This window comes from Stegostoma tigrinum, chromosome 32, assembly GCF_030684315.1.
Source record: "Stegostoma tigrinum isolate sSteTig4 chromosome 32, sSteTig4.hap1, whole genome shotgun sequence".
Lineage (NCBI taxonomy): Eukaryota > Metazoa > Chordata > Chondrichthyes > Orectolobiformes > Stegostomatidae > Stegostoma > Stegostoma tigrinum.
In genome coordinates this window covers 31,233,724-31,377,902 of record NC_081385.1, presented here as the reverse complement: position 1 = coordinate 31,377,902, position 144,179 = coordinate 31,233,724, and the positions used below count along the sequence as shown (strand labels likewise).

The 144,179-nt window shown below is 42.7% G+C and overlaps 1 protein-coding gene across 1 annotated transcript; it reads right to left on the bottom strand.

Annotated features, from left to right (window-relative positions):
- Positions 1-23,643: 23,643 nt before the first annotated feature.
- On the bottom strand, positions 23,644-118,941 carry fez1 (fasciculation and elongation protein zeta 1 (zygin I)). Its single transcript, XM_048562250.2, has 9 exons — positions 118,415-118,941; positions 91,783-91,882; positions 59,987-60,088; positions 58,127-58,274; positions 47,836-48,107; positions 39,245-39,325; positions 37,582-37,657; positions 30,939-31,004; positions 23,644-28,624 (listed from the first exon to the last, which is right to left on the bottom strand). Exons 1-9 carry the CDS (start codon positions 118,747-118,749, stop codon positions 28,608-28,610), a joined length of 1,197 nt encoding a protein of 398 aa, XP_048418207.1. The 5' UTR covers positions 118,750-118,941; the 3' UTR covers positions 23,644-28,607.
- Between the last annotated feature and the right edge of the window lie 25,238 nt (positions 118,942-144,179).

The following is a 144,179-nucleotide window of genomic DNA, read 5'->3' as shown; positions in this document are numbered from 1 at the left end:
CTCATTTCACCCTTGCTTCTTTTATGTAACACTTTAAATATATGTCCTCTTGCTCTTGTTTCTGTTAAGAGTGGGAACAGATTTGTCCGTATTCACTTGATTTAGCCCAGGCATGATTTTGAAAACCTCTATCAGGTTCTGCTGTCAACCTTCTCCCAAAGGAAAACAAACCTAGCTTCTTTAATCTAAATCCTCATTGTAACCTTCTAATATGAACATAACATTTTGTAGCCAGTCTGTTTGATTCAACGTTTGCCTCCTCTATCAATTAAATTAACCTCAAAACAGTCTCAGATAACAAAGCGTGGAGCTGGATGAACACAGCAGGCCAAGCAGCATCTTAGGAGCACAAAAGCTGTTGTTTTTTCTGATGAAAGGTCTAGCCCTGAAAGGTCAGCTTTTGTGCTCCTAAATGCTGCTTGGCCTGCTGTGTTCATCCAGCTCCACACTTTGTTATCTCGGATTCTCCAGCATCTGCAGTTCCCATTATCTCAAAACAGTCTCAGTTATTTATGGTCACAGTATCACTAGGCCTGAGATACACAGACACTCATTATCACTGACTAGTTATAATATATTCTTACCTATACGTGCTGCAGTTCCTATGGGTTTGTTGGTTAAACCTGAAAGAAGACATAAGATCTGTAACATTAAATGCATGAGAAGTGGCAACCTGATATTATCAGTAAAGTAAGATAGCAATTCTTCCAGTGCATGATGTCTATATGACTTATATTAGTTTCACAAATTCAAATTAAGTTCCTCCCATACCAATCTTTGATTCAGAGGTAGTAGGAACTGCCAATGCTGGAGAATCTGAGATAACAAGGTGTAGAGCTGGATGAACACAGCAGGCCAAGCAGCATCATAGAAGCAGGAAGGCGGATGTTTCGGGTCTGGACTCCTTCTTCAGAAATAGGGGAGGGGAAGTGGGCTTTGAAATAAGTCGGGGGGGGTGATAGAAGATGGATATTGGAGCAGATAGTTGGGAGAGAAGACGGACACGTCAAGGAGGTGGGCTGAAGTCAGTAAAGGTGAGTGTAGGTAGGAAGTGAGAGTGGGGGTTGATCAATGAGGAGAGAGGGGCAGGTAGGTGGGAGTCATATGTGTACTTCTTTAATATTGTTGATCCTGCACCAATTTGCTCATTACTCAGGTAGCAATACAGAAATTTTTAGTTCTGCTTTCTAAGTTAGCCCAAAGTGCTCATATTTCCTCAGCAGAACCTCTTCTTCTTTGACCAAGATTATTGGTGCCTCCATGGACCACGACAGCTGGATCTTTACCTTCCTCTGCAGTCCAGATGATATATCCTGAACCAAAAACAGAAATTGGTGGAAAAGCTCAGCAGATCTGGCAGCAGCTGTGGAGAGAAATCAGAGATAACGTTTTGGTTCCAGTGACCCTTCCTCAGAAGGGGATCCTGTTCTGAGTGTCACTGGACCCAAAATATTAACTCTGATTTCTCTCCACAGATGCTGCCAGATCTGCTGAGCTTTTCCACCAATTTCTGTTTTTGGTCCTGATTTACAGCAACCACAGTTCTTTCGGTTTTTAATGAGATGTTCTGGACCTGGGCACCAGGCAGACAACACAAGCTTCAGGATTCTCGATCCTAGCTACAGGGAACAGTGTCTATTTCCCTGAGTGTACTATTTCCGATTACAACTATATTTCTCTTTTCTCCCCCCTCTTGAATGACTCTCTGTACCACAGTGCTATGGTCAGTTTGCTCATCCTCCCTATAGCCCCAGCTCTCATCCACACAGGGAGCAAAGATCTTAAACGTGTTAGACAAGTGCAAGGGCTAAGGCTCCTTTAGCTCTACTTCCTGGATCCCTCGACCTGCCTCGTTCAATGTCACACTCTCCTGTCCCTGATCAAAGACCAGATTTGAGGTAGTTAATCCAAGGGATGTTATTGCTTCCTGAAACATAGCATCGGAGTAACTCCCCCTCCCTGCTTGATGTGTTGCAGTGTTCAAAGCTCAGACTCCATCTCCATTTAGACCACAAGACCATAAGACATAGGAGTGGAAGTAAGGCCATTTGGCCCATCAAGTCCACTCTGCCATTTAAATCATGGCTGATGGGCATTTCAACTCCACTTCCCTGCACTCTCCCTGTAGCACTTGATTCCTTCTGAGATCAAGAATTTGTCGATCTCTGCCTTGAAGGCATCCAAGGTCCCAGCCTCCACTGCACTCCGTGGCATTTGAGCCAGAGTTCCTAAAGAACCAACACTTGCTACAGGTGTGGTCATTATAAAACACAGTAGGGTCCATCAACTCCCACATCATGCAGTTACAACACATTGCCTGGCCTGGCATCTCCATTTAAACTGCTGGGTCCTTACAGGATGGAGAAGAGATAGTTACAAAATGTCATGTTTTCCAACAGGTGCCAGGGGTGTCATTGATACTCTACATTCAATGTGCACTTAACTATATTTCATTCACTTTTACTAGCGTTTGGGTGGATGGAGCAAGCAGGAAGCTTCACACAGGTTGCCTGCATCCTCAGGGCATAGCAAGCCCTTGACTGCACCCATTGCATTGTGGGAGTGCACCATACTTTTGCCCCTTATTAGAACTAGCTGGTTTCCCCTTCTTCCTCAGTGCCCAGCCGATGTGTGACCATTGACAGTGAATCATTGAGATCAATGGCTAATATACCGGCATTGGAAATGATCCCATCACTATGGGCTGGTCAGCTTAGGTGGCCTCTCAGAAATCAGGGCAAATTTGGTTGATGACTCTGGTGCCCATAAACTGAGAGCCATGAAGTCATGCAAAACAGGGTGGAGCAGACAATTAGTCCAAAACATGCTTCCACCCCCATGCCAATTCTTGAGGAGCCTGACAATTTTTTTTTGAAGTGTGGGTGTCAGGAATTAAGGCGATTTGCTGCTGAATGCTGCCCAACCTCATCGTCAGGAGAGGGAGCCTTTAGCACCAGTCACAGGGCCAGCATCTGAGCAACAGGAGCATTATGAAGAGGAAGAAGCGGAAGAGGAGGAAATAGTTAAAGCCAAACTCTTTCTGTCTGGCTGCTGATGAATAACTTGTCTTAATACGGTGCCAGTAACCACAATCCCAACCTCATTCATCAACCAGCCCACATCCAACCATCACTCTGTCGTGGTCATGCAAAAAATAAAAGCCCATCAATTTATACAATCCAAGTAGAAATTATAAATTAAATTGTAAAGTATTGAAGTTAAAAAAGCAACCAGTGGCTGTTATTCATTCCCTTACTGCCTGCCATCTCCATGCTTTTACCTGGCTTGGTGCTCCTAGGGCTAACTCAGTGATTGTACTAAGTTGAGTGGAAGGTCACTGAGGAGGGTAGACTACAGTCTTGAATGATGACCTCGGGCCACCCTAAGCCTACAAGGCCCAGGTACAGAATAGACTATCATGGTCAGGACTGCAGCAGTCTGGAATGGCTGGCTGACAAAAACAGCAAGAGTTTGTAAGGTTGGGAACAGGGATCACAATTATTTTTCTTCTTGAGTCTTCTTTGTGAGAATTTTTGGAATGCTACTTCTTTAGTTTTCAGGGGGCCCTGATTTCATTCTCACAAGGTCCTTTATTGGAGGATGATGGTAAGTAGTAACATTACCTCATGCATTTACTTGGAAGTTTTTTAAGAAATACTAGGAACATAGGAACATGGGAACAGGAGAACGCCATTCAGCCTAATGGCCCTGCCCTCCCATTCAATATAATTAGATTTATTTCTTTAGATAGATAAGACAGCACAAATGCCAAAAGTTATATATACCATTCTGTAGATTGATGTGTTTGTTAATTTTTAATAAATTCCTTGCCAAATCTCTCTGTGCAGAATACAAATTCTAACATCTTGACACTAGTCAACTTATCGGGAATGAGAAAGCCCAGGACCGTACGAAGCTACAGAGAGTCATAAACACAGCTCACATCACGCAAACCAACCTTCCATCCATTGACTCTGTCTATACTTCTCATTGCCTTGGGAAAGCAGCCAATATAATTAAAGACCCTTTCCACTCCAGTTATAATCCCTTCCAACCTCTTCCATTGGGCAGAAGATACAAAAGCTTAAACACACGTATCAACAAATTCAAGAACAACCTCTTCTGTGTTGTTACTAGACTTCTAAACAGATCTTTCAAATTTTACCTTAATGTTGATCTTACTCTTTGTGCACCTTCTCTGCAGCTATAACATTGTATTCCTCACTCCGTTCTATTACCTTAATGTACATTGTATGGTATGCTCTGCCTATTCGGCATGCAAAATAAAATTTTTCACGTACGCAGGTACACGAGACAATAACAAATCAAATCAAGACAAATACAAAAAAAATCACATCTGCATCTCCTTTTAAAAAAATAATTGCAAGCAGCGAGCTCTGCCCAGCACGCTTTGATTCCCTCTGCTCATTTCAAATCTCTTTCTGCTCCACACTTCCATTGAAAGTGACAGCTGAAGTCAACAGCAGGATACTGGGTGGCAGTTTGCTGAGGCGGCAGGAGCTGGAGAACCGATGAGGGACCCGGGCTGCCTCTACCAGGGAAAGTCTAATGCCAATCCAATGCCAGCAGCTTCCGCAATCAGCAGTTCTACAGCAGAGGAGGAGGAAGCTCATAGCTGCTGCTGGATAGCTCCTGGCATCGCTGAGCATCAGGGATTAAGGAAGATAGGGGAGTGGTTTCCTACGGTTTGGAGTCTGGCATGCCAGGGCAGGCCAGGCCAGTTAATAGCAACTGCCTGACAGTGGCTCTCACCCTTCCGCCCTATGGCCGGTCGCTCAGTGAGATGCTGGTTAGTCTTTGATTGCATGACACATGCTCCAGCTGACAAGCTGCAAGTTGCAACAGTAGTAGACTCGCCAAGTTTAAGGGCGTTGAAATGGTCATTGGATAAACATTTGGATGATAATGGAATAATGTAGGTTAGATGGGCTTCAGATTGGCTTCACAGGTCGGCGCAACATCGAGGGCTGAAGGGCCTGTACTGTACTGTCATGTTCAATGTTCTATGTTCTATGATCTGTCGGGCAAGCTGGAGCCCTTAAGTTATCCTTAGAGGCTTCAGTTGAGGTTGGGGTTGGGGTGGGAGGGTTGTCTATGGACTTTCAAATCTTGGAGCTGAGAGGGTTACAGGTTTTGGCTATACCATCTTTCCACATAACTAAGTGGCCGTCCTGCCTCCATGTTCTTCATTTCTGGCAGTTGCAAGTCTCAGCCATCAATGTCTGAAGGTCCACCCATGCAGAAAGGGGAATATGTACAAAGTAATGCTGCTGTACCAGGATAGCTGTCAGAGAGTGAAAGCTTTAATTCACCCATACATGTGGAAACTCCATGGCTGGATGGAACCTTTTGGCTGGTGGGCCATTCTCTTGCACAGAATATGTGTCTGGTTGATGGTTTCAGAATTGGAGGATGTAACACAGTCTGCATATCCTAAAGGAGGAAGGTGAGGGAGAAAATAGCTTGGCAGAGATAAAGGGCAAAGGAAGTGCACATTCTGGCAAGAGGAGCAGTAGTCTTAGCCACAGCGGCCTGGACCGCTCATCCTGTCCCATGCATTGTAGTGGCTGCACTTTTAAGATAAGAGTAGTGTTTTGGAGCAGTCTTTTCCAATATCAAATTAAACAGGGCTGGGAAGATTTGCAGGCTGAATGTCAATCATTTGAACTGTGACCTGATCATTCTCTCACAGGCCAACAGTTCCTAGAGTGGGACTTAAACCCAGAGACTTTGGCTCAAAGGCAGTGGCACTATCTCCTGAAGCACAAGGCCCAATGAGTTCTGATCAAATGCACCACAACAGGTTCATGGTCACATCTGTAGTTTAGGATTAGCCGCCAAACACATTTCCTTTTCCTCCACTGTTCATGTTTCCCAAGAAGTAATGTAAATATGCAAGCCATAGCCTAATAGAGTTATAGAGATGTAGAGCTGTACAGCATGGAAGCAGACCCTTCCATCTAACTCGCCCATGCCAACCAGATGTCCAAAATTAATTGCCAATGTTTGGCCCATATCCCTCTAAACTCTCCCTATCATGTACAAACCTTTTTATTCATTCAGTGGAAGCCAAAGGTGAAGCCAATGTTCATTGTTCACCCCTCACTGACATTGAGAAGGTGATTGCGAGCTGTCTACCTGAACACGACGGAATTTTCTGGACCATTTTGGAGGGCCGGTAAAACTCAATCACCGTTCTCAATCCTGGCCCCCAGATTCCCATACAAGGCAGGAAAACTGATCTCCAATGTGTGGAAATCCAAGTGGACATGAGGAGGCAGTCTGACCGCTGGCAACCTTATCTGGCCATCCAGATGGGCAGAATGGACAAAGGCCAAGAAACAGATATCAGCAGTGATGGGCTGGTTTGTTCAGTCTATGTCAGCATGAATCAGCTGAGAGCAGGAATGAGGAAGAGATGCAACAGCAAGATGGTCAAGTAGGTAGCAGCTCACCTGAATAATACATTAAAATAATATGTAAAATAATTTCCTTCTCTCACAAATTCTTTTGAAAGTTAAACTACCTACTCCATAAGCATTCTAATTCTAGCTCCCTGTTACTTCCAACCTTATTGCTAGCAATAAGTGCCAGGAGCTTCTTAAGGACTTGTGAGCTAGCTTTCCTAAGTTCAACTTTAAAACCTCCCGCAATGTTTTCTGAACCTGACCTATGGATAATTTGGCTGGACATGAATGCATTTCTCTACCCAATAAACTCTGATAGTTCTATTTTGTTAGTGCCCTGGGGAGGTTCATTTTGCAGTTTTGGGCAACCTAAATGTCAAATTGTACCAGCAAATTTTCTGTTTCTGTTGCTGTTTCTTCTTTGCTTCAGATTTAATGGTGTCTCAGATGAGGTGTGCAGTGCTTGTAATAACAGCAGCCAGATGAACCTCACAGAATATGAGTTCCCTGATTGGGGTTGTTAATGTGGTCCAATCAGGGAGCCTTGGCTGACAGTTAGGAACAGGGGTGTCAGACATCCTGTTCGCTCTGAGAGCTGGCTCTGAATAAGGCTGATTAGTGTAAAGTACTACATATGTCTAAGTAAAGGGTGACTTGGTGATGGGATACTGGCCTATGTGGAGTTACTTCAGTCTGCAAATTGGCTGATGCTGCCTTTGCTTGATTGTGATGGCTGATTCTATTGTAATTTTCCAGAAAAGTTCGAATGAAGTTGAGAAGGGGCTCTTGTGGGGCCGTGGACAATGCCCAGTGATCCAGAATTCCACTCCAGAACTGTTGACCAAGGAAGGAGCATTCATAGCACAATAAAACAACTTGAAAATCAATCCACCAATCCTTTCCAACACACCGAGGGCAGGAATTAAGAGCAGGAGAGATTCTGGATCAGCCATACTTGATGGGGAGTGGTATCCTTCAAGTTACAACTACTCGCCTCACTCTGAGAAAAAATAATGTCCTTTGGGACTAATGGTTAATTGTGGACAGATGTCTGAAGTTATCCAGATCTGCTTGAAAACCTAATCCAAAATAGCATGAAAAAATGAACAGAAACTATTCCAGCCCACTCCTACCTTTTTTCAAAGCTGAGTCACAGCCTGACTTACTCTTTCCAATGAATGATGCTCCCCAATCATATAGTGCTTCTCCTAAAAGAAAAACTAGCCAGGTCGTAACAATCATGATCTTCCCGTCTGGTCTTTGGTGAACTGACACCGAACTCACTTGCAGCTGCCTTAAGCAGGCTTTGAGGTTATTATGATGTTTGCTGACTCTGTGAAGTGTAACAATAGTGTAGGGGTTTTTGCTGATCAGTTTAAGACTCTGTGTAGCACCACCAGATGTAACCTCTGCAGGAAACCTCAAGGCCAACTTCTGTGCCAAAACATTTGTAATAGCTGCAGCCAGGGGTGGCATGGTGGCTCGGTGGTTAGCACTGCTGCCTCACAGCATCAAGGACCCAGGTTCAATTCCACCCATGGGCAACTGTCTGTGTGGTGTTTGTATATTCTCCCCATATCTGCATGGGTTTTGCCGAGGTGCTCTGGCTTCCTCCCACAGTCCAAAGATGTGTGGATTGGCCATTGTGTCCATGGGTGTGTTGGTTAGATGGAGAATGGGTCTGGGTGGGATGGCCAAGTATCCGTGTGGACTTGTTGGACTAAAGGGCCTGTTTCCACACTGTAGGGGTGCTAAGATTACATATTGGAATCTCAAAATTTGTTGCTTTGTTATAATGCTTTTTCATTATTCTTTCATGTGATGGTGGCATCAATGTTAAGGCCACTGTTTGGTGCCCAACCCTGAGTGCCCTTAAACTGAACAGCTTGCTAGGCTATTTCAGCAGGTACTTCAAAGTCAACCACATTGCAGTGGGTCTGAACTCACATGTAGACCAGATTGAATAAGGACAGCAAATTTCCATCCCTAACAGATACTGGTGAAGCTGATGGGCTTAAATGACAATTGTTTCCTGGTCCCTAGCAGACTAACTTCTTTCCATTTACTAATTGAATCAAAATTTTATCAGCTGCTGTGTTAGGGTATGAAGTCATATTCTAGATTGCTAGCCTACTGACAAAAGGAGAATGCCAATTACTCTCAGTGCAATAGACAAGTCGAAATGACAGCAATATCAATAATGGTTGTGAGAAATTGAAATTGGTGTATTGTGTCCATTTATATTCCAATTTCATTGTTCAGGCAAAGTGATATGGCTCATTGGCCTGCTCAGGCTCTGAAAATCAAGACCTCAGAAACAGATCCTTTTTCTTGTATTAATGCAATCTTTCAGAGTTCAGGTCCCTGGTGTACTTTGTGGTTTTCTGCATGTTAGGCTATGTACCATATACATAGAAAATCAGGTTCTTGTTGAGACAGATGTCTTGAAGTTTATAAATATCACTAACTACTGCTAGAATATCGGAGATCTAACGCACAAAATCTGCATTTTGTTCTTACTGATATTGCTGTTCATTGCATTCATATAGTGACTAATTATACTGACTCCAATTCAGAGAAAGAGTGTCTGAAGGTGAGGTGGTAACCTTAATTACAGAATGTCAAATTGTGATGCCTTGTGCTGTCTGAAAGGAACAGGCCTGTCTAGTCTGAAATCCTATCCACAATATAACATTATTTTTTAAAGAATGGGAATGTTCTTTTGATATCACATACAAGAATACATATAAATATATTGTCTTTAGCATTCAGATGATGTCTTGGTTGATGAATGACATGCGATTGGGTCCTTTTACAATGATCATGAGTTGGCAGTGAGGCTTCACCCGAGGTGTGCTACCTGCTGATGGCTGCGTACCATTTGTCATAGATGCTGGACGTTGTCTGGCATTATGTTTTTGGTGTCCAAATCATTGTTCTGTGTGCTGTGTGGTTGGTTATAGAAACTTTGGATATCACCTATTTCTTCACAGGATTTGACCATTGCTCATCACAACATTATATGACTGAGACTGAATGCAATGGCATAGCACACAGAAGACAAAAAATGAAGAATGTTACAGCACAGAAACAGGCCCTTCGGCCCACCAAGTCTGTGCCAAAACATGACTCCTTCCTAAACTAAAAACGTTTTGCCTCTGTAAGTTACAAATCCCTCTATTCCCCATGTATCTATGAAGAAATGCAGCTACTGTATCTGCTTCTAACAATTCCTCTGGCACCATATTGCAGGCAGTTAGCACCTTCTTTGTAAAAAATGTGCCTCTCACATCTCCTGTAAACTTTCTCCCTTTTATCTTAAAGCTATATCCTCTAGTAATTGACATTTCTACCTGGTGAAAAGACTCCAACTATGCATTCTATCCATGCCTCTCATAATTTTGTACAACTCAATCAGATCACCCCTTGTCCTCCAATGTTCAAGTGAAACCAAATCAAGTTTTTCTAAGATAACAAAGTGTGAAGCTGGATGAACACAGCAGGCCAAGCAGCATCTCAGGAGCACAAAAGCTGACGTTTCGGGCCCAGACCCTTCATCAGAGAGCTCTGATGAAGGGTCTGGGCCTGAAACGTCAGCTTTTGTGCTCCTGAGATGCTGCTTGGCCTGCTGTGTTCATCCAGCTTCACACTTCGTTATCTTGGATTCTCCAGCATCTGCAGTTCCCATTGTCTCAAGTTTTTCTAATCTCTCTTCATAACTGACTCCCTCCAAACCAGGCAACATCCTGGTAAACCTTTTCTGTACCTTCTCCGAAGCCTCCTTCTGGCAGTGTGGTGACCAGAACTGTACACAATATTCCAGATGTGACTAACTAAAGTTCTTTACACATTCAAACATGACTCACCAGTTTTTATACTCCATGCTTCAACTTTTGAGGGAAAGCATGCCATATTCCTTCTTGACCACCTTGTACTCTTGCTCACCGTGGGTCCCATGTGACTTCACCTTCTGTATCAGTCTGCCACGAGGACCCTTGTCGAAGACCTTGCTAAAGTCCACAGAGACAAAGTCCATTACCCTGCCCTCATTAATCATCTTTGTCACTTCCTCAAAAAATCCACTGAGTTTGTGAGACTCATCCTTCCCCACACAAAGCTATGCTGTCTATGACCAATAAATCCATATTTTCCCAAATTTGAATAACCCAGTTCCTAAAAACCTTCTCCATTAATTTTCCTACTACTGACATAGAGCTCACGAGCCTGTAATTTCCTAGATTATCCCTGTTGCCCTTTTTAAGTAAAGGGAAAACATTGGATATTCTCCAGCCCAGTGGGACCTCTCCTGTGACTAAACAGGATACAAAGATTTCATACAAGGTCCCAGCAATTTCCTCAATCCCCCACTGTCCTGGGATTGATGCCTCAAATCCTGGGGACTTGTCCACCTCAATGCTTTTCAAAACAACCAACACTTCCTCCTTTTTTGTACTGACATCCCCCAAAATATCAACATGCCTTTCTCTAGACCCACCATCCACAATGCCCTTCTCTTTCATGAATACTGATACAAAGCGTTCATTAAAGACCTCCCCCCATCCTCCAGCTCCATGCATAAACTTCTACCTTTGTCCTGACCAACCCTTTCCCTAGCTGTCCTCTTGCTCCTTATATACATACTAAAAGACAACTTTTTCACACAGAGGATGGTGCAGGCATGGAATGAGCTGCCAGTGGAAGTGATAAAGACTGGTACAGTTACGACATTTAACGGGCATCTGGATGTGTATATGAATAGCAAGAGTGTACAAGGATATGGGCCAAATGCTGGAAAATGGGTCGAGATTAATTTAGGATATCTGGTCAGCGCAGGTGAGTTGGATGTGAGGATCTGTTTCCATAAGGTATAGCTGTATGACTCTGACTCTATATAAAAAGCCTTGACATTTTCCTTAATTTTGTTTGCCAAGGTCATTTCACAGTCCCTTTTAGCTCTCCTAACTCCTTATATAAATGTTTGCCCATTTTCTTTATATTCCTCAAGGGTTCTGTTTGCCTTCAGTTTCCCAAACCTTATGTATGCCTCCTTTTTCTTTTTGACTGAGCTTACGATTTCTCTTGTCATCCAAAGTTCCCAAATCTTGCCATCTTAATCTTTTATTTTCACAGGAACATGCTGGCCCTGAACTCTAATTAACTGATGTTTAAAAGATTCCCACCTTTAAGTCATGGGCTTAGCCTCAATCAGCTGCTCCCAATTTACATTCAGGGATAGTAGGAATTGCCGATACTGGAGAATTTGAGATAACAAAGCTGAAAATGATTTTCTGAAGAAGGGTCCAGAACCGAAACGTCAGCTTTCCTGCTCCTCTGATGCTGCTTGGCCTGCTGTGTTCATCCAGCTCTGCACCTTGTTATCCCAACTTACATTCCCCAGTTCCTGCCTAATATTGTGGTCGTTAGCCATCCCCCATATTTATACTTTCACTGGAGGACCACACTTATCCTCGTCCATAAGTAATTTAAAAGTTATGGAACTATTTTCGAAATGTTCCCCCATTGAAGCTTTGATCACCTGGCCAGGCTTATTCCCCAATACCAGTTCTAATCTGGCCCCTTCCCTAATTGGACTGTTTACATATTGCCTCAAGAAATCCTCAGGTTCACATCTAATCAATACCCTCCTTCAAACTAAGCCCTTGGCTTAAAGGAAGTGCAAGTCAAAATATGTGAAATTAGAGTCTCCCACCATAACAAATCTGTGGCTTTCACTTATCCCATCCTCCTATTTTCTGCATGTGGACGGACATTTTCCCAGCTACCATCAGTTCTAAGGAAGGGTCACCAGACCTGAAACATTAACTCTGACTTTTTTCTTCACAGAAGACCTGCTGAGCTTTTCCAGCAAGTTCTGCTTTTGTGGTTGCTGTTGTGTTGTTTTCACATTTTTCCATAATGTGTGTACATATCTGTTCCTCTGTTTCCCACTGGCTGTTGGCTGGCTGTGGTACAGCCCTGTCAAAGCGATTGCAATCTTCCTATTCCTGAGCTCTACACATACCGCCTTGCTGGATGTATCTCCAAGGTGTCTGCCCTGAGTACAGTTATGATATTCTCCCCCATCAGTTAGACAAACCGCGGCCCCCAGCACTTTTACCTTGCTCTCTATCTTGTAATTTTTTTCACAAACCTATGTGTCAAGCACATATGCTTTGTGCAGGTTCAAGATTGGGACTAATGCCTGTATCATATCATATCATATAGTATCCATACAGTGTGGAAGCAGGCCATTTGCTCTTGTACTATTCTCTCCCTTCTTTCTAACAATGCGTCATGTACATGGGGTTGATTGGTGAGAAAACATGAGGGAAGATCCGTGCGAATCTGTCAGTGAGGGCAAATTGATACCCAGATGTGTAGCATTCACATTATTCCAGTACATCACTCCAGTCCTGTATCTGGTGTACGATGACATCGAGGGCCACTAGCACACAATCCATTCATTCAACCCTTCGTCTGCATCAGCATTTGTAGAGAGGTGGTGGGAGGGTGATGGTAATGAGGTGGTTTGAGTTAAACAGTACTGTCACAGATTGGCAAATTTTAGGAATCACAGAGTTAAGGATCAAAGATTTGTAAATGGTATTGAGGTACAAACAATTCATGATCTACTTGAGCGAGTGGATAGGTTTGAACGGCTGAATAGTCCATTCCTATTCTGAAGAAAGTAACAAGATATTAATTACACGGAGCAAGCTTTGCTTGTATTCAGTACTTACACTGAAGGGGTAATTTTCCAACTTAATTTTGCCAGGAGAATTGAATTAATGCAGCAACAATTCAGAATGCAAGATGAACGCCAGGCTTGTCTTGTTCAAAGATATTGTAAAGTGCTGAGGAAGTTTTATTTAACAGTGAAAGGGATGCTGCACAACCACAAGGTCTCATCTTTTCATGGAAATTCCCCAATTTACAGGTGGCGCGGTAGCTCAGCTTAGCACTGCTGCCTCAACACCAGCAGGGACCCGTGTTCAATTTGAGCCTTGGGCAACTGTCTGTGTGGAGTTTGCATGTTCTCCACATGTCTGTGTGGATTTCCTCTGGGTGGCCACACTCCAAAGATGTGCAGTTTAGGTGGATTGGCCATGCTAAATTGCCCCACAGTGTCCAGGGATCTGTAGGTTAGGTGGATTAGCCATGCAGGGGTAGGATAGGGCAGGGGGCTGAATCTGAGTTGGATGCTCTTCAGAGAGTTGGTGTGGATTTGTTGAACTGAATGGTCTGTTTCCACACTTAAGGAATTCTACAAAAACCTTTGCTCTGCCTGTAGGAGGTTGAGCACACTAGGACTGCAGCAGTTCATTTTATATTTACATTTTTCAATAAACATCAGTGATGCTGAAACAATGCTGTATATGCCTGTCTGTGAGCAATTTAACATGCAAGTGAGGAATATATAAATGATAGAGTATACTACCACCTTTTAGCTTTGGCTAATTTCCACTTTCCACCTTCCTTCCTACATCTACTGATTGCATGTTCCTTTATAGAATCCCTACAGTGTGGAAACAGGCCCAAGCCCAACAAGTTCATACTGACCCTTCGAGCATCCCACCCAGACTTATCTCCCTATAACCCATCTAATCTACACATCACTGAACACTACAGGAAATTTAGCATGGTCAATCCATCGAGCCTGCACATCTTTGGACTGTGGGAGGAAACCAGAGCAACTGGAGGAAACCCACGCAGACACGGGGAGAATGTGCAAACTCCACACAGACAGTCGCCCGAGGGTGGAATCAAACCCGGGTCCCTGGCGCTGTGAGGCTGCAGTGCTGACCACTGAGCCACCGTGCCACCCCAGTGCCTGTTCCACTAAGGAAACAAAAATTGACACTACATTACTCCCTCACCCTCCATCCTGACACTCTCAAGACATGGCCTCCTCTTGTAGGTAGAAAAGTGAGCAATGTTGGGGTGACAAATAAAAGTTCAGTGTCATATGGCTTAACTATTGAGACTACTGTGCATGTGTGCAATTTTGAGCAGAGTGCTTTGATTTTGTTTCTTGCCGTGTATAATGGACAACATTGTGAAATAAAATATTGACAAGTTCTGGAAGTTTAGGACAACAGTCACCATTGAGCTGTGCCTTGAGGTTCTGATTCAACTTTACATTGGTGTTCTACTAAGATACTTTGCCAGATAATGTTGGTGAACTGTGCAAAATATGTGCCAACACTTAATCCAAATGCAGGCTTTTTTCACTGCCCACTCAGGGTTATGCCATAGTTAAATCAGTATTAGTCCTCGCCAAAGACTCCACACAAACTGCTCTGCTCATTGTGCAAACTGGAGGATGCTGTTTAATTCCAGCAAGTTCCCCCCATCTCTGTAATACCATCTGGAGAAGGAGGCAACTCTAATACAATGACACAGAACTCTCTTGTTTAGGCTCCTGCCATTTCAAACATTTTGTTTAGGAGGGTGTGTCTCTTTAAGGTCCCTTTAAGAGCTGTTTGCACCCAAAATCTCACTCCTGACAAGTATGTAGAGCCAATGTATTCTGCAGCAAAATATATTTAAATAAAGTGACAGCTTTAAAAAGGTTTTAGTTCCATTCTGCAGGAAGATGAGGAGCATTGAGTGGGATAGAGATAATGGGAACTGCAGATGCTGGAGATTCCAAGATAATAAAATGTGAGGCTGGATGAACACAGCAGGCCAAGCAGCATCTCAGGAGCACAAAAGCTGACGTTTCTGGCCTAGACCCTGAAGGGTCTAGGCCCGAAACGTCAGCTTTTGTGCTCCTGAGATGCTGCTTGGCCTGCTGTGTTCATCCAGCCTCACATTTTATTATCTTATTGAGTGGGATAGCATTGTTTTCAAAGTCTAAAACAGCAGGCAAGATCATGCCTGATAGATACCATTTAATTTACATGTTTAATAACATAAAAATGTACTGTTTGTCTGTAACATATATTATAAAGGTCTTAATGGAAGTAGTAATTATCCTAGTGGAATATCACTAAATCCATCTTCCAATTTGTGTTCTTCAAGCAGAACACCATCTTCCTCATGCTTAAATTGTTCAGGGGAATTTAGTTTGGGTTTGACTCTCTGTGTCAGCTGGTGAAACTGAGTTCTGAACATATTCTTGACCCCGGTGTGCCAGGTCTCCAATTTGCTGATCAGTTTGAATTGGGATGTTGCCGTTCCGTTGAGCCTCTGATGTAAAGATTCTGGATCTGAAGCCATTTGTCTCAAAGGCTCAGGAGCTAATGGAGGATCCCACAACGTGGACCAGAGAGACAGGTCCTGGTCATTAGAGAAGACAGGACTGCTGCTGCCTGTTGACAGGGAATCAGCTTCACTCTCTGAACTGACGGAACCACTGAAATCTGGTGCTATTTTACAAATTAGAATGATGGGCTCACACAGCCGCTCAGTGTTTGCATCTGCCCCGCAAATTTTTGCCTGCACCTTGGAAATCTCTTCCATTGTTGTAAAATCTCCACGCCTCCAATTGGTCAAGCACATCTTCACCTCCCCGTAGCATCCAGAATCTGGGCCTCCTTTCATCTTGTCATCCCCTTTCACATCCTTATGTTTTACAGTTACCCCCTTCACTTGCCTTGCATTATGTAGGCTGTATATCTGCTCTTCCTTTAAGTCCATGGGGTGGTCTTTAGCTTCTGATAGTGCCTCATTGGCCTTTGTAAAGCTTCGACAATGTGTACATCGTTTAAACACCACCTTTTTTGGGGGAATTTCAAGCCCTGCCTCACTTATATCCATGTGTCTTTGCTTTGGACTCTGTTGCATACACTTAGTCCATGGTTCAAACATCTTGGCTCTTGATGTATTGAAGAAAGTTTTCCAAAATGCCACCTCATTGCAAAATGCCCTGCATCCTTCTTCCCTATCACCAACTATTACTTCAATCAGTCCTGAAATCGATATCAATGTATTGAAGCAATCAAAGTATTGAGCCTGAATCTGCCAGTGGCTAAAATTAGCTTTGCATATGGCTGCTTTATCAATCAGCAGACCTTTGGGCTTTGTGATGTTAGGCAAATGTGATGGGTTTGCAAGTTGATGTAACAGAGTAGTTTAACATCACTTGCCATAACTAGTCTGGCTAGGTTTGACATTTAACTTCTAGATAGCTACTAATTAGTGAAGTTATCCAGGACAAGAGATCAGCTGCTCTGTTTCTAAAGCATCTAAGCGACTCAATTGCTGATATTTAGACACAACACAACAGATTCCGATCTCACAGCAAAGCTTTGATCACAAAATCCACACTGATGCTCGAACTTCTTTTGGCTGCCATGAGAAATCAGGGTCTGATTTGCCATCTGTGGAGGATGTAAAAGATCCTGTGGTACTATGATGTAGTAAAGCAGATTTGTCTCTCTGATGTCCTCACTAATATTACCCCATTAACCACCAGTATCAAAATGAAAGATGCCCCAACATCACACTGAGTTTTTATTTGGGCCCTTACTGTGCACATAATCCTTGCTGAGTATCTCTCGAGGCTGAGTACAAAGACATTTAAGTGGAAGAGTGACAATAATGTCGTTTGAGATGTCTTGTGCTCCTATCCACCTGATTTTGGAAATAAAATGGTCGAAAGAAAGACATACATTTATATGATGCATTTCACATTCTCTGGACATCTTACCATGCACGGCACAATTTTATATTGCATAAGGAGGATCTAGGCATATGGGAGGATATAATTATATGAGGAAAATATTGTGTGGAGAAATTCTGATAATGGAGAAAATATGGCTGTATGGCAAGGATATGGTTGTATGAGGAAGATATGGCTGTATGGGATCTCAGAGTATAACAGGACCTTGATGAGATGGGTCAATAGGCCAAGGAGTGGTAGATGGACTTTAATTTAGATAAATGTGACATGTTGCATTTTGGTAAGTCAAGCCAGGGCAGGACTTATACACTTAATAGTGAGACCTTGGGGAATTTTGGCAAACAAAGAGACATAGCGGTGCAGGTGCAGTTCCTTGAAAGTGGATTCGAAGGTAGACAGGATAGTGAAGAAGGCATACATGCCTTTATTTGTCAGTGCACTGAGTATTGGAGTTAGGATGTAATGTTGCAGCTGTACGGGACATTGGTGTGGCCACTTTTAGAATATTGTGTGCTATTCTGGTGACCCTGCTATAGGAAAGATGTTGTTAAACTTGAGAAGGTGCAGAATAGATTTACAAGGGTATTGGCAGCTCTAGAGGGTGTGAATTATAGTGAGGGGTTTTTTTTCCCTGAAGTGTTGGAGGCTGAGGTGTGAGATTTACAGAAACATAGAAGCAGGAGGAGGCAATTAGGCCCTTCAAGTCTGCTCCACCATTCTTCACGAATCATGGCTGATCATCCAACTCAATAGCCTCATCCTGCTTTTGCTCCATAACCTTTAATCCCATTCACCCCAAGTGCTACATCTAGCCACCTCCTGAATACATTCAATGTTTGGATCAGCTACTTCCTGTGATAATGAATTCCACAGGCTCACCACTCGTTGGGTGAAGAAGTGTCTCCTCATCTCCATCCTAAAGCATTTACCCTGAATCTTCATACTGTGACACCTGGTTCTGGACACACCCACCATCGAGAACATCCTCCCTGCATCTCGCCTTTCCAGTCCTGTTTGAATTTTATTAGTCTCTATGAGATTCACCCTCATTTATCTGAACTTTAGCAAAAATAATCCCAACCTAGTCAATCTCTCCTCACATGTCAGACCTGCCATCCCTGGAATCAGCCTGGTAAACATTCGCTGCTCTCCCTCGAGAGCAAGACCATCGTTCCTCAGAAAAGGAGACCAAAACTGCTCACAATATTCCAGGTGTGGCCTCACCAAGGCCCTGTATAACTGCAACAACACATCCCTGCTCCTGTGCTGGAAACCTCTCACAATGAAGGCCAACATACCATTTGCCTTTTTTACTGCCTGCTGCACCTGATGCTTACCTTCAGCAACTGGTGCACAAGGACACCCAGGTCCCACTGCACACTCCTTTCTCCCAATTTACAGCCATTTAGGTAGTAATCTGCCTTCTTGGTTTTGCTGCCAAAGTGAATAGCCTCACATTTATCCAAATTACACTGCATCTGCCATTGATTTGCCCACTCACCCAACCTGTTGAAATCATGCTGAAGGATCTCTGCATTTATATCACTGTTCACTCTCCCATCCAATGTGCAAACTTGGAGATGTTACACCTTGTTTCCTCATTCAAATCATTAATATATATTGTAAATAGGTGGAGTCCCAGCACCGATCCCCACTAGTTACTGCCCGATAATTTGGAAAGGACCCAATAATTCCTATTCTTTATTTCTTCTCTGCCAGCCAGTTTCCTATCCATCTCAGTACACTTCCTCCAATCACATGCACTTTAATCTTGCATAATAATCTCTTATGCAGGACTTTGTCAAACAGTTTCTGAAAGTCCAAATAAACCACATTGACTGGCTTCCCCTTGTCGACTCTACTGGTTACATCTTCATAGAATTCCAACAGATTTGTCAAGTATGATTTCTCCTTCATAAATCCATGCCGACCCTGTCTGATCCTGAGATAATGGGAACTGCAGATGCTGGAGAATCTGAGATAACAAAGTGTGGAGCTGGATGAACACAGCAGGCCAGCAGCATTTTAAGAACATAAAAGCTGACGTTTCAGGCCTATACCCTTTATCAGAAAAGGGAGAGGGGAGAGGGTTCTGAAATAAAAAGGGAGAGGGGGGCGATGGATCGATGATGGATAGAGGAGAAGACAGTTGGAGAGGAGACAGATAAGTTAAAGAGATGGGAATGGAGCCAGTAGAGGTGAGTGTAGGTGGGGAGGTAGGGATGGGATAGGTCAGTTCAGGGAGGACAGACAGGTCAAGGGGGCAGGATGAGATTAGTAGGAAGGAGATGGGAGTGCGACTTGAGGTGGAAGGAGGGGTAGGTGAGAGGAAGAACAGATTAGGGAGGCGGGGATGACCTGGGCTGGTTTTGGGATACAGTAGGGGGAGGGGAGATCTTTAAGCCTTCTGCAGTGCCACCCGAAGGTTGCAGGAACAGCAACTCATATTCTGCTTGGGAACCCTGCAGCCCAATGGTATCAATGTGGATTTCACAAGCTTCAAAATCTCCCCTCCCCCTGCTGCATCCCAAAACCTGCCCAGCTCATTCCCTCCTCCCTAACCTGTTCTTCCTCTCACCTATACCCTCCTCCCACCTCAAGCCGCAACTCCATTTCCTACTGACTAATCTCATCCCGCCCCCTTGACCTGTCCGTCCTCCCCGGACTGACCTATCCCCTCCCTACCTCCCCACCGACACTCACCTCTACTGGCTCCATCTCCGCCTCTTTAACTTGCCTGTCTCCTCCACCTATCTTCTCCTCTATCCATCTTCAATCACCTCCCCCGCTCTCCCTATTTATTTCAGAACCCTCTCTCCCTCCCCCTTTTCTGATTAAGGGTCTAGGCCCGAAACGTCAGCTTTTGTGCTCCTCAGACGCTGCTTGGCCTGCTGTCTGATCCTGACACTGCTTTCTAAATGCTCCATTAAAGTCCTTGATAATGGATTCGAGAATTTTCCCCACTAATGGGGAAATTCCCCATTTTCCCTGTTTTCGTCTAGCTCCACTTTTGAATATTGGAGTTACATTATCTGCTCTCCAATCTACAGGGGCCATTCTAGAGTCTGTAGAATCCTAGAAGATGACCACTAATGCATCCATTATTTCCAGAGCCATTTCTTTAAGTATGCTGGGATGTAGATTGTCAGGCCCTGGAGATTTATTGGCCTTCACTGCCAATGATTTTCCCAGCACCATTTCTATACTAACATTAGTCTCGCTCAATCCTTCCATTTCACTAAATCTTGAATTCTGCAATATTTCTGGTACCTGATTTGTGTCGTCTTTTGTGAAGACAGTACCAAAGCATATATTCAGTCAGAGATAACAAGATGTAGAGCTGGATGAACACAGCAGGCCAGGTAGCATCTTAGGAGCAGGAAAGCTGACCTTTCGGGCCTAGGCCCTTCATCAGACCCATTCCAGCTCTACACCTTGTTATCTTGGATTTTCCAGCATCTGCAGTTCCTATTATCTCTGATACATATTCAATTGCTCAGTTATTTGTTTGTTCCCTCTTGTATATTCCCCCATTTATGTCTGTAGGGGACCTACATTTGTCTTCACCAATCTTCCTCATCACATACCAACAGAAACTGGAAGTGCCAGTCTTTATGTTCCCTGAAGGTTTGCTTTTGTACTGAATTTTCCCTTCTTAATCAATCCCTTGGTCTTTCTTTGCTGAATTCTGAACTGCTCCCAGTCATCAGACATATTATTTTTCTTATCCAATCTGTATGTTTCTTCCTTGGATTGGATACAATCTCTAATTTCCTTTCTGAGCCATGGATTAGCCTGTTACCCATTTTGCTTTAGTGAGAGACAGGAATAAACAGTTGTAGCAGTTCTCCCATGTGTTCCACGAATATTTGCTATTGCCTATCCACTGTTATCCCTTTAAGTAACTCTCCCCAATCTATCAAGGCCAACTCATACCTAATATATTCAGAGTTTCCTTTATTAAGATTCAGCACCCTTGTCTCCGAATAAACTACCTCACTCTCCAGCTTGATAAGAAGCACTCTATCATTGTTATGATTGCTCTTCTCCAAGGGGTGTCAAGCAGCTAGATTGGTAATGATTCCCTTTTCTTTACACTGTACTCAGTCTAAGATGGCCTGGTCTATAGTTGGCTCTTCCACATATTGGTCAAAAAAAAACATCCTTTATACACTCCAGGAAGTTCTCCTCCACAGCATTGTAGCTAATTTGATTTGCCCAATCTATGTACAGATTAAAATTACCCATGATCCCCAATATTCCGTTATCACAGGCCCATCTAATTTGCTGTTTAATGCCATTCGTAATATCGCTGCTGCAGTTTGGCAATCTATATATGACACCCACAAATGTTTTTTGCCCCTTGATATTTCTCAACTCTACCCATATAGACCCCACATTGTCAGAGCTAATATCCTTTCTCACTATTAATTTCCTCTTTAACCAATAATGTCACTGCACCACCTTTTCCTTTTGCTTGTCCTTCCTAAATACTGAATACCCTGGGACATTCAGTTCCCATCCTTGGTCACTCTGCAGCCATGCCTCCATAATCCCAATTATGTCGTACCCATTTATATCTATCTGCATGATTAGTTCATCGACTTTATTGCAGATGCTCGACACATTAAGGCATAAAGCCTTTAAACTTGGCTTTTTAACATTATTTGTTCCTCCCTTATTTTTCTCAATAGTCCATTCTGAATGTTGTCCTTGGTTTTCCTATCACTTTTCTTACTCCCTTTTCTACCCTTTGTTTTTGTCCTTGGCCCATCCTTCTCTGATGCCTTACATAGATTCCCATCCCCCTGGCATATTAGTCTAAACCCAAAATCATAAAGGGGCATGGATATGTGAAGAGTCATGTCTTTTTCCTCAGGTGGGGGAATCCATAACTAGGTGACATATGTTTAAGGTGAGAGGGGAAAGATTTAAAAAGGACTTAAAGCGTAACTTTTCCATGCAGAGAGTGGGGTACGTATGGAATGAGCTGCCTGAGGAAGTGTTGGATGCACGTAAAATTACAACATTTAAAAGGCATCTGGATGTGTACATGAACAGGAAGGGTTTAGGGGGATATGGGCCAAATGGGATTAGATCCGTTTTGGATATCTGGTTGGCATGGACGGGTTGGACTGAAAGGTCTGTTGCTGTGCTGTATAACGCTGGTTCTACCTGGCTGTATGCGGAGGATATGGTTGTATGGGGAGGAAATGGCTTTGTGAGGATGATCTGGTTATATGGGGAGGACTTGGTTGAATGGAGAAGATGTGGCTGCATGGGAGGATGTGTTTGTTTGGGGTGGATGTAGCTGAATGCAGTGGATATGGTTGTACGGGGAGGTTACGGCTGAATGAGGAAGATGTGGTTTTATGGAGTGGATGTGCTGTAAGGGGAGGACATGGCTAAATGGGACAATGTTTACAGCTTTGTTTATCCTTGACAAAGTTCCAAACTGAATCATTTCCAAACAGTTAACGAGAATTAGATCTACTGTTGGGTGTTTACCAATTGCACATTCACTGTGAAAAATTACTTTTACAAGAACTGTGGGAAATTGGACTATAATTCCACATGATGCTGACTTCTCTTCAACTTCACTGCCTCCGTCTGTTTCTGTCTCCTATGGTTTAGATGATTGTGCTTATTCATACATCTCCAATCCTTCAGCATGCCAAACTGGAAGATGGGTTTTGATTTTGTCCAATGCTCAACGATGACGGCAGAGGCAGGAGAGGCTGAGAGCTCAACAATGAAAGGCAGCCTGCAGCAATACAGGAGGGAATCTGAGGACGAAGCCCCACAGGAATTCAGTGACCTGACATGAGTTTAGGGTCTAGAGAATCTCTATCCTATTGAGCCAGAGAATCATTGGGTACAGAAGCAGACATTGGACAATTGGCTGTTAATAATCAAAATGAGGCTGCAATAGGGTTACAGTTAGGGTTATGCTCCAGTTATGCCCATGATTGCTGGCAAACCAAAGGAAGTGTGGCAATGGCAAAAGCAACCGTACTGCCACTGCTCCTTTTTAAGTTGGTATGTTATTTCCACTAACAGAAGGGCACTGCTAGAATGACAATCAACTTCAGCGCCAATGCCAATGTAGCACTCTTTCAGCAATACCCCGATGCCAATTCTGATTATTCTAGGGCAGCACAGTAGCTCAGTGGTTGTTGCTGCTGCCTCAAGTACCAGGGATCCGGGTTTGATTCCAGCCTCAGGTGACATCCAAAGATGTTCAGGTTAGGTCATTAGGCCATGCTAAATTGCCCATAGTGCCCACGGATATGCAGGCTAGGTAGCTAGCCATGGGAAATGCAGGGTTACGGGCATACAGTAGGGAGGTGGGTTTCAGCGGGATGCTGTTTGGTGGGTTGGTATGGACTCGATGGGCCTAATGGCCTGCTTCCACATTGTCATGATTCTATGTTCTAACACAATGAAACCCTGATCTTGAGCTTGAACCCATAAGCTTCTATTTGATAAGAAATGTTAACACACTAACCTCTAGATGAGCTGTGATGTGGCTATACTTTAACTTTCAACTGAGATGGTCTGTGAATAACTGTAAAAGTTACATGCATATAAAATATTGCAAACCTTTATTGTTAATAATGCTAACATTTTCAATTGCAACTTTATCATGTCTAGCAGTTATTTGACGCGCAACAGCTACAGAAGTATATTTAAAGAAACAATATCACTTTTTCTAAATGGAGTGACAAGGCGGAATTTAAATCTGTCTGTAGTGGTTTCAGTGTGTAGCAGATAACGTAGTTTTGTTGGTTTGCATGATACCCACCAAATAGCCACTCTTTAATCCACCAACTTCACCTACAGTAAATTGCATCATTTCCTATTGCTCAGGAAGAGGGAGTCATTCCTCAAACGGATCATCTGACCTTGTGACAGGCTGAGGCATGTATTTCACCCCATGTAAGTTTAGCTTCTATTTTGGGTTGAGGGATGTGGTGGTGGAGGGGGAGTACATGTGGCTCAGATGTGGAGGACAGGAAGAGAAATTTAGTCTAAAACCCTGTCTTTAAAACAAATGATCAGGCAGGCCCCAATACCAGGGCAGGAGATAGGACCAGGTGTCTCTCTCATACCTTAATGATACCTTCATGTCCTTGAACCACCTCACACTCCATTCTGCCTGCTACTGAAGATGGTAAGCACTTTCCATCATTGCCTAGGCAAGACCAGGAGTTCTCATTTGCGGGATACTGCATTGGATCAATGTGGAGCTCCATGGCTTGGTGGGGGTGGAGAAGCAGGAAGTAGTTACACTGTTTTCACTGCACACAGACCAATCATAAAATACAAGTGATGTTGCTGGGGAAGTGGTATTGGTGAAGGGGGTAGAGTGACAATGTTAAAAGTTACAATGCCATCGGAAGACTTCTTGTCAAAACTTTTCATCTTGTTCTAATCAGAACAATTTTCAAGAAATATCAATTCAAGGGAAAACCAAAATTTATACTGCATCAGGAGACAGTGCTGCTTGGTTGGCTAGTTGTTCTGATTGTCATGGTGAATGCACCATGTAGTAGCCTTTACAGCAGCAACATGAGAGTTATTTGCTACTAAAAGGGTGCTGATGTAAATTTAAAAATACCTTCTGCCTATCCCACAAATAAGTAATGTGGTCTATCAATTGCAGTGCCAGAGTGATGCCAGATATGTAGGCCATACATCACAAAGACTGGTGGGATCATATCTAACATCATATTTCTTTGCAACTTTGCTATAAGAAAGGTACTGACTCTAATTAATCCATGCTGATAAAATTCTCAACGCAATATCCACCATTGGATGGGATTCTGCAATTTGACAACTATTTTCTGAATAATTCTGTGTGTAAAGAATTACACTGAAAGTCAACTGAGTTGGGCTCACAGTGTGGTACACTTGCCTGTATGTATTAACACACAGGGCCATGCACTTTGCAGACAGGAAAAAACATATACACACACTGCACCTGTTTCAATTGAACAAAATAGTTGACAGGCATTTACTGGTCCATTTCTTAAGAAAATGCCCTGAGCAGAGTCAACCTGCTTGGTTGAAAATTTAAACAAAGCCTGTCAATGAACTGTCAATCATCAATGATTGGTGCATTTTCTTTTGGAATCACAGTCCACTTGTCAAACAATTAGCATTCCCCTCTCATGTGGAATTATTATTGGTTTTGTCCTTGATACTCTTGCAAATTGTCCTGATTAGTACCAGGCTCTGACAAAATGTCACAGAGATGTCATGCTGTGTGCTACCAAAGCTACAATACCTTGTTGCATTGACTGTACAGGAACAGGAATTAGGTCAATAATTAATGCCAGGCTCTGAAGGTGGACATCCCAGTGAGTCAACCAGAGACATTGTGCAGCAAAAGTAATTAGTGTGTCAGCTAGAAAATAACACCGGAAGGTGGCTGATCTTGGAATACTTTTATCTTGTGAAATAATTGAATAACAGGAATGTGGGAGAGAAGGTGTCTAGACTGATTCCTTTGTCAAGACACAACACAGAAAACGAACATATACAGGTATTGTCTCTTTAAAGGTGAAACACTGCAAGTTACATACATATCATTACAGGAAGGCAGTCAGAGAAACATTCATTTGGCAGACTTTCTAGTTCCATTCTCTCAATACTTACATAAAAAGCATAATTTAGTAACCAATACTAATGTTCATCCTCCAGTGTCAATGAAACACATTCACTTATTGAGCTAGAGCAACGTCACAGAGAATCCAGATACATTAGCTCTCTTTATTAACAGCATCCACAAGCCTTTGAAAAACAATACCAGAAATAGTCAATTACACAGAAAATTCCACCAGTATCTGGGTTAATATTTATAGCAGGGCATTAGTACTCAAATGAAAGGACTCCAACCAAATAGATCAGCCCTTTTCTTTAGACTTAGGCTTGTTATATTTCTGGGTCTTTCCTCTTGAGTTTAGATTTCTAGCCTTATTTCCAACATTGTAGCCACATTATTTGCCCCTACAAACTTACATTTCATCTGGAGGCTGGCTGTACACTTGTTGGAATGAGAATAATTTTGTCCAAAATCACCTAAATTGCCTAAAATTGGACAAATCACAAGTTACAGCTGCTGCTTGCAAGTTTGACCATTGATACAAAGGGTTTTATTAACCACTTAATTTTTGCGTTTAGATTTTGTTTCCAATCAGAAACCTCAATCTTTTAATTTTTAATTTAAGCGCATCTTGTCTGCTTTGGCTTTATCAGTTCTGCAGCAGCATGGGGTAAAAGTAGAGTGAAGTTCTTATTCACCGTTCCATTGAACACTCCCAGATTAGCTACAGCAATCAGAAAACGCGGAATAATGTCCTTGTTACTCTTTGGAAACCATGTTGCTTCTCGGCAAAAAGATTCCTTTCCCCATTTAATGGTTCCAATTCCTTATCCCTACAACCTCTCTGAGTAACAGCATCAGGTTAGAGGATGATTAGTGTGAAATTGTGAGCAATATTGCCTTGTGGATTCATATCACAAGGAACGGTTTGACACTACGAGAACTCCTTTCATTTACGGGTGATTTTATAATCTATTGCATCCTTGTGCATTTGACCTTGGCATGTAAAATTGAGCAGGGACCCAATAAGCCTCAAAGTTCTGTAACCTAATTCAGACTGACTGGTATAAGATGATGTTTTTGATAAAGTTGTGAAGGTGTCATCCATTTCCTTGCTGTTTCATGATATGAATCTAACAGTGGTTGTTATCAAATGCATTGTTTAAATTTTGAACTTCACTTTGTAGCAAGCGCTATATTATTCAGGCCCCACATGCACTTTTCAAATTGCAAAACTTCTGCATGACAAAATCAAACCTGAAATCGACTGACACTTCTTAATGCTAGAGGTGCTTTCCCGATAGTTGCACATAGTTTGCTTATGTGTTTCAGAGATAAAGCATAAACCATTTTGTGAGCTTCAGTAATCTACAAATATAGGAGTGTTGGGTCAGGAACAGGCCAAACAAATACTTGATCCTGTTCGATCAGTCAATTAGTTCATGGCTTATCTGTGTCTTAACTGCATTGCTTTGATTCTACTATCGCTTAATGCCCTAAACCCAACCAATTTTGAAAATTTGAATTGCTTTTAATAACAGCTTTTTAGTCTATGGGGCTCCCGATTCCCACTATACCAGTAAACAAGTTTAAGGATTGCAGTGTCTTTAATTTTTAAAAGATTACTGACAAACTGCATTCATGAAAATATCACCCCTAGCGAGAGAACTGACCATCGATAAATAATGTAGGCTGCAAGGTCAGGCTTTTCAAAGGCTTGTATTCTGTAAGTCTACTGTCTTAGAGGCTACAATTCAGTCTTTATATTAAACTCAATCATCATGAAAATAAATAAATAATCAGAGCACCACTGAGGTAATATTGAACTATGACTGATGTTCAGATTCACTGGGCACGAGTCTGTTCAGGAACACTACACTGGAACAATATTTACATAATCTCTAACATGCCAAGTAATTTATCTTTACCATCCAGGATGTGGAAGGTACAATAAAAACGGGGATATATCTGCTGAAATAATTCTGGTGTCTTAGGCAACATGGCCATTAATAGGCAGAGGGAAAAATGTGAAATGCTGAGTGTTAGCAATCAGAAAGCAATTTTCTCTCCTCTCAAAATCACTTCCTGAATTGGAATTGGAGCAAATTTCTTTTGGCTGACTAGTACATCTCCCTTCCCTAAGTGTGGCGTCTACAGCAGAAACCAATTTCCAATTACTGTGTATGGAAGATTCCACTTCAAAGGCCTGTCATACTCACAACCAGCAATCACGGGAGACCACTTATCACTTGGTACCTGTTACTAGTTGTTGTCAGATCAGCCCCTGGTAATACTGCTGTTTGCCTCATTAGATCCCACAGGCTCTGAGGAACATCTGATCTGGTGCACACACAACTACTAATGATCTCACAGGATACTCCCCAATATTCCTTACTTTGGGCATGTAATATTTGCAGTAACATGGCAGCCATGTGACTTTAATGAAGATGCTTTATATTTTGTCTCTCCAGCCCATAACAGAAGATCTGTGTGATACATCATGGAAGTGGAGTCAAGTCAGAATGGATAATATTTCTGTGATACTTACTGGAAATGCCCAAAATCAGGAGTGGATTACTATACAGGCTTTAATTCCTATGACCCCAGCACCCGACATGCCTAATGATCAATCATGTCAGATTAAGCACAGCTACAGTCAGAATGTTCCTGTTAGTATCTATACTGTTTATGGATAATTTCTGCATTGTATTATTTGACACCAACAAGTATCAGCTGATACTTAAAAATATGTTATTTACAAAACCCTTCCTGAAGCATAATGAACCACATTGTTTTCATTTGGTCATGCCCATTCTTCAGGTCGTTGGAGACAGTTTCACATAGTTTAGAAATCAGGAAATTATGTTGGCCTCAAGATGCAGTCTGCAAGCGGGAATCTGGCAGCCCAGTCAATCCTGGCTTTCAATAGCGTTGTGGCCTGGATTTAAGTTGGGCACAAAACTGGAAAAGGAAAGACACATGTCAAAATATAATGGAAAAATGAGGAGTAGGTATCACATGGAGTTAACCAGAAACTAACATGAACTGAGAACATCCTGTCAAACTGCACCTTTCCAGAACTTTCTAAGGGGATACTAGATCCCAGACGTTCATTAAGCACACATATCAACTCTTGTCACTGTATTTATTAGAATCACTGTGTAGAAGCAGGTCATTCAGCTCATCAAGACAAAACTGACCCTCTGAAGAGCATCCCATTCAGACTCACCCTCCTACCCTATAACTGCATTTCCCAAAACAAGCAAACCTAGGTTGCACATCCCTGGACACTACGGGGCACCTTAGTATGGCCCATAACCTAACCTGGGAGGAACTAGAGCACCCAGAAGAAACCCATACAGGAACAGGGAGAATGTGCAAACTCCACACAGTCTCCTGAGGCTAGAACTGAACTCAGATCCCTGATGCTATGAGGTAGCAGTGCTAACCACACAGTTGCTCAGCCTGATGGGTTGCTTAGCTTGGGGGATGGTTAGGTCAGCTGTAATGAGAGGCCCGTGGTCCTCTGGGATATGATTATTTTCATTCATTCATTTCTATGGCCTACTCACATTCAGCTTCACTGTGGCCTCCAGTCACACATGATTGTCTAGTGGGATCTTGGCCAAGCTGGGTTTCAGCCCTTAATTGTTTTGGTTTAGTGGTTGCACAGTTCCCTCTGAGTTAGAGGTCATGTGTTAAAGCTCCTTGTCAGAGATCTGAACTTGTAGCCAATCTGTTTTCAGTGTGGAACATGTGGAGTGATGCATCAACAGCTTTGCCAATGAGAAAATAATAGGAAACCCTAACCGCTCACTCTCTATCACGACAAGTGAAAACAAGCAGAAGAGATGTCCTGACAAACATTTAACCTTCAACTAACATAACTTAAAAATACCCCAGAATATCTGGTCATTTACTCCTTTTTACTTGGAGGCCTTATTATCCACATATAATCTAATAGGTTTCTCTTCGTTGTGACTGAACTTTAATTGGTAATAATGTGTTTTGGCAGAAGGTCTTGATGATAAAAAATGGAAACAGGAAACAGCCATTTACAGAAAATGCTGGAGAAACTCATCTGGTCTGGCAGTGTCTGAGGACTCAGAACCAGAGAGCTGAATCTCAGTTTTTTTTACTTGGCAAAGTCTGGGATGTCGAGTTTTTTGGAGGGATTCCTACTGCGAGACCCTAACTTCACTTTGCCCCACCCTGTAATCTTTGACTCCAGTTACAACAACAACCTACATGTGAGAGATGCTACATAAGTACAAATCTGCCCTTGTTATGTACTCTGGCTCTAAGACAGTGTAACTAAGAGGAAGGTTATTTTTCCTTAGCTAACAAGTGAGAGGGCCACATTACAGAAAAATAAACAGAAGTAGTATTTTTTTTCCTTTGTTTCCTGTGGGGAAATCCCTGATTTGCGTTCAGCAGAAACCAGATTACCATCAGGCAAGCATTTTATGACATAAGGGCATTCTGGTTGCAATTTTCACCAAAATTATAGCTACATATGTGGCCATAAAGAAAACATTTGAGAGTAGCACTGCTCAAGCAGCTATACTTGGTAAAAATGTTAAAGATTAATTTTTCTCATTCTCAGCCGCACTGCACTTTTTTTGATATGCACCATTTTCCAGGTCATGCTCTGAGCAACTGGTCGACAAACAGGAAAAAAAATAAATTCTCAATTACCATCCACGGGATCAAGAGGGATTCTCATCTCTCCCGACTGTACAAAACTAATCCTGATCAATAGGTGCTATAAGGTAATAGCACAAGAAGAAAGATTCCTGCAGCTAAATCAGCTGTTGCAGTTTTAACCACATATCTTATAGTAAATTTTCAATAACTTTGCATATTGCACAATAAACTGACTAGATGTTTGATGATGCTTGTAGCGACTGTAACAAGGTCAGCTAAGGTAGCATGGTGGCTTAGTGGTTAGCACAGCTACCTCACAGCACTAGGGACCCAGGTTCAATTCCAACTATCAGTATAGAGTGCCTCTGTGGAGTTACTTCATTGCTTATGTTTGTTCTTTCATGAGTCTTCCCTCCCACCAAACCAAGATCCACAGGTGAATATCCTCCTGATTTCAATTGTGTGGGTTGTAGTGGCCAGGCTTGGAATTACATTGGTAGAGGAGACTATTTGCTTGTCTGATTCAGAATCATATAGAGTGTGGAGAAGCAGCAAGACAGTGCAAAGGAAGGACATTCATCATACAGCTTATAGATGTTGATATTTGAAGAAAGAGAAATAGTATTACCTTTTAAAATGTAGTCTGTCAGTAAAACTGGTACCTTCTCACTGTCCTCCTTCATGGCCAGAAGGACTGAGGGGAAAAAGATCATTAGATTAGTGACTTCAAACAGTGAACTTGCTGGTGCATGTCAACCACATTTTCCCTGTACCCTTGAAGGTGCCGGCTTAAGAACTGCCAATCTGTCAGCTCTCTACCTAAGCAATCATAGCTTGCACGGCACCAAGCAGTGAGACATGATAGTGTTTTTGCCAACACGGGTTCCTGGCTGTTAATCAGGGCAATAACGGTCCTCAAATACAATTGCTCTACCACTATTGCTCTGGCGGAAAACAATTAAGTTAACACAGAATGTAGGGATTTAATGGAAGATCTGGGGATTGGATTATTGTGAGGGAGATGAGTATCAGAAATTGGCAAACTTCATACTTTGGTGGAACTTCTGTTTAAAAAGGTGACGTGCGTGCTGTGCTATTTTTTCATTCTAGGAGTGCGGGAGTGGGATGGTGGTGGGTATGGGGCAATGAGGCTGGCTTTCAGCGGTGAGGGATACCCACTTCCACATACTCTGGCACCAGGCCCACTTTGATGAATGTTAGAGCCTTGTACACATGCATGTTCACACTTTCACATATTCTCATCTCTGCATTTTTCTGAGTCACGTGCCCTCTCTTTGACCACTCTCCTAGTTTCTACTGCATACAGAACTAGAGGCATTAAAGAACATAAGATATCAGGGGAAGTGATATCCTAGTGGTATTATCACTAACACTATTGATCCAGAAACTCAGTTAATGTTCTGGAGACCTGGTTTGAATCCTGCCACAACAGATGGTGGGTTTTGAATTGAAAGAAAATATTTGGAATTAAGATGCTACTGATGACTGTGAAGCCATTGACAGTTGTCATGAAAAACCATTTGGCTCGCTAAGGCCCTCCAGACAAGGAAATCTGTCATCCTTACCTGGTTAGGCCTATGTGTGACTCCAGGCTCACAGCAATGTGGTTGACTCTCACCTGCCCTCTGAAATGGCTGAGCAGGACACTCAGTTCTACCAATCACTACAAAGTCTCAACAAAAAGGTGAAACTGCACTGACCACCTGGCATCAACCTAGGCACCGAGAAAGACCATGGCAGAAACAGCCCTGTCAACCCTGCAAAGTCCTCCTCACTAACTTCTGGGGGTTAGTGTCAAAACTGGGAGAGGTGTCTCACAGATTAGTCAAACAACAGCCTGACATAGTCATACTCACAGATTCATACCTTACAGACAATGTCCCAGACACCACCATCACCATCCCTGGATATGTCCTGTCCCACAGGCACACATGGCGACAGCACAGTCGTATACAGTTGGGAGGGAGATGTCCCATTTCGCACAGTGATAGGGAGGCCTCAACTCTAAACCACAAGAAGTATCATGGTTTCAGGCTAAACACGAGGAAGGAAACCTCCTGCTGATGACCACGTATCATCCTCCCTCAGCTGATGAATCGGTACTCCTCTATGTTGAACTACACTTGGAGGAAACACTAGGATGGCAAGGGCACAAAATACGCTCTTGTGTGAGGGCCGTTTTACAATCCACCACCAACAGTGGCTCAGCAGCAGTGCTACTGATCAGGCTGGTCGGGTCTTAAAGGTCATAGCTGCTAGACTGGGCCTGCAGCAGGTGGCAATGGAACCAACAAGGGGGAAAAACATGCTTGCTCTCAACCTCACCAATCTGCCAGCTGCAGATGCATCTGACTGTATCAGTAAGAGTGACCACCACACAGTTATTGTGGAGACAAAATCCTGCTTTCACACTGACAATAACCTCAATGTACTGTGTGGCACTATCACTGTGCGAAATGGGACAGACTTTGAACAGCATTAGTAACTCAAAACTGGCCATCCATGAGGTGCTGTGGGCCATCAACAGCAGCAGAACTGTACTAAGGTAGATTTTCTTTTGAAGAATAAAGGCATTAAGGGATACGGTGAGAGCATGGTTAAGTGGATCTGAGTGAACGAAAAGATCAACCATGATGTAATTGAATGGTGGAGTGGGCTCGAAGGGCCGAACGGCCTACTCCTGCTCCTAGTTCTTATGTTCTTATGTTCTAAATAACTCACTGGAGGAAGCGGCCACAAATATTCCCATTATATTGCACCGATGGCAGTGACTAGGCCCAGCATGGACTTGTGGAGAAAGATTCTGGTGAGGTGGCAGAGGAGTGGGTAAGGGACCCGGTACTGCCATTGGCAGCTGCTATTTTGGTGGAGGCGATGTCAGCGATGTAGGCCCAGAGGCAACCAGATGGCACGCGAGGACCAGTGTCTTCGATGTTGGTCGGGTCCGGCACTGGCAGTGGTGAAGTGGTGGTGAAATGGCATCACCTTGACGTTAGCAGAGAAGGCAACGTGTGCGGTTGGTGTCAAAATCGAGAATGTTGGGCTTCAGCTGCAGTGATGCAAGTGAGGTATTACACTGAGCCAGGTCTTCACTCTCAAGTAGGTCAAAAGGAGCCCTTGGAATCATTTTAGCAGAAGGCAGTTGGATTTTTCCCAGTGTTGTTGTGGCCCAATATTTGTTCCTTCACCACTATCCCTTAGAACAATGGTATGGACATTGTGTCATAGCAGTTTGTGGGAGGTTGCTGTGCATAAATTGGTTGCCATACGTCCTATATTACAACAGTAACTATATTTCAAAATTACTTAACAGGATGTCAAGCACTTTAGGATGTTCCAAATCCACAAATAGAGTTATATCACAGGGTGATCGGATACAGAGGCAGACCATTTGCCTCAACATGTCTGTGATGGCTCTTTGGTGCAGCTATCCAATTAATTCCATAACCTTGCTCTTCCCTACAGCTCTGTCAATTCTGCCCTTCAAATCTTAACAAAATTTTCTTTTGTAAGTCAATCCATATCTGGTTCCATTACACCGTTAGATCACAACATCTTGCTATTTATCATGTCACAGTTTGCCAATCACATTAAATTAGTATCTTCAGCCACTGAAAATAGGTTCTCCTTAGATCAGCAATAAGATTTATGACTTAGGACACTTCAATCAAATTTCTTATTAACCTTCTCTAAGCTAAAGAGAACAAACCCAGCAGAAACAAAACATTGCAGTGGCTGAAAGTATCCAGCATGTGTGGGCAATGTTTGTGGAAATGTTTAGATAACACAGCGTGGAGCTGGAGGAACACAGCAAGCCAGGCAGCATCAGACGAACAGGGAAGTTGACATTTCCGGTCAGGACCCTTCTTCAGAAGTTATATTTATGGAAATATGAACCTTGTTTTTCTCTACAGAAGCCGCCAAACCCTGATGAATATTTTGATCACTTTCTCCTCTTGATTCCAACTCCTCCAGGTCTCTCCCCACAGATCAAGACTCTCTTTCCTGGTGACATTATTTGTTAATTTTTTTGTCATTTTCACCAGGACCAAGGAATAAACACAAGCCTTTCGTTTTTTGTACTCAGACCTAGATTTTGCCGCTTAAATCAACCGAGAACCTGGCGCTGTGGTTCATTTCAAAAACTTGTTCCTTTGAAATGAGCATCGATAGTGAGAATCTGGCAAACATTGTAAGTGTTCTCATGACCTCCCTGACTGACCTCCATAGCCCCTCACCAGCTTTGCAATGTCGACGTCAAAACAAACTATGCTAGAATCAAATCCTCCCCATGGAGTCGGCCTCATCAACAGCCTCTTACAGCAATGTGCAACTTGTAATGATGCCAACAAGGAACGGAAATCATAATGGAAAACAAAAGTGATGAAGGATAATTGCTAGTTCTTTGTACCCTGATTAATAAAATAGTCAATTAAAAAGGGCACTTGATTGGCAGCATTCAGTACCTTTAGTGCGTTGCTCTCAAGCAGCAAACACCACAGTCTCCATGTGGCTGAGTCAATGCCATTAGACAAAGCCTTCAGGCATTTAGTGGCTTAAACCAATGAACTGGAAAATTGCAGCTGGAGTGAAGATGTAAATACCTCCAGTTAGAATTACGGAATCCAGAAGAACATTTTCGTTTTAAAAACAAAACTTCAATTCTTGGTCTCACTTAGAGACATTACAGTCTATTGACCCAAACAAAATCAGCTTCAAGCCAACATTGTGGGGAGGATTAGTCTGGTCACTGCACAGGGACAATGCTGTTGTGTGGTCAAAACTTTGAACAAAATCATAAGAAGTTTCATTGGATAGCTTCATGATATTGCTGAGCACAAATGCAATCTATCCCCAGTATGTCCAGATAGAACAAACAATTGAATAAGGAAGCTTTTGAGTGTAAATGGAGAGAATTAGTCTTTTGTGTGCTTTGCACTCCGAACATCAATACATATGGAATGTACAGTGGGGAATAGCAAATTGTGCAAAGTAAGCCAAAAACTGACATCTGGATGGAACAACATTTGGCACTCCATCATTATTTCTGTGAAAGAGATGTGCATGAGTTGTATTTCATGACCTAATATTTTGTTCAATGTACACATGCTGCCTGTTTCTGGACTAATTCGTGTTCCAGAGTTCACAAGTGCCTTAAGCAAGGTCAGTCTCACTAATTGCTCAGTAAGAGATAGTAGAAGTTACTATGCACATCACAGACCAAGAAGAAACAGTAACATGATGAATCTTAGCTTTGAACCACTGATGCTCAAAACTTAGAAACCAGGGCAAGGTAATAACCTCAAATCAATGAACTCCAACCTTCCCAATTTCACAGGGATTATCGAAAAGGAGATTATAATATCACCTACATTTAGGGACAGAGGGGAGAGAGTGGACCAGTGCATCCATTAGACTTCATAAATTCTCTCACTAGCTAGTTTGAGGGGCCACTAGCAGCAGAGTGACCACCAACAATCTAAGTGATTGTTTTTAGATTTGAAAGGCATCAAGGGGTCTGGAGTGAAAGTGGGAATATGACATTGAGACAGAGTATCAGCCAGGATCATACTGAATGGTGGAGCAGCTTCATAGGGCTGAATAGCCTACTGCTGATCTTAGAACCCATGACGGGCTGAGAAATAAGTCACTGAAAAAGGAAAGTACAGCTTAAATTATTTATAATTGGCAGCAGTGGAAGTACAGCAGTGAGAGGTGTAAACAAGAATAGTGTTAGATTCACAGCAGAGAGAAGAAAGTGACACCAAAAAACATGCGAGTGACACTAGTTCTGTGTGCATCAGACTGCTGAAACTGCATTACCCTGATGGCAGGACATCTTAACTGTTAACCTTTGTGCAAACTGACAGAGGCACATAGTGGTGCTGTCACTGAATTAGTAATCTAGATGTCTAAACTAAAATCTTGGGAATATGGGTTAATATTCCACCAAGATAGGTAATGGAATTTCACTTCAATTAATGAGAAAATCTGGAATTAAAAATTCATCCCAGTAGTGGTAAGCATGAAATAGTTATTGATTGTTATAAAAAGCCATTGACTTCACGAATGCCCTTTCCTCCAGGGTTGGAAATTTGCCCTCTTTACCTGCTCTGGTCTACATCTGACTCCAGCCCCACAGCAAATACCAGTTAAATAAGCCACCCAGTGCAAAGTACAGATTGGCTATACCTGTCCCAAAGGCACACACATCCCATGAGAGAATACAATTTGCAATGAACAAGAGTGGAGCTGAAATATAAGACACAGAGACAGTGGTTTAGGTTCATAACTCCTTATTAATCCCTACAGTATGGAAGCAGGCCATTCAGCCCACTGGCCCTCTGAAGTGCAAAGTACTCAGGTCCATCGCTCCTACCCTTACCCTGTAACCCTGCATTTCCCATGGCTAATCCACGTAACTTGCACATCCCTGGACATTATGAGCAATTTAGCATGGCCAATCCACTTACCTGCACATCTTTGGACTGTAGATGGAAACTAGAGCACCCAAGCAGAAACCCAAGAAGACAAGGGAGAATGTTGCAAACTCCACACCTAAGGGTGGAATCAGGCCTGGGTTCCTTATGCTGTGAGGCAGCAGTGCTAACCACTGAGCCACTGTGCTGGTCCTGATTAATGGTCAACCAAGAGATGGGAGATACTTTGAATGGATTATTCCAACTCTCTGGCAATGTGACAATTAACTTACGCAATGAATTTCCATTACCAGTGAATATAATCTAATAATTGGACACCAGGTTAATTGTCAATGATTTCTCGCTCTGGGGACTGGGGTCCAAGTTAATCTTTGGGTGATGTGATGCTGATTTGGGTGTCAAAATGAAATTGCTGGCCAGTCTAAAGCAAGTTACCATTGAGCATTACACCAGTTGTAATTACATTCTCTGAAACCCAAAGGGTGGTTATGTTTAGTGCGAATGGAAAACTGGTGATGTATTGGCTTCACGTTTGACTGAATTAACAGCACAAGTTTAATCTAACCTTTGTTTAACATGTAACTCCAAAAACACATGAATCACCATAAAAATAAGAATTGTCCAATAAATTAGGCCAGTCAGACATTTGCAGAGATAAACAAGAATAATTCTTTCACTCATTGACCTTTCATCAAAACTGTGGAGGGCTAATTTCAACCTTTGCTAATAAAAGTTCCATACCGTTCGCAACAAAAAAATACACATAATGAAATGAAACTGTGCAACTAGGGATTTTCTTAAACAACTCACTTGTGGTGAGAATTTGAAGGTCATCAACCGTTAGAGGTGTGTTCTTCTTCTCATACGGTATTACTGTGGTTAAGTACTAATCATAAGAAGACACTTCGTTAGTACAGTAATGAATATTTACTACATTTCATCCAACTGCTTCTAATGCTGAAATGCTATAGTACAACAATTTGTTTGGAGAAGAAGTGGGCATGGGTTTCTGGTCAGTTTAGTAGGAAGATGGTAGAATATTGGTAATGTCACTGGATGTGCATTCTAGAGGTCCAGGTCCTATGGATAAGGCTTCAAATTCCACCATGACAGCTGTGGAATTGCAATTCAATAAATCACTGGAGTTGAAAACAAATCTCAGTGATTGTGAATGAAAACATTATCGATTGTTGTTAAAAATAATCTGACTCATTAACGTCCTTCCTTCATGTGAACACAGACAGACAATAATACAGTCAACTCTTAAACGGCCTCTGAAGTGGTGAGAGGCAAATAGGAATGGGCAACAAAGCTGGCTTCACCAGCAGTACCAAACTCCTTGAATGAATAATTGAAATAATGGTCCCGGTTCCTGAAATGTGTGCAGTTCAAACATATTTTTACTTCAGATTTCTTCAAAACATAATTCAATGTTCCAACTTTCAGTACAGATTGAGTTGAGCAATTGACAATAGCACTTTGGATTAAGAACCTTGTGGCTTTAACACCTAATGGTGATGGAGTGACACATTCAGATTCTATTGAATAATCAACAACAATGTAGGCTGTGTGATTACAGGTGCAATTATGTCGCGTCCTGTAAATTCTCCAGCATAAAGAGTTGCTTTGCACAGGGTTGTGATAAATCAGTTTTTGAGTGTAAGAACGGACAGGTTCTTCTGCTCAGTGTTTCAGTAATGGCAATTCGTCAACCAGGGACAGCCAATATTGCAGGCTGTAAGCTCGTGTTTGAGGATGTCAGCGAGCTGCTCTCTGCTGTTATTTTAGGATGTAGTAAATTCAATGAGCTTCCTTTATCGTCCAGTGCTGGCTCATTACTGAAGAAGCTGTACCTAGGTACCTTGTACCTCACAAGTGGAGCGCTGTAAACTTTTCACTGTACTCATTTGAATACATGTGACAATAAAGCCAATTCAACCCAATTCAAGAGATAACAAGGTGTAGAGCTGGATGAACACAGCAGGCCAAGCAGCATCATAGGAGCGGGAAAGCTGACGATTCGGGCCTTCAGAAGAGTCTAGGCCTGAAACATCAGCTTTCCTGCTCCTAAGATGCTGCTTGGCCTGCTGTGTTCATCCAGCTCTACCCCTTGTTATCTCAGATTCTCCAGCATTTGCAGTTCCTACTGTCTCTGAATCAATCCAACTCAATATTGCCACCTCTGGCTTGCTGTATTCCTGAAGGCTTTACGACATGACCTCTTGACTCTAACTACCTTTCCCTGCATCAGTACTTATCCCATCTCTGGTAGCTTTTTAAATAGACAATTTTCCTCAGAGATAAAACAAATGAATACAACAGCATATCATTTTATTCAATGCGTCTATGACATATCTTCACAGTTCCATGTAGCAGTGTCCAGAAAAAGAATCCTTAATAATTACCTGAATTTTAGAGTGCTGGCAACCCATTATAAACAACAGGATGCAGGAACAACACAAAGTGTAGCTACCTGTTTCTCATTGCCAGAATTTCCAAATGTCTGTCGAATGCCACTCTGGATGACACTGGAGATTCCTTCCATGCTAAAACGCTAACAGCCATGTTGAACAGAAAGAAAGGGGGTTATCAGGAGATGTTTGAAGTCATGACACACAGAAACCACAAACTCAACCTAACCAGCATCATTAACCAGATAAAAAGTCCCAAGTGACTGCACAGCAGAGTAACCAATGACACTGAACCAAAATGGACAACAGGGTCATTTCAGCATCTTGTAGGAAGAGTGTGAGGTAGAAAGATGAGGAGATTCAGGGAGGTAGTGGCCAGCCTAGACACCTAAAGGCACAGCAACTGTAGTGTAGTGTAGAATGCAAAGGGACTTGAAGTGGTTGCAATGTCCCTGAACCGGGGACACCGACTGACTTCAAGGACAGGTCTGATTGTTGCCATGTGATGTCATTATAAGCCAGTGAGTCATGTGGCTGATCATTAATATGTATCAGTAAATTTGCATTAATTAATCACTATCCAGTCACAATGTTGAAATAGTCATGAACCGTTTTGTCATAATCATCCCAACAATTTGAACTGATACCATTTTTTTTTGACAGTCACCATTAAGCCACACACTTCGACAGACTTTATAACACAGAGCCAGGTTGTTTGGCCAAATAGGTAATGTTCATGTTTTTATCTAGCTCATAAACCTCCTTCCACTTTATTTCTTAGAATGTTTGCAGCATAGTAGGTGGCGATTTTGCCCACCATGTCAATATTGGCTCTCTGCAAAATAGCTCATCCCACTCCCCTTTCTCTATGGCCCTGGAAATTTTCCTTCTTTGGACAATTATCCAAGCCCCTCTTGAAAGCTCAGACTGAACGTGCACGTGCATCCACCACAAACTCAGGCAATGCATTACAGATCCTAACCACTCAGTACAGAGAAACATTTTCCTCCTGTTACCATCAATCCTTGTGCCAATTATCTTTAACTTTTTTTAAAATCACTCCTGTGATGTGGGCAACACTGGCTGGCCAACAATTATTGCTCATCCTTAGTTGCCTTTGAGAAAGTAGTAGTGAACTGCCTTCTTGAACCACTGCAGTCTCTTTACTGTAGGTAGGCCGACAATGTCCTCAGGGAGGGATATGCAGGATTTGATCCAGTGATACTGAAGGAATGATGATATATTCGCACACCTGGATGGTGAATGGTTTGGAGCGGAATTTATAGGTGGAGGTGTTCCCATATATCTGCTATCCCTTGTACTTCTAGGTGGTAGTTATCATGGGTTGAGAAAATGCTATCTAAGGAGCCTTGGTGAATTTCTGCAGTGCATCCAGAAGGCAGCACACACTGCTGCTACTGATTGCCAATGGTGGAGGGAGTAAATGATTGTTGATGTAGACTGCTTTGTCCTGAATGGTGTCAAACTCGTGATGTCATTGGAGCTCCATGTTTCTTAACCATTCTGCCAAAACAAACAGTATTTCTCCATCTATTCTGTCCTGGAATTCTCCTGAACTTGAATGTTTCTGTCAAATTTCTGCTCAGTATTGTTTTAGGAAAATGACCACACTTTGCCGAATCTATTGACATGACTGCTAGTCCATCATTGCTGGAAATTTTTGGACTTTTTACATGTGTCTAATGCTTAATTTGAGTCAAAGTCTAAGACTTTGGCACAAAAAACTGGACACCATCAACTGACTGCTGCACTCTCAGAGATGCTTTCTTTCAGATTAGTCATTAAGCTTAGAGCCTGTCTACCCTCTCAAGTGAGTAGAAAAGATCCCAAGGCACTATTTTAAAGAGCAGCAATGGGCTACATCACTATTGTGGCTTGCACGTACTCCTTAAGCAATTCCTAAAAGAAAGGTTCTAATTGTTTGCTTTATTGCTGTTTGTGGAGTCTTTCTGAGCACAGATTTGATTAGGTGTTTCCTACATTAGAAGGGGAGTAGCTGTGAAATAACTTGAGTGTCCTGAGACTATGAAAGGAGTGATATAAATGCAAGAATTTATTTATTTAAGATTACTTTCTCATCTCTGTACTTTCTACCTTTACCTCAACACATAATAGCCTTCCCCTTTGGATGGGGTAGATACTCATTTATTTTCCAGGCCTTGGGCCTACTCTGTTTTTAAGATAGCTATTGAGTGGTTCAACAGATTAGCAGGAATTGCCTTGCATTCCCTGATGTCTCTTTTTTTTGCAGTTGATCTTTAATCCACTTACTGTCAAAATTGACGAGAAATGTTCATGCAATGATGTGAGGTAGAGAACATCGTTCAGCTCCACCATTGTTTGCTAATGGTAAAAAATTTGCTGGTACATAAATGATAAGTCAAGTGGGCAAGAAAACCATAGTCCATAAAGCAAAAGCTTACATCTACATATCACCTCGCGCAGCATGGTGGCTCAGGATGGCTAGCACTGTTGTCTCACAGGTACTAGGGACCTGGTTTTGATTCCAGCCCCAGGTCACTATCTATGTTCAATTTACAGATCTTCCCTGTGTCTGTATGGGTTTCCTCTGGGTGCTCCAGTTTCCTCTCAAAGTCCAAGATGTGCAGGTTAGGTGGATTGGCCGTGCTAACTTGCCCGTAGTGGCCAAGGATACACAGATTTAGATGGATTATCCATGGGAAATACAGGGATAGGATAGGGTCTGGGTGGGATGCTCTTTGGAGGGTTGATGTAGACTTAATGGGCCAAATGGCCTTCTTCCACACTGCAGGTATTTTATGATTTGTTCTGATCAGGTGAGGAGGATTGAATCAGCTCGCTCTTTTCAACCTCTTACTTAGCCACCACAAGGAGTTTATTTTCTTTTTAGCAAGCAGCTATACATCACTCCAATGAAAATGTGGTCAGTTAGTTCACCAGAAATGATATGGAGCCAATTATGAGGTTTGATTGAATAAAAGAAAGAGCAATTTTATTACATGATAGCCCTGAGGACAGTTCATGCAAGTACAGGTATGAAGCAGTCAAGAGGGCACTGAGTGATTATTTGAATAGAAATGGTATACAGAGACATGGGGTTAAGGCAGGAGATTGAATAACTAGATATCAGAACTAGGGCAGGCATAATGGGCTGAATGCCGTAACAAGTCTGTGAGATACAACGTTAGAACAGGATAGTGTCCAGTACAAAGGAAGATAAAAGAACATGCAGTTTATAGTCCTTAGGTTGTTCTTCAGGTATTAGGTTTTAATATGAGGCTATGGTTGGTTTAGATGTGTCCTGAATCTGCAGCAATAATTAATCTGCAGATATCTCAGAGTTCTCAATGATCAACTGTTTCTACAATTTGCTTTGTCACTGAAGTTTGTCCTTCCTAAGAGGGTAGCAGGAGGGATAGAGCAAGAGCAACAGAGAGAAAGAAAGAGCAAGAGAAAGAGACAGAGAGAGAGCCTTCTCCAGTTTCATTTACAAATTTATCTCCTCTGCTCTTGCCAAAAGTAGCTGGTTTGCGTATTCCAATGTTTGGGTTTCTTGTTTTCAAACTGCAAGTCAATCTTTCAGTTCCGATATATGAAACTTATCATACAGGTGTAAATCAAATCAGAGATACAGGTTTCTTCATGTTTGACTGGTTTTGTATTTGTGATAGAAATGTTCATTTCAATTCACGCTGGTTCTTGTTTATTATTTTATGAAGCTTGTCTCTTCCTGTGATCAGCTTGTCAGCGTGACCATTTAAAAGAGTGTGTCTTTCCTTTACAAAGCAATTTTAGTAAATGGAAGTCCCAGGTATTACAATCAGCTGATACAAATCAAAAATTGATCGTTTGCATTTTATCGCTATTGTGTTACCTTCCAACTGCAAGAAAGGAACATCATCAATATTTGTTCCAGTTGTTTACACTGAGCATTCCCTTACAAAGTTGGTATGGAATAACAAAACAAAAGTTGGGACAACTAACACACAAACTCCACACTCAGTCTCTTCATCCTAACTGGGGCTCAATACTTGCTTTGGGAAATGGAGCCAGACTGATTCACTGAGCTGTGCTACCTATTTGAGTTTTAACCTTTCATTGCCCAGTTGCACAATCCATGCACCAGATTCTGGCATTTTCCCAAATTTGATTTCCAGTGGATAATAGGTTGAGTGGATAATAATTTGATTTTCACCTCCCACAGGGCAAAAGGACTTGCATCCTGTACCTCTCAATCAACCTTGCATCAACTCAGTGAGACAGGTTGAGCTTTGCGTGTTGTTTCTGTTCCTTTGGTCTCCTGGTAGAGAAGTGCATTTCACCTTATGAGCCTGCCCTTGGTGTTTATCACTAAATGTCTGAGTATGATATGTTCTCATCCCTCTTCCCTTTGGATGGGAATAGATTTTCCTTTAGCCTATTACACTTGCCTTCGAACACTGCTGCCATCAGGTGGACGTTCAACTATACTGCACTGTGACTCTTCAACTAAGTGAGACTTCACTTTCACTGGGCCTGTGTGAGAACTCCTTTGACTCCCTTTTGAGTTTAGCATGAAGCTACTTGTTAACTAGACCTCTTGCTCTGTCCTATCACCTTTTGACACCTTCCTGCCCTGGCACTTTCTTGCCTTTCTTTATGGCTATTAGCCTAGGTCCAGTTAAAGGCTGTTAAGTGCCTTGACTCTTATGGATTGTACCCGAGGCCCCTGAAAGAGGTATCTGCAGAGCCAGTGGACGCTTTGGTCATAATTTTCCAGAATTGTTGGATTGTGAAGAATTAATGGATTGGAAAACTGTTAACGTGACACCCCTACTGAAAAAGGGAAGGAGGTAAAAAGCAGGTTGTTTAACCTAACATCTATTTTTGGAAAAATGCTGTTATTGATTATTAAGGAATTGATAAAAGCACATTTGGAAAATCATAATCTAATCAAGCAGAATCTGCACGGTTTCATGAAAGGAAAATCATGTCTGGTTAATTTATTTAAATTTTTCAATGAGAGTGAATAGATGGGAAGCAGCAGCTGTGTTGTATTTAGACTTCCAGGAGGTGTTCTAAACAGTGTCCCACAGAAGGTTAATTCATAAAATCCCGTGGGGTTGGAGGTAATATATTGGCATGAAGACAGAATTGACTAATGGTAGGAAACAGAGAGTGGGAATACAAGGCATTTTTCAGGTTGACAACCTGTAACCACAACTGTTTACAATATGTATTAATCACTTGGAGGAAGGAAGCGAATGTACTGTGGCCAAATTTGCAGACAACACAAAAATAGGTGGAAAGGCAAGTTGTGAGAGCGATACAAAGAGAGATTCAAAGGTTTACAGAGCAATATTGATAGGATTAAGTCAATGGGCAAAAAGCTGGCAAATAAAATTTAATGTGGGAAAATGTGAAGTTTTTCAATTTGGAAGGGAGAGCAAAAGAACAGTATTATTTAATGACAGAACCCCTGCAGAGCAAAAGGAGGCCATTTGATACATCAAGTCTTCACTGACCCGCAAAAGAGCACTCCACCCAGACAGGACCTCCACCCTATGCCCATAATGCCGCATGGTTAATCCACCTAGTATACACTCCCATACACTACAGGCAATTTAGCATGGCTGAGCCACCTAACCCAATCATTTTTGGACTGTGGAAGGAAACCCATGCAGACACAGGGAGAGCATACAAACTACACACAGTCCGTTGCCCATGGCTGGAATTGAGCCCTGGTTCTTGATGCTGTGAGGCAGCAGTGCTAACTGCTACTGCAGAAAGCCGAAACAAAAAGGGAACTCTTGCGCACAAAACAATACAGAAACCTAGCAGACAGGTGCAGCAGGTAATCAGGAAGGCTAATCAAATGCTGGCCCTTATTTCAATGGAGTTGGAGTATTAGATTAGGGAAGCTTTTGTGGAACGAGTTCCTGTTTTATCTAAATCTGCAGGATTGCATGCTTGTAATTCAGAGAAAACCTGCTGCATTAATTAATAAAAAAAAACCTACCAAGTCAGATTCCAGTCTGGGATCTTACTTGCTCAATCATAAGCTGGAATTTTAACAATAGTTGTCCTTTGGAACAGAACTTTTGTATTATTGGGGAAAAAAAGGCACATTTTCTCAAGCTCTTCACTGTGCTTTTAATAGCACATTTTCAAGTATTAATAAAGTCATTGGAAACCAAAGTTTATACTGTATGAGAAGAAAGTATTGATTGATTAGCAAGTGGACTCTGGTTGTGATATTGTCTCGAGAATGTACCAATTAGATGATGACTGATAGTTAACTGCCAAGTTTGGCTTAAAGCTTAAACCAGGCAGGTTGACTCTGCTCAGTCAAGCATTATCCTGAAAAATGAACTGGAGAAATGAATGCCACCTATTTGCTGATTTGAAACAGATGCATTGTGTGTACATTTTCACTCTGTTTGCAAAGAACACTGCCCTGAATATTAACATATATAACCTGACAACCCTAAAATGATCATCAACATAATTCTCCACAAATTTCAGAATAATTTATACCAATTACGGAACTATATCTAATATTGTATTCTGTTTTAGAGCTTTGCCAAGACAAGCTGGTTGGGTTTGTAATGCCAAGTTACCCTTTCAATTCTTACAAAGACAGTGTGTTTCATTCGAGACTTTGTCCTGTCCTTTGAAAATATTAACATCAAATGGAGAATGCTTAGCACTTCAATATTATATCTCAAGAAAACCTCTTTGCAGCTTTTATTTGAAATGGCGTTTGAAGGAACTTTGTTTTAGTAGGCTACTCCAATTTCGCTCCAAATGAAGTACAGTGAACTGGATCATTAGAACAATAAGGAAACAATTATAAGCTTTTCTTGACCTAAAGGAAGAGCAAACTTATTACTTGCTAATGCTGAGAAAAGTAATAACGAGGCTCAGGCGCACACACAAATCATGCATTGGACTGATCAGCCATTCCAGAACCCATTGAGCAGTTCAGAAAGCGAGGCACCCTTGATCCCTTGGGACTGCCTATGAGAGAAGAGAGAAACCTAAAGGCATGAAGTCATGATCTGGTGATATGACTCCACAACAGCTGAGGAATTTAAATTCAATTAGTTCAGTAAATCTGAATTTAATAGTGAGTGTCCAGAATGATGTTTTTGAAACCGCTGCATTATTGTTTTAAAAAAATCCTGGTTCACAAGTGTCCATTAGGGAAATAGAGTGGTTCAATAGAATGGTCAAGAAGGCATACAGCATGCTCTCCTTCATCGGACGGGGTATTGAGTACAAGAGTTGGCAGGTCATGTTGCAGTTGCATAGGACTTTGGTTCAGCCACATTTAGAGTACTGCGTACAGTTCTGGTCGCCACATTACCAAAAGGATGTGGTTGCTTTGGAGAGGGTGCATAGCTGGTTCACCAGGATATTGCCTGGTATGCAGGGTGCTAGCTATGAAGAGAGGTTGAATAGATTAGGATTATTTTCATTAGAAAGACAGAGATTGAGGGGGGGACCTGATTGAGATCTACAAAATCATGAGGGGTATAGACAGGCTGGATAGCAAGAAGCTTTTTCCCAGAGTGGGGGACTCAATTACTAGGGGTCATGAGTTCAAAGTGAGAGGAGGAAAGTTTAAGGGAGATATGCGTGGAAAGTTCTTTACAGAGAAGGTGGTGGGCGCCTGGAGGACGTTGCCAGTGGAGGTGGTAGACGCAGACACGTTAGCGTCTTTTAAGATGTATCTGGACAGGTACATGGATGGGCAGGGAGCAAAGGGACACAGACCCTTAGAAAATAGACGACAGGTTTAGACAGAGGATTTCGATCAGCGCAGGCTTGGAGGGCCGAAGGGCCTGTTCCTGTGCTGTAATTTTCTTTGTTCTTTGTTCTTTCTTTGAAGGCAATCAACTACCCTTAGCTGCTCTGGCCTACACATGACACCTGCAATAGATACACAGCCATTAGGCCTAGACGCTTCACTCATACAGTTCATTAGGGCCCTGTTAAGAGCAATTGGGGATGGGCAATAAATGCTGACCTTGCCAATAGCATCCACATCCCATGACCAAATAAGAAAACAATGTAGAAGAGATTTAGAGATAGTTAGGGCCTCATCTCCATGCTGTTCCTGAAGGAGAAATCTACCGCAGAGCTAAGACATTGGCAGCATCCCTCTTCTCCTAATACGTCATGCATCAAAATAAATCTTATTTACTCAAGGCATGTAGGTATCACTGAGAGGACCAGGATTGATTCACCATTCCTCATTTTCCAAGAGAATGAAAACAGAATGGTCTGTTAGGCCATTTCAAGCTGCTGTGGGCCTGGAGTCATGTGCAGGCCAGACCAGGTAAGGATAGCAGATATCTGTGGCTCAAGAGCAATAGACAGGGATTTAGAACAATCCGGTAGTTATATGCACTAGTCTAGGTGTTTCTCGATTGCAGATGTTATCTTAGTTAACTGAATTTAAATAACCAAACTAAATTCACTGCTGCCGTAGATTGACTTTAATTCATATCTACACTATATTACATCAGAACTCTGGATCAAGCATCGAGTCATCTATAATTCTGCCCGTAGAAATATGAAAGAACTTTGATGGACAGCCTCCCAAGGTTTGGCAGTTAATGAAGAGCAGCAATCTGTTTTCAGCACACTATAGTCAGGGCCTCACCTTCACAGGCATGTGACTCGCTCTCTCCTGCCGGAAACTTGCTGAAATGCCACCTTTCTCCTTCTTCTTCCGCTTCATTGTTTCCCGGTGTTCTTTCTGCTTGTTCTGTACCTCCAGGAGAATGGAGATGAAACTGTTTTTCACCTCCTTCTCAAACTCGAGCTCGTCACGCAGTGCCAGCTGTTGGATCAGCTCCTCTGAGTAATCTTTAACGGCCAATTCAATCTGTGCCAACAGCTCGCCGACCTCAACCTCAGTCAGCTGCTTCACGTCTGTATAACCAGAACATACAAAGCAGGGGTGAAATAATTGATCATGAATCAATTTAAATCCTTCCAGTCTGCAACGTCATTCTTACTGTATTGACATAAACAGCTCTACCCCAATTTAATATCCATCAGACTATTCTTTATGCTTCTGCTTCTGTAGATCAATCTACTTCTCCCAGAACTCTCTGTACCTCACTCAGGTCTGCTGTGCATCCCCATTCACATTGCGTCACCGCTGGCAGCCACAACATCTGTCACTTAGGTCCCACCAACTGTAAATCCCACCCTCAATCTCTCCATTTCGCCAGATTCCTCTTTCCTTTTAAGGCTTCCTTTAACCTGGTTCCATTGGCAAAACTTTCAATTAATGTTGCATTCAACAGTTAGCCCCCTCTTGGTCATTCTTTATTGCATGCACCTAATCATGCATTAAGTAAAACTGTAATTAGCTAGATCAAAAATAAATAATGGAATTCTTACAGTGTGGAAGCAGGTCATTCAGCCCATCGAGTTCTCAATACCCCTCCAAAGAGCATCCCACCCAGACCCACCCCTACCTCTGTAACGCTGTGTTCACCATGGCTAATCAACCTAGCCTGCACATCAAGAGCAATTTCCCACGGCTAATCCACCTAACCTGTGTATTTAAGATAACAAAGTGTGAAGCTGGATGAACACAGCAGGCCAAGCAGCATCTCAGGAGCACAAAAGCTGACATTTCGGGCCTAGGCCCTTCATCAACCACTGAGCTATCATATCGCCTATTACTCAGCTGTTCATGGGTGAAAGAAAGAGGAATTTTAATACCTACTCACCCAGAGAAAACAATAATAAAAGCACAATGTCAAACGCAAACACAAACAGATGTTTAAAAAGGAGACAGTGAGCGGTAAGAAGAGGAAGAATAAAGTTTGTGCAGTTTGAAAGCTCTTGTGGTGTTAGAATTTTAATCTGGGACAACTTGTTTACTTGCTTCCTGGAAAAGCTTGAGGATATCTTTGTGCGCTCAGTGAATGTTTGTTTTCTTAATTTGCTTTCCACTGGGCACGGTCTTCTGTGGTGATCAGGGAAACAGAGAGAGACAGCAAAAGAGAGTAGATAAAAGAGATTGAAAGTCTTCCAGATTCTTTTGGCTCTGCAACCACTGAAATATGGTTTGTTTTATTTCCTCAATCTGGTTTCATTGCTTTACCAAGCTGGCTAACTGTCAGGCATGCCTTATATCTCCCAGTATGTGAAACTAATGAAAATACGAATTAAAACAGGAGATGCAAATTTCTTGATGCTGACTCAATTGCCTGGTTTCAATGTCTTTCAATAAAATGTGAATTTCAGTGCAGATTTGTTATTTTATTCCATATGGTTTTTGGATTGCTTCAAGCTGCAGTCAGGTGATCATGGCAGCCATATTAGTTCAGTTCTTCTCCTTAGTTTGAAACCATTTGCGTCCATGGAAGGTTTCGGGTCTAATAATCAGATGATGGAATTTAAAACTTGATAGTTCACTTTTACAACTATCACACTCTTTAGCTTATTGAGTTATTGTTGTAAATGAATCAATTTTTGCAAGTGTAGCAAGCTATTAAAAAGTCTAATGGTGAGTAAGGAGTAGTGGTGTTGCTTAAATTATATAGGAAAAGGTTTAGACCGCACCTAGAGAACTGCGTGCAGTTTTTGTCTCCTTATCTCAGGAAGGATATTATTGTCATACAGAGAGTTCAGTGATTGATCACCAGACTTGTTCCTTGGGCCACATGAATGTCCTACGAGGAGAGACAGGGAAAACTGGGGCTTCATCCTCTAGAAGTTTGAAGAATAGAGATGATTTAACTGAAACCTGCAAAATAGGTGAAGGATAGGCAGGATAGGTACAGGTAAGATCTTTCCATTTTTGAGGAGTCTAAAAACCAGGAGGCACAATTTTAAAATGAGGGGGCATGCCATTTTGGACTCAGATGAGGAGACATCATTTTAGCAGAGAGTTGTGATCATTTTAGAATTCAGAAGGTTGTGGAATCCTTGTCTTTGAGCATATTTAAAGTACAGGTTGAAAAATTTTTAGCCATCAATTGTGTAAAGGGTTATGTGGACAATGCGGGTAAAAGTCATTGAAATGTTCAATCAGGCATAATTTATTTAAATGACAGAGCAGGCTTGATGGGCTGAAGGATCTATTTCTGTTCCTATTTTCTTAATTTAGTTAGACCATAGCATCTAACTTAGCCAGATATCAATGATTTTCTACATAAACCTCTCAATTAGATGTTAACCAAAAGCGAGCACTTTCCATTGATGCACACAAAGAGTTTGTGAAGCAGACTAATGAAAACTGATTGATTCCAAATTTGGAGTAGCCAAAAATAACATTCAAGCACACCGTCATTATTGATCTTTATTTTTCAAATCATTTCTGCTCTGGAGACGGAAACACTCAAGTATTTTTCATTCTATTCTCCTCCCTCACAAAACAAGAAGGAACGTCAGATAGAAAATGGGCCGTTATGTGGCAGAAAGAGCTTAATTCAGATAAATGTAAGGTGTTGCAAATTGGTAAAGCAAATCAGGGCAGGACTTATACGCTTAATGGTATGATCCTGGGGAGTGTTGCCGAACAAAAAGACCTTGGAGTGCAGGGTCATAGTTCCATGAAAATGGAATCACAGGCAGATAGGATAGTGAAGAAGGGGTTTGGTATGCTGGCCTTTATTAGTCAGTGCGTTGAGTATAGGAGCTGGGAGGTCATACTGCGGATGTACAGGACATTAGTTAGGCCACTTTTGGAATACTGCAATCAATTCAGGTCTCCCTGCTTTAGGAAAGATGTTAAACTTGAAAGAGTGTGGAAAAGATTTACAAGGATGTTGCTGGGGTTAGAGGAATTGACCTATACGGAGAGGCTGAATAGGCTGGGAGTATTTTCTCTGTGGCGTCAGAGGTTGAGGGGTGACCTTATACAGGTTTATAAAATCATGAGGGACTGGATAGGGTGAATAGCCAAGTCCTTTTCCCCAGGATAGGGGAGTCCAAAACTAGAGGGCGTAGGTTTAAAGTGAGAGGGAAAGATATAAGAAGGACCTAAAGTGCAGCTTTTTCACACAAAGGGTGGTGCATGTACTGAATGAGCCATCAGAGGAAGTGGTGGAGGCTGGCACAATTACAACATTTAAAAGGCATCTGGATGAATAAATGAATAGGAAGGGTTTAGAGGGATATGGGTCAAATGCTGGCAAATGGGACTAGATTAATTATGGATGGAACAGAGATAATGGGAACTGCAGATGCTGGAGAATCCAAGATAATAAAATGTGAAGCTGGATGAACACAGCAGGCCCAGCAGCATCTCAGGATATCTGGTCGGCATGGATGAGTTGGACTGAAGGATCTGTTTCCCTTTTGTATGGCTCTATGACTTTATGACTTGAAAATAGTTTAACTTAAATAAGATGTTGCAACCTGTACAGGGGAACACAAGATTTTCTTAGCAACAAACTAATATATTATGGTTTACTTAGTAAAACGGGCTCATGTTGTGGGAATAAAATGCCACGAAATTGGGTGGGAGATGTATTTAAAATTGAGTGTTCAGTAATCTTCAAGATATTTAAGTGAGTGTGTCCAAGTGAAAAAGACTGACTCTCTCGCAACTGGCATTTCTTTCCTCTTCACAGTTTGTGATTCTACCTATCGTTGTACCATCAGGAAATTTGGCTATAAAACAGTTGGAAACAGACCCTTCGGTCCAACTACCCTGACCATGTTACCAGACTAAACTAGTTCCACCTGCCTGCCGTGGACCCATATCCTTCCAAACATTTCCTATTTGTGAGCTTATCCAAATGTCTTTTAAATGTTGTACCTGGACCTGCATTCACCACTGTCTCTGACAGTTCGTTGCATACACGAACCACTCTCTGTGTAAAACGGTTACACTTCATGTTCTTTTTAATTTCTTTCCTCCCTCACCTTAAAAATGTGCCCTCTTGTTTTGAAGTCCCCAACCCTAGGGAAAAGACCCTTGTCATTCACCTTATCTATGCCTCTCATGGTTTTATAAACCTCAATTAAGATCATCCATCAACCTCCTATGCTCCAGCGAAAAATGTCCCAGCCTTTCCAGTCTATTTTTATATCTCAAACCCTCTGTTCCTGGGAACATCCTGGTTAATCTTTTCTAAATCTTCTTTGATTTAATAATGTCCTTTCGTATAACCGGACCACCAGAACTGTACACAGTACTCCAGGACACCTTACAAACTCATAATGATGTCCCAACTGCTATACTCAAAGGTTTGAGCAATGAAGGTCTGCAAGCTAAATGCCTTCTTAACCACTGTGTCTACATGTGACGCAAATTTCAAAGATTAAACAGTAAAGGACCCAGCTCTGATCTCTGCAGCATTCCACTGGTTGCAGGGTGTGTGCCAACCTAGAAATGATAAACCAAACTAACTCTGTTTTCTGTTAGTTGGTCAATGCTCCTAAACACCCCAATTAAATAAGCTGTTATTATGTGCAGTTCTTTCATAGGTCATTTTAACAAATGACTTCTGTAAAGCCAAAAACAGTACATTTGCTGATTTGCCTTTCTCAAACCAGCTGTGACTCTGTCAAAGACAATTTTCCTTGAACAAAACATATTGGCCCTACCTGAAAGTATTCTGAATTTTTGACAGTACTACTTCCTTAATAATTGATACAATGAAAAGAACCATCTTACGATTTTCTGATTTTTTGATCAGGTTAACTAAAGGGATGGAGGATGTGTTCTAATGATGTGAAAATAGTTTTGCCTTATCCCTTTTTGACATTTAGGCCACATGACATGATACTGGGCCTTTGAGAGTTAAATTTTAGAGGCAGATTACATAAATTTGGCTTCTATTTTTGACCAAAGAAGATTGAGAGCTGACCTGATCAAGGTCTTTAAATTGTTAAAAGGATTTGCTACTGTAGACATCATTTACAATATATGCTGTAGAGAAATTATTTTCTCTGGTGAAGGAATCAAGAGTAAGAAGGTGTAACCTGTAATATTACAGCTAGGCTATTCAGGTGTGGAATCAGGAGGGGCTTCTTCACACAAATATTACATAAATTTAGACCTCTTTCTCCAGAAGGATTATGCATGTCGAGGGTCAGCTGGAACTTTCACAACTGAGACTGATCGAATGTTGTTGTACTCCGATTTTAATACTTATGGAGAAAAGTTTGTGAGAAGGAGATGAAGTACAGATGAGCCAAAATACATTTAGATGGCAGAGCAGGCTTCAGAGACCAAATGGCTCTGAATGTTCCTATCTTCACACTTTGCCCTAAAGATTGATCGATCTGGGTTGTTTTAATGGGTATTAACTACAGGGATATAAACACGTTTTCCAGCTAATGATTCAATCTGGGTATTTTTTAAAGTAATTAAGAGTTGTTCATTATAAATGCTTGATGCATGTCTGTATAAGACATTTATTGTCAAATAGGACAATCTCTGACAGAAAGTGTCATATTCCATTCTGGTTAACCAGTAAATCAAATATGAAAAAAAAGAGGTTTGAAGGTTTGGCAAATATCTGTAGCTTGGGTCGTGGGTGAGGTTATCGACTTGCTCACCGAGCTGGCTTGTTCTCATTCAGACATTTTGCCACCTAGCATGGTGACGAAACATCTGAACAAAAACAAGCCAGCTCAGCGAGCAAGTCAACAACCTCAAAAAAGGTGTCACAAAATCATCTTTGAAGTGAAAGTGAAGGATTTTGAAATAAAACCATAAAACATATAGTGTCCAATAGCAGAGTTAGAAATGCCGGTCCTTTTAAGGGTCAACTTTAAGATATTTCTCCAACTAATCTGCTCATGTGTCCATATACACTTGTGGTGAAAGTGGGACTTTATTCAGGACATTCTAGTCTAGAGACAGGGAATCATAGAATTAACAATCCAGAAGGAGGCCATTTTACCTATCGTGTCTGTACTGGCTCCTGAAAGAGCTATCCAACTAGCCCCATTCTCCAGCCCTATTGCCACTGCCCTCCAAGTTAATCACTTTCATCTATATTTGCAGCTCTCTTTAGAAACATCATATGGAATCTGCCTCTAATGTTCCCCCAGGCAGTGCATTTCAAATCCCAACAGTTCTCTGAGTAAAGAACTTTTCCCTTGTCTCGCTCCTAGATCTCTTGCTGACAATCTTGAAATTGTGACCCCTAGTTACTAACCTATTGGTCGAAACACAATGTCCTTCTTTACTCTGTCAAAATTCTTCTTCATTTTGAACACCTCAATAAGGTGAACACATCGCCTCTTAATCTTCCCTGATCCAAGGAGAATAAGCCCAATCTCTCTAATGTTTCCTTGCATCTAAAATCTCTCATTCCTGGTATAATTCTAGTAAATCTCCTTTGATTTCTCTCCAAGACTTTCACACCCACCCTTAAGTAAGCCACCCATAGCTGAACACAATACTCCAAATATGGCCTGCCCAATGATTTGTGGAGGTGTAGAGTCACTTCCTTGCTTCTTTACTCTATGTCTCTATTATAAACCCAAGAATCCTATTAGTCTTCTTAACAATTATTTCAACTTGCCTGGCCACCTTTGGAGAATTATGCACTTGAACCGCAAGGTCTCTCTGCTGCTGTACTCCCCTCAAATTTGTACCCTTGAGCCTGTATTGTCTCCATCACTACAAATACCATTGCACCAGAAGAGCCCCAAGGGTCAACTACAGCACTTTCAGAGTTACTGAAAGAAGGTGATGTTCATTGGATTTTGTATTGAAGAGTTAGCTTCGCCCCTTTCCAACTCCATTTTGATTTAACCTCCCTCCCCTCTCCCTACTACGCCTGACCATGGATGGTTTGCATTGCCCTTAACAGACATTGCATGTAAATTATTTAACTGGAAAGCATGGATAACTTACTGAAAGTGGCTAACAGATAGAAAAAGATATAATGCGGGTCATTTGATGATGGGAATTTAGTAGTGTGTAAGAGCAGTTCTGAATATTAAAAGAAAAAAATGAAAAGCTGGGTTTGGGACTCTTCTGGCACAGTGGGAGTGTCTCTACCTCTGAGCCAGGAGCTTTGGGTTCAAGTCCCATTTGTTCGGGAGGTGTATAATAATATTCCTGACAGGTTGATTAGGAAAATATCTGCACACCAGGACATTAAATGGAATGTCAATATACAACATCAATTTCCATTTTGATTTGGTTCCCGACTTTTGGTGGTCTGCATTGCCCCTAATAGGCTTCTCATGTGTTAATCAATTGGAAAATATGGGTGATTTACTGGTGGTGGTTAATAGATGAAAAATATCTCACACGATTTGATGAGGGAATAAAAATGTTCAGTTGTGTGAAAGTTGTCCGGATATGAAAAAGAGTTGCGATCTTTCCCAACTGTGTTCCTCTCTTCTGTGGCTATTTTCATGCCTGGCTGTCCTTCGAGATGCAGCATGCAGTGCTCATCAATAGTCTTGATGCTCTTAGGGAGAGGTGGCACTGCAGGGTGTGGAATGCCGTATCTCCCCTTCCAGCTCCATTTTGACTTAACCCCATCCCTCTCTACTTAGCTCTCCCTCACATTTGGTGTCAACGTATTGATAGGTTCTGCTGGTCAGTTGGAAATATGGGTGATTTTGGTAGTGGTGCATAACAGGTGGAAAATTACAGGCTGGTTTGGTGATGGGAACAAAAATTGTTCAGTTGTGTGTGGAAGCGCTCCTGGATATAAAGTCAATGCAGTAAAGAGTTGGCTTCTCATGAAACCATCATAGTATCCCTACCTTGGAGCCAACAATCCTTGGTTCAATTTGGAAAAACAAACTGAGCCCTTCCAGCTCCATTTTAATTCAATCCCCTCCCCATTTTTGATATTATTCTGTTAACTGGCTGATTTGGCGAGAGGAAACAAAATCAAGAACTGGCTTCTCCCCCACTGATGAGTTAGTTTCTGGACAGGATAGGGTTTTTGTTGCCAAACTCGACATCTGGATTTCAGTCTGTGAAACAGATGATGGGTGATGACTGAGATAAGGAGCACATTCCTAGTCATCTGATTCCACCAGAAGGCTTGGTACAAGTTCACATACACCTCCTCTGTTGCAGTACAGCCAGAATTATAAGTTAATCTAATTGTGGGCATCATTTTGGTGTAGAATGGTGGTGATCAAAATTGGGCCTTACTAATTCATCTTACATTGACAAACAAGAGCCACATTTCCACCCCCCCACAACCTTAAGCATCAACCTGTTCCTTGCTGCACACAGGATCTGAACTAAACTGACCTTACTTTGCGCTAATTTTGCACATTAGGTATAAAAGGAGGTGTGAAAGAGCAAATCAACAGAGCTCCACTAATGCTAGCGACAGTCATCCATTCACTCTGTAGATATTAGTTCTGAGGAAGGGTCACTGGGCCCAAAGTGTTAACTCTGACTTCTCTCCACAGATGCTGCAAGACGTGCTAATCTTTTCCTACAATTTTTGTTTTTGTCTCTGACTTACAGCATCCACAGTTCTTTTGGTCTTTATTAGATATTAATTTTACCTGTTAATCTACAGAATATCTTGCAGATTATTAATGCTTAGCATTATTGTGCTATTATAAGTGCTTCCACCTAAACATGTTACTCATGATATGACAATTTTTCGTTATAATTCTGTCTGCCATCTCGAGAAAAGGGGTGTAGCTGATTCACTTGGCATCTTAAATGTAGCTGGCAGTTGGCGGTGTTAGCATTAATATAATGTAACCCAGTTAAAATAGAATGGTACGTTAAGATATATTTGGGGCTTTGGTTCTTTCCTAGATGTGGGTGCTGTCGACTTCCCCAGACAATGTAGTGGGGAGTTAAGATGAAGGTAATTCATCAAGAACCTTTGATTAATATTTCACACAATGTTAATTATGTTTCATAATCTATCACTATGTTCTTTCAGCTCAGCTGCATTTCCTCGTACATTCTCCATATCCCCTGATCGATTTATTGCCAAGAATCTCTCAATCTCCATTTTAACTATTCACAGCGACATCTCACCATGGTGCAAGAATTTCAAAGATTCATAATTGTCTGAGTAAAGAAAGTTTCCTTCATCTCAGTCCCATGTAGCTGACTCTTATCCAGACGCAATGCCCCTTAGTTCTGTACTGTCCAGTCAGGAAACAACTTTTCAGCATCTACCTGACAGACATCAATGGAATCCCCTCTCCTCTTCTCAACATTACAAAATATCGTCCCATTCTGTTCAATTTCTGCTGACAAGCTAGTCCTTCTATCCCAGAGATCAAGTTAGTGAACTGGATCTGCTGAGGCAGTTTTGTTTGTATCAGCACTTATCCACTTTATTGATGTTGAACCACTGTGTTTAAATGTTCACTCGCTTTGGGTTAGATTATGAGAGTCTGGTAACTGATCTCTACTAACTGTGGCTAAGGCTGGGCTTGCCTCAGAACTAAAATAAACAAAAACCACTGAAAGACCTAGGAGCTGAGCTGTAAATATAAGCATTGGCATTTTGTGATTGCAAAAATACTTTAAAAACTCTTGTAAATAAACTTGTTGTAAACATTGATCTGATATCAAATACGTCACACTTTCAGATGCACACAATGTATTCTGAGTGATGGTGGCGCAGTCTTTTATAAAATAATATTACCTGTGTGTAACAGATGTAATGCTCCTGGCATTACATTGTGCATTTTATTAGTTAGTGCAATAAAAGTGGACAGCTAAAAGTGCAGATCTGTTATGACCAATCTAAACTGTGACACAGGCTTGATTGGCGTCCTCTGGTTACCACATTCTAACCTTCGCCTCAGCGTGGGTAAAACCACAGGAAATTAGCTTTGAGCTGTAACTCTTTACAGGAGCCTGGAACTGTAAAATACTAACCCATCTTAGTGGGAAAACTTTTTCAAACTACTCATGCAACAATACATCCTAAGCCCTTACACCCTCACCCTCCCCCCATGTCAGAGTCGGGTGATACAGTGATCCATGTACTGATAATTGACAAGCACCTTACCTTCCAGCTGGATGTTATTGTTGCTGCTGGATGGTTTCAAAACCTGGACATCCTGCGAGAGGACCGTGAGTTTGTCGGACTGTGATGGAGTCTCTTCAATCTCAGGGTCAGGGGAATTCTGCATCATCTCTTCAATCTCCTCAATGACCTGCGGGTGGATGAGCAGACACTTACATCCCAGATATTCTGCTAACTTGACTCTTTTCAACATTTTTTTTCCCCCTTGGAGTTCTGATAATTGTTTGGAGGTGTTGGATGGTCGGTGGATAAGTGCATTACCTGCTGTGATAATGATGCACACAGACTGTGTACATTTCAGGTTCTTACATTGTCTGGTCTGTGCTGAGCTGTGGGGCAGGGGAGCAGCTGCTTTTATTGGGAAACGTGCTTCACCAATCATTTATAACTTCATTTCAAGCTGCCGCAACTTTCACCCTCCATTCACCAATCTGTCTCCAGTTGAACAACCTCTCCTTTTCCTTTGATGGTCTTGCCCCCAGCAAAGATTTTCCTCTTTTCCCATTTTGTTACTGCTCCAATATAACAGGCCTGAGCTGAACTGGTTTAATAAATCATTACCGGTTGGCACTGCATCTACACCTATCAATTCTCACTCTCCTTGGGCAGAACCATACACACTATTTAATGATCATTCTGGATAATCTGTGGCTTCCTGTCTCCAACCTTGACAGATTCCTGAAACCCCTCTCTGCTGTTCTTTTCACCCTCGCAACCAATAACATGTGCAAGGAGCTAATGGACTTCTTGGTCATGATAAGAAGTCTATTTTAACCTGTGCCACTATCTACTTAACGTCCAGCCACCCAGCTTCCACTCCTGGCTCCCATACCATCTTTTCAGGGCCTAGAGTTTAATCATTGTGGCCAGGATTTAAGGCACTTTTTTGCAATAGCCCCTAACCCTCCATCACAGAGGAACAATGGTAGATCAATAGCCATCCATTATACTTCTGTCGTATTTCCAACTTCTACAGAAAGTGATGATTCACCAAACTTGAGAATGTTCTGCCAATATTTCAAATAATAAAGGCTGGAGCTTTGTCAGCTGGGTTCTCAATGTTACTCATTAAAATAAGATAATACAGATGCTGGAAATCTGAAATAAAAACAAATAAAATGGAGAAGTTCAGCAGGACTGGCACAATCTGTGGAGCAAGAAACAAAGTTAATGTTTTGAGTCAAACATGATTCTTCCTTATAGAACAGAATCCATACAGTGTAGAAGCAGGCCATTTGACCCATCAAGTCTACACCAGCCCACTGAAGAACATCACACCTAGACCCACCCCACTACTCTATCTGTGTAATTTTTCATTTCCCATGGCTAATCCATGTGGCCTGGACATTATGGGTAATTTAGCATGGACAATCCAACTAACTTTACATCTTTGGACTGTGGGAGGAAAGCAGAGCACCCAGAGGAAACCCATGTAGACATGAGGCGATTGTACAAGCTCCACACAGACAGTCACCAGACGCTGGAATTGAACCCAAGTCCCTGGCCGTAGGAGATGGCAGTGCTAACCACTGAGCCACCGCACTACCTTTCAGAACTGTTAACTCTTTCTCTCTTCACAGATGCCAAGCTGATTCAGCTCTTGGTGTTTTTATCTTAAAGTTGTTCGCTCTGTATTTTCAGTATCCCTCAGCCTGGGATTGAATGATGGGTAGTACTTAGTTCAGTCTGTTCCTCCCCAGACACTGTCTGCACTGAAGAGTTAGACTTACTTTTGCAGCCAGACTGTGAGTCTCTCTTGAAGATGGTGGTACCAATAGCACATTTTAGTTATTTTTCATTTAGCTTCTCTGTGTGTGCTCTTTGTTGGCTGTGGAGATTTACCTGTTCAGCTGTGAAGAGAGGCTCCTCACTATTGCAGGATACAATGATGTCCAACTTCTCGATTAATTCTGCATCCTCAGTGATACTATCCTTGTCACTGACCTGAACAACACATGGGAAAAAGAGGGAATATAGCACTGTTTTATTACATCTTTTCATGTTCTCCTTCAATATATAAATCACAACTTCTTCAAACTATTCCCTCCTGCAATGGGAAACTCAAAAGCATCAGCAAACACACTTCTCTTATTCATTCACGGGATGAGGGCGTCGCTGGCCAGGCAGCATTTATTGCCCATCCCTAATTGCCCAGAGGGTAGTTAAGAGTCAGGCACATTGCTATGGGTTGAGAGTCACATGTAGGCCAGGCCAGGCCAGGCAAGGATGGCAGTTTCCTTCCCTAAAGGACATCAGGGAACCAGGTGCTTATTTTTTGCCCTGCCCCTGACAATCAACAATGCATTCATGTCATCATTAGGCTCTTAATGCCAGAATGTTTGTCTTTTTTAAAAATTGCATTCAAATTTCACCATCTGCCATGGTGGGATTCGAACCTGTGTCCTCAGAATATTACCTTGGTGTCTGGATTACTACTGGGCCATCCCTCCTTCACTAAGCAAATTGTTGGAGCTACAGACTGACAAGTACCGAGGTCCTGATGGTCTTCATCCTAATATCAGTCATTTGATGTTTTAATTTTAATTCTCTGCAATTCCTTTGATTTTGAGACATTCCCTTTAGGACTATTAACAAAAAAGGAAGAACACAGGGAGCAGGAAACAGATTAACATCTGTCATGGAAGCTTTTCTTAAAGAAGTTACAGCAGGGCTGGAGAAATTTGAGGTAATCAGGGAGCATCAACATGGTTTTGTGAGAAGGAGGCCATGTTTGAACAATCTACTGGAGTTTTTTGGGGGCGGGGGTTGTAATATGAACTATGGGGAAGAGGAGAGCTGGTGGATATACCTTGCTTAGATTTCTAGAAGATAACTAGGTGCATAAGGATTAAATAAAAGTTCATTGGCATAGTGGCATGGATAGATACTGCTGGCTGACAGGAAGCAGACCTAAGTGGAATTGGATCTTTTCAGGTTGGCAAGATGTACCAACTGGTGTACTACATGGACCATGATGGGACATCAACTGTTACACCTTGATATAAATGACGAAGGGATGGAAGGTATGGTCATCAAATTTGCTGATGACATGTAACTGGGCAGCAATGGATCTTTTGTAATAGAGATAAAGGGAACTGCAGATGCTGGAGAATCCAAGATAATAAAGTGTGAAGCTGGATGAACACAGCAGGCCAAGCAGCATCTCAGGAGCACAAAAGCTGACGTTTCAGGCCTAGACCCTTCAGAGAGAGGGATGGGGTGAGGGTTCTGGAATAAATAGGGAGAGAGGGGGAGGCGGACCGAAGATGGAGAGAAAAGAAGATAGGTGGAGAGGAGAGTATAGGTGGGGAGGTAGGGAGGGGATAGGTCAGTCCAGGGAAGACGGACAGGTCAAGGAGGTGGGATGAGGTTAGTAGGTAGGAAATGGAGGTGCGGTTTGGGGTGGGAGGAAGGGATGGGTGAGAGGAAGAACAGGTTAGGGAGGCAGAGACAGGCTGGGCTGGTTTTGGCAAGCAGTGGGTGGAGGGGATGAGCTGGGCTGGTTGTGTGATGCGGTAGGGGGAGGGAACGAACTGGCCTGGTTTTGGGATGCGGTGGGGGAAGGGGAGATTTTGAAACTGGTGAAGTCCACACTGATACCATTGGGCTGCAGGGTTCCCAAGTGGAATATGAGTTGCTGTTCCTGCAACCTTCAGGTGGCATCATTGTGGCACTGCAGGAGGCCCATGATGGACATGTCATCTAAAGAATGGGAGGGGGAGTTGAAATGGTTCACGACTGGGAGGTACAGTGGTTTACTGTGAACCGAGCAGAGGTGTTCTGCAAAGCGGTCCCCAAGCCTCCGCTTGGTTTCCACAATGTAGAGGAAGCCAAACTAGGGTACAATGAATGCAGTATACCACATTGGCAGATGTGCAGGTGAACCTCTGCTTAATATGGAAAGTCATCTTGGGGCCTGGGATGGGGTGAGGGAGGAGGTGTGTGGGCAAGTGTAGCACTTCCTGCAGTTGCAGGGGAAGGTGCCGGGTGTGGTGGGGTTGGAGGGCAGTCTGGAGCGAACAAAGGAGTCACGGAGAGAGTGGTCTCTCCAGAAAGCAGACAAGTGTGGGGATGGAAAAATGTCTTGGGTGGTGGGGTCGGATTGTAGATGGCGGAAGTGTCGGAGGATGATGCGTAGTATCTGGAGGTTGGTGGGGTGGTGTTTGAGGACGAGGGGGATCCTCTTTGGGCGGTTGTGGCGGGGGCAGGGTGTGAGGGATGTGTTGCGAGAAATACGGGAGATGTGGTCAAGGGCGTTCTCGACCACTGTGGGGGGACAGTTGCGGTCCTTGAAGAACTTGGACATCTGGGAAGTGCGGGAGTGGAATGCCTCATCCTGGGAGCAGATGCGGCGGAGGTGGAGGAATTGGGAATGGGGAGGGAATGGCATCACACAACCAGCCCAGCTCATCCCCACCCCCCACTGCATCCCAAAACCAGCCCAGCCTGTCTCTGCCTCCATAACCTGTTCTACCTCTCACCCATCCCTTCCTCCCACCCCAAGCCGCACCTCCATTTCCTACCTACTAACCTCATCCCACCCCTTGACCTGTCCGTCTTCCCTGGACTGACCTATCCCCTCCCCACATCCCCACCTATACTCTCCTTTCCACGTATGTTCTTTTCTCTCCATCTTCGGTCCGGCTCCCTATTTATTCCAGAACCCTCACCCCATCCCCCTCTCTGATGAAGGGTCTAGGCCCGAAATGTCAGCTTTTGTGCTCCTGAGATGCTGCTGGGCCTGCTGTGTTCATCCAGCTTCACACTTTGTTAGCAATGGATCTTTCCCAAGATTAAGTGCCTCCGGTGGGGAGGATGGAAGCCAGACAAGTGCTGCCGGCCACTCAAAGACTACAAGCTGCATTGACCAGTTACGCCAACTGGGTGGTAACATCCAACAAGGTTAGACTCCAAGTCACAGAAGGAGAGGGTGGGGGTGGGTATCCTTGAAAGCCAAGAGTTCCTTACACCCCACCTTGGACACCTTTCTCACATGTTTCCCACCCCCCCACCTCCACCCCAGAACTCTTCCCTTGCAACATGAACTGCTCTACTCTCAGTAAATCTGGCCCCTTGCGAGGAATTTATATGCCAATGTTCAGATTGCACATCAATCAAGGCTGCCTTGCCCACGTTACCGATCAGCTGAAAGTTCTCTGTCATGTATCCTGTGAACCTGCTCCTGACATGCCATCTTGCCAAAAGTTTGGCATCTGCTTTCCTTTTGTTGGTTGCTGATTCTATCCATTTGCTGAGCAGGGATTAAAAGCTTCAAGTGCCCAGTGATGATTGAACCGTGGTGAATACCTCTCTGGTCAGGGCATTCCTGACCTGAGGTAGGTGCTGGTTGACTAGTGGTCCATGATAGTCCCTTTTGTTATAACTGCATTAAACAGAATACAAGTGCACAGATTCATGTAAAAGCTTCATTTCAGTTAGCCACGCTCCATAAATTTCGTATTCCACTGATTACTAGTTCCCCATATTTATACAACCAACTCGAAATCAATTGCCTCTTAATTAATGTATCCATTCATCTGTTCCCTCACGCCATTAGGTCTCAGGAATTCCTTCAGACCACATTAGATAATATCACTTCTTACCATTGGCTACAGCGTGTAGTTTCCATTCTCTAGGCCAAGTGACTTATGCTCATTATTCATAGCCAATTATTCACCTATTTTGTTAATGCTTTAAAAGCACCTCATTACTTGGAAAACACTTTAGAAGATACTGATCACTTCAGAGGACTTACTTCTTTGCACAGAATTTAAAAAATGCCAAGATCTTGCTTTCAGCCCTATTGCTAAAGATAGCCTGATATGAACAGACATGATTGCTTCATGAGTGCTGAGTAATTGTGATAGCTGAAGCTTTGTCAGAATTCTCCTGACCATAGCAGATCCTGCTTACAGTGTGGAAGGCCAGGATAATCGATAGCCACATATCCTGCTTAGCTGTGACTACTCAGCTTGGTAATGAGAGCCAGAGAGTTGTTTTCAGGTACATACAAGTGCCAGCTATTCCTCATTGTTACACCGGGTCTATCGAGTGACTGCAATGCTCAGTTGCACCCTGAATGTTCTTGTTGGCATGTGCAATAGGAGCATGTGCAGGAATTGCCACGTAGCTGGCCTCAGGCATCGCCTTTCGTGACCCACCCAAAAGGGAAGGTGTTCGCTGCTCCATCACTGAGCTGTAAGGTCGTGCCTGTGTCTTGAATATTTTGCTCTTAGTCACTTCTTTGACTCTCTCTGCTGCAGCCTTGGCAGTGTTAAAAGGGGCATAAGATCCTTCAAAACTTTCCAAGGATCTTCAGGATTGAAACAAAGGAAGACCTGCCTTTATATGGTGTTTTAATACAAGCACTGACTTAAAGTGAATACTAACTCAAACCCTAATCCTAACTCTATCACTGTACAACCAATAAATCATTCCTGAAGTGTAGTCACTGTTGTAATGTAGGAAGTGTAGGAGTCACTATGTACACAGCAAGATCCCAAATCAGTGTTGTGATAATGACAGTGCAGTCTGTTGATTGAGGAATAAATATTAGGCATGACATCATGGATAATGGTGGATCATATTAACATCTTGGAATTTCGTAATACACATCAACGCATGCAGCAGCTTTGGTTTAACATCATATCTACGAGCTGGCACTTCTGACATGGTAATTCCTTAGCAGTGGTCTCGCAAGTCAGCCTTGGATTTTCTGTTCAAATTCTAAAGTGGAACTTGAACCCAAAACCCTGTGACTCAGAAAGCTTCATGGTGAGCCACAGCAGACAGATTGTAATGATTTCTAATTTGATATTTCCTTCAGTTGTCCTTTGCCTTAAGTTTCAATATCATTAAACTTAATTTCATCCTCAATGTTCTATTCTCAGCACAGGTGGGATCCTGCTCCAACCTGTCTCAACACACACAGTCCTCAGGTTACAAATGGGCTCGGTTTCTGAGTCATGGTGCAGAAAGAGGCCATTCAGCCCATCAAGTCTGCGCCAGCTCTCCGAATGAGCAATTTGTTGTGTTCCATTCTTCTGCCTCCTCTCAGTAATCCTGCATATTCTGCCTTTCCAGATAACAGTCTAGTTCTATATGAATGCTGCAACTGAATCTGCCTCGGGCACACACTCAGGCAGTGCATTCCCGACTTTAACCCACTCACTGCATAGAAAAGTATAGAAAACTCGATTTGTATGCAAGTTGGAGCACAACGCAACACAATGTAGGAAATGTTCAGACGCTGGATATTTTAAATTACACCTATGTATGGGATCGCATTTGTAAGTATGAGCATCTGTAAAGTGGTCACTTATAGGCTCATATTGAAAGCCATGCAAATGAGGACATAATTGGATGCCAACATTGAAACAGAATCTGTCAATAGCAATTTGTTCTAAACTAATTAATTGTAGTCCACTAAGGCATCTCTCTTCATTAAAGATGATTGACACTTTGAGTGGCACCACTCCACAAGCAAGAGGCAAGATGAGAAAGCAGGTCTCCATGTACTGCCGTAGTCAGTATGGAGATTGAACGTGCACTACAGATAGCACGCTGTAGCCATTGAGTAACTGTCGAAAAATCAAGACGATCTAATGAGGTCCCACTCTATCATTCATTCCCCTTTGCCTTGATATTGTTGAAGGAATTATCTAATTTAGTTATGAATTCATTTGTGGCCCTCATTTGTGACAGAATTCCATCTTCTAATTGCAAACTGTGTTAAGAAATTCCATGCAATTGTTTCAAGGAAAATCACCACAGCAAAATCAATCAAGCTGCAAAAGCTGCCTTGCAGAGAAGGTTAGAGTCCACACCCAGCTTGTGCACAGTGACTCAATGCCAATGATGAAGCTCCAACTATGCCCTGCCCTGCATCTTGGGCAAATTAAAACATCCCCTATATCACTTTTAAGTTCCTACAGGAGCTTTGGAGATAAGTGTTAAGAGCTAAAGTAATTCAACATCATTCTCAGTTCACAAAATGCTGGGCACCTGCAGATCTCTGATTTTTCAGATTGAATCTTACACTGACATGACTCTACAAAAATAATGTCATGCAAATTTGCCTTGGGAGATTGAAGGGAGAAACTGCCCACTTGTGAAAGGATTGAGAAAGAGAGTGCATACATTTAAAGTAAATGACAAAAAAAAAGCAAAAGCAAAACTGAGGAAGAGATATTTTTCTATGCAGTGAGTGGGTTAAAGTCAGGAATGCGCTGCCTGAGTGTGTGCCCGAGGCAGATTCAATTGCAGCATTCATATAGAACTAGACTGTTATCTGGAAAGGCAGAATATGCAGGATTACTGAGAGGAGGCGGAAGAATTGGACACAACAAATTGCTCATTCGGAGAACTGGTGCAGACTTGATGGGCTGAATGGCTTCTTTCTACACCGTAACATTACTGTGATTTTATTGTCACGAACAAACAGCCTATTTCCTACATGGCCCCATCTACTTTGCCATTGCAATATTGCACAAGATAAATTAATAATAAGTCAGTGATTGCAACTACTGTATAAGTATGACCTTTGCAAATTATAATTGTAAGATATTCACCTCATGGTACTCTGTTTTGACAACTGTGACTTCTGAACTAATCTAAAAATGCTGAAGAAAATATGTATTAGTACCATTGACACTTCAGCAATTTATTCAGCAATGGGTCAATGGTAAATATCTCTCACCAATTTTTAATTTCAGAAATATACTTCATTCATTAAAAAAATCTTTATATACATATATAGCCACTAGAGCAGTTTGATTCTGCACGGTCTTTACATAGAACAAACAAATACAAAGCATTTCTTACTTATACAAGACTATACATACATTTGAGGCACTGGGAGGGTCCAATGACTGAACAGGCCCCTACTGTACTTTGGCAGAAAGACCTTGGACAGTGGTCTTTCCCCTATGTGCCTTGGCAGCAGCTGCCCAAAGATTTAGAACCTCTCTCAGCACGTAGCCCTGGACCTTGATATTTAACACTTGGTCAAGGCCAATTATTTGGTCTGGAAGACCAGCACGTTTTGGGCAGACCAAAGAATATCTTTTAGTGAGTTGATGGTCCTTTGGGTGCAGTCCTGGGAAACATAGACCACAAACCAGGGAGACCTGTGTCACGGAGCTGCTTGGGACAAGCCTCAACAAGAACCAATGCATATCCCTCCAGAATTCCGTTGCAAAGGAACATTCCAGAAGGTGATTTGTGACTGTCTCTCTGTGACCCCCAACTCTCCCCACAGCACCACCGCACCGCGCCCACCACCCCCCCCCCCCCCCACCCCTGCCAACCAAATCCAGTTTTGAGGGCATTGTGCAGTGGCACAGAGAGTTTGGGCGTACATAAGGGATCTGACGGGCAGCACCCGTCTCACCACCAGCCAAGCAATGTCTGGGTGCTTGTTAGAAAATTCTGGCGATGAGGCATTCTGCCAAACGACTTTGACAGTCTGCTCAGGGGACGACCTCGACAGGATCCACCCTCTCCATTGCACGCAGATTTGCGAGGATGTTATTTCCTGATGGATTTGAAGTCAAAGTTGTTTCTCTTTGCAAATTTCTCCATGAAGGACTGGTAATACAGAACAGTACAACAACTTGGAGTGTTTTGCCGTAAAGAAACCAGTCCCATCCTGTACAACAGCAGGTAGAAGCACTGTACATAGCGACACTTGGTGTTTGCATACTGAGGGTTTATGCACAGCTTGATGCAGTTGCACACAAAGGTGGCCATCAAAGCTGGGTACATTCTTCCTCCCCCTTATCGCTTACCTTTGAGAAGGTTCAAATCCCCCTCCAGAGACATGCATATAAAACCTAGGCTGATATTCCAGTGCAGTGCTGAGGGAGTGCTGTACTATCAGAGGCACCACTGGTTGGTGAGATGTTAAACCAAATCATGGGCTGTGCTCTCAGATAGATGGGAACTATCCTGTGAAACTATTTCACTGGTGTCCTAATTTAAAATATTGCTCGGTGAAAATCAGATCAATCATTTTGGATCTCTGGGACAAAACAGTTGTTCCTACTATTCATTGTGTCAATTGTTCAAAACCACTAAACTGCCTGTGAAAGCACGTTGAAATGTCACGAGATCATGGATATAAATAAATTCAAGTCTTTAACTGATGGGGGGTGGTTTAGTATTGATGGTGCTTTTGTCATTCTGGCCAAGATTGAACAAGCATGACTACAACCATTTAGGTGACCAGACATCATGAAACTAAATTGTATTTGTGGTACAGAGCTACCTTTAGACCAATAAGGCCAAGTTCAAGTTGAAACTACTTCAGAGATATGTCATAAAATGTCTGTGCAAGGGTTTACATGACCAGGAAATGTAAGATCAAAAGTAGGCCACTCAGCCCATCAAGTCTACTCTGGCATTCAATGAGATCATGGCTGATCTGATAACTCTCAACTGCACTTTCCTACCTTTTCCCCATAACTCTTGGTTCCTTTCAGATTAAAAATCTGTCGATCTCAGCCTTGGATATACCTAATTACTCGGCCTCCAATGTTTTCTCCAGTAAAGAATTCTAAAGATTTACTAACCTCTGAGGGAAATACCTCCTCAGCTTTGTCTTAAATGAATGACTCCTTATTTTGACTCTCCCACAAGGGGAATCTACCTTTCCACATTGAATCCGTCAAGCCACCTGAAACTTGTGTATGTTTCAATAAGGTTGCCTCTCATTCTTCTACATTTCAGTGAGTATAGGCCCGACTCAACCTCTGCTCATAAGTCAGTCTCTCCATCGTGGGCCTTCTCTGCCTCCAATGCCAGTATATCTTTCCCTAGACATGGGGAACACAACTGTTCTCAATGTGGCAGCTGTGGTCTGATTAGTGCCTTGTATACTTTTAGCAAGACCTCTTTACTTTTATACTTCGCCTTTGAAGTAAAAGCCAACATCCCACTTGTTTTCACTATTACCTGTTGAACTTGGATGCTAACGTTTGTGATTCATGGCACCAGGACTTCCGATTCCCTCCATGCTGTAGCTTTCTGCAGTTCTTCTCCATTTAAACAATATTCAGCTCCTCTATCCATCTTGCCAAAATGCATAATCTCACAATTTTCCCACATTATATTTTGTCTGTCTAGATACTGCTTAAACCTGTCTATACCCTTTGGTATAATCTTGATGTCATCCTCACCACTTGCCTTCCCACCTATTTTGTGTCATCTTCAAATGTGGCTACAACACAATGACATCCCTCATCTGAATCATTAATAAGTATTGTCAATTGGTGTGTCCCCAGCACTGATCACGGTGGCACACCACTAGTTACAGGTTGCTAAACTGTAAATGACCCCCTTACTGCCAACTCTCTACCTTCTGTTAGTTAGCCAATCCTCTATGCATGCTAAAAATAATTATTAAAGTAATAATCATAGTTTCCCTGCAGTGTGGAAGCTGGTCATTTGGCCCATTGATTCCACACTAAGTGTCTGAAGAGCACCCCTATCCCATCCCTGTAACCCTGCATTTCCCATGGCTAACCCACTTAGCCTGCCCACCCTTGGGCACTATGGCCAATTTAGCATGGCTAATCCACCTAACTTACACCCCTTCGGACAAGGTCAGAAGTCACACGACATCAGGTTATAGTCCAACAGGTTTATTTGAAATCATAAGCTGTCAGAGCGCCGCACCTTCATCCCGACAAAAGCTTGTGATTACTAATTAACTTGTTGGACGATAACTTGTTCTTCTGTGACTTCTGGCCTCACCTGCCCTAGTCCAACACCGGCACCTCCACACCTTTGGGCAATGGAAGGAGCACCCGGAGGAAACCCACGCAGTCACAGGGAGAATGTGCAAACTCCATACAATCACCCAAGGCTGGAACTGAACCTGGGTCTCTGGCACAGTTAAGCAGTAGTGCTTACCACTGAGCCATCCTAAATAAAAATAATAACAAATTAAAAATAATTATAATGGCACAACTAAAGTGAAACAATCACAGAGCATCAGGGCAGCACTGTCAGACAAAGACCGATAACCAAGTTCTGCAATCAATGAATTCGTCAGTTCCTACTATCTCAGTGCACATCATGTTCTGTAACTCTCAACATGAAGCATTGTGAGCTGTGCAATCACAAGATGAAGTAGGTGACGAAGGCGCTAAAAGTAATCGCTGAGTGAATTGCATTAACAAATGTGAATTGCAGCAAAGTACACAGCATTAGTGAATACAAATAGTAACATTAGAGAGCACTCAGGTGCAATCTTTACACCTACAAGTTGTTGGTTTCAGAGACGTTAGCTAAGATCCAACAAGATAAAAAGTCAGCACTTGCATTAGGGAAAAAGATTCTGTTAAACTCTGTGACTGAGACAATTGGGTGCTACATAGACATGTAAACCATACCCTGGCCTAAGTTCATTCACAGCACATCAATGAAAAAGATTAGACAAAAGTATGAATTTTCAGACTTGCCTTAAACCTGGGATGCTAAAGTGCAGCTCCTCAGTCACTGCCCTGTTGCTTAGATCGCAGTCAGTTACACTCCAGCAACTGGCATTGGACAGTTAGCCTCTGGATACCCACTTTCTGCCAGGCTTTGTGCTAATTTTATTTTAATTCAATTCAATGCTAATTGACATAGCTCCCGTACCAAGTGCAGGGGAGGCACAGATGGGCTCAGTGAAGCTGGGAGCATGACCCTTCAGCCGCGTGCTTGGCATTTCCTTACAGGACAATGCAGCCTTTCAAATACAATCCAGCTGCCATCATTTGGGAAATGATCTCATTTTAATGCATAATAAAAGCTTATGAATAAATTGCTCTGCAATTCATCTGTTTAACAGTTTATTGGGTCTACATTGGTACACAGAATTTCACAGTTCAGAAACAGATTTAGCTAGTGGTAAATATTGGCAGAATATGGATATTAGTCTGATGTCAATAAACAGAAGCAAAACCAGTTCATTCAGAAGCACAAATTAGTTCCCATGCAGGAAGAGCCATTTGACCCATCATATCTATGCCAACCCTCTGAATGTGGACTGCACATTCCCTGCTCTCTCCCAGTAACTCGAACCATTCTTCATTTTCAAATAACAATCCAATTCCCTCTTGAATGAGCCTATCTCCACCACACTCTCACGCAGCGCATTCCAGACCTGAACCATTCACTGCACAAGACAATTTCTCCACACCCCTCCATTGCTTCTTAGAAACTGTGCCCTATCATTGTTAATCCTTCCCCCAATGGAAACATTTTCTCCCTATTATCTTCCCTACTCTAACCCATCGATTTTAAATGCCCTGATCAAATCTCGTCAACTTTCTATTCTCCATGGAAAACAGTCCCACCTTCGCGATCTCTCTGTGCAACTGAAGCTCTTCATTCTTGTAACAACTCTTGTGAATATTTCCTGCACTGTCTCGAATGCCTTCCCATCCTTCCTATAGTATGGTGACCAGATACAGACACACTGCTCTAGCTGAGGATGAATCAATGTTTTAAACAAATTTAATATAATCTTCTCACTGTTGTATTATAAGTCTCTGTTATTAACTGCTCTTCACCTGTTCTACTACCATTAGTGACTTATGCACACATACATCCTGGTCCTGCTGCTCCTGTGTTCACTTTAGAATTGTACACTTTTAAAAAATATTGGTTCTTTTGCATTCCTGTCAAAATGCATCACAAAACATTTCTGAGAGTCAGAATGCCTCACTCAATGTCACTCACACTCAATTCATTTCATCCTGTCAACATACCCTTTCTACCTCCTGAAAAGTGACCATGGCAAGTTTATTGGAAGCTTCTCAGCATTACTCAAGGCTTCTCGGTAAACTTCAGGATTAACAAAAGGTAACACCACTCATCCAACCCACTCACCCCCACTAATCTGCCTGATTAGCCCCAATGGTATATTTTGCATGGCGTGAGGCTGGGTGTCAAGCACTGCATCCTCCTCATCCAGCCGCATGGCCAGTAGTGACCAATGCTCTTGGTGGCACTAATGAGCAATAGGTCCTCTGATTGGGTGGGTCCCCTTTGAAAGCAAGCAGGTATCATCAGTTAACAAAGTGTGGAGCTGGATGAACACAGCAGGCCAAGCAGCATCTTAGGAGCACAAAAGCTGACGTTTCAGGCCGAGACCCTTCATCAGAAAAGGGGGATGGGGAGAGAGTTCTGAAATAAATAGGAAGGTGGGGGGGGGGGTCGAAGATGGATAGAGGAGAAGATAGGTGGAGAGGAGATAGACCGGTCAATGAGGCGGGGATGGAGCCAGTAAAGGTGAGTGCAGGTAGGGAGGTAGGGAGGAGATTGGTCAGTCCAGGGAGAATGGACAGGTCAAGGGGGCAGGATGAAGTTAGTAGGTGGGAAATGGAGGTGCGGCTTGAGGTGGGAGGAGGGGATAGGTTCTTCCTCTTTCACCTAATCACCTCAGGTGACCTCCCAACCACAGCCTCCAACCTCATTGTTCCCCAACCCCGCACTGCCTGCTTCTATCTCCTTCCCAAAATCCACAAACCCGCCTGCCCTGGCCGACCTATTGTCTCCGCCTACTCCTGCTCCACCGAACTCATCTCCACCTATCTGGACTCCATTTTCTCCCCCTTGGTCCAGGAACTCCCTACCTACGTCTGTGACACCACCCATTGCCCTCCACCTCCTCCAGAACTTTCAATTCCCTGGTCCCCAACATCTCATTTTCCCCATGGACCAGTCCCTATACACCTGCATTCCCCACACAGATGGCCTAAAGGCCCTCCGCTTCTTCCTATCCAGCAGGCCCGACCAGTCACCCTCCACCGACACCCTCATCCACCTAGCCGAACACGTCCTCACCCTCAACAACTTTCGATTCCTCCCACTTCCTACAGACAAAGGGGGTGGCCATGGGTACCCGCATAGACCCAAGCTATGCCTGCCTCTTTGTAGGTTATGTGGACCAGTCCCTCTTCCGCACCTACACAGGCCCCAAACCCCACCTCTTCCTCTGTTACATTGATGACTGTATTGGCACCACCTTGTGTTCCCACCAGGAACTCGAACGGTTCTACAACTTCCACCCCAACCTCAAGTTCACCTGGGCCATCTCCAACACATCCCTCACCTTCCTGGACCTCTCTGTCTCCATTTCAGGCAACCACCTAGAAACCAATATCCATGTCAAGCCCACCGACTCTCACAGCTACCTGGAATACACCTCCTCCCACCCACCATCCTGCAAAAATTCCATCCCCTATTCCCAATTCCTTCACCTCTGCCACATCTGCTCCCAGGATGAGGCATTCCACTCCTGTACATCTCAGATATCTTCATTTTTCACCGGCTGCAACTCCCCCTGCCACAGTGGTCGAGAACACCCCTGACCGTGTCTCCCACATTCTCCGCAACTCATCCCTCACACCCCGTCCCCGCAATAACATCCAAAAGAGAATCCCCCTCATCCTCACATACCACCCCATCAACCTCTGGATCCAACGCATCATCCTCTGACACTTCCGCCATCTGCAATACGACCCCACCACCAAAGACATTTTTCCATCCCCACCCTTGTCTGCCTTCCAGAGAGACCACTCTTGCCGTGACTCCATTGTCCGCTCCACACTCCCCTCCAACCCCACCACTCCCAACACTTTCCCCTGCAACCGCATGAAGTGCTACACTTGCCCCCACACCTCCTCCCTCATCCCCATCCCAGGACCCAAGAAGACTTTCGACATCAAGCAGATGTTCGCCTGCACATCTGCCAATGTGGTATACTGCATCCAAGGTACCCGTCGTGGCCTCCTCTACATTGGGGAAACCAAGCGGAGGCTTGGGGACCACTTTGCAGAACACCTACGCTCGGTTCGCAATAAACAACTGCACCTCCCAGTCACGAACCATTTCAACTCCCCCTCCCATTCCTTAGATGACATGTCCATCCTGGGCCTCCCGCAGTGCCACAGTGATGCCACCTGAAGGTTGCAGGAACAGCAACTCATATTTCGCTTGGGAACCCTGCAGCCCAATGGTATCAATGTGGATTTCACAAGCTTCAAAATCTCCCCTCCCCGCACTGCATCCCAAAACCAGCCAATCTCGTCCCGGCCTCCCTAACCTGTTCTTCCTCTCACCTATCCCCTCCTCCCACCTCAAGCTGCACCTCCATTTCCTTCCTACTAACCTCATTTCGCCCCTTTGATCTGTCCATCCTCCCAGGACTGACCCATCCCCTCTCTACCTCCCCACCTACACTCACCTTTACTGGCGCAATCCCCGCCTCATTGACCAGTCTGTCTCCTCTCCACCTATCTTCTCCTCTATCCATCTTCAATCCGTACCCTCCCCTCCCCCAATTTATTTCAGAACGCTCTCCCTCTCCCCCTTTTCTGATGAAGGGTTTAGACACGAAATGTCAGCTTTTGTTCTCCTGAGATGCTGCTTGGCCTGCTGTGTTCATCCAGCTCCACTCTTTGTTACCTCAGATTCTCCAGCATCTGCAGTTCCTATTATCTCAGGTATCATCAGTTCTTTGCCACTGTCAAACTGTAAACCTGGGCTCTGCTGACAGCTGAAACAGGCATGACCCGTTTATTTTTGGCTGGACCTCCAGAGAGCGCGACGAATTTGCCCAATATTCCGGCTCAGGGCTAAGCAGACCTTCATAATACTTTGTTACTGTTGTACACCAAGTCTGAATTCTCTCTGATGACCCTTGAACTCATTTGTATTTCATCTCTTCATTGCCTGGCAATTTCACAACACGTTGGCCTTGGTGACAACTAATTTGGCCAATTTCACTTTTCAAATTGAAGTGTAACCTTTGACGGGTAGGCCTAGTATGAAATGCAGAGGATTGCTGTGGCTAATATGCTTTTATCTACTTATATATAAACTTCAGAAGTTTAAATAGATATTGGGTTTCGGTTCTGGTGCCTTTTCAATGAAACAGCATGTCAACATTTCCTTTTTTTTAATTTATTCACTCATGGGAAGAGGGCATTGCTAGCTGGACCAACATTTATTGCACATCACTAGTTATCATTGAGAAGGTAGTGGTGAGATGGCTTCCTTTACCACTGCAGTCCATGTTTTGTAGGTTGACCCCTAAGGCCCTTCGGGTGGGAATCCCAGGATTTTGACCCAGCGCCAGTGAAGGCATGATAATATATTTCCAAGTCAGGATGTTGAGTGGCTCGGAGGGGAACTTGTAGCTAGTGATGCTCCAGATAGGGAGTGACTATTAAACGAGAAACCCAATGTGATGTTCTGGGGACCAGGGTTCAAATCCTGCCATGGCAGATAGTGGCATGTAAATTCAATAAGAATCTGGAATCAGGAGTCTAAAGATGGCCACAAAATCATTGTCGATTGTCAGGAAAAGCCCATCTGGTTCACTAATGTTCTTTAGGGAAGGAAACTGCCATCCTTATCCAGTCTGGCCTACATGTGACTGCAGATCCATAGCAATGTGGTGACACTTAACTGCCCTGTGGGCAATTAGTGATGGGCAATAAATGCCAGCCTAGCCAGTGATGCCAACATCCCATGAATGAATGAGTGAATACAAAAATATCTTCGGCCTTTGACCTTCTAGATCGAAGAGAGTTTGTAAGCTGCTGGCTAAGGATCTTTGGTGAACTTCTGCAGTGCATCTTGTAGATGGCACACACTACTGCTACTGAGCATCGTTGGTGGAGGGAGTGGACGTTTGTGAGTGTGGTCCCAAACATGCATTGTCCTGTTTAGCTTCTTGAGTGTTGGTGAAGCTACACCCATTCAGGCAAGTGGGGAGTATTCCATCACACTCCTGCCTTGTGCATTGTAGATGGTGGACAGGTTTTGGGGAGTCAGGAGGTGAGTTACTTGCTGCAGTATTCCTAGCCTCTGACCTGCTCTTGTAGCCACTGTGTTTATGTGGTGAGTCTATTTGAGATTCTGATCAACGTAAATCCCAGGAAATTTGTACTGGGAGATTTAGTGACGATAACACCAAGGGTATAGTTAGATTGTCTCTTGTTGGTGATGATCATTGCCCGGTATGAGTGTGGTGTGAATGTTATTGGCCACTTGTCAGCCCAAGCCTGGATATTGACCATGTTGCATTTGAACATGGACTGCTTCAGTATTTGAGGAGTCGTGAATGGTGCTGAGCATTGTGAAATCATCGGTGAACATCCTCACTCCTCACTTACAACAAATCTTCTCAAAACTCGCTAACAGAGGGAAGGTGATTGATGAAGCAGTTAAAGATGGTTGGGCCTAGGACACTACCTTGAGGAGCTCCTGCATAAATATTCTGGAGCTGAGTGTACTGACTTGCAACAACTAGAACCATCTTCCTATGTGCTAGGTATGACTCCCACCAGCAAAGAGTGTGGCTCCCAATACCCACTGATTCCAGTTTAGCTGGGGCTCCTTGATGCCACACTCGGTCGAATGCAGCCTTGGTGGGAAGTGCTGTCACTCTCACCTCACCTCTGGAATTCGGCTCTTTTGTCCATGTTTGAACCAAGGCTGTAATGATGTCAGGAACCTAGTAGCTCTGGCAGAATCCAAACTGGGCGTCACCAATTAGGTTATTGCTGAGCAGGTGCTGCTTGATAGCACTGTTGATAACATCTTCCATCATTTTAGTGATGATCAAGAATAGACTGATGGGGCGGTAATTGGCCGGTTTGGATGCATCTTGCTTTTTGTGTACAGGACATAGCTTGGCAATTTTCTATATTGTCAGCCAGATGTCAGTGTTGTAGTTCTCCAGGGAGTGACAAGTCCCTCCAGGTTAGTTTGAGAACTTCAATTTAAATTAAAAGTAAGCCAGATAAATAAAATAGGTAGAAAAGCATATAAAGTTATGTTGACGGGCTAATATTGAATAAACTGCGACAAGTGGGATACTTGACAGGGGTTCTCAACAGACTGAAAGGATTTTTCTCCTTGTGAGTGGGACAAGATATGGAGAACACAGTTGAAAGATAAGGGGTGTCCCAAACAAAGTGAACATGAGGAGAAATGTTTTCTCCCAGAGAGCTGATTGTCTTTGGAACTTGTTCTTCCAGAGAGTGGTGGAGGCATAGAATCATAGAGTCATACAGATCGACATAAAGAGAGGTCCTTCAGCTCATTATATCTGCGGGGCAGGGTCAATGAATATTTTTAAGACAGAGGTAGATAGATTTGACTAACAAGGAAGTCAAAGAGTGTAGAGAGTAAGCATGAAAGGAGAGGTGAGGTTACATTTGAATCAATTACGATCTGATTAAATAGTAGAGCAGGCTGAAGGGGCCAAATGGCCTATTCCCGCTCCTGAATCATAAATACAAGCAATGGCGCAGAACACCTGTTTCTGTGCTTTCACATAATGATGAATTTGAATTCAACGTAAAGGAAATAAAGTATTGGTGCCAGCAGAAGTTACTCAAAATCCAACCGCTGGCCTCATGTAAAGGAGACCTGTCCTCCTGACATGGACATAACAGGCCGTGTGCCTTCAATCCACCGCAATGTAATTTCTTCCAAACAACCTTCTGATGTGCTCAGTCATGATATTCTGTTCAGGTTAAATATGTCTGGACACTGTTAGCATGTCCATTTCCTCTCAGTTAATCAGAAAGCAAATGGCTGAGAGTAGAAAAAAAAAATCAACACCTATTACTCAATACTCAAAATGGTGACAAAGTCTACAAGGTACGAGGTATTTACTCAATGTTTTAGAGCGTCTAAATGCCAAAGTCCCCTTTCCAAATGGTATTGTGCTGATTTTATCCACTGATTTGAGTCAGCGCCTGTATCTTTGTCTCGCTGCATTGTGGAGTACCACGATCCGGTGAAGAACAGCAGCCCAAAGACTGGGAGCCTGATGTTGCCTGACAAAGTTCCATTTGCCATTATTTTTATGCCAGCTTTCGCTTGTTGTTTCTTGGTTAGCAAATAAAGAAATCGCAGGCAGACACTTGTAGACTGAAATACCATTTCAGTCAATGTGTGATACTGATTGTAATCAGTACCAGCAATGTTTGGGTCTTGTGATGCAGCGAGGTGAGATAAGAAACTGCACCTCCCAAAGTAAAATTCCAAATATAACGATGTCCCTCAAAACTCTGATAATAGTAGAGGTGGGAAATAGATGAAAATTGATGTGGGCTACACGACGGCTCAGTGGTTAGCACTGTTGCCTCACAGCACCAGGGACCTGGGTTCGATTCCACTCTCAGATGACTGAGCGGAGTTTGCACATTCTCTCTGTGGCTGCGTGGGTTTCCTCTGGGTGCTCCGGTTTCCTCCCACAGTTTAAAGATGTGCAGGCTAGGTGGATTGGCTAAGCTAAAATTGCATGTAGCGTTCGGGGATGTGTCTGAGGGTCAGTGTGGACCTGTTGGGCTGAAGGGCCTGTTTCCACACTGTAGAGAGTCTAAGACTAAAAATAGACTGTTAAGTGTTCCTAATTCTAACTGGAAGTACTTCTAGACCTATCACCACATGGTCTTGTGCCTCTAACGATCTTGTTCTCAAACATCCTGCAGCAGTGTTCATCTCATAGAACATAGTATTCCAACTGTCCAGAAAGACAACACAGAATATCATTAGATAACAAGGTGTTGAGCTGGATGCACACAGTAGGCTGAGCAGGACGGCTGGCGTTTCAGGCCGAGACCCTTCTTCAGATTTTTCTTGGAAACGAAACGTCAGCCTTCCTGCTCCTCTGATGCTGTCTGGCCTGCTGTGTTCATCCAGCTCTACACCTTGTTATCGCAGATTTTCCAGCATCTGCAGTTCCTACTATCTCAGAGAATATCATTAGCTGCTTGAATGTTTCTTGGCTGTTGTAGGCCAAGCCAATGCTTGACTTTTTTGGTACTAATCATTTTGAATCTTGTAATAAGGCTTTAGTTGCTATGAATGAATGTAAGCTGGTTGTGCTGAGATTCTGTGTGCCGGGTTTATCTCATGGCGGGAGGGCAGGCAAAGAAAAAAATTGGTGTCCTGACTGAAGAGATGCATTGTGGGCATGAGAACAGAAGATAATGGTCAAGGAACAGATTATTGCTAACAGTCTGAAACTGTGTTGGAGCAATGGGGGAACTGTGTCCCAGGGTTTCTGTGACCAGGAAGATAAAGGAGTTTGAGATAATACTCCACACAGCCACTTTTCTTCAAGTGCAGCCTTAAAGGAAGGCCAGAGAAAAGACATCTCTGGTAACAGCTTCAAAAAGGAACATGATGTAATTACAAGTTAATAAAATGGAGCAAAACCAGATATTATGCTATATGGCAAAAATCACAGCAAGGGAAAATGTATGAAGAAAACCTTCATCAACAATTTGTGACTGAATCGAGATTAATTGACTCTCCAACGTCACACCAGGAGATCTGATGATGAATTCACCACCTGAGACAGATCTTGGATTATTGGCTTTCCAAGCACCCACTGTAATTGTGAGAATGTACCGTTGCTTCATTGTGTAATAACCCTGTATCAAGTCAAGTTGGACACTATCCTAGCTGTTCTGTGCATTAGTACCTGGACCAACGTCTTTACCCAAAAAGCAGGGGAGCGGGTCTGGGCTTATACTGTCAACAAAACAATTTCCTCTAGTATTGTTACAACTAAGAAAGAAAAGTTTCTAAACAAAATGAAAAAAAAAAGACTTTTTGTATATCAAATGACTTTTCACCTCTATTTCACAAAAAAGTGGCTTGGATATTGATCTTTCAACCAGGAGGGTTGGCCCACAAATCAAGCACTCCACTCCAGCCATGAACCTATTGAATGACAGAACAGGCTTCAGGGACCAAACAGCGCACTCTTGTTCCTATTTCTTATGATCTTAACAGATTTGCTCCCCACCAGGAACCAGCCACGCTACAATAATTTCCTGTCTTCTCTGCTTCTCCAAAGCTTTATCAGTACTGAGTACATTTTCAACAAAGCTGTCTGTAACTCCGTTCGCAGCAGATTGAATGGACTCATCTGTGCACCAGTTTCTGACAGTGTCACTTAAATTATTGCATGCATTAAATTGCTCCATTCAATTCTTGCTAATCAACATCTTTTGCAGTATCTCTTGCAAACACCAGCTTGAGAACTGATAGTGTAGTAACAGACAATGAAATTGCTCTGCAATATAATTGGTTAATGGTTAAGACATTTGGCAGTATCTACTCTTAGGGCCTCTCCTCTACAATGCACAATCAGGTGGGAGGTCCAGGAAACCTGGTACTTTGTACCTTGCACCCCTTCATCTATCAGATGTTCCAGAGGTTGAGGTCTGTTCTGGTTTATGAACCCAACCTCTATGTAAGTGATTGGGTGAAAACAGGGAGCTACTGAGGGCGAATCACTAGGCCTCAGTGTGTGAATATTCAAGAGCTGAGAATGAACTTTGCCAGGGGTGTGGGTGGTGTTGTGAACAAGAGAAGATGGGACAAAGAGATTAAGGATGGGACATTGGCTTTGAGCGGAGGAGTGGGGTGTCCTGAAGGGCAAAATTGACAGTAAGTGTGGAGATGTCACAATTAAGAGCGACAAAGGTTAAGGTGAAAGTTATAGCGTTTAACTTTGCGCGTGCAGTTTAGTGCTGGTTTTTGCTGGAGGTGCAGGTTTCTAAGGGTGCAAATTACAAGGGGGAAGCAAAAGCGAGAGTTAGGCCCATTTTTTCTCATGTGGACTGACTAATCCCTGTTCCACACATGGCTAATGAAAATCTCAACATGGAATTTCACAGCAGTGGAAATTTGAAGTCCTTATTTGAAGTCCTTCCCTCAAATACACGGCCCTTCCCATTTTCACAGCTGGGAGAGGATATGATTCAGTCATGGAGGCAGCTGGCCATTTAAACTACAAATTGCCTCTGCTCTGTATTTCAGTACCACAAGGGTGTGATGCCTGAAATGTGCTGAGTACAAGCATAGATATCATCCTGGGATATCTCTATTGGAGATCAGGTAATCTTCAAGGATGGTTAAGTGCCCTTTGGGATTGTTAAGTAGGCATCATTCTTGGGTGAGAACCCCCAGTTTATTTCAGTTCCAAACAGAAGTGCCAAGTTGTCAAACTCCTGGATGGGAAGAGACTAACAGGCTAACTAGCAGACAAAAAAAACCCCTCTCTTATATCTGCTTTTCCACCAGACCAAATGAGTTTTAAGTTTTGTCAAGATCAAATTTAATCAGGTTTATCAAATTAACAAAAATTTGAGTATTTAATTAATAAACAGGAAACGAAATAATGAAGCAACTTATTTGCGTACAAATTGGGAATGAGGTCAATTCAACAAAAAGAAAAAAGTTAAGAAAACGATACAGACAGATCAGTGTCTGAGTTCCATGCAAAGTAGCAGTGGCATGTTACATTCATAATGATGGATGATTCTGGTGGAATTATGATTAGTGGATGAACGGTGTATTTCAAGTTCCTGGATCTGCAGGTCAGCTGAAGGGCCAAGTTTTAACTGCAGTTTGACCTGTTTTCAGCAAAGAGAGTGAAAGATTTCATTTCATTGCATCTGCAGTGCAGGGGTGACTAGGGATTTTCTCAGCTGTGAGCCTCATCATGAATATAGACCGGGGTTGGAACTGGCCTTTAGCTCCTTTTGTTAAATATTCTTGAAAACAGAACACACAAACCACTGTCATCCAAATCATTCTCTGTTCTTTTAACCTGCTCACAGTTTGAGATACTCACAGACCATTACAATTCAGTTTGCAGTGCATTTCTCCTTTTGAAGTTTTCTTCAGGATTGATATTCCTAGATTGCCTTCATACTGAGGATAATCCAAAACAGGCTTTCCAGACAGTGACTGAGCTACATTGCTCAGAATTTACATTCTCAGTTATTTTTAGGCTATATATTCTCTTTAGAAAAATATCTGTTGCTATTAAATGTTCAATATGTCTGCAGATAATCCGGAATTATGCTAAATGCATAAATGTCAAGCTCATTGGAACTGCCAATACACTCAACAAAATCAACTGTCAGTGTCAAGAAGACCCTGTCATAACAAACTGTGAAACAATCGAGGTGTTTAAATGACCTGCTCTTTAACTGTTTAATAAATATTGGGACTGTTAAGGAAGGTCATTGCTTGCTACCTTACACTGTCTGTTAACAGAAAACAGAGGGTTCCCTCTACTGGATTATTGATGATTGATTGGTTTCATAAGCATTGATTACCACAGTAGTGTGTCTCTCATTGTATAGTTTGAAAGACTACTCCAGTGATTTATAGACTCTTAGAAGTAAGACTAGAAATAAATTCTAATGCTTTTTTAAAAATTGTAATGAATTATGCAGTTTAATCTTACGTATCAGTATGTTATTTGCAACATAGTGAAGTCTTACAATGTCTATTCAGAACTTCATTTAAAACGAATTTTTTATTATTGTCTCATCTCTGCTTGGGTGGGTACTAGGTGAGTTGGCATGGTAGTTGTTTGGCAAAGGGTGATTGGTGAAAGAACAGCTTAAGGGCAATAAGTTGGCACGTTGTCTAAAAAGGATCATGGGCTGTTAGGTGAGGAGCTTAAGTAGACATGAAGGTTATGAGGGTCTGTGGGAGATGGGTACAGGGGAATAGATTCAAATGAAGGGCATGAGGGGTCATGGGGTTAGCAGAGGGACATATTGTGGCATGGACAACAAGCTAAATCTCTAGCCTAAAAAGATCAAGACCTTTGACTGCATCTCATGGTAAAGTATTCAAGTCACCATGTAGCACAGTGCAGGCTACAGTTTTCATCAATGAGAGTAGATTTTTTTTATCTGTCAGATGATTTACACATATTTTTAAATTGAGTATTACATAGAATTTATAACTCCAATGCTATTTTGGCCCACCTCGTCTAGGTTGGAATTCACTCTCCTCCTCATTTAACCCTATCAGGACATATTCTTTTTCCCTAATGAACAATATACAGCCATCGAGTCATACAGCATGGAATAGACCCTTCAGTCCAACCAGTCCATGCAGACCATAAACCCAAACTGAACTACTCCCACCTGCCTATGCTTGGCCCATATCCTTCCAAACATTTCTTATTCATGTACTTATCCAAATGTCTTTTAAATGTTGTATCTGCATTCATCACTTCATCTGGAAGTTCATTCCACAGATGAACAACTCTCTGTGTCTAAAAACTGCCCCACAGGACCTTTTCAAAATGTTTTTTCTCTCACCTTAAAAATATGCCCCTAGTCTTGAAATCACCCATCCTAGGGAAATGACAGCTGCCATTCAGCTTATCTATACCCCTCATGATTTTATAAACTTCTATAAGGTCACCCCTCGACCTCCTATGCTCCATTGAAAAATGTCCCAGGCTAACCAGCCTATCCTTATAAACTGCCCTCCAGTACCAGCAACGCCCTGATAAATCTTTTCTGAATGCTGTCCTTCCTATAACAGGATGACCAGAACTGAATGCAGTACTCCAGAAGTGGCTTCAGCAACGTCTTGTAAAACCTCAGCATAATGTCCCGACTCCTACACTCAAAGATCTAAGCAATGAAGGTTTCCATTTAAGTATCTCTGTTCTACTCACCTCAAATACTTTGGGTGGTGATGAGTTCCAAACTGTAACCGCTGTCTGTACTTTTTTTTTAAGACCAGGAGGACATTGTCTTTGATTTTGCCACATTAAACGTGAATCATGAGGGTAAACTAATGACTGGTTTTGAAATAAATAGCAGGGGGGCAGCCCCTGTTCAACAGAAATTCAATATATTGAATTTCTGTTCAAAAAGAAATATTGACTTATGGGCTGTGGCTTATTTATTTTCAGATCAGTCACTTTCCACTGCAAAATTTAGTTTCAGTATTTAAATTCACTTTTCACTGCTGTAATGACTCTACCATAAGGACCCAGCAGAACTGTATAGTACGTGATGGACTGTGGCAGACATACCATAGAATGCAAGATATTTGGCTACTTATATCATTTTATCCATATTTCTTGCTCACCGATGAAGCAGAACTTTACGATCCATTACAAATGTGCTTCTTCACTTGTTAGTTGTGTTTTAGCTGACGTTTCTCTAATTAATTCTTGTCTAGATTTGTTTGGTCACAGAATTGATCGCAGAATTGCTAGGTTGCAGGAGGCGGCTGTTCGGCCCATTGTGCCTGCACCAGCTCTCTAAATGAGCGTTAGGACTTGGTGACATTATACTGCCTTTTCTCCCATAACTCTGAATATTATCTCTGTTGAAATAATCATTTATTGCCCTGTTGAAGCCTCAACCAACCTGACCTCCTCCACACTTCCAGGAAGCATGGACCAGTCCTATCCTGTGTGATTTTTCTTTCCACATCGTAGTTGCTTCTTTTGCAAATTACCTCATATTTGTACCCTCTGGTTCCTGATCCTTTTATATCATTTCATTACCAAAGTAACCAATTGATCTCCCACACTGCTGCTTAAGTAGAAAATAGTGGTTTGCAGCAATAGACATTTGTGTTTCAATGTTTGCATCAAATACTAGCTGCAGGTCACTTTGAGGTACAAATATGCACAGAAACATTTAACAGTCCCTTTTCTCCAAAGGACCTCATCACATGTTTCAATTTTACCTGACAGAACAGAAATACTTTTAGTTATTGACAAGAAGTCATGAGTAATTTACATATCCTCTTTTCTTTAGTGATCAGTAACTGTTGTGAATTTTCTTGCATTCTTGAGTGTGAAATTAGTTGTCAAAAGAAAAAGTCATTTTGAAAGTTAACCTACTATCACTTTGAACAAATTAATTTTGCAATGACAAGATCAGCAAGCATAAAACACCGGCCTTAATTACATATTTTACTGCAAATGTATGTAAAATATTCATGTTTGTTCTACATTCATTTTTGTCTTCCAAGGTGCTGGAGATTGCAGATTTGGAAGGGTTTGCTCTTAAATGTACCGAGTGCTGAACAGTTAATGTGAGGTAGAGAATGTCAATTCTGGGGTTTTATTTGATATGGTAAAGTATCCACAGAAACCCATCACAATATTCAGAATGTGAAGATGTCTGCTGTGTTGGGGATCAGTTACTGAGTGCAGGCAATTCTGTTACAACTGCACTTCACTGCAGTTACCTGCCTGCTGCTGTGTGATTTATTTTGTTTAAATTGGTGGTGCTTCCCTTTTCCTGCTGAGTAGTGTGCTAACTAACAGGAGGCGTGGAAACTAACAGAGTCTTACGACAGCAAAGGGCAAGCCATGTTCAATCACAGCGACATCCCCAGAATGTAGCATCCCTGAATGCCTCAACATTGCACTTCAAAAAAGTGGTTCAGGGACAAACTAACTGTCCTTTCTCCGCTCCAAAAAGCAAAATTGCTCACAGGTCTGAATCTATTTATTACAGTACTGACTGCGTCAACTCTTTATCTGGGCCGGATTTTATAGGCCGTCATGGTTGCTGTACGTCCCTCAGCTAAAGAGTTGGTACGGAGTGGACTCAGGGAAATAACGGCAATCATTCAATGTCATAAAAGTGTACAACACACAAAAACAAGGCTCTTTGACCCATCTGTGCTGATCAAAAGCAACCACTTTACTATTCTAATTCCATTTTCCAGGACTTGGCCTGTAACCTTGGCATTGCAAGTGTACATCAAAATACTTTATAACTGTTAGGAGGGTTTCTGCCTGCACCACCCTTAAGACACTGATGCCCAGATTCCTACCATTCTCTGGATAAAAAGGTTGTTCCTCATATCCCTTCTAAATCTCCACCCCTTAAATCTATGCCCCCTGTTCTTTGATCTTTCCGCCAAGGTGTTAAAAGTCCTTTCTGGTCACCCTGGCTATGCCCACCCATAATTTTATACATCTCAGTCATGATCCCCCTCCCTCAGTCTCCTCTACTCCAAGGAAAAATAACATCAGTTCACCCAATCTCTCTTCATAACCAAAACTCTGTGGCCCATGCCACATCCTGGTACATCTCCTCTACACCTTCTGCAGTGCTATCACATCCCTCCTACAATGTGAATTCCAGACAATACTCTAGCTGTGGCCTAACTAATGTTTTGTACAACTCCAAAATGACCTCTCTGCTCTCAGCAAAGGCCAGATTAGCAGGATCTGATGATGACGATGCGGGATCTGGGGAGCATAAAGTTTGAGAGGTCCAAGTTCTGGTGTGGGGGTGCGATGGAGATGAAGGGAAGTGTGACCTTGAGGGCCGTGGATGCCTCAAATGGGCACAGGAGTCCCCCAGGAAACTTGCTCCATCCATTCCTGCCGAGAGTAAAATAACTGGGCTGGGAAGACACTGAGCTGGATGGGCCATTTAAATACTGTGGCAGAGGATAGGAATTCCGTGGTGACCAACTCACTTCCTGACTCTCCAAAGTCTGTCCACAACAAGCAAGACACAACTCAGCTGCAGGATAGAATACTCACCATTTGTATGCATGAGTGCAATTGTATCAACACACAACAATTTCAGCACTATCCAGGACAATGCAGCCAGCTTCACTGGCTGTCACCTTCAACATTCATTCCCCACCACCAATGCACAGTAGCAGCAGTGTGTACCATCTACAAGATGCATTGCAACAACTCTCCAAGGATCTTCCAAACGTTCAATCTCTATCGCCTTGGATGACAAGGGCAGCATAAGTGAGACCACCACCCGCAACTTCCCCTTCGAACCACACACCATCCTGTTATTTCCTGGAACTCCCACCCTAACTGCATTGTGGGTGAACCCACCCTAAACCGACCTCAGCGATTCAGGAAGGAAGTTCATCACCTACTCCTCAGGGGCAATTAGGGATGGGCAACAATTACTGGCCGTGCCAGTGATATTCACATCCCACAAACAAATTTGTATTTAGAAAAAGATGGTTATTAATTGGCTTCACAAGGTCCTTGTAGGCCCATTTGTGGAGAAGTGACCTACTCTGCTGTACTGTATCCCCCATAATGTTCCATCCAGATCGTGGCAGTCTGTTCACCGATGGGAAGGTCTTGTGTTGGATTTAACAAGCAGCCTCCTCACACGCACCATCACCGGCATCCAGTCCGCCCTGTCTTCAATTCTGCTGGTGGGGGATCTTATCAAATCCAGCATGGGGGGTGTCTTTACTGACTGTATTAACTGTAGAATAAAGGTTTGCTGTACTTTTACTCCAAAAAAATAGGATGTGCAAAAGTAGTTATGAGACGTCACACCCCATGGAACTGGAAGCTGAGCCTGTCACGTGGTCCCTTACCATCCTGCTGGGCGGGGGAAGGGCAAATGGTGTCACGGTAATGGCACCAAGCTAGCAATCCCAAACCCCAGCTAATGCTATGGCGGCACGGGTTTGAACATCACCAAGGCAGATGGTGAAATTTGATCTCAACGATGATCTGGAATGAAGAGATAGCCTAATGGTGACCGTATAACCATTGCTTATTGTCATGAAAAATACTCAGCTAGTTCACTAATGTCCTTTAGTGGAAAGACTCTGCCATCCATACCTGATCTGGCCTGTACGTGACTCCAGACTCACTGCAATGTGACTGACTCTTAGTGCAGGATGGACAATAAACATTGGCCTTACCAGTGACATCCTCATTCCATGGAGAAACATTTTTTAAAAAAGCTATGCATAGGCCTGATCTTATTACATGTAAACATCTTGTACAAGACCCCAAAAAGGTTTTTACTGGCTATATGATGATTATAGCCCATGGAAATACTTCTCCTGTGGGGTTTTTATAGACCAGGCAAAACATTTGGTATTTGGTCTCACTTACATTTTTATTCTGTTCCAAATGAACAGTTTGCTTTAAGTTTCTCAGCTCCAGCTAGAATCTTTGCCTTGTTAATTTCTTGACACTTTAAATATAGATCAGCCACAAGCTGAATTGAGAGTTATCCCACTGACTGTGAGCCTTGGTACAAAGCAGCAAATTGATTCAGAGAACATTCATTTATAATCCTGCAACAATTGGCCTGAGTATTGAATCCAGTTCTTTTGTCCATTGCTAAACTGCAGTAACCAGATCACTTCACAGTTTTCTAAACTCCAAATTCATTGTTCAGGGCCACAAGAATGAAACACAATATTGGGAATGGCAATGGAGAGGCTTGTCATGGTGACTAACCTAACCTCACATGGTTTATATATAGTGTGTGTGTGTGTTTAATTGTCAAACTTTCTGATGAAGGGTCTAGGCCCGAAACGTCAGCTTTTGTGCTCCTAAGATGTTGCCTGGCCTGCTGTGTTCATCCAGCTACACACCTTGCTATCTAAGGTTTAATTGTCAGTCAGGTTTGTTCCCTGATTTGAGCTCTGGAGGCAACAACAACAACTTCAATACCCAAAGAGAGACTGATTTTCTGATCATTGTCACACTGATGGTTCTGGAACCATCCTGTGAGCAATTTGTTTATTACCATTCCTCCATTACAACAGTAGCCACACTTCAAAAGTGCTTCATTGGTTGCCAACTATTTTACAATGTCCTGAAGGCATGGAAGACACTAAATGATTGCATCAGAGGAGCAGGAAAGTTGACGTCTCAGGTTTGGATGCTCCCCCATTTCTGAAGAAGGGTCCAGACTTGAAACATCAGCTTTCCTGCTCCTCTGATGCTACCTGGCCTGCTGTGTTCATCCAGCTCTACACTTTGTTATCTCAGACTCCAGCATCAGCTGTTTCTACTATCTCTGTATGATTGCACCTTCGTTGATTTGTCTGCATCCTCTGTTGCATTAGGTTCTGAAGGAGTTAATGTTCATGTTACATTGGGTCTAGTTATTCTACTGTTGTCACACACAACCAATGGGTGGAGACAAGAATGTGCTACCCTGAGATAGTAAGAACTGTCGATGCTGGAGAATCTGAGGACACAGCAGGCCAAGCAGCATCAGAGGAGCAGGGAAGCTGACGTTTCAGGTCAGGACCCTTCTTCAGAAATGGGCCAGGGAAGGGAGCTCTGAAATAAATGGAGAGGGGGGTGAGGCGGTGATACCAGGTAGATGGTGGAGTGGATAGGGTGGAGAGAAGACGGACAGGTCAAGGAGGTGGGGATGAAGATAGTAAAGGTGAGAGTGAAGGTCAGAAGTGGGTGTGGGGATTGGTCTGTGAGGAGGGAGGGGTGGATAGGGAGGAGGGAGGGGTGGATAGGTAGGAGAGAAGACAGACAGGTGAAGGAGGCAGCAATAAGAGGGGGCGCTGGTCTTGGGATGAGTTTGGGGGGTGGGAAGATTTTTGAAGCTCGTAAAGTTCCATTGTTGGCTTCCAAAGCGGAATATGTTCCTCCATTTTCTAGGATTTTCTATCCTACCTTTTGAAAAAAGCAGATGTATCTGTACCAACTCACAGAATTGTAGAATCCCTATTGTGCAGAAGGCCATTCAGCCCCTTCAGTCTGCACCGACAACCCGAAGAGCATCCCACCCCAGACCCCACCATATCCCCGTAACCCCACAATTACCACGGCCAACCCACCCAGACATCCTGGACACTATGGGACAATTTAGCATAGCCAATCCGCCTAAACTGAACACCTTTGGACTGTGGGAGGAAACCAGGGCAGCCAGAGGAAACCTGTGCAGACACAGGGAGGACGTATAAGCTCCACACAGACAGTCACCAGAGGCTGGAATTGAGCCTGAGTCCCTGACACTAGGAGGCAGTGGTGCTAACCACTACGCCACCCCTACTCCCTAAGGTTCTAGCAATTACATCTGACTGAGTTTAGCTACACTTCCTGCTACCATATAAGAAAACAACTTCTTCTTCAAAAAATGCTTCTTCTTCACCTTCTGCTACAAATCATCCCTAGGCCCAAGACAGAGCAGTATGAACCATCTTAAACAGCCTTTCCCCAACACCGTATACTGGTTGAGATGATAAATACCATTTCTGATTCCTTATTTCAGGAGTGGTAGGCCATTCCATTATTCAATCCCACATTGGCATACAGTGCGCAATCTGGCGTGATTTTCCACAGTACACCTCTGGACCTGATTAATCTTAGTGGGTCGGCCCCAGACGTTGCAGGCCCAGACAGAGGGCCAACACTCTGGGAAGCCAGAATCTCATCAGGAGAGGTGGCTACTCCTCAGGGAGTCAGAGGGCAACTCAAAATTAACTGGACGTTGGAATGGTTCCACAAATGGATTCCAATTAGGTGAGAAAAGTTGGTCGGTCCTTCGGAGGGGTGGGAAAATCCTCTGGAAGGTTACATGTGGGATGCGTTGGTAGCCTTTCTTAGCCTCGGTCACATCATGGGACATGATCTCTGATAGCCATCCAGCTTGGCAACAGGAGGCAGATTCCTGGGAGCTGCCTAATCCCACAGTTAACACAAGGACACTTCCGACCAGGGAGATTCCAGCAGATGCTTCTCATTAGTCTCTTAACTGATTACTACTGGCTAACTGCTGCTATTGGCCGACTGGCAGCCACCATTACTCACCACTTCCACAAGAGTGCCTGGAGACAGGCATGGCCCACTCTCTAAATTTACCCTGGACCTGGCTTGAAACTGTCTTTGTGGATCAGGAGGACTCCACATATGGTTCTGGTACCAAATCTCTACCCTCCAATGGTTGGTGCACATTGAATGATCACAGCCAGGAACAGCTATCACTCATGATAAAAGGTGTATATGAAACTATTTTGTCTATTTGGGCTAGTATGGGAGAGAAAAAAAAACATGTTTCACTCTTGTATTTAACATAATCCATTTATTGAATGTTAATTATGGGTTACATCAGTATGATAGGAGTTATTACAGAGGAGGCCTAGCTGAGCAGTACAGCTGAGTCTGATCCTGTCCCTAGCTAGTGTATAAGTGTACTTTCCATGGGGAAATTGCTTGATAATAACCAGGAATGAATTTCCCTCTTCCCCTTCTGGAAGCATTCCAGCTAGTTACAATCCCTCACACTACATAGAGCTTAGAGCAGCTAAATGGCCCTAGACCTGAAAACCAAACTGGGAATTATTGATCTATACAGCTTCGCACTGAAATATCAGGGCTACTTGAGCAGGAACAGCCCAGAACATAAAAGACTGAGAGGCATCAATGAGCACAGGTACCTCTCCAAGTTTGACTTTGAGGCTCTGCTGTTGGTTCAAATGAATTTTAAGACCTGTCTCCAGAAAGAGATCTTCATATCCATTATGTCACACGTCCCTTTACAGCCAAAAGATAGTCAATGTTGGCAGTTAACTCATGCACAGCAAGCTCCCATCAATTGTAATGAATAAAATGACCAGGCCATCACTGGTGTTTTGTTGAGGGGTAACTATTGACCAAGAGACAGGGAGAGACCATCACTGCTCTTCTCTGAAGTTTGAGATCTATCAGGGGAGTTGGGCTTTAATTTATCACTTTCTCTGAAGGTCGCTACCTCAGACACAATGACACACTCACAGTAGGGCTGAGGCATTTCAGGTCTCTGGAGTGAGACGTGAACCCGAGAGAAGGGAAAAAAAATCAATGCATGAGACAAGACTACATCAAATGAAATTTTCTGATTACTCTAAGAACAAACCCATTCAATTCTTATTTTTCATCAAATTGTGTCAGAATGATAAATAGCTAAAACAAAACAATCCCAGTTCAGGACAAGCTTTGATTAAATATTGAATTTATTTCCGGAACACCCCCAGTGTTACTCATAGTCTAAGCATAGCCTCAGTCAAGGCCCCAGTGTTACCTCCAGGTTGGAGAGATTCATGTTGAGTTCCTGAAGTCGCGCTGTCCGCCAGTCATCAGCAGCGTTCATGATGTAGTTGTCAGTCAGAGCATCCCAGATCCTGGAATAACGAGAGTTATTGTTAACTGTCAGCTGCACACAGACCCTCACTTCAACCCGGCCACATGCATGGAGGACAAGTGCCTTTTGTGATTGCTCCTCTTGTCCACATCGAGGGGGCAAGCTTCCATGGCAACCACTAATGCCTTTAGTCAGATTAACTCCTTGACCAACAGAACAGATTCCCTATGTACTGCCTGCCCAGTGTGAATCCAAAGGTGCTGCCAGGTTTCAGGGGAAATAGACATACAGAGATATGGGACACTGACAGCTCAGAGACAACACTGGCAGTCCAGCATTACCTTTCCCATTCTCCTAGCACTGAGTCAGTGACATTGTGCCAAAGTTACAGGATGGGTAATCCTGAGAGCCAGACTAACATTATAGAGCTATAAAGTCATAGAGATGTACAGCATGGAAACAGACGTTCTTCACCTGAAGGAGAGAGGCTCCGAAAACTTGTGTTTTCAGACAAACCTGTCAGACTATAGCCTGGTGTTGGGTGCCTTCTGACCTTGCTATAGGGAAATTAGCCCCAGCCTATTCAGTCTCTCCCTATAGTTCAAACTCTCCAAACCTGGCAACAACCTTGTAAACAGAGATAATGGGAACTGCAGATGCTGGATAACCCGAGATAACAAAGCGTGGAGCTGGATGAACACAGCAGGCCAAGCAGCATCTCAGCAGCACAAAAGCTGATGTTTCAAGCCTAGACCCTTCATCAGAAAAGGGGGATGGGGAGAGGGTTCTGAAATAAATACGGAGAGAGGGAGAGGTGAATTGAAGATGGATACAGGAGAAGATAGGTGGAGAGGAGAGTATAGGTGGGGAGGTAGGGAGGGGATAGGTCAGTCCGGGGAGGATGGACAGGTCAAGGGGGCGGGATGAGGTTAGTAGGTAGAACATGGAGGTGCGGCTTGAGGTGGGAGGAGGGGATAGGTGAGAGGGAGAATAGGTTAGGGAGAGAGGGATGAGCTGGGCTGGTTTTGGGATGCAGTGGGGGAAGGGGAGATTTTGAAACTTGTGAAGTCCACATAGATACCATTCGGCTGCAGGGTTCCCAAGCGGAATATGAGTTGCTGTTCCTGCAACCTTCAGGTGGCATCATTGTGGCACTGCAGGAGGCCCATGATGGACATGTCATCTAAGGAATGGGAGGGGGAGTTAAAATGGTTTGCGACTGGGAGGTGCAGTTGTTTATTGCGAACCAAGTGGAGGTGTTCTGCAAAGCGGTCCCCAAGCCTCCACTTGGTTTCCCCAATGTAGAGGAAGCCACACCGGGTACAGTGGATGCTGTATACCACATTGAAGATGTGCAGGTGAACATCTGCTTAATATGGAAAGTCATCTTGGGGCCTGGGATGGGGATGTGGGAGGTGGTGTGGGGGCAAGTGTAGCACTTCCTGTGGTTGCAGGGGAAGGTGCCGGATGTGGTGGGGTTGGGGGGGGGGGGGGGGCGGGGGGGGGAGTGTGGAGTGGACAAAGGAATCACGGAGAGAGTGGTCTCTCCGGGAGGCAGGCAAGGGTGGGGATGGAAAAATGCCTTTGGTGCTGGGGTCAGATTGTAGATGGTGGAAATGTCGGAGGATGATGCGTTGAATCCAGAGGTTGGTCGGGTAGTACGTGAGGATGAAGGGGATTCTCTTTTGGATGTTATTGCGGGGACGGGTGTGAGGGATGAGTTGCAGGAAATGCGGGAGACACGGTCGAGGGGGCTCTTGACCACTGCATCCCAAAACCAGCCCAGCTCGTCCCCACCTCCCTAACCTGTTCTTCCTGTCACCTATCCCCTCCTCCCACCTCAAGCCGCACCTCCATTTCCTAACTACTAACCTCATCTCACCCCCTTGAATTGTCCATCCTCCCTGGACTGACCTATCCCCTCCCTACCTCCCCACCTACACTCACCTCTCCGCCTATCTTCTCCTCTATCCATCTTTAATCCACCTCCCCCTCTCTCCCTATTTATTTCAGAACACTCTCCCCGTCCCCCTTTTCTGATGAAGGGTCGAGGCCCGAAACGTCAGCTTTTGCGCTCCTAAGATGCTGCTTGCCCTGCTGTGTTCATCCAGCTCCACACTTCGTTAACATCCTTGTAAATCTCTTCTGAATCCTTTCAGCAACGTCTTTCCTATAGCAGAGAGACCAGAATTGAATACAGTATTCCAAAATTCTGCAGTCATGTGTTCAATAGGGCAGCTGGTGGAACTTAAAAGTTTAATTTAACATAAGGCTAATCTCAGCAATGGTCATCATAGATTGCTGTAAAAATCCATTTGGGTCACTCATGCCATTTGAGATGGAAATGGGCTGGTCTGGCCTATATGTAACTCCACACCATAGTAACATGTTTGACTGCTAATTGCCCTCTGAAATGGCATCGCAAGCCACTTGGTTCCAGGGCAGTATGGAATCAGCAACAAATACTATCTGTGCCAGTGGTGCCCATATACTATGCCTACTGAACCTCAACAATCTCTGCGTCTCACCAACTCAATACCATTTCATCACGATTCTAGATTTGCCAAGTGATTGCAATTACTGTAGTTATCCATTGGGTTATTCAAATTTATAGATACAACATAATGACTGCCAATGAACAGAGAAGTGCGACTCCTCATCAAAATTCAGCTCGACATATTCCAACGATTCTGCGTTGTGCAGGTCAATGCTCACTTCCCAGTCAGTGGTCCTGAAGTGTTCACTTTAGGGCAATCATCTGTGTCTGGTTTATTGGAAAATGTGGAGAATAGTCCTTCAGAAAGTGAGGCTATTCTCTCCAGCGCTGCCATCTGAGCTCTTGTTCTTGCTACAGACAGCTGCAGTATGCAGTTATAACAACCACTAGGATCCTTATTGTATCATAGAATCCCAACTGTGTGGAAACAGGCCATCCGGCCCATTGAGTCCACTCCTACCCTCTGAAGAGCATCCCACCCAGACCCACACCCTACCCTATCCCACCCTAGACACTATGGACAATTTAGCATGGCCAATCCACCTAACCTGCACATCTTTGGACTGTGGGAGGAAACCAGAGCACTCGGAGGAAACCCTCACAGACACAGAAAGAATGTATGAACTCCACATAAGCAGTCGCCCAAGGCTGGAATTGAACCCGGGTACCTGGCATTGTGAGGCAGCTGTGCTAACCACTGAGCCACTGTGCTGTCAGAACAGTGTTTATTCGTCCTGACAGATTGGCTGTACTTCAGTCTGTGGCCTGTTTTCTGTCTCCTTGAATCTACAAATCTGCTGCATGCTCCAGCATGATGTTATACAAAGATAGGAAACCAGGGAAATGGAGGAGAATTCGCCAGGAGCCGGACATTGATAATGACCACAAAAGCAAAGTTGCAGAAATCCTGGTGCCTAAAACATATTGTTATACTTTTCACCCATTCCACTGCAGACCTGGAAATGTGCCGACAACTGTTTATGCATGGTTAGTGGTGGCTTCCAGCCCGTTCTTAGTCAGATTAGATTCCCAACAGTGTGGAAACAGGTCCTTCGGCCCAACAAGTCCACACCGCCCCTTGCAGCATCCCACCCAGACCCATCCCCCTATAACCCTATAAACACACACACACACACACACACACACACACACACACACACACACACACACACAATGGGCAATTTAGCATGGCCAATCCACCTAGCCTGCACATCTTTGGACTGTGGGAGGAAACCGGAGCACACAGAGGAAACCCACACAGACACGGGGAGAATGTGCAGACTCCACACAGACAGTTACCTGAGGCTGGAATCGAACCCAGGTCCCTGGTGCTGTGAGGTTGCAGTGCTAACCACTGAGCCACTGTGCTGCCCTAAAGATCTTGCAAGGTATCCCATACAGACACAATGGTTGCAGTAAACACTCCGGTTGAGGCATCTGCTACAAACATTCTGTCTAGTCCAAGTCCAATAGACTGTATAACTATAGAAGGGACGTCATGATCTCTCCGTCCAGCAGCAGCTGCCTTCTTCTCCTCAGCCAACACTCTTTGATCCGTCTTTTATGCTGCAAGTCATCAAATTGTATTTCTTCGGGGTCTTACAGTCAGAGTTGTATATCATGGAAACAGACTTTTCTGTCCAACTCGTCCAGATATCTTAAATAATCCTAATCCTATTTGCAAGACTTTGGCCCATATCCTTCTAAACCCTTCCTATTCACTTACCCATCCTGATGCCTTTTAAATGTGGTAAATGTACCAACCTCCACTACGTGCTCTGGCAGCTCGTTCTATACATGCACCAATCTCTGTGCGAAAAAGTTGCCCCTTGGGTCCCTTTTATATTTTTCCCTTCTCAGTTTAAACCTATGCTGTTTAGTTTTGGACTCCTGCACCCTAGGGAGAAAGACCTTGACTATTCACTTTATTCATACCCCTCATGATTTTATAAACCTGTATAAGTTCACCCCTCAGCCTCCAATGCTCCAGAGAAAATAGTCCCTGCCAATTCAACGTTTCCCAGTAGCTCCAACCCTCCAAATATGGCAACATCCTTGTAAATCTTTTGTGCCCCCTTTCTGGTTTAACAACATCTTTCTGGTAGCAGACAGACCAGAATTGAACACAGTGTTGCAAAGGTGGCTTAACCAATGTCCTGTACAGCTGCAACATGACCTCCCAACTCCTGTACTCAATGCACTGACCAATAAAGACAAGTGGTCCAGATGCCTTCTTCACTATCCTGTCCACCTACGACTCCACTTTCAAGGAACTTGAGGCTTGCTCTATGTCTGTGCTGAGGACAGCTGGCATTTTGTGACTTTTTAATGTCCTGGTTACCTCTGTCACAAAGATACCATCCCATCAGCTGATTTTATATCTGGGACTTTTATGGACTAACACAGTTTTAAAAAAAGGAGTAAAACACTGTCTTAAACTGGTTTCACTTGACTTACTCAGGTTGGCCAATTTTCATGAAACCAATGTGAATTAAACAAAACACAGTCTATGCTGAAATGAATATTTCACCTCAGGGCAATGAAACCAGTCAGCCAAGTCATTGCTTTCTTCCCCAAACACTCCCCCCTCACTCCATCATCTGAACCTACACCGTAAGAGTCTTCATATTAGAGATGAAACATCACCTGCAATTATCAACCTCAGAGACAATTAACACTGCAGATGGAATTAACAAACAGATTGATGGTTTCAGGGTTTATTTTTGGTTTTTAAGACAGCAGAACTGAACACAGGCTTGAGAAGTATCTCTCATTCTCCCCACCTCCCTGTACCTCAAGTAGAATAGCACTGATTTTAAAGAAACATCAATAAACCTAGAAATTAAATGACAACTGCAATGGTCGTTATTACTGAGAATCCAAGAAACCAACTAATCCTTCATTGTTAACAAAGTGTGGAGCTGGATGAACACAGCAGGCCAAGCAGCATCTCAGGAGCACAAATCCATCATTGTCTCAGGTTAAAATCTCACACTCCAGGTCACCGAAAAGACCCAAAACTACACTTTATTTCATCCTGCTTTTGTACACTTTTAACTTTATACACATGTGAGCGAGGACTAATGCAACTGCATAACGTTACATATTTACTAATTTTTTCAGGGTTTAACAGATAATAAATTGCTCTTTTCTAGGTCAGGAAATCCCTGGGATTGACTCCTTACTGCTGCAATGAATATTAATTAGCTATGCTTACGGAATACAGTGTTCAATTCAGGTCTCTCAGCTATTGAAAAGATGGTGTGAAACTTGAAAGTGCTCAGAAAAGACTTACAAGAATGTTGCCAGGGTTGGAGGGTTTGAGCTATAGGGAGAGGCTGAATAGGTTGAGGCTATATTCCCTGGAGTGCCAGAAGCTGAGGGGCTGATCTAATAGAGGTTAATAAAATCATGAGGGACATGGAAAGGGAGAATAGCCAAGGCCTTTTCCTCTCGGTAAGGGAGTCTAAAACTACAGCGAGTAGGTTTTAGAAGAGAGGGCAAGGATTTAAAAGGTGTCTAAGGGGCAACTTTTTTCACGCAGAGGTTGATGTGTGTCTGGAATGAACTGCCAGAGGAAGTGCTGGAAGCGGCTACAATGAAAAAAATTTAAAAGACATCTGGATGGGTACATGAATAGGAAGGATTTAGAGGGATGCAGGCCAGATTCTGGCAAATGGATCTAGTTTAATATAGGATATCTGGTTGGCATTGACAAGTTGGATAGAAGGGTCTGTTTCCATGCTGTACAGCTCTATGACGCCACACTTTAAATGGAGAGATGCATAGCCTCATGTTAAAGAGTGTAAATTTTGTTGTGACTGACCAAGAACATTGAAGAGGACAACCAATTTATCCCTTCTACGTTGCTCAAAACACCTTGATCATCAATATAACAAATAGGTGGTTCCCTTTCCAATCCACAATAATACTTAGAAAATACTGAGTAATTTGAACATGAACTACAGGTACAATTAACCATCTGTTTCTATTTGTGCCTTCAGCAACATGAAAGGGGAGAATAAAATTTTCTTCACTGGGTTTTTTTTGTCAAATTGCTCGCCAAATCCCCTGTTCATTAAATCCCCGAGTCTGACCTTGGTGCTGAGACAACAAATGCAGATGCAACAAGACCTCTTGAGAAACACCTTGAGGCATCTTCAACTCAGCAGCATGAGAAATCAGTATATTTCACTGCATGCTTCCCTCATCAAGATAGATTCCTCTTCCTATTGGCAAAGACAATAAGTTTGTCCTTTTGAAAACAACTCATTAGTTTGTGTAGCGAGGCACAATGATTCGCTCATTTCAGGTCTAGTTGGTACGACACTTTGAATTCAATGTTGAAAGCAAACGTCTATCAGAAAATCCTGTCAATGTGTCACATTAATCTTACCAATGGCTTCTCCCCCTTAATTCATCAAATATCTAAATTCTAATTTCAGTTTTTTAAAATAATTGACTGACACAATCTTTATTTGTAGATTATGAAATAAATTGTCTCTGAGTGTTGTTGTTGCCTTCCAGCTCACTGACCTGATTTATGAATTAATGATCTTGCTGGAAAGCAATGTAATACATCTCTGATTGCTGCTTAGAGGTTCATGCAGTGATTATGCTGATTAAATCCCTAGGGGGTCTAGTTTGAGATCTCAGATCCCTTGAGGGAACTGAGACGTCGTATCTGAGTACAGGAAGATGCAGTGAGTGGTACATATACATCAGCCTCCTACTCATTCCCCTGTCCTGGTCATGGAGATACAATTCATGTTGCTTTTTCCATTATAATTGAATCCACAACCATCAACTTGTTATTTCGCAGAAACAAAAGGTAGAAAATACTAGAAATGCTTCGCAGATCAGACAGCAACTGCAGAGAAGCTCAGCAGGTCTGGCAGCATCTGTGAAGTAACAGAGTTAACATTTCAGGTCCAGTGACCCTTCCTTCCTCAGAAAAGTTCTGAGGAAGGGTCACCGGACCCAAAGTTTTAACTCTCTTTTATTTTCCTTCACAGATGCTGCCAGATCTGCTGAGCTTTCCCAGCAACTTTGTTTTTGTTCCTGATTTACAGCATCCGCAGTTCTTTCAGGTTTTAGCAAATGTAGGGAGGCAGAAACCAAGGCAACGGTCCTGATCTTTATTTGGCAGGGAACAGAATCATAAAATCCCTACAGTGTGGAAACAGACTATTTGGCCCATCAAGTCCACATCGACCATCCAAAGAGCATCCCAGCCAGACCCACTTTGCTACCCTTTCCCTGTAACGCTGTATTTCCCATGGCTAATCCACCTAGCCTGCACATCGTTGGACACTATGGACAAATTAGCATTGCCAATCATCTAACCTGCACATCTTTGGGCTGTGGGAGAAAACTGGAGCAAGTTGGGGGTTGATGGTGATTACATTGCAGGGAGTGTCAGTGATCAGAGGGGGAAAATGTCAGTAATTGTATTGGGGGGAGTGTCAGTGATCAGAGGGGGAAAATGTCAGTAATTGTATTGGGGGGAGTGTCAGTGATCAGAGGGGGAAAATGTCAGTAATTGTATTGGGGGGAGTGTCAGTGAGCACAGGGGAAAATGTCAGCAACTGTATTGGGGGGAGTGTCAGTGAGCACAGGGGAAAATGTCAGTAATTGTATTGGGGGGAGTGTCAGTGATCAGAGGGGGAAAATGTCAGTAATTGTATTGGGGGGAGTGTCAGTGAGCACAGGGGAAAATGTCAGCAACTGTATTGGGGGGAGTGTCAGTGAGCACAGGGGAAAATGTCAGCAACTGTATTGGGGGGAGTGTCAGTGAGCACAGGGGAAAATGTCAGTAATTGTATTGGGGGGAGTGTCAGTGATCAGAGGGGGAAAATGTCAGTAATTGTATTGGGGGGAGTGTCAGTGATCAGAGGGGGAAAATGTCAGTAATTGTATTGGGGGGAGTGTCAGTGATCAGAGGGGGAAAATGTCAGTAATTGTATTGGGGGGAGTGTCAGTGAGCACAGGGGAAAATGTCAGCAACTGTATTGGGGGGAGTGTCAGTGAGCACAGGGGAAAATGTCAGTAATTGTATTGGGGGGAGTGTCAGTGATCAGAGGGGGAAAATGTCAGTAATTGTATTGGGGGGAGTGTCAGTGATCAGAGGGGGAAAATGTCAGTAATTGTATTGGGGGGAGTGTCAGTGATCAGAGGGGGAAAATGTCAGTAATTGTATTGGGGGGAGTGTCAGTGAGCACAGGGGAAAATGTCAGTAATTGTATTGGGGGGAGTGTCAGTGATCAGAGGGGGAAAATGTCAGTAATTGTATTGGGGGGAGTGTCAGTGATCAGAGGGGGAAAATGTCAGTAATTGTATTGGGGGGAGTGTCAGTGAGCACAGGGGAAAATGTCAGCAACTGTATTGGGGGAGTGTCAGTGATTACAGTTGGGGAATATCAGTGACTGCAGTGAGGGAATTTCATTGATTACGGTGAGGAGGGAGGAATGTCAGGGATTACAGTCAGGCAGAGTCAGAGATGACTGTGAGTGGGGGAAGAGTGTCAGTGATTACAGTGTGGGTTGTGAGGGGGGGGAGAATGTCAGAGATTACAGTGGGGGGGGGGAGTGTCGGTGACTACAGTCAGGGAGAGTCTGTGATTACTATCAGGGAGAAGTTGTGTTTACAGTCAGGGAGAGTCAGTGATTGGGGGCAGGGGGACAATGATTGATCATGGAACGTGTTGGCGAGTCCAAATTCAAGGTGTGCTATTGACTACAAGTGGACTGATGAGGAGTATATAGTGTGATGTTATGGGATGGGAATTATTTTGATGTTAGCTTGTTGGATTGGTACCGACACTCCTGCAACTCCTGGTACAAATGCAATGTTGTGAATACACTTGCATGCTGAGTCTAGGTATTCTCACCTCCTTTTCACTGCCACGTTTCCTGATGCCCAAGAAACGCATTCACTCAGGGTTAAAAATGAAAGCCCTACGGAAATGTGGATTCCTTAAAAAAAAATCAATACGGTTCCCTCTGAGTTGATTGGTTTCTGGTCCCTGGCCTCCACTAGAAATGAGCTACATGAGAAGGTGTGGGTTCACATTTCTGAATTTTAACAACTTAACCTCTCACTCAAGTGATTCCCATCCACTTTGCAGTTCTACCAACTATTCTACATCAATGAATTCTCACCAGGATTGGGAAAAGTTCAAAATATGGGGAGGTGAAGGTGTAATGGTATTTATCACTAGACTGTTAATTCAGAGACCCAAGCTGATGTTCTAGGGTCTAGGCCCGAAATGTCAGCTTTTGTGCTCCTGAGATGCTGCTTGGCCTGCTGTGTTTATCCAGCTCCACACTTTGTTATCTTGGATTCTCCAGCATCTGCAGTTCCCATTATCTCTGATGTTCTGGGGACCTGGATTTGAATCCTTTTACTGCCCAGTGGGAATTTGAAAATCTGGAATTAAGAGTCTAACGATGACCATGAATCCATTATTGATTGTCAGGAAAAACCCATCTGCTTCACTAATGTCTATTAGAGAGGAAGTATGCCACCTTTACTTGGTCAGGCCTACATGTGACTCCAGACTCACAGCAATGTGGCTGATTCTTAACTGCGCTCTGGGCAATTACGGTTGGGCAATAAATGCTGGCCTACCAGTGACACCCAAATCCTGCGAATGATTGAAAAATATAACAGGTTTTAAGGTGGTACAGATCATGCTTCCCAAAGTGAGGTTCTACTTTGACAAGTTGAAACTTTGGGCTCTCAGCTATGAAACAGTATGAAGCTCTAACAGTGTTATAACAGCTGTATTTGCTCTCAGACAGGCCCCTGTCTCGCAGCTCCCCATACTGCATTCCTACAATTCTCACTGAGGGACTCCTGACAAGTTAAATCTCAGTATGGGGTGGCAGTGGGAAGAAATCTGGGCAGCACCAACACCGTGATTGGAAAATATCTGGAATTAAGAATCTAATGATGACCATGAAACCATTGCTGATTGTCGGAAAGAGCCATCTGGTTCATTAATGTCCTTCAGGGAAGGAAGCTGCCATCCTTACCTGATCTGGTCTACATGTGACTCCAGACACACAGCAATGTGGTGGCTCTTAACTGCCTACTGGGGCAATTCGGGATGGGCAATAAATGCTGTCTTAGCTTGCAATGCCCTCATCCTGTGAATGAATTCAAAAGGAGCACGTAGGGTTAACTTCCCCAGGACCTACAGGCTGGGGTTCACTGCTCCTAGAAGAGGGGAGATAGTGGATTAGACCTCCAGCCAGCTGCCTGCTGTCCTTCCTGGTACTGAAACAAGGCAGTACCACAGGGTAAGCTCTCTACCACCAGGAATGCCAGCCTCTTCCAATATGGGGGCGGGAGTTCCATTTCAAGTGGCAGACCAATCCTCGGGTGCTGAACCTTGATTCAAAACTGTAAGCAGATCACGTGCCAAGGCCTGTGGTTGTATTGTTACCCCACTGTTGGTGCTCCCCAAAACCAGGGAAATTGGTTGAGGGCCTGGGCTGGACTGAGTCTGAAGGGGGATCCAAGGATAGGTCACAAAATGGAGGCCACAAAAGGAACAGCCTGATTTTCCCCAGTGTTCCTAGCACCTGACACTTGGCAAGGAATCTGTCTGTTCTGATGATGATGCAAATAAAATAGACATTATAATTCATAATAAATACTAAAAATAAAGTATTCAATGTTGTAATTGCACAATAGTTGAAGTATACAAATGTGGTTGTCTCTGAACTGCCCTCTGGGCAATAAATACTGCCTTCCCAGCGATGCCCTCATGCTGCTAAAGAAAATAAAAAGTTTACAAAAATGGCAAAATACAGGTCTCCTCAATTTGCATTATAAAATTGAAAGGCATTCTGCACCTAGCTATAAAACCCACAGATCCCATGTTGAGAGGTTGAATTCAGTTGATTCTTAATCATCTACAAACTATACATAAATTTTGTAAAAGGACGAGTTGGAGTTGTGTTAATTCATGGTTGTCGACATCGCTGGATAGGCCATTATTTATTTGACCATTCCCAATTGTCCCATGTAAGGCTAGCCCATTTCAGAAGACGGTTAAGAGTTGACTACATTGCTGTGCATATAGACTTCCATGTATGCCATGTCAGGCAAGGACAATCTTGTATTGCAAATGCAGCATTCAGAAAACTAGCAAAGCAAGGTCTTTGCAATATCGGGATCGACCTGGTCAAATTTTATTGCAACCAAGGCTGAGCCATCTCCAAGCTGAACTACACATCTGAGTCAGAAGTGCATCTAAGTATTTGGCTGACATGCCAGCTCTCCTAATAATGTGCACAGGAAAAAAAACAATAATAACTGATCTGAACTGACAGTTTGGCCTTCTTCTATTATGTATTAACTGACCTTAGCGGGGGCAAGACTTTGTGTGCCAAAATTGTCCTTGCTCCCTTGGTATGAGGAAGTGAAATATCAGCTGGGATTATCCAAACACAGCCCTTACCAGAAACTGCACCCAGGAGGTTTTAGTTTTAGAGGTCTGGGTCTTGAACTGGCAATAGTAACATAGGGAGGTTGGCCCAGATGTAGATCATTCAGACCCTTTTGAGTTAGGTCCACAATTCCATCAGACTATGGCAGATCTTTCAACACTGTTTATCTACCTTCGCTCCATTTCCCTCATTTTATTCTTAACAAAAGACACCCTGTGAATCTGTTTACTTAACTCCAAATAACCCAATTTCCATGGATTTTGTGGTGACAAGAATTTCTGGTATCCATTATCCCTCAGATCAAGCAGTGAAATAGCTCCAAAATATCATAGCTGTAATTTTAAACTGACCTTGAGCTTCCCATTGGGGAAATAATTTCTCTCTAGTTTTACATTGGGAGGCAGTGGCATTGTGATAAATCTAGAGACAGCTTAATGCCCTGGGGAACATGGGTTTGAATCCCATCATCACATGATGAAATTTGAATTTAATTAAAGCCAGGCTAGTCTTATTCTAACCATCTCACCAAATTTGTAAAACCCCATTTGGTTTGCCTGTGCTCTTTGTGGGATGAAATCAGTTGCTCTTACCTGCCCCGGCCTATATGTGAATCTAGATGCACAGCAATGTGGTCAACTCTTGTCCATCCTCTGAAAAGGCCTAGCCACTCATTCAGGGGCAATTAGGAATGGGCAATAAATGATGGTCCAGCCAGCAATGTCTCCAGCCCATGAACCACCACAGCACCAACTCCTTCATTCATAACATTTATAAATAGTCTGCAAATGATTAAGAATTGTATATATTGTATGTGATTTTTATTGCTAGGTGCAGAGTATCTTTGTTTATATTCTGTAAATTGAGGAGATCTGTTAGTTGCCATGTGTTGTCATTGTTCGTATACTTAAATGGTTGGGCAATTATAAGATTTAAGATTTTGTCTTTAAATTATTTTATAAAACATGATTACTTGTTTTATTTCATCGTCATCAGAAATAAATGATGATTTTCATCTACACAGCTACTCAATCAAATCATTGAATAATTTTAAACACTGTTCAGATCATGTAGGGAATGCAAGGCACATCCATGTTGAATGGGTTTCGAACATTTGAATGCCAATTCAGAACAATTATCAAGAGACTGTGGAAACAGCGCATCATCAGACATTTAAAGTTTTCAAGTCGGGTTTTAGGAAGGCCAGCAATTGTTGTGCTGATATGCAGTTTCTCTGGCTGCTACTTTAATGGCTATGTTTACTCATTTAACTGGTCCATTAAAACAAACAAAGGAGCTTCATGCATTAAGTATTTGTCAGTAATGTTTGCACAATGCAATTTTAAAGCCTTACATCCATTAGATTCATTAAAAAACAATTGTCACAGCACTTCCTTATCAACAGAGATTTCTACATTAACGGGGAGAGGTACAATAGCAAATAAAATAAATGAATAACTTATAATGATTTGACAGAGGCAAGGGGAGAGTGGGATTTATTTTTGATTGAACACAGCAGGTAGAGGAGTGCAAATTCAGCTAGATTTACCTCGATGTGCTCCACCCAGATGGCCCAATATGATACCATGAGATGGCAGGGGTACTTGTTTCAGTGCATTTGTCAATTTCATTAATATCCCAGTAAGTGCAGCTATTGTAACCTGGGGCATTGTAATTATAACCTTAACCCATTTAAATTCCATGGCTCAAGGACAGGTTGAAGCAAGACAGAAAACATTGAGTATGCGCTCAGAGATATCGAGCTAAGATATCAAATGAAATGGGTGAAATGCATATCTTCTCTCTGCTGTAAAACTGGGCTTCACTGAGCCAACCATTTACAGTGTACAATGTGGAAGTGGTTGTTGAACAACACCAATCTCAATCAAGTGGGGTTACTCTAATTCTTTAACCATTCGCATGTCCACAGTTACAGAATCAGATCAGAGTAGGAAATTTGGGGGAGTGAATTAGATTTTGGATATTGGTTCAAAATAGCTGCTTATTGTATATCTCCCCTGAACTTTAAAAATCAGGAGAGGTGGTAGATCCAATTTTCCACATTATACAATTGCACACGTCATGTTTACCTTCACTGTACTTCCCACAGACAATTGATGAAACGAGAGAAAAAAGATAACATTCTAGCTGAAGTATCTATTCAAAGAACCAGGCTGCTTGCCTATTAATGGCATGGATTTTTTCTGCCTATTTCCTTCTCAAAGTTACACTAAATGGGGAGAGTACGAAGCTGTGTGCAGGTTAAAGGGATCAAGCCAATTAAAGGGGAGAGTCACTGGGGGATGACAAAAATTCTGAGAGACTTAAGAGGTCATCTCAAGCCCTGGCAAGGAGGACGCAGAGCTTTGGAACAAGAAGGATAAAAGGGGAGGGAAGGAAACTCAAGCTGCAAGTATGTCTCTGCAGGTGAAGGATGATGCAGTTCTCCAACAGTTCCATAGGAAACACAGCACTATATCATCAGAACACTTCTGGTCAGGCATTAGCTTACTCCTACTACGTGAATGGATATGAATTGGTCTCCATGTGGTGCTTTACCAAAATTAAGTATGTCCACATGGTATCCTGGAAGAGCTAGCCATTTGGATACAAAACTGGCTTGAATGTAGGAGACAGAGGGTGATGGTGGAAGGTGGCTTTTTCGGACTGGAGCTCTCCGACCAGCGATGTGGCACAAGGATCACTGCTGGGCCCACTGCTTTTTGTCATTTATGTAAATGATCAGAATGTGAATATAGGAGAGATGGTTAGTAAGTTTGCAAATGACATCAAAATCGATAGCGCAGTGGACTGCGAAGCAGATTATCTCAGGGTACAATGGGACATTGATCAGATGGGCCAATGGGCTGAGATGTGGCAGATGGAGTTTAATTTAAATAAATGTGAGGTGTTGCATTTTGATAAAGCAAATCAGAGCAGGACGTATACGCTTAATGGTAGGGATCTGGAGAGTGTTGCTGAACAAAGAGACCTTGGGGTGCAGGTTCATAGTTCCTTGAAGGTGGAGTCACAGGTCGATCAGATAGTAAAGTTGGCATTTGGTATGTTTGCCTTAATTAGTCAGTGCATTGAATATAGGAATTGAAAGATCTTGTTGTGGCTGTACAGGACAACGGTTGGGTGACTTTTGGAATATTGCATTCAATTCTGGTCTCCCTGCTGTAGAGAAGTTATTGTGAGATTTGAAAGGGTGCAGAGCTGTAGCGAGAGGCTGAATAGGCAGGGGCTATTTCCCTGGAGTGTCAGAGGCTGAGGGATGACTTTAAAGAGGTTTATGAAATCGTGAGGGGCATGGATAGGGTGAATTGTCAAAGTCTTTTTTCCCAGGGTAGGGAAATGCATAACTAGAGAGGATAGCTTTAAGGTGGGACGGAAAAAAATATAATGGGTCTGAGGGGCAACTTTTTCACGCAGAGGGTGGTGTGCGTATGGAATGAGCTGCCAGTGGAGAGTGGCAGAGGCTGGTACAATTACATTTAAAAGGCATCCAGATGGGTACATGAATAGGAAGGGTTTAGAGGAATATGGGCAAACTGCTGGCAAATGGAACTAGATTGATTTTGAATATCTGGTCACTGTGGACAAATTAGACTGAAGCATCTGTTTCCATGCTATATAACTGTATGACTCTGTCTGGCTGCAATTGCACAAGGACTGGGAGGTTAGCCAAGTGCATGTTGCTCTCTATGGCAATCTAGCTTCAGCTGATAGCATTCTCACCTCCCAGTTAGAACAGAATGGGCTCAAGCTCCCCTCCAAACACATAGGCACAGGGTTTAGGCTGGGACTTAAGTGCAATGGTAAGGGAGTGCTGCACTGTTCTTGTTTGGGTATCACCCTTTGGATGAAACATGAAACTGATGCTCTGTCTGCGCATTGGATCAATGAAAACGATTCTAACAGACTGCTCAAAGAAGAGGTGGAAAATTATTTTATGCATTGACTCTCTAGCAAATAAGAAGAACAGGCTGTATGGGAAAACTGTGGAAGTGTGTGGTGTCAGGAAAATACCAAAGGTACGAGGAGGCCATTTGGTCTGTTTGTGGAAGCAAACGGTGACACAAAATTTAAATGAACTAATCTAATGCTCTGAGCAATGGAATGCTGCAAGTTATTTTTCCAGCATTATAATCAGCCCACTGATCTCCAGTCTTTCCACCTAGATAATGCACCTTTCTACGTTCATGGAACTTAGTGCATTTAAGTATAACCTCAGACCTTCAGACACTCCACCAAAAGAAGGCTGTTTCTGTTGACCTTAGCACTTGACAGCCTGTTTCTACATTTCCATTGTTCACAGACCAAAGAGATTTCTTCACCTGAGATTGCAACAACGATCAGAAGTGGGAAACTAGATCTTACATGTCCAGGATCAGTTTTGTACTCCACCCCTGCTTCGGATCACATCAACTGGCTCTGCACAAATCGGGGTATAAATGAGTGGAAAATGGTTTTGTTTTGCATCAAATTCACTGCCGACACAAATACAACTTTCTCAGTTGTGCTGTGCTGCTAAGGATGCTTTTACAAAATTGCTGAGAAAAGGAAAATGTTAACTTTATTAAGAAAAATCTGACTGTGGTTTCATCAACTGTGGTTGCAGGTGGGCAGGTTAGTGAATAAGGCATTTGGTATGCTTGCCTTTATTGGTTAGTGCACTCAGTGTAGGAGTTGGGAGGTCATGTTGCAGGTGTACAGGACGTTGGTTCAGCCACTTTTGGAACACTGTGGTCAATTCTGGTCTCCCTGCTATAGGAAGGATGGTGTGAAATTTGAAAGGGTTCAGAAAAGATGAACAAGGATATTGCTCGGGTTGGAGGGTTTGAGCTACAGGGAGAGAATGAATCAGCTGGGGCTATTTTCTTTGCAGTGAAAGGTTGAGGGGCAAACTTACAGAGGTTTATAAAATCATGAGGGGCAGGGATAGGGTGAATAGCCAAAGTCTTTTCCCCAGGGTAGGGGAATCCAAAATTAGGGGACATAGGTTCAAGGTGAGAGGGGAAAGATTTAAGAAGGACCCCAGGGGTAACTTGTTCACACAGACGGTGGTACGTGTATGGAATGAGCTGCCAGAGGAAGTGTTGAAGGCTGGTATAATTACAACATTTAGAGGGCATCTGGATGGGTATATGCGGGGAGGCAATGGCCTAGTGTAATATCACTGGACTGTTAATCCAGAGACCCAGATAGTGTTCTGGGGACGCGGGTTTGAATCCCGCCATGGCAGATGGTGGAATTTGAATTCAATAAATATGTGGAATTAAGAGTCTAATGATGACCGTGAATCCATTGTCGATTGTCAGAAAAACCCATCTTGTTCACTAATGCCCTTTAGGGAAGTAAACTGCCATCCCACTCTCTGATGAAGGGTCTAGGCCCGAAACGTCAGCTTTTGTGCTCCTGAGATGCTGCTTGGCCTGCTGTGTTCATCCAGCCTCACATTTTATTATCTTGCCATCCTTACCTAGTCTGGCCTACACGTGACTCCAGACCCACAGCAACGTTGTTGATTCTGAACTGCCCTCTGGGCAAATAGGGGTGGGGCAATAAATGCTGCCTAGCCAGTGATGCTGTCATCCCATGAATAAATAAAAAGAAGATACGAATAGGAAGGGTTTGGCGGGATATGGGGCCAAATGCTGGCAAAAGAGACTAGATTAATTTAGGATATCTGGTCAGCATGGACGAGTTAGACCACAGAGTCTGCTTCCACCCTGTACATCGCAAACATTTTATATTACCACGAGTCTGCAAGAGTAAGCAACATCATGCGACATTGCATTGCCTTCTGCGATATTGTATACTGGGTCTCTTCGCAATACATTGCGGTCGGGCCAAACCTTTTATACTACATCAAAGGGGTAATGAAGAAAGTTTCTATTTCCTCAGTATTGAGTGTTTAAACACACTTGCAGGCTTGACGATGAATTATAGTGACAAGGAGAAGTTCCAGATTGGGCCCCTGATCTGTATTGAGCCGACAGAAGTAGAGTACTATCACACTTCAGTGATAATGGGAACTGCAGATGCTGGAGAATCCAAGATAACGAAATGTGAGGCTGGATGAACACAGCAGGCCCAGCAGCATCTCAGGAGTACAAAAGCTGACGTTTCGGGCCTAGACCCTTCATCAGAACCCTCACCCCATCCCCCTCTCTGATGAAGGGTCTAGGCCCGAAACGTCAGCTTTTGTGCTCCTGAGATGCTGCTGGGCCTGCTGTGTTCATCCAGCCTCACATTTCGTTACCTACTATCACACTTCAGTTGTTTTAATTGACTTTAGTTACAGACAACCAGAATGTACAATCCATGTCTGCCAAATTTATAGTGTTTGATTGGAAATTAAATAATTCCTAATGATAACTGAGCAATGACTAATCTCATTGCAACCTGTCTTGGACCTTGCTGAGCATAAATCATGTATTGTACACCAGTGATGACACTTACAAAATACTTCATTTACTGGTTCACTTTGGGATGTCCTGAGATCATTACTGGCTCTTAAAAATTGGCTTCAATTAATCTGTAATATACTCCTTGGGCCTTAGATACTGAATGAAAACTGCAGAGAACATAGATAACTAAGTATGGGGCTGGATGAACACAGCAGGCCAAGCAGCATCTTAGGAGCACAAAAGCTGATGTTTTAGGCCTAGGCCCTTCATCAGAAAAGGGGGATGGGGAGACGATTCTGAAATAAATAGGGAGGGGGGGGGAGGTGGACTGAAAATGGAGAGAGGAGAAGATAGGTGGAGAGAAGAGTATGGTTGGGGAGGTGGGGAGGGGATAGGTCAGTCTGGGGAAGATGGACAGGTCAAGGGGGTGGGATGAGGTTAGTAGGTGGGAAATGGAGGTGTGGCTTGAGGTGGGAGGAAGGGATAGATGAGAGGAAGAACAGGCTAGGGAGGTGGGGAGGAGCTGGGCTGGTTTTGGGATGCAGTGGGGGGACGGGAGATTTTGAAGCTGGTGAAATCCACATTGACACCATTGGGCTGCAGGGTTCTCAAGTGGAATATGAGTTCACTTTCAATGAGAGACATGTTGACTGTGTGACCTGGATCCTTTCTATATCTATCAGTCAGGCTTCATTCTACACAATGATTGGTGGCACCTTGAAGAACAATGGAGGTACTATGGCTTTGGACAATAATGGAAAATAGTGGCAACATACTCACTTTTGAAATCACTCTCAGTAGCTTCAATGGAAGTTGAGTGTATTGTGGAACATGTCATTTTGTGGACACTGCCACGGCAGCTGTACGTGGGATGAGCTGGTAGTGTAGTGGCATTGTCCGTTGATTAGCAATCCCAAAACATAGGCAAATATTTTGGTGACATCAGTTCTGGTTTCCCTGCTATAGGAAAGATGTTGTGAATCTTGAAAGGGTTCAGAAAAGATTGGCAGGGATGTTGCCAGGGCTGGAGGGTTTGAGTTATAAGGAGAGGCTGAATAGGCTGGGACTATTTTCTCTGGAGTGCTGGAGGTTGAGGGGTGACCTTATAGACATTTATCAAATTGTGAGGGCTATGGATAGGTTGAATAGCCAAGGTCTTTTCCCTACTGCAGGGCAGTCCAAAACTGGAAGGTATAGATTGAAGGTGAGAAGGGAAAGATTCAAAAGGGACCAAATGGGGTAACTTTTTCACACGGAGGGTGATGCGAGTATGGAATGAGCTGTCAGAGGAGGTGGTGGAGGCTGGCACAATTACAACATTTAATAGGCATCTGGATGGGTATGTGATTAGGATGGGTTTAAGAGGGATATGGGCCAATTGCTGGCAAATGGGACCAGATTAATTTAGGATATCTGGTTGGCATTGACGAGTTGGACCAGCAGAAGTGTTCCATGCTGTATATCTCCATCACTCTATGACTATGACTGTATGAAATCAAATCCTAACAGAGCACTTTGTGGAGTTTAAATTTCAATTAATAAAATACGCAATTGAAAGCTTGTCCCAATAATGTTGACCATGAAACTACCATTGATAATCGTACAAATTCATCTAATTCACTAAAGTTAAACCCTGACCATGCCAGGGATATTCATATTTTATGAGAGATTAAGTTTTTTTAAAAGAATGATGTAGTGGGTATCTTTCTGGGAACAGATTTCACCCATAGCTCAATTTGGTACATTGATTAAAGCTTGTGCTAGTTACTTCAGAAAACTCCAATAAATGAATTTAACATGATTTCCCTGCAACAAAGCCATGTTGGCTCAGCCTGTTTACCTTGAACCTATCCAACTGTCCTGTTATAACAAAGTGTGGAGCTGGGTAAACACAGCAGGCCAAGCAGCATCTTGGGAGCACAAAAGCTGATGTTTCGGGAAGGGTCTGGGCCCGAAATGTCAGCTTTTGTGCTCCCAAGACGCTGCTTGGCCTGCTGTGTTCATCCAGCTCCACACTTTGTTGTCTCGGATTCTTCAGCACCTGCAGTTCCCATCATCTCTGATCACAACTGTCCTGTAATATTGTCTTTAATGACAACGGTTATAGTACATTAGACAGGTAAGAGAGAAGACTAGACTGTTACCTACGTCTCTACTTTCAAGGTGTATCCCAGGTTAATTACCAACATTGCTCAGGCCCCCTGTTAATAAACTTGGTTCGTGGTAAGTGGAACCAAAGACAAGGGCCATAGGTTCCAATCATACTTACTTGTCACAGGTAATGTGGAGTTGGGAAGGGATGAAGGCAAATTCAGTGCATGAAAAGAGGCCAAATGGAACTTCACTGTCCTGCTTTCCCAAATTCAGCTGAGATGGAGGGTCAAAAGTAACCCCTCCTCCAAAAATCCATCGGATAAGAAAGGCATACAGACCATCAGTGTGAGATGAAAAATCATTGACCAGAAACACCAAAGCTGCTGTCTTTCTGCTTCTGTTTCAGAGTTCCAACATCCACAGTGTTTTGCTGTTTTGCTATTTGCAAAATTAGCTTATCTCAGAGACAGCTTTGCAAACTACTTCAGTCTCCTCAGAATAGGAGAGGGAACAAGGCTAAAACCACCAACTCCTCTTTGCCAGTTTTCCTGTGCAGATGTTCAGTGATGAAGGATAAAGAATTGTGAACACAAAAACACAATTCATTCATATTTTACTTCATTGAGAAACAGAAATTCTCAAAGAAAGAAAACCTTGTGTTTATATAGCTCCTCTCAAAGTGTGTTCACAAGAGAATGAGGAGAGATATTTTCTGGTCAACCTGTTCAGCAGTGTTATTACACAGCTCTGGAGCAGGTGGGATTTGAACCCAGATCTCAACTTTATTCTGACGCCCACCACAGTCATAGAATTGGCTGAGATGACCTGACATGAATAGTGGTCACTGGTACAAGATTGCAGGCCACACAGATGGAAGGATTTGCATCAACAGAGCCTCAGTAAGATGTGAGCACACCATAATGCACTTCAGAACTGATAAAGTGCTTCTGAGGTGCAGTTACTATTGATATGCAAAATGATAATCCAACTATTTTGCACTCAATGAGGATCCACAATGTGTGGTAGCCAAACCTTATTTTGTGATATAGGTCGAGGGATAAATATTGGCCAGGACTAAAAATCTAATTGTGTAAAAGCTCTGAACTAGCTGTCCCAAGTCTGTTGTCTCTCATGGTACCACTGTAAAGGGCATATCTGAGATAACAAGGTGCAGAGCTGGATGAATGCAGCAGGCCAAGCAGCATCAGAGGAGCAGGAAGACTTACGTTTCGGGCCTAGACCCTTCTTCCTAGACCCTTTTTTTTCCCTGAAGAGGCCTGAAACATCAGCTTTCCTGTCCCTCCGATGCTGCTTGGCCTGCTCTACATCTTGTTATCTCAGATTCTCCAGCATCTGCAGTTCCTACTATCTCTAAGGGGCATATCTGTTGACATCTTACCACTTTATTCATACTCTGATTTACCCAGTAATTGATCATTCCCAAAGATAACATGCGGAGTACATCTTTTAAACGTTCATTATGATAATCAGTGGATTTGGGCCTTTCCTTTATTCCTTCCCATGATCTTAGTATTTAAATCATTATCTGCAAATTGTACAGATTCAAATCTCTCGTCTCAGCCCTCTATATTGCTCCAGCCCTACAAGTCTCAAAGAACTTTTGACTCTTCTAACTGCCTTCTGTCCATCCCTGATTTTCTCCAGCTCACCACACTGGCAGCTGTGCCCCCAGTTGCTTGGATCAAACTTCCTCACTAATTTTGCTCAAATTTTGTCTCTTTTTCAAGAGATTCCTTAAAAGCCACTTCTTTGACCAAACTTCTGTCGCCTACCCTCATATCCCTTACATAACTAGCTGTGAATTTTTCTCTGATAAAGCTACGATAACACTTTACAATGCCGCAGATGCTCCATAAATACATGTGGCCGTGGAATGTGTAAAACATGTTGGAACAGACACGGTAAGTGAGCAAATACCCCCCTCGTGAAAGAACAATCTGGGTCAGCCTTTTACTGTTTTCTGTAGTGGGGTTCAAAATGAAAGTGAAGTGGGCTGAGCTACACATCAAAATTTCTACCTTCAATCATTATATTGTTTAATAAGTAAATTCATCCATTCTGTACACCCAGTGTGGAGACAGCAGCATAAAGGGAGATGGGAGGACAATGCCATTGTCATGACAATGCTATGCACCAGCCTTCACTTCCACTGAATGTCATTGAATAAACCCCCAATATCCCAACTTTAGACAATAAAACACACACAGCAATATGTTACACAGGAGGTAAGGCACAGATGGGCACAGAGTTTTGAAATAACATCATGTATCTTAATGGGTAAAACTTGGTTCATTAGTCAATGACATGCAAATACCAAGATATGTAATCTCTTTGAAACAAACTCCAATCTGTTTCCTGCAAATAACTGACAGAGGCAACATCCATCGAGAGAGCTCCTTCTGTCTCTCAGCGCAAGAATGAGGAGGAAGGCCTTGACATTGGTTGAGCTTGATGCTTTACAGTTAGTGAAGAACATGGGAAATTTTTTTTAAAGAGAGACTATGTGATATGGTGGTAATGTTGCAAGTCTAGTAAACCAGAGGCCAAAGCTAATGCCCCAATGATATGAGGTCAAACCTCATCATGTTAGTTGGCAGAATTTAAGTTGGATCAATAAATCCCGAATTGAAAACTAACTGTCAGTGATGGTGACCATGAAACTATGATTGATTCTTGTAAAAGCCATCATATTCATTAATGTCCTTGAGAGAAGAAAAGTCCCCTACACAGTCTGACCCACATGTGACTCCAGAGTTAACTCTTAACTGCTTGAGGAAGCCACTGAGTTCAAGGGCAATTAGGGATGGAGAACAAACACTGACCTTACAAGTGACATCTACGTCCCTTGGAAGAATGAAACAAGGTATAATTCTTATTGTAATGCAAACAACAGTGTTAATTCCCAGATAAGTTTTAAATTGTTGGATATTTGGCAGAACACCAGACATAACTTACCTGACTTTTAAATCAAAAAAAAATTCATGGGATCTTTAATGAGTGGGCAGCTGTGGCATCTGTTTCACTTCAGTTGTTTCTGCCACTGTGTTGACAGATCATAATGATCCAGCTCACAGATCAAGATCTGCTACCAGCACAAATTACTGACCAAAGCTTGTACTTCTTTAATCAGGGTCAGTCCACCCAACTTCAGTGACCAGCAGAGCCATCACCTTGTCTTGTCAGGTAACCAGCGGACGGGCTGAAGCATTGCTTTTATACATGATTGAAATTAATCAATCAATAACTTTACTGCAGATTAGAATTGAGTGTGGTGCGGAACCCACCAGGTTCCTGACAAGCTGGTTAAATCAAAATTTTCCCACTGAAATATGTAGGTAGACAGCTGAACAATAATACACTTTGCATGTTGGCCATCAGAGGCCCACAATATAAAGAAAATAGCCGGAAAATATGGACTAGCAGCCAGGAAAAACCCTAGGCAATATTATCTCCATTGACACAATTACCTATCAAACTGAGATAGTGTAAAGCACTTTGTACATCACCTTTTTGGTTGTTAGATTGTTACTGCAACAGAATTTCAGCATTCAGAGAGAATTATTGGCCAGGGTAGCAAACAAATAACTGCTCTTTAAACAGTCACAAGATCCTTACAAAATTCCTGGAAGATGGGTGGCACGGTGGCTCAGTGGTTAGTACTGTTGCCTCACAGCATCAGGTTCCTGACAGGCTGGTTAAATCAAAATTTTCCCCACTGAAATGTGTTTTCGATTGCACCCTCGGGCAACTGTCTACGTGGAGTTTACACATTCTCCCTGTGTCTGGGTTTCCTCCGGGTGCTCCAGTTTCCTCCCACAGTCCAAAGATGTACAGTTGAGGTGGACTGCCTGTGTAAAATTACCTGTAGTGTCCCGGGATGCACGTGGTAAATTAGCCATGCTAAATGTAGGGTTATGGGATGAGCTGAGTCTGGGTGGGATGCTCTTTGGAGGGTTGATGTGGATTCGACAGGCTGAATGGCCTCCTTCCACACTGTAGGGATTCTAATGCTAAGCCTCTATGATTAGGTGAAACCTGTTATATACATTTTCTGAAGGTCAGCATGTCTGACACTATGGCACTCCCTCAATATGCAGGAGGGTAAGTCAGATACAAAACTAAATGTGGAGTTCAAGTCTAATTACCTTCAGAATTAAAGGAAAGCATTCTGCCCACCAGGTCCACAGCTAGATAAGGGAGTTTGATTTTTGCTTGTGGCGATATGAATGCTTGATTAGGTCAGGAAACCTTAGACCACTTATTGCACTTGCAGGAACTTCCATATAACAATGGTATTGATCTTGTATAAAGGCTTTTTCACCACTCTGCTCTTATCAATTTGACTGAAGCTGACGAAAGCTCCAGACCACATTCCAAAATATCCTAAAATAGTAATTCCTTCACATCACTGATAACCAAAATATTTTGAGACCTGACCTCATAACTAATTAGCTCCTCCAGCCATGTATTTGCCCTTCCTTCATTTCTTTCCTTAAGGTGCATACTCTGTTACATTACTATGGTCTAGTAGCAGTCCTTGTTAATGACCATAATAAGAATGTAAATCTAGGCAATAACATCAGCAGGCAATTTGATTGTTGATGGCATCACAATAGAGCGTGATTGTTCCCTTATATAATGGTTACCAGGACACAGCATACACAAATGTTCCAGGTTGGAGGATAACAATCAGAGGATGTTGTTATTGACTCCTTGTTGCCCACAAACACTGGGTTTAACTGCTGGTCCCCCTCAATGCAGCATTAAGAGAGAGCAGCCAATTGGACATAAACTGGCACTGGCACTGGGCATCTAAAATGCTGTGCTGACTAAAGCCCTTATTCACACAGACATCACTACAGTACTCCCATTTTCTCTCTAACCGGGGAATTGGAAAAGGACAGGCTGCAGTCTGCTTCCAGAATGATGGAGCAGATTTCCCAGTGTAAGTGAAAGTGGGTCAGTGCCAGGCAGGGCTGTGTGCTACCACTATGTGCTAACATTGCATCTTTGACCAGGCAATGTTCGCCCACTGTCCAGTCTGGATATCTTCTCAAAGCAACTACCATAGAATCATAAGATCCCTACTGTGTGGAAGTAGGCCATTTGGCCCATCAAGCATCCCATTCAGACCCACCCTTGTAACCCTGCATTCCCCATGGCCGTCCCAGCTAGGCTGTTATAACCCTCTTTTTTGACTGGATCGACGCACAGCAATGAAGTCTCCCCACAACACTGGGGAAGAATCCCCCTCAGGGTGACAAAGTGCCTCAAAATAGAAATACTGGTATAAGATTATGGCCATCGTGGGATGCATCCCACATCATGTGGATAATCTTTGGGGGTTTGCGGTTTGCCTTTAGATCTCTGGTGCAGTAATTATCTGTAAAACATCTCCCTCTCCCACACACAAACTGCAACTCTCTGTCTACATACGTACAGATACTGGTAGCTTTTGTGTCGCACAGCAGGTTTCAATCCCCTTCCTACAAATTTCACAATTTTTGCCACTATATATATATATATATATATATATATATATACACACACACAATTGTATATAATGTGCGCGCTGGAGTCTTCAGAATACCTAACATACACCGCGGATATGGCTCAACATTTTAATGGCAAACCACGTCCAATCTCAGATAACAAGGTGTAAAGCTGGATGAACACAGGATTGAACCACGTCCAATCTCATTCGGTTCACAAAAAAAACACCATCAGAGAGGTGGATTGACAGAACAAGCAGGACATAACAATGTATGTTTTAACTGTTCTTTTTGCCTGTGAATTTCAGTATTCTGCAGGTGAGGTCATTGAGTATTGGGTCACAAGCGGCAAAAGGGGAATCTCACAATGGGGAAGGGGTGAAATTGACAAGTCAAATTCCCAAATGCATCAAAGCAACATTAACTTCATGGAATAAATACATTCTAGGGGGGAAATCTATGCAAGAAAGTGGCATCAATGTTAATTTCATCAGATGTAATGGAATTACAACGATTGCAATCGTGATTACATTTTAAAGCTCCAATCTTTGGAATGATATATCTCTGTGAGATTATTTATTTGCTCAAACTACTCACTCGTCGTCGCGGATCAGCTCTTCCTCATCCGCCGCCTGCTTTCTAACGGGAGCCAAATTCTCCGTCTTCTCGTTGTAATTTCGGAAGCAGACGTTGAGTTTTTCGTCGAAATCGTTCACCAGGTCCTCCATGGACTTGAAACTGATGATGTCGGTGCCGAAATTGTCCAACTCGCCCATTTCTTCCAGGGGCTGTGTCAGTACCAGGGGGCTGAGGGACCCCAGCTCGTTCAGACTTTCCTCTGCCTCTAACGGTGTCGGCTCCCCGGCTCGGCCCGGCTTCAGTTCGTAAAAATCCTGCCATTCCTCATCCAGGGTGACCAGCGGAGCTGCCATCGCGCCTGTGAAAATAAAACCCCAGAAGGAATCTATACCTTTAAAGAGACGGAGAGGCTGTGCTAGCTCCAGAAGCAGTGGAGAGACTGCGCACTCAACAAGGTGAGATCATCTCCGCTCAGACTAGAGAGAGATTCTCTCTCTCTCTCTCTTTTCACCATAACCCACCCCCACCTCCTTCTCTCTCGGGGATCGCTGTCTCCTTGGTGCCTCTCCCCTTTCCTCCCAAGGGGACTGCACTGACTGGCACTGATACAGCCCTTCGCGACCTCAGCCAATTGACCTCATGACTCTCAGTGACCCTGACCAAGCGAACAAGAAAAGGGTTCAGGGTAAGTTCCCACCATCACTCCTACCCCCACGCCCCTCCTCACAGTCCCCCTCAACCCACCCACTCAATCTCAGGCAGAGGGAGGGGGTGGTCACTGGTGAGGACAACATTCCCCCCACCCCATTCCTTAATTGCCCGTCAACTGAAGTGGCTAACTCAGTCAATTTCAGAGGATGGTTCAGACTCAACTGCATTTGAGTGGGTCTGGAGTCACATGTAGGCCAGACCAGCTAAGGCTGGCAGATTTTCTTCACTAAGGTAAACCGGATGGATTTTTATAACAATCAATGATAGCATTGTGATAATGCGACCAGCTTTCTATTCCAGATTTTGTCATTGATTCAATTTCACTAACTGCCTTTGGTGGTGAATGAATCCATGTCCCCAAAGCTCTTTGCCTTGTCCAAAAACGTTACAATTCCAGTGCCATCTCCCTGCAAGAGTGTAATCCTCATCAATTCCAAGGATAATTGCAGTGATCGACCCTGGTTGAAATCAGCACAGCCCAAACCCTCTTGCCCATTTCCTAACTCACTTCCCAAGTCCTGTTGAGCCGTCATCTCTGTATTGACCTACATTGGCTTCACATCTAGCTACACCATAATTTTAAAGTTCTCATATTTGTTCCAAATGGTTTTACCTCCACCCTATCTCTGTAACCTCCTCCATCCCAGTCTATGGGTCTAGAGTCACATGTAAGGCAGCAAATTTTCATTCCTGAAGACATTAGTGATCCAAACATTTTGTTGCGCCACAATCAATGATAATTGCTCTAGCTACCATTGCTAAGATTAACTTTAAACTCCAAATTTATTCATTATATTTTAAATTTGAAGATTGCTCTGGTGGGATTTGAACCCAGGTCCCCAGGAAATTAACATAAACTGTTAGGTTACAATTCCAGAAGCAATACCGCTATTTCTGCAAGGTTGTGGGTCTGGAGGAGGCTATAGATATGTTAAGAGGATGAGGCCATCCAAAGCAAAGATGCACAGTTTAAAATAGGTTGGTGGGAACCCAATGTGGGACAATGAGCATGTACGAACAGAATATAGTGAGAGTTAGGAAATAGTTTTGCGTGAGCTCAAATTTGAGTGTGGAATATGAGAAGTGATTCAGGAGAGCATTGGAATAGCCAAGTCAACTGGTAACAAAGGGATGGATGACAGTTTTGGCAGCAGATGAGCCAAGGCAAGGAGGATGTGGGTGATCTTACAGAAGTGGAAGTAGGTATTCTTTGTAAAATAAAGAGTATGGGATTGGCAGTTTGCCTAGGGTCAAATAAGATGCCAAGATTGAATTTAGTTCCCAGTTGCCAGATTTTTTTCTAAGAGACTGGTTTAAATCAAAACACTAATTTCTGTTTGTATTTGTAAGTATTGTCTCCAAAGCTACAAATTTGAAGCCTACTCCATGACATTGTTGCACCACCTTTTAGATACTGTGAATGGGAACTCTCCTGTTAATTACACTTTATTGATGCTCTGGGTGTCCCAAGCAAATGTACTTTGTAATTACATTGTTCCTTTGAGAGACATGCTCATTTGGTCAATTTACTAGGCACACCATAATCTCAAACATTTTCCTATTTCTGAAAAATGTCTTTGTCAAACGATGGAAGAAGACAGATATGAAAAGAATACAGATCTGGAACCATGCTGCTATGAAGAACTGAGCTTGATACATCATTTTATTTTGATGGAACTGTGTTTATCTTATTGTTTCATTGGTATGTTTTATTTGAAGTGGTATAACTAAACAATCCAAAGATTTCCCCTCAATTCCAAATGAATTTTCTCACTTAGTGATCTTGAAAATAAGTGATATTTCATTATTGTGAAATCTTACTTGGGTTAGGAAATCTGGAACTCAATGATTTAGGGAAAACATTTGTAGTTTGTTTTATTCTTTCATGGGATACGGACATTGATGACCAGGCCAGTATTAATTGCCCAGCCCTAATTTTCCTTGGAAAAGTAATGGTGAGCCATCTTCTTGAACCTTTGCAGTTCATACCTTGAAGAAGGGGGTTCAGTGAAAGAACAGCAATATAGTTGCAAGTCAGGGTAGCATGTAACCTTGACAGCAATCTTCAGATGGTGGTGTTCCTGTGCATCTTGTCCTTTTTGTTGGGAGAAGTCATGGGTTTGGAAGGTCCTATCAAAAGAGTTTGGGCGAGTTACTGAAGTGCATTGTGGTGGAAGGAGTGAATATTGAAGGCAGTGGATAGGATGCACATCAGAGGGTTGCATTATCCTGGATTCCATTGAGATTGTTGGATGTAGTTGGAGCTACGCTCATCCAGGCAAGTGGGGAATATTCCATTACATTCCTGCCTTGTGACTTGCAGTTATTGGACAAGGAAACATGAAGTGAGTTACTTTCCACTGATTTTTTAAATAGATCTACCTCCAAGTCAAAATGTTGAGTGACTTGTTTCATAGAATCCCTACAGTGTGGAAACAGGCCCTTTGGCCCAACAAGTCCGCACTGATCCTCAGATTACCCCACCCATACCCATCCCCCAATAACCCACCTAATTTACACATCCCTGAACAATTGGAGCAAGTTAGCATGGCTGGCCAATCCACCTCTCTGGACTGTAGGAGGAAATCCATGCAGACACGAGGAGAACAAGCAAACTCTACACAGACAGTCACCCGAAGGTGGAATCAAACCTGGGTCCCTGGCGCTGTGAGTTGGTGGTGCTATCCGCTGAACCTAAGGGGCACTTGCAAGTGGTGGTGTTCCCTTGTATCCTCTGCAGGCTGTTTTGCTAGATGCTAGGGGACATGGATTTGAAATTCCAGCCTCTGACCTTCTGTTGTAGCCACCACATTTTAATAGCTAGCGCTGCCCAGTTTAAGGTCAATAACGAACCCCAGGATGTTGATAACAGGGGATTCAATGATTTTAATGCCAATGGGAGATGGTCAGCTTTTCACTTATTGACAACAGTCATTTAGTGGTACTTACGTTGTCTTAACCCAAGCTTGAACATTGGCCAGGCCTTGCTGGGCATTGTCACAGGCTACCTTGACATTTAAGGAACTGTGAATGGTGCTGAACATTTTGTAATCACCAGTCAACCTCTTACCTTACAATTCCCCCTTAGGATTGAGATGAAGTAGCAGTCTTTAATGTAAGCTGAAACCCTAGAGAGGGATTTAAACCTACAGTCTTCCAGGTTTGAGGTAAGACTGCTACCTCTGAAATAAGGCTGACTGGATGTAATAACGAAACATTCAAAATTCTGGTCAGAGTGTGAGCCGTAGAAAGGTTTTAGTAATACAGTGACAGAACTATATATAATGATACGTTGAGTGACCAGGTAAGCAGAGTTTTGGCCACCTGTCATTTTCACCCTTTGTGGTCCAGTAGCAAATTCTGTCTAATACTTATACCAAGGTACTGAACTGGAGATTAATATTTTTAGCATGACTTCAAATACACTATTTTCCCTTTTAAGAAGCAGTGGGGAAGTAGTCCTTCTTACTAAAAAAATAGAAAAACAAATTCAGTCCTGAAGAAGGATAATACCTCAAATGTTGATTGTTCCTTTCCTCTGGATGCTGCCTGGCCAGCTGTGTTCTTTTAGCCTCCTGGTTGTATACACAGTTAATAGTTCAGCACCATAAGCACCTGACTATGCTGGGCTCACACGCCTCACAAGGGCCTGAACTCCCCCCTGTTCCTGCTCCTGCTGCTGCCTCATGGTGCCTGCTCCTGCTGTCACCACTGACTGCCCCAGACTGCCCTTCCCGCTTTCACTGCCAGCTGCCCAGGACTGCCTGGCCCTGCGCTCTCGCTAGAGTCCCACTCTGGTAACGCTCTTGGCCTGCAGCCATTTCCATGCTCTAGACCTTGATGGAGCTGTGATGCCGCTGTGGTCCCTCCAGAGGGTAAGTAAAGAAAAACTAAAAAAAAAGGAAAACTTAAGAAAAGAAGGAAGCAAAGTGATGGGAGCAGATGAGCACTGGCTCAGGACCCTTCCTCTGCCACCACCTTCAAGTTACCAATAGGGAATTGTAGAATTAACCACATACAGGGGGGTACTCACTCTCTTATGCTTTTACAGTAGTGATAGCCATAGATGCTGCAGGTTAATTTCTTCATGAGCCCTATTCTAGTGCTGGCTCACCTTGCTTAGCTGCAAGATTACTCCATGGTCAAAGTAAATGAGAAGTGGGACAGACCTGATAGCAGGTCCTGCAACATTGACCAACGTACAGTAAAACAGAATCATAATGAAAGCCTAGATATTGGGAGTCAATTACTGAACAGCCAGTACACACAGCCATTTCCATAATATATACTGTGTATCTAGTTTAGCATTCTGAAGTAAAAATTGATTCAGTGCATCGAGCACCAGTTCAAATCTCCAACAACTATTGTGCTAAAGATCTAGCAGTTAATTGAGGTCATGAATTTGATGATGCTGTAGGTGTGCTGAACTTTAACAGCTGCCCTAATCATGTCAAACATCTTGATCAGAGCCAATACTTGGCAGCTTTACTGCTGCAATTCTTCATGTTTTCTTAGAGTTATTCATTCTTGTTGAACATGTTTCTGGGAGGTTAATCACATAACCTCCTGCATTCAACTATCCCTAACAAGTACAAGAGTCCTTTACTCCTAACTGCAAATGAATTGGGATGAAAAATTTCAAATAATGATCCTAATGTTCCCATGATCTTTCTCCCAGTTTACTCTAATTTTGAAGAGATTAGTCATTGATTCATGGGCTCTTCAGGATGACCATGGATAGTTGATTATCCAGTAGGTTGCCACATGCATTGAGCAGACTCCATGGCCTAAAGCTATGAGCCTTCTGCTGAAGGGGAGGTGGTATTATTGCTGGACTGTTAATCTCAAGACCTGGATAATATTCTGGGGACATGGGTTCAAATCCTGCCACAGCAATGGGGGAATTTGAATTCAATAAATATCTGGAATTCAAAATCTAATGATGACCATAAGTTGATTGTCAGGAAAAACTTACCTGGTTCACTAGTGTCCTTTAGGAAAGGAAACTGCCATCCTTATCTGGTCTGGCCTACATGTGACTCCAGGCCCCCAGCAATGAGGTTGACCCTGAAATGCCTTCTGGGCAATAAATGCTGCCTAGATGTCCTCATCCTGTTTATGAATAAAAGAAAAAAAATACGCCTTTGGTGAAATAGCCCAGAATTTTTGTAACACCCCCATACATATGTTCCATATTTATTAAAGCTGCATGTAGATGACTTATTCTGCGTATAGGTTACTGAATGCAGCCAGAACTCTCTTCTTGTTATACAGTATGTGTATTATAAAAGAGGAGCTTTTGCCCAGGTTTGGATAATTGTTCTTTAGATGGCCCCATTCAATAGCATTTTCTGTTAGCATCTTGCAGTTTGTTTATCCATTAATTTTAAATCACTAAGTAACATGTGAAGCAGATTATATGCAACTATTTCTGGCAAATAGCAATAAAATAGAAACAAGGGAACAGGAAGAGGCTATTCAGGCCCTTGACACTCTCTGTCATTCAATTAGAACATGGTTTATTTGTACCTTTGTACCATTATCTTAAACCCCTTATGGCACATAAATCTACCTGGCTTAGTTTAAGAATTGTCAATTAATTCCCAGCCTCACCAGCTTCTGGGATAGAGTGTTCCAGATTTCCAATTCCATTTGAGTGAAGCAATGTTTCCCAACATCATTTTAAAGAGCAGATCATAATTTAAGATAAAGACCTTCTTCTACACTCTTCCAATAAAGGAAGTAATTTGCTCTCTATCTATTTTATTAAATCCTTTAATTACCTTAAACACCACAACTAGACTACTGCATACTCAATGGAATGGATACCTTGTCTTTGCAGTCTGCTAAATTAACTCTTTTTATCTCAGTAAAATTTTGGTAAAACTACATGGCACCCACAACAGGGTCAATATATCCTTCCTGAGGAGCAGTGTCCAGAACTCAGAAAATTAGCTCTTACAATATCATTTCTTGCACATGGGGGTGAAATTAGCAATTGACTGTTAAAATGCGATTTCATGTCATTTTACGTCTGCTTCAACATTGCATGCTGTTGAATACCAGGCAGTGTGTTATACAGGTGGTCAATTTAATACCTTCAATTTTATATCCTCATTCATGGCCAATTTAATCCTTATAATGACCAGAGCAATTTTTATCTCTACAGTGTCTAATTCGTTAGTGAATGTATCATTGGCAGTTTTTTATATCGATGAATTAATGGAGAGTCTTGCTTAGAGATTAAACTGCGAAGTAAATTTAATGGAATCTTAAGAAATCAAATTAAAGTAACTTTCCTGGACGTAGTAGTGCATTGCATATGCTTCAGGGCCCATCTTTGTGGAAGGCCTCAAACATATGTGCAGAGATGCCACATATCCCATCTCTGGGAACACATGGGTATGGATGTAAACAAGGAAAAGACACATTCACTCAGACCAAACAGCTTCCTTAAGCACTTACTGCCTCGGCCATTAATGTCTATATTATCCACACTGTCTAGTTACAGCTTTTTGGAACAGTGACCTCATTACGTTGAGTCCTAATTCCATTCTTTTATAGTGAAGCTGTAGAAATCATTGCCTTCCTGTTCCCATCATCTGATATTATACTAGTCTTTGAACCTCAAGATTGGCATCATCAACCACTGTTCTTCGAAGCATCTGAAGGCCCTCCTATGCTTTAAATCTTGCACCTAACCTGCATTGCAATGGCAAATACTCTAAATAGCTCCTCTGCAGAATCCAATTATCATTAAATGTAAGAGAAGTTTTTTTTTGCCTTGACCACTCTAACCAAGAACCAATTCCATGTCTTGATCACTTGTGTGAAGAGGAATTTTGGACATCAAATCCAAATTTGCCTTTTACTAATTTTATCCTAAGTCCTTTTGTTTTCCTCACAACTTAGCTAGAAATAAATTTCCTATTAGCTTGTATATTTTTTATTAACTTATATACTTCAATAAGATTATCTCTTAGATGCCCCCTTCCTTCAAAACCCAGCACTCTACAATTCAGGATTTGTTGTGTAATATTCCCATGCACCAGTGCCAGAAGGTGACTCCTGAAACTCAGTGGCCAGACCTAACACAATATTTATGTGTGGTCTAATCAGTTTGATTGCAACTTCCTTTAACTTTTACCCATTTAATTCAACATCCTACTTGCTTTGATGAAGAGTCACCGAGACTTCAAACATTAGCTTGCTGTCTCTCCATGGGTGCTGCCTGGCCTGCTATGATCTCCAACATTATTTGTTTTCACCTTATTTGCTTACCTATTTGCTGATTTGCACTGGTTAGACATGCTGAGCAATTCTATCAAAGCTCCTACATCTTTTTGAACATCACTCTTAGCCATTTCAATACTATCCAGTAAGTACATGTTCCCCATTTTATTCCTCCTCATCTCCTGTACATTACACTTATCCGCTTTAAATCTTATCTGTCACTTATAAATTGTATCCACTCCACTTTGTAATTCACGACCTATCTTTTCCAACCTCGCTTAATTTGGTACAATCTGCAAAGCTAACTAATGTGCATTTGATTTCTGAATACAAATTGTCAAGGTAACAACAATTGTATTCCACCCTTTGCATCTCAAATGAATGCGGCAGCATAGAGAGCACCTTATTTAGCTGTGGAGCTCCAGCTGGGAGAATTGTCTGTCTATCCTCATTGCCTAGATTCCTGCCTGAATAAATAGTGAATTGATGCTTGGACAATATACCGTTGTATGGATACCCCTGAATGGTGCTATACTTCAACAAGGATTGCTGCCTTCAAAATAGAAAGGGAGAAAACTGGATCAAAGACAGAATCTGCCATTAACTAAAACACTATAGGTGGAGGTACTGGGCTTCTAATTGCTCTATAGCTTGCTGAAAAAGCACTCCAGGTACAAATAAGGGTTCTCATTCTCTAGCCCTGGAAATTGGCTGGGGCAGAATCAAAATGAACAATGGACAATGTTATACTCTCGTTTTAGTACTTATCAGTTTCACATCAATTACTTTGCAGTCAGCCTGACTACACAATAGAAGAATTGAAAATGTCTTGCTTTTTCAAATGAATTCACTGTAGACTCTTCAATGAGAAAAACCATCAACTTGAACGAGGCAGCATTACGATCAGTGTGACTGTGTTACCTTCAGTAGCCATTTCAGTAAGTCCATGGCTACACTGCTGTGTGTCTGGAGTCACATATAAGGCAAACCAGGTAAGGACAGCAGATGTCCATACCTACAGGACGCTAGTGAACTAGATGGGTTGTTACATGTTACATGTTCACCATTAGGCTAGCTTCTAATTGCAGATTTTTATCCAAACTGAAGTTAACCATCTGTCATGTACCCACATACCCAGATAATTATCTGGATTACTAACCCACTCTTATTACTGCTATGCCATCGCCTCCCCTTTGTGTGCCTAAGAGATAGGAGCAGAAACAGACCGTATGACCTCCAACCTGCTCTGACACTCAGAATGATCATGTCAGATTTGGCTTCATTTCCAATTTCCTGTTCTCTCCCCATATCCATTGACTGAGAGATCAAATACCTGTGTCTCCATCCTTAAAGTAGCATTAGTATTGGAGCATCCACAGCTTCCTGGGGTAGGCAATTCCAAAAATTCGCAATCTTTTGAATGAAGACATTTCAACTAATCTCAGTCCTAAGATTAACCCTTTATCCTGTGGACTGTACCACTGTATTTTAGATTATCAAGCCAATGGAGATAACCCGCCAGTATCGAGTCTCTCAAACAACTTCAGAATCTTTACACTTCATTGGTAGCACCTCTCATTCTTCTAAACTTTAGAGAATATCAGCAAAATTTACTCAGTTTTTCATCATAGACCAACTCTTTCATCTCAGGAACCAATCTAGTGAACCTTTTCAGTACCACATCCAATGTAAGTATATTTTTCCTTAAATACTGTTACCACAATGGGTCAGAACCCCAAAATACTACAGGCATTTTGAACTCTTACTTCCAAAACGTATTTTTAAAAAGTGAATAGAGAGAAAAGGTGAAGGCTTTTTCCCTGAGGGTGGGTAAGTTCAAAAATAGGGGGCGCATTTTTAAGGTGACAGGAGAATAGGCATGAGGGGCAAAGTTTTTCAGAGATAATGGGAACTGCAGATGCTGGAGAATCCGAGATAACAAAGTGCGGGTCTGGATGAACACCGCAGGCCAAGCAGCATCTTAGGAGCACAAAAGCTGATATTTCGGGCCTGAAGGGTCTAGGCCCGAAACGTCAGCTTTTCTGCTCCTAAGGGGCAACTTTTTTAACAGATTGTGGTTTGTATATGGAATAAACTGCCAGAGGAAGTGATTACTGCAGATATGGTAACAACATTTAAAAGACATTTGGATCAGGACATGAATAGGAAAGCTTTGGAAAGATATGGGCTAAACACAGGCAAGTGTATTGCTATATACAGCAGAATATAGATAGACTGGAGAGTTGGGCAGATAAATGGCAGATGGAGTTCAATCCGGGCAAGTGCAAGGTGATGTATTTTGGAAGATCTAATTCAAGGGCGAACTATACAGTAAATGGAAAGGTCCTAGGGAAAATTCATGAACAGAGAGACCTGGGTGTTCAGGTCCATTGTTCCCTGAAGGTGGCAACGCAGGTCAATAGGGTGGTCAAAAAGGCATACGACATGCTTTCCTTCATCAGATGGGGTATGGAGTACCGGAGTTGGCAGGTCATGTTACAGTTGTATAAGACCTTGGTTCGGCCACATTTAGAGTACTGTGTACAGTTCTGGTCACCACATTACCAAAAGGATGTGGATGCTTTGGACAGGGTGCAGAGGAGGTTCACCAGGATGTTGCCTGGTATGGAGGGTGCTAGCTATGAAGAGAGGTTGAGTAGATTAGGATTATTTTCATTAGAAAGACGGAGATTGAGGGGGGACCTGATTGAGGTCTACAAAATCATGAGGGATATAGACAGGGTGGATAGCAAGAAGCTTTTTCCCAGAGTGGGGGACTCAATTACTAGGGGTCATGAGTTCAAAGTGAGAGGAGGAAAGTTTAAGGGAGATATGCATGGAAAGTTCTTTACACAGACGGTGGTGGGCGCCTGAAACACATTCCCGGCGGAGGTGGTAGACGCAGACACATTAGCGTCTTTTAAGATATATCTGGACAGGTACATGGCTGGGCGGGGAGAAAGTGGACACAGACCCTTAGAAAATAGATGACAGGTTAGACAGACGATCTCGATCGGCGCAGGATTGGAGGGCCGAAGGGCCTGTCCCTGTGCTGTAATTTTCTTTGTTCTTAAGTGGGATTAGTTTGTTGTGACAACATGGTCGGTGTGGACTGGTTCCCTGAAGGGTCTGTTTCCATGCTGTAATACTGTATGACTCTTTGACTGTAAGACATAATAACAGCAGACGTAAATTCGGAGGCAGGCTGGCAAAAAATTCTGTGTGGGACTGATGGAATCTGGCACCTAAAAATGTCAACGAACACTCAAACAGATTGGATTGTGATCTCCTGAAAATACAAAAACAAACAGGTGCTCACAAAGAGATATTAAGAACTGCCGATGCTGGAGTCAGAGATAACACAGTGTGGAGCTGGAGGAACGCAGCAGGCTGGGCAGCATCAGAGGAGCAGGAAAGTTGACGTTTCGGGTTGGGACCTTTCTTCAGAAATCTCCTGACAAACTCTTGCTCTGCAGGAAGCCACACCCTGTGGATTATATCCAAAACTGTAGAAACACTTCGTGTTTTATATCCTTTGAAGAGTACACCAAGACATGGGCTAAAGAACCAGTTTCAGCTCTACTGGAGAGTGCTCCTGAGACTGAATGGTGTCATGTGGTCCAGCCCGGGTTTGAGTCTTAGCAAACTGTGAAGGTCTCAGTCAGAGAACTTTGTGCTGGTCATCACTGTCCTGTGAGATTCTCTCTTACTCTGTCAACAAAACTGGTAGCCAGACAAAAAGGGGAACTGAGCAACTAAAGGACTCTCTTTTACCCTAAATGCTGGAATTCAACCACAGTTAGAATGAATCCAAAAGTCAGAATCTCAATCAATCTGAAAAACTAAGGTTTGTGAAACTGACTGACCAAATACAAACATCAACATTACCAGTAATGTCCACTGCAATGGCTGTATTGTCTGATTATCTGCTGTTCATGACTGATTCACTTAGTGATAATGGGAACTGCAGATGCTGGAGAATCCAAGATAACAAAGTGTGGAGCTGGATGAACACAGCAGGCCAAGCAGCATCTTAGGAGCACAAAAGCTGACATTTTGGGCCTCTCTGATGAAGGGTCTAGGCCCAAAACGTCAGCTTTTGTGCTCCTGAGATGCTGCTTGGCCTGCTGTGTTCATCCAGCTTCACACTTTGTTATCACTGATTCACTTATTCATGTTTTTCCTAATCTGTCAGTGTATGTGTTGTGTCAATATTCCTTCTCACATACAATGATGAATAAACTTAAGAATGTTAATTCAAGAAACAAAAAACAGAAATTGTTATAAAAGCTCAACAGGTCTGGCAGCATCTGGGCAGAGAAATAACTCTGATTTCTCTCTGATGCTGCTAGAACTGTTGAGCTTTTACAGTAATAATAATGGGAACTGCAGATGCTGGAGAATCTGAGATAACAAGGTGTAGAGCTGGATGAACACAGCAGGCCAAGCAGCATCTTAGGAGTAGGAAAGCTGACATTTCGGGCCTAGACCCTTCATCAGAAAATGAAGATCATTTTCTGATGAAGGGTCGAAGCCCAAATCTCAGCTTTCCTGCTCCTAAGATGCTGCTTGGCCTGCTGTGTTCATCCAGCTCCACACCTTGTTATCTCTGAGATTTTACAGTAATTTCTGTTTTTGTTTCTGATTTCCAGCATCCACAATTATTTTGGCTTTTGTCAATTCAAAAAACCCTGGCCAAAGTGGCTCATTCTGTAAAGCATACATCCATTTTGACTGGGGAAAAGGTATCCACAAGGGAAGGGACCCCTTTTAAATGAACCTTATTTCTTAAATAATTCACAAAAGAAGAGGAGCCCATTCATGTTTCCTCACCCAGGAGCTGAACAGTTTGGGCTTTCCCAACTGGAACCATACTAAATTGGGGAATTTCACTCCTGTTCTGCTCAGAACAATCTGGAGACCAAATGTATACACAGTACTCCGGGTGTGATCTCACCAAAGCCCTGTACAACTATATGTAAGACTTCTTTATTCCTGTATTCCAACTGCCTTGTATTAGAGGTCAATAAGCTACTTGGCTTTCTTATTGCTTGCTGTACCTAAATGCTAATATTCTGAATTCCATGCACGAGTGTACACCATTCTCTCTGAATATCAATAATTACAAGTTTCGCACTTGTTATAAAAAGGCTGTTTGAGAGGCATGCCACCTCAAGAAAGTGTGCAGGCCCAGAAACTCGTCCTGCCATTGCTACGCCACTCCAAGAGGCAGATGCAGCTGTCTTCGAGATAGTCTATTGAAGCAACCCATGGAGATTTTGTGAAGTGGTGGAGAAGAGTGATTGGGAGTCCTCTTCAAAGTATATATAAAAAAATTTCCAACACCTTTCAGTTCTGAAGAAAGGTCATAATGGACTCACAGTGTTAACTCTGTTTCTCTTTCAACAGATGCTGCCAGATCTGCTCAGTTTCCACAGCACTCTCTGTGTTTGTCGCCTGGACTTACTTTTCTTAATCTTTCAGTTTTAGAAAAAGGGTGTTAACATTGGCAATTTGCCGACACTCAGGACTCTGCCACAATCTAAGGATTCTTGGAAGATTATTACTAGGGCCATCTACTATCTTCATAATTACTTCCTTGAATATCTTAGGATGCATTCCATCAGGTCCAGGGGACTTTTAGCCTCAATCATTCTGGCTTCGGGATGTTTGCCACTAGGAACTAAAGCCGCTAGGCCCATTTGTGCACATGGTCATCTTTGTGTTCATGCCAACTAATCCATCTAAAAAATATGCTGCTTTTCTAACCAAAGTGAATAATCTCACAGAGCCCACATTATACTATATCTGCCATTTTTCACGTACTGATGATTCAACCTTTCCATATCCCTTTTCAGCCTGTCAGTGACATTTTCACATTTTGTATCATCAACAGATTTAGCTACAATACTGTCTATCATTTTGTTGAAATTTTTAATACGGATTGTAACTAGTTGAAACCCCACCATTGATCCTTTTGGTACTCAATAGTTATGGCCTGTCAAATTGAAAATGACCCACTTATACCCACTCACTAGTTCATGTCAGTTAGCCAGTCCTCTATATCAGTGCCATTATTACATCAACATTCATGAACCCTTATCCTTTGTATTCATCTTATTTGTGGTATTTTATCAAATGACTTTTGGAAGTTCAGGTATATTACATCCACTGGTTCCCTGAGAAGTACCATCTCAGTTACTCCCTCAAAAATGCTAATACATTTGTCAAAAATCATGATTTGATACATTTTTTACATAGTCCACACAGTGTTTCCAATGAATTGCCAGTTCTGGCAGAGTACAATGGAGGGTGAAGTTCCCATTGTCTTGCCTCATCCATAACTATCAGGTTAGATACATTACAGACTGAATACAAGACCCTAATCCCTCACTCCATTATGATTGACAATAACTTGCCTTATATATGTCCTTTAACATAGTAAAATATTCCAAAGCACTCACAGAACCATATCTAAACCTACTTAACACTGAGCCACATAAGATGATATTAGGACAGACAGACAAAAGCTCAGCCCAACGGGATGAAAGTGAGGGGAAACTCACAGGAGGAGCAAGAGTAAATGAGGTGGTGAGAAGAAAAGTTGGAATTCCAGAGTTTGGCGCCCAGACAGCACAACCATCGATGGTGGGTCTGAAGGCACAAGGGTCAGAGTGGAAGTGTCCAGAGTTTCTAGATAGCTGCAAAGCTGGCGGAAGTTCTGGAGATAGAGAGGAGTGATGCCATGGAAAATTAACTTAGAGATCAGTGTAAATAATTAGGGGCCTGTTACTTGCTCTCTCCTGTTAGAAGAGGTAGCAGAATGGAATCCTTTATTGTCAGTCCACCAACATATTTTCTTAATAAATCAAACCACGCACAGACTGGTCTTATTAAAGTATGATTATAATAAGTCAAGAGATAATGGGAACTGCAGATGCTGGAGAATCCAAGATAACAAAGTGTGAAGCTGGATGAACACAGCAGGCCAAGCAGCATCTCAGGAGCACAAAAGCTGACGTTTCAGGCCTCGACCCTTCATCAGAGCTGAGTCTAGGCCCAAAACGTCAGCTTTTGTGCTCCTGAGATGCTGCTTGGCCTGCTGTGTTCATCCAGCTTCACACTTTGTTGTAATAAGTCAAGTTTTGCAGTTTGAATGTCACATAAACTCTCTGAACCTACTCCACAAGCCACTATTACACATGATGTTTAAACAGGCATTTGTCTGAAACGTAGCATGCAGGGCGAAAGGTTATCTAAAAATATCAGGAACGCAGAGTGCTGTTGAAGTTAACATTTATTTTTATAAACCTATATTATGTGGACACTTTCAAAGTAATTAACAAAACTTATACCAAAGAATTCTCCTCCTGAAATGCTGAATTTGATTCTTAAGAGAAATGGCTTGGAAAACTCTTAGTGCAGTGATGGGAAGTTTAAAATTAAATTTTAAAATCCCTTCTACTTTTCAACTTTTATTTGGTTGTTTGTTAATAACTATAGGATGTACAGCAGGGGCATATGCATAAACAAATTGTCTATGGTCATAACTTTATTTTATTAAATGGATTATGACTTGCTAAATTTTATATACAAATCAAGCTAGCCAAAAACCGACAGTATCTAAAAACTGGACATTTCTACAACCTGCCTGCATGAATTTTAGTTTAGTTAGACTTTGTTTTTAAAATTACCTGAACAATTTGTGCAGGCACCAGTAGTGGACTGAGGTGGACAAAGTCAAAAATTACACAACACCAGATTATAGTCTAACAGGTTTATTTGAAATCACAATCTTTCGGAGCGTAGCCCCTTCGTCAGGTGAAAAGTGAGGAGAGGCACACAGGCGCAGAATTTATAATCAGGAAGATCAATATAAGATAAATATAAGAATCACATGCTGAGGGGCTAAGCAAAGTAATGAGTAATCCAAAACTGTACAGACTAATAAAGGTAGAGAGATCATAACAAGTTATCAAGGTGTTGGTGTCAAAACAGTATAGTAAGGAAGATTTTACAGATACAGAACTGTGTAGTGGGGTCACATGAAGTGAGACATGAACCTAAGATCATGGTTGAGGTTGTCTTCATGAGTATGTAACTCGGCTATCAGTTTGGATTTCTCATTACTTTGCTTAACCCCTCGGCATGTGATTCTTATACCTATCATGTTATTTCCAATCATTTGGTCTGCCTCCAGCACCTCCTTATTTTTAATTCTTTGTAATTATTCTCTCTGCCTCATTTAATCAGATTATAGGTCATCCCTTTACTTGATATTCAGCTGTTGACACGTTACTCACACCATCTGACACTCTTGATCACCTGCAGAGTCTTATTATTTGGCCCATCCACACTCCACTCACACCATTGTATGATCTTTTGATCGCTCTGATTATAAATTCTGTGCCTGTGTGCCTCACTTCACCTGACAAAGGGACAGCATTATAAAAGCTTGTGATTTCAAAAAAAACCTGTTGGACTACAACCCGGTGTTGTGTGACTTCTGCCCTTATCCACCCGGGTCCCACACTGGCACCTCCACATTATGCATTTCCTACTGAGGTAACTGCCAAACTATGCCAAACTTATTGGAAGTAAAGTGCAATCATACCAACCAATCCTTGTCACAGGACAAAGGAAGGTTTTTTTTAATATATGAACAGGGTTTTGCATTCCGCATCTCACTTAGTTTGTGGCTGTATTCCATTTTCATCAAGAGCAGGATTTTCACATGAATCACTTCTATTTTGTCAACAATGAAACATTTTTCTGTGCTGCAGAGTTTGAGCAGTCAGCGGGGTAAAGTTGTCACAACCTTACAATAGGTCTGCTCTCTCATTAGAGGGAGACGTCTGGCAATGGTCTAAACAAGGTCTCAAGTCCCAAGCACGGGGAGAGGATGAGAAGATGCCTCCCTCATGCTAACGTCAGCTGGTGCAGGAATTGAATCCACATTGTTGGTATCTCTTTGCATCACAAACCAGCTGTCTAGCAAACTGACCTCTATCCATATATGATGCAGGTAGAGATCTAGATCTTGAAAACCCTCCAACCTTGAGTAAGAACTCTAGAGGGTGGTGTTGCAAAGCTGGTAGAAACTGATGCTTCGTTTGGCGCTGCAATAATTTCAGCCTCCGCTTATAGTGCCATCTAGAGGATAAACATTTCAACTGAGAGCCAGTATCCTGAGCTGATAGAGTAGAACAGATATCTTTCTTAGGATAACAAAGTGTGGAGCTGGATGAACACAGCAGGCCAAGCAGCATCTTAGGAGTACAAAAGCTGATGTTTCGGGAAGGGTCTAGGCCCGATAACTTTGTTATCTCGGATTCGCCAGCATCTCCAGTTCCCATTATTTCAGCTATCTTTCTTGGTTGTTTGTGGTGAAGCTTTTGGAGAGAGGTGCTGCCACACATGACCATTGTAGGACAACCGTGCATGGGGAAAGATATTCAGTACAGTTTGGAGTGGGACTGGGAAGTAGAAGGGTCCACTAACACCAGAACAGTCAGGTGAAGGATATAGCAAGAACTGCAGATGCTGGAGTCAGAGATAACACAGTGTGTAGCTGGAGGTAGACAGAAGGCCAGACAGCATCAGAGGAGCAGGAGAGTTGACATTTTGGGTTTCCACCCTTCATCAGGTGTAGGATTGAGGAAGAGGAAGGATGGGAGGGAAGAGGGAAATTAACTGGCAAGGTGGTAAAGTGAACGGATTAGAAGTTGGTCACTTTCTGGAGGTGGCCAGGTCACCATTGATATACACCACCAATTTTAGTCCTTAAACTATTGTGTTTCTCTCATTCAGATTTATTTAGTTTGTGAAGGAATAATTGGATGTACCCTTAGAATAGAGAGTAAAACCAGTAAAACAACTGATTTTCATGCTAGAGGCTTATAAATAAGAAAATGTGAGGCCATGAATATAACATGTAACCAATAAATTCAACATTAAATTCAGGAGCAACTTCATTATCCAGACATTGAGCAGAATGTGAAATTCATTACCACGAGTGATTTAAGCAAAAAGCATTGATTCATTTAAGGAAATGTTGAATGCATGAGGGAGACAGAAATTATCAATTATGAAAATTGGGCTAAATGAAGAGAGGTGAGAGGAAGTTCACGAGGAGTATAAAAATCGACATCTGGTAGTTGGACTGATTTGCAATTTCTGTACTGTAAACTATATGAAATTCTATGTAATTGGAATTGATCATGTTGTCTGCATTTTGAGTTTATTGGATTTTTTTTAACAATACTGGTCAACCTTTACCAATCCTAAGGTAAGTATGGCACTCTTCCCTCTTTGTAGAAAGTCCCCAGAGTTCATTCTTCTTGGCTCACATCGCTCTCTATCGTGCATTCTATTCCGGATTTACTGGAAATCATAGATTGGCCACAGCACAGAACATGTGAAATAAGAGTTTAAGTAGGCTATTCATCCTCTCAAATTTGTTCTACTATTTAATTAGATCATGCGTGATCAGATCATGTTTCAAATTCATACTCTCGCCTACTTCCAAGGACCTTTGACTCCCTTGCTAACAAGAATCTATCTACCACTGCCTTAAAAATATTCAGAGACCTGCCTCCACCAACTGGGGCAGAGGTTGCCAAACGAAGGAGATAATTTGATCTGTCATGTCTCTGCTGCGTTTTTGGAAGAGCAACTCACCTAGACCTGAACCTTTGTCTTTTTCCCAGAACCCTGGATTTTCCTTTGTCTTGAGACAATCTTGCACGCTTCTTTTGAAAACTGCAATTGACTCTTCACAATCTCGGGCATTACATTCCAGTTCCTAAACACTTGTTGCGTTTTCTCATTTTACCTGAAATAGCTGTCACTTCCACCAATGTGTCCAGACACCCTCATAATTTTGTACACACCTTTTCTTCTCCGTCTTTCTCTTCTCCAGGGAGAACAGTGTCACGTCTCCAGTTTATTGATGTAACTGAAATCCCTTCTCCCATGTACCCATTCTCATGAATCTTTTCTGCAGCTTCTTTATGCATTCCCATTGTTTTTTTTTCAAAATTGGATGCAGTATTCCAGATGAGGCTGACCAGCATTTTATACAGATCTATCATAACTTGCGTGCTGTTGTATTTTATACTTCTATTTATAAAGACTAGGATACCATATGCTTTATTAACTACTTTCTTAACCTGCAATTACTTATGCGCATATGCACCCAGGCACCTCTGTTTCTGCACCTTCTTTAGAATCCTTTATTTTAAATTGACTCCCTTCATCTACTTACTAAAATGTCTCAATCTACTCAAAAGGAGCAATTGACCAATTCCAAACCTCTGTCAGCTGGAATTACAAGCCAGTCTGGTGAAGAATAATTTTCTGGCAGGGTTTACTCATACATATTTTTGAAATTGTGATTACCTATTTTATTATAATGAAGAATGTGAACACTGGCCTTCTGTTTGTTAACCGCTTCAGAAACAGTACATGTTTTGCTTTATCTGCAAAAGTACAGATACCATACTCTCAAATAGCTCATTATCTGTGAAACATATTGAGATAGCCTGAGAATATGAAAGGTGCTGTGTAAATGCAAATTGTTTTTCCTCAGTGATCCATCCTTTTTACACAATTTAAGTGTTTCTTACTTCTTAGAGAGACTTCGAGTTGAGAATGACTTTGAATGCCATATTGCGAGACATGTTTGGAATAACGTGTGAGTCACAAATCCTTATTCCATCCAACTACCTAACAGTCCACATTCAGCCTATTCAGATAAAACCCAATGATTCTAGTGCATTTACCACACTTGTTTGTTGTCCAACTATCTTTGAGGCAAACAGAGTTCTTTATCCATGAGCCAATGGTTCATTGTTTCCTGAATCTTTTTTGATAACGTATTTTGTGAATGTTATTGAATTCTCCATTGACTTCCTGTGCTTTCTACATTGCTCTGCTTACGAAGCATATTTTGCAATCCCATTGAGAGTCTAATTTTCTCTGAATAAAGTTTCCTGCATATAAAAGCCTTAGTGTGAGGAATGGGGTCTGAATCTATGGATGCAGCTACCTTCCTTACAATTTCAGTCCATTTGACTTCCTGTTTGTTGTTTAATCTGTCAAAGCATTAGAAAACAAATCATAAGGTTTCGGTTAAAGACATACAGAGGCTAATACTGTCCTGGAGAAACTGCCAACCCCTCCCCAAAATTTTTTCTGATATTTCAAGTTAGGAGATTCATGTTAGGCTATACAAGTTGAAAATGCAGGGTCTCCTCACAAACCACAGGATGGGGGTAAATGGCATTGAGTTTGAATTATTGATATCCTCTCTGATTAAGGGTCTAGGCCGAAACGTCAGCTTTTGTGCTCCTGAGATGCTGCTTGGCCTGCTGTGTTCATCCAGCTCCACACTTTGTTATCTTGAGTTTGAATTATTACAGGTTCTCTGTGTTAACTGGCTTCTTGCTTTGTTCATTCCGAGTGAGCAGTTTACAGAAGCATTAAACTAATGAGCTGCATGAGAACATTGCTGGGTTATGTGTCCATCAGAGGCTGGGGCTGTGATACATCAAGGAATGTAACATAGCCAGTGTGAAATGTATTAAATGAAAAGCAAAATCAATCATCTTACCTTCTGTTTTGTGGTTGAGCTGAATTCTGTAGCATCTCTGATTGACAACAATTGTCTCCCACCTTTGACCAACAAAGTTTACATGGCCATGTAAAGTAGGTGTCAAGAATGACTCTGTGGCAACACTGTACCTATGGTACCTGGCCTCACGAAGTTTAAGATAAAGTTATTTGTATCTTACTCAGTTTAAAATGAAGTTACCTGTGCCTTACAAAGTTTATGAGTTCAGGTCCCATTGCTGGGAGCAGATCACCAGATCTAGCCTGGCAAACCAGGTGGTGGACGGAATGCCACACTGACAGAGTGCTGTGGTTGAGTGAGATGTTAGACCCAGCTGTGCGGCTGGAATGTGAATTGTTCCACAACAGTCATAGATCATAGAATCCCTACAGTGTGGAAACAGGCCCTATGGCCCAACAAGTACACACCGACCCTCACAGCATCCCACCCAAATACATTCCCCTATAGCCCACCTAATCTACACATCCTTGAAAACCATGGGCAATTTAGTATGGTCAATCCACCCAGCCTGCACAGCTTTGGACTGTGGGAGGAAACAGAAGCACCCAAAGGAAACCCATGCAGACACAGGGAAACTCCACACAGTGGCCCGAAGGTGGAATTGAACCTGGGTTTCCTGGTGCTGTGAGGCAGCAGTGCTAAACACTGAGCCACAATGCCACTTTTTTTCTTTGAAAGACACTTATTTTTCAGTCTTTCAAAGAGGAACAGGAAAGTGCTTGCCTCAACTACAACAATTTTTCTTACTGATTCACAGTGTGAGTGCATCACTGGCTTGGCCAGCATTTAATACCTGTCCCTAACTGGCCAGTGGGCAGTTAAGAATCAACTACATTGCTGTGGGTCTGGATTCTGGAGTCACATGGAGGTCAGGTGAGGATGGTTGTTTCCTTCCCTAAAGGACATTCTTGAACCAGGGCGTTTTTCCTGACAATCATCAATGGTTTCATGATCAGTGTTAGACTGTTAATTCACACCTATTTATTGAATTCAAATTCCACCATCTGCCGTGGAAAGATTCAAACCCAGGTCCCCAGAACACTACCTTGATCTCTGGATTAACAGTCCAGAGATAGAACATAGAACATACATCATAGAACATTTCAGCACAGTACAGACCATTTGGCCCTCGATGTTGTGCCAACCTGCCATACCAATCTGAAGCCCATCTGACCTACACTATTCCATGTACGTCCATATACCTGCCCAATGATGACTTAAATGTACTTAAAGTTGGCGATTCTACTACTGTTGTAGGCAAAGCGTTCCATTCCCTTACTACTCTCTGAGTAAAGAAACTACCTCTGACATCTATCCTATATCTTTCACCCCTCAATTTAAAGCTATGCCCCCTCGTGCTTGTCGTCACCATCCTAGGAAAAGGGCTCTCCCTATCCAACCCTCTGATTATCTTATATGTCTCAATTAAGTCACCTCTCAACCTTCTTCTCTCTAATGAAAACAGCCTCAAGTCCCTCAGCCTTTCCTCGTAAGACCTTCCCTCCATACCAGGCAACATCCTAGTAAATCTCCCCTGCACCCTTTCGGAAGCTTCCACATCCTTCTCATAATGCAGTGACCAGAACTGTACGCAATACTCCAAGTGCGGCCACACCAGAGTTTTGTACAGCTGCGGCTGTTGGTTCCGGAACTCGATCCCTCTATTAATAAAAGCTAAAACACTGTATGCCTTCTTAACAGCCCTGTCAACCTGAGTGCCAACTTTCAAAGATCTGTGTACATGGACACCGAGATCTCTCTGCTCATCTACACTACCAAGAATCTTACCATTCGCCCAATACTTTGCATTCCGGTTACTCCTACCAAAGTGCATCACCTCACACTTCTCCGCATTAAATTCCATTTGTCACCTCTCAGCCCAGCTCTGCAGCTTATCTATGTCTCTCTGTAACCTACAACAACCTTCGTCACTATTCACAACTCCACCGACCTTAGTGTCGTCTGCAAATTTACTAACCCATCCTTCTACGCTCTCATCCAGGTCATTTATAAAAATGACAAACAGCAGTGGACCCAACACCGACCCTTGCGGTACACCACTGGTTACTGGTCTCCAGGAAGAACATTTCCCATCAACTACCACCCTCTGTCTTCTTTCAGCAAGCCAATTTCTGATCCAAATGCTATATCTCCCACAATCCCATTCCTCCACATTTTGTACAATAGCCTACTGTGGGGAACCTTATCGAACGCCTTGCTGAAATCCATATACACCACATCAACCGATTTACTCTCATCTACCTGTATGGTCACCTTCTCAAAGAACTCAATAAGGTTTGTGAGGCACGACCTACCCTTCACTAAACTGTGCTGACTATCCCTAATAAAATTATTATTTTCTAGATGATTATAAATCCTATCTCTTGTAACCTTTTCCAACACTTTACCAACAACTGAAGTAAGGCTCACTGGTCTGTAATTACCAGGGTTGTCTCTATTCCCCTTCTTGAACAGGGGAACCACATTTGCTATCCTCCAGTCATCTGGCACTATTCCTGTAGACAATGACGAGTTAAAGATCAATGCCAAAGGTTCAGCAATCTCCTCCCAGGCTTCACAGAGGATCCTAGGATAAATCCCATCTGGCCCAAGGGACTTATCTATTTTCACACTCTGTAGGATTTCTAATACCTCTTCCTTGTGAACCTCAATCCCACCTAGTCTAGTAGCCTGTATCTCAGTATTCTCCTCAACAACATTGCCATTTTCTAGAGTGAAAACTGTCGAAAAATATTCATTTGGTGCTTCCCCTATCTCCTCTGACTCCACACACAACTTCCCACTACTATCCTTGATTGGCCCTAATCTTACTCTCGTCATTCTTTTATTCCTTAAATACCTATAGAATGCCTTAGGGTTTACCCTGATCCTATCAGCCACTAAGCCATCATCTCCCCCTTGTTCAGTCAACATCACTATCTGTATAGTATATAATGCTGTAAATCAGAGACAAAAACAGAAGCTCACCAGTTCTCATTCCTTTTTCAAGGAGAAGTAGCTACTCCCTATCTACTTTGTCTAGCCCTGTCATGAGTTTGAAAACCTCTATCAGATTACCTCTCAACTTTCTTCTCTCTCCAAAGAGAATAGCCCCAACTCTTCAATTTATCCTCACAACTGAAGTTCCTCATTTGTAGAACTATTCCTGTAAACCACTTCTGCAATCTCTCCAATGTGGTTATGCCCTTCTGACAATGTAGCACCCTGAACTGTACATAATAGATTAAAGTGAGTGATTTCATAAAACAAATATTCAGAAACAGGGAATGAAAATTGTAGGTCTTGCACAGAAAAAATCAGATAATGATTCACACTAGACTGGATGATGTTGAAATGATCATGAGTTTTAAAGCTGATACAAGGGAAAAGGAGAAGGTTTTGAAAAACATTGAGAGGCGACAGAGGGCAAAATTGGGCAAACATGACGGTACAAGACCATCTCAGCTTCAGATGTTTTTGACAACATTGAATTTAGTCCCTGTGTTGATTTGTTGTCTCTTTCTCCAGTCACAGTATGCATGTAGTTGAATAAAACTGCAGTAATGCCTTTAATCCTGCAATTATTTGAATAAAGTGTTACCATTCTTAACAGATAGCTTTAGCTAATAACTCTTTTATCTCCTTAAGTCACTAACACTCCCTCACAAGGTGAATAATGTTGTGACTTTGCTATTACCTCTATAACCATGAAAATAATTATTTTAAAACCTGCCTGGTCCCAAGATTGCTATCAAATGCTTGGTCAAACAAGCAATGTTATCACAAGATAAACTTTAGGGGTGGTAAATGTTTGTTTCAGACATTTAAAATAATAAAGGGAAGAGACTATGTCCACATTGATATATTGGGCAGAATCTTGTGGAGATGTTGGGGATCTCAGATATAGGCTGGAGGATTGGCACGAGCACTGCACCACATGAACTGGGGAAATTTCCAGTTTCACTCAGGCACTTGACAAGCCAACAGAGCAAATCTTAAACAAAAACAGAAGTTGCCAGAAGCTCAGCAAGTCTGATAGTATCTGTGAAGAAAAAAATCAGGGTTAACATTTCGTGTGCAAGACCCTTCCTCAGAACGCTTCTGGGTCACCGGACCTGAAACATGAACTCCGATCTTTTCCCTTCACAGATGCTGCCAGACCTGCTGAGCTTCTCTGGCAACTTCTGTTTTTGTTACTGCTTTACAGCATCTGCAGTTCTTTCGGTTTTTAACAGGGCAGATCTTCCCTAGGATCCAGGGACCCCTGCAGAGTGGAAACCCCACCCATAGAGAGCTTCTGACAAATCGGAGATCAGCTGTGCCCATGGGCTGATGGGTGCTGCTGCTGGAATGACACTACCTGAGGACTCAGATTGTTGTTAGCTCCCAGACCATGGGGTTGGGGGTGGGGGTGGGGGTGCGATGGTGAGATCATAGAATCCCTATAATGTGTAAGTACGTAGGCACATGAAGTCCACACTGACCCTCCAAAGAGCATCCCACCCAAATCCATGCCCCCCCTTCCCTATCCATAATTCACCTAGCCTGCACATATCTGGACACTGTGGACAATTTAGCATGGCCAATGGAGATGGAGGAAGTGTTTGTCTCTCCAGATCCTCTCCTCGCACCCTGGTGCTAGATCCAATTACCAGGCACTAAGTGCCTTTAAATAAAGGGCTTGCATAGTTTAGTTTATTGTATCTCTAGTGTGCCACTGGGTGGTGGGACAGGGTCCTTATGTAAGCATTAACTGTGGTGATAGATGTTGATCAGGAAGGCTACCCATGGCCATTCCCATAATTGGGGTATAAGCAAGAAGGTCGCATGTCATCCTTGTGCCAACGCCTTCACCCCAACCTGGTTAAATTTTCCCCCCATCCCCCCACCCCAACCCCACTATATTGCACACTATGGGGCAGAGAGCAACGTTCTGGTCATTTTTTACTTTGATGGGTTAGAGGAGAAAGGGAATAGGTAGGGGTGAGAGGCAGTGTTAGTTTAGTTTTCTTTCATTCATTCATACATTTACAGGATGAAGGCAGCACTAACTGGCCAACATTTATTGCCCATCCAAAAGGGCAGTTAAGAGTCAACCACATTGCTGTGGATCTGGAGTCACGTGCAGTCCAGACTAGGTAAGGATGGCAGTTTCCTTCCCCAAAGGACATTAGTGAACCAAGTGGGTCTTCCTGACAATTGATG

Excerpts from the sequence above, each read along its gene's own strand:
- fez1 (XM_048562250.2), bottom strand. The coding sequence starts at position 118,749 with ATGGCAGCTCCGCTGGTCACCCTGGATGAGGAATGGCAGGATTTTTAC. Across the intron at positions 91,883-118,414 it reads GAGCTGATCCGCGACGACGA|GATCTGGGATGCTCTGACTG; the intron begins GTGAGTAGTTTG and ends TCGTTATTCCAG. Across the intron at positions 58,275-59,986 it reads CTCTCTTCACAGCTGAACAG|GTCATTGAGGAGATTGAAGA; the intron begins GTAAATCTCCAC and ends ATCCACCCGCAG.